Raw genomic sequence first — 144,179 nt, forward strand, 5'->3', positions numbered from 1 at the left:
CTTTCCTCCATGGGTGTAATGTCTCAAACAGTTTACGCTTTGATCGTTCCGTGGAAGACCAGTAGTAGTTTCCGATCCACATCTAGAGGCATTCTGTAATCTGTGGACTATCAGAGTGTTGAAGAAACACAGAAATTGCATCGGGGTTGAATACAACAGTCACCATGCCCACTTTCCTCCATGTGAGTAACGTCGCAAACAGTATACGCTTTGATCGTTCCCTGGAAGACCAGTAGTAGTTTCCGATGCACATCTAGAGGCATTCTGTAATCTGTGGACTATCAGAGTGTTGATGAAACACAGAAATTGCATCGGGATTGAATACAAGAGCCACCATGCGCACTTTCCTCCGTGGTAGTAATGTCTCAAACAGTCTACGCTTTGATCGTTCCCTGGAAGAGTATTAGTAGTTTCCGATGCACATCTGGAGGCACTCTGTAATCTGTGGACTATCAGAGTGTTGATGAAACACAGAAATTGCATCGGGATTGAATACAACAGTCACCATGCGCTCTTTCCTCCATGGGAGTATTGTCTCAAACAGTCTACGCTTTGATCGTTATCTGGAAGACCAGTAGTAGTTTCCGATGCACATCTGGAGGCATTCTGTAATCTTGTGACCTTCAATGTGTTGATGAAACACAGATATTGCATCGGGATGGAATACAACAGACACCATGCGCACTTTCCCCCATGGGAGTAACGTCGCAAACTGTCTACGCTTTGATCGTTCCCTGGAATACCAGTAGTAGTCTCCGATGCACATCTGGAGGCATTCTGTAATCTGTGGACTATCTGAGTGTTAATGAAACACAGAAATTGCATCGGGATCGAATACAACAGTCACTATGTGCACTTTCCTCCATGGGAGTAAAGTCTCAAACGGTCTACGCTTTGATGGTTCCCCGGAAGACCAGTAGTAGTTTTCGATGCACATATGGAGGCATTCTGTAATATGTGGACTATCAGAGTGTTGATGAAACACAGAAATTGCATCGGGATTGAATACAACAGTCACCATGTGCACAGTACACCATGGGTGTAATGTCTCAAATAGTTTACGCTTTGATCGTTCCCTGGAAGACCAGTAGTAGTTTCCGATGCACATCTGGAGGCATTCTGTAATCTGTGGACTATCAGAGTCTTGATGAAACACAGAAATTGCATCGGGATTGAATACAAAAGTCACCATGCCCACTTTCCTCCAAGGGAGTAATGTCGCAAACAGTCTACGCTTTGATCGTTCCCTGGAAGACCAGTAGAAGTTTCCGATGCACATCTGGAGGCATTCTGTAATCTGTGAACTATCTGAGTGTTGATGAAACACAGAAATCGCATCGGGATTGAATACAACAGTCACCATGTGCATTTTCATCCATGGGGGTAATGTCTGAAACTGTCTCCACTTTGATGGTTCCCTGGAAGACCAGTAGTAGTTTCCGATGCACATCTGGAGGCATTCTGTAATCTGTGGACCTTCAAAGTTTTGATGAAACACAGAAATTGCATCGGGATTGAATACAACAGTCACCATGCGCACTTTCCTACATGGGAGTAATGTCTCAAACTGTTTACGCTTTGATCGTTAACTTGAAGACCAGTAGTAGTTTCCGATGCATATCTGGAGGCATTCTGTAATCTGTGGACCTTCAAAGTGTTGATGAAACACAGAAATTGCATCGTGAATGAATACAACAGTCACCATGCGCACTTTCCTCCATGGGTGTAATGTCTCAAACAGTTTACGCTTTGATCGTTCCCTGGAAAATCAGTAGTAGTTTCCGATGCACATCTAGAGGCATTCTGTAATCTGTGGACTATCAGAGTGTTGATGAAACACAGAAATTGCATCGGGGTTGAATACAACAGTCACCATGCCCATTTTCCTCCATGTGAGTAACGTCGCAAACAGTCTACGCTTTGATCGTTCCCTGGAAGACCAGTAGTAGTTTCCGATGCACATCTAGAGGCATTCTGTAATCTGTGGACTATCAGAGTGTTGATGAAACACAGAAATTGCATCGGGATTGAATACAACAGTCACCATGCCCACTTTCCTCCATGGGAGTAACGTCGCAAACAGTCTACGCTTTGATCGTTCCCTGGAAGACCAGTAGTAGTTTCCGATGCACATCTGGAGGCATTCTGTAATCTGTGGACTATCTGAGTGTTGATGAAACACAGAAATTGCATCGGGATCGTATACAACAGTCACCATGTGCACTTTCCTCCATGGGAGTAAAGTCTCGAACGGTCTACGCTTTGATGGTTCCCTGGATGTCCAGTAGTAGTTTCCGATGCACATCTGGAGGCATTCTGTAATATGTGGACTATCAGAGTGTTGATGAAACACAGAAATTGCATCGGGATTGAATACAACAGTCACCATGCGCACATTACACCATGGGTGTAATGTCTCAAATAGTTTACGCTTTGATCGTTCCCTGGAAGACCAGTAGTAGTTTCCGATGCACATCTGGAGGCATTCTGTAATCTGTGGACTATCAGAGTCTTGATGAAACACAGACATTGCATCGGGATTGAATACAACAGTCATCGTGCCCACTTTCCTCCATGGGAGTAATGTCGCAAACAGTCTACGCTTTGATCGTTCCCTGGAGGAGTATTAGTAGTTTCCGATGCACATCTGGAGGCTTTCTGTAATCTGTGGACTATCAGAGTCTTGATGAAACACAGAAATTGCACCGGGATTGAATACAACAGTCATCATGCCCACCTTCCTCCGTGAGAGTAATGTCGCAAACAGTCTACGCTTTGGTCGCTCTCTGGAAGAGTATTAGTAGTTTCCGAAGCACATCTGGAGGCATTCTGTAATCTGTGGACTAGCAGAGTGTTGATGAAACACAGAAATTGCATCGGGATTAAATACAACAGTCACCATGTGCTCTTTCCTCCATGGGAGTATTGTCTCAAACAGTCTACGCTTTGATCGTTATCTGGAAGACCAGTAGTAGTTTCCGATGCACATTTGGAGGCATTCTGTAATCTGTGGACCTTCAATGTGTTGATGAAACACAGATATTGCATCGGGATGGAATACAACAGTCTCCATGCGCACTTTCCTCCATGGGAGTAATGTCTCAAACTGTCTACGCTTTGATCGTTCCCTTAAAGACCAGTAGTAGTTTCCGATGCACATCTGGAGGCATTATGTAATCTGTGGACTATCAGAGTGTTGATGAAACACAGAAATTGCATCCCGATTGAATACAACAGTCACCATGCGCACTTTCCTCCATGGGAGTAATGTCTCAAACTGTCAACGCTTTGATCGTTCCCTGGAAGACCAGTAGTAGTTTCCGATTCACATCTGGAGGCATTCTGTAATGTGCAGACTATGAGAATGTAGATGAAACCCAGAAATTGCATCGGGATTGAATACAACAGTCACCATGCGCATTTTCATCCATGGGGGTAATGTCTCAAACTGTCTCCACTTTGATGGTTCCCTGGAAGACCAGTAGTAGTTTCCGATGCACATCTGGAGGCATTCTGTAATCTGTGGACCTTCAAAGTGTTGATGAAACACAGAAATTGCATCGGGATTGAATACAACAGTCACCATGCGCACTTTCCTACATGGGAGTAATGTCTCAAACTGTTTACGCTTTGATCGTTAACTTGAAGACCAGTAGTAGTTTCCGATGCATATCTGGAGGCATTCTGTAATCTGTGGACCTTCAAAGTGTTGATGAAACACAGAAATTGCATCGTGAATGAATACAACAGTCACCATGCGCACGTTTCTCCAAGGGAGTAATGTCTCAAACAGTCCACGCTTTGATCGTTCCCTGGAAGACCAGTAGTATATTCCGATGCACATCTGGATGCATTCTGTAATCTGTGGACTATCAGAGTCTCGATGAAACACAGAAATTGCATCGGGATTGAATACAACAGTCACCATGCGCACTTTCCTCCATGGGAGTAATGTCTCAAACAGTCTACGCTTTGATGGTTCCCAGGAAGACCAGTAGTAGTTTCCGATGCACATCTGGAGGCATTCTGTAATCTGTGGACAATCAGTGAGTTGATGAAACACAGAAATTGAATCGGGATTGAATACAACAGTCACCATACGCACTTTCCTCCATGGGTGTAATGTCTCAAACAGTTTACGCTTTGATCGTTCCCTGGAAAATCAGTAGTAGTTTCCGATGCACATCTAGAGGCATTCTGTAATCTGTGGACTATCAGAGTGTTGATGAAACACAGAAATTGCATCGGGGTTGAATACAACAGTCACCATGCCCATTTTCCTCCATGTGAGTAACGTCGCAAACAGTCTACGCTTTGATCGTTCCCTGGAAGACCAGTAGTAGTTTCCGATGCACATCTAGAGGCATTCTGTAATCTGTGGACTATCAGAGTGTTGATGAAACACAGAAATTGCATCGGGATTGAATACAACAGTCACCATGCCCACTTTCCTCCATGGGAGTAACGTCGCAAACAGTCTACGCTTTGATCGTTCCCTGGAAGACCAGTAGTAGTTTCCGATGCACATCTGGAGGCATTCTGTAATCTGTGGACTATCTGAGTGTTGATGAAACACAAAAATTGCATCGGGATGGTATACAACAGTCACCATGTGCACTTTCCTCCATGGGAGTAAAGTCTCAAACGGTCTACGCTTTGATGGTTCCCTGGAAGTCCAGTAGTAGTTTCCGATGCACATCTGGAGGCATTCTGTAATATGTGGACTATCAGAGTGTTGATGAAACACAGAAATTGCATCGGGATTGAATACAACAGTCACCATGCGCACATTACACCATGGGTGTAATGTCTCAAATAGTTTACGCTTTGATCGTTCCCTGGAAGACCAGTAGTAGTTTCCGATGCACATCTGGAGGCATTCTGTAATCTGTGGACTATCAGAGTCTTGATGAAACACAGAAATTGCATCGGGATTGAATACAACAGTCATCGTGCCCACTTTCCTCCGTGGGAGTAATGTCGCAAACAGTCTACGCTTTGATCGTTCCCTGGAAGAGTATTAGTAGTTTCCGATGCACATCTGGAGGCTTTCTGTAATCTGTGGACTATCAGAGTCTTGATGAAACACAGAAATTGCACCGGGATTGAATACAACAGTCATCATGCCCACCTTCCTCCGTGAGAGTAATGTCGCAAACAGTCTACGCTTTGGTCGCTCTCTGGAAGAGTATTAGTAGTTTCCGAAGCACATCTGGAGGCATTCTGTAATCTGTGGACTAGCAGAGTGTTGATGAAACACAGAAATTGCATCGGGATTAAATACAACAGTCACCATGTGCTCTTTCCTCCATGGGAGTATTGTCTCAAACAGTCTACGCTTTGATCGTTATCTGGAAGATCAGTAGTAGTTTCCGATGCACATCTGGAGGCATTCTGTAATCTGTGGACCTTCAATGTGTTGATGAAACACAGATATTGCATCGGGATGGAATACAATAGTCTCCATGCGCACTTTCCTCCATGGGAGTAATGTCTCAAACTGTCTACGCTTTGATCGTTCCCTTAAAGACCAGTAGTAGTTTCCGATGCACATCTGGAGGCATTCTGTAATCTGTGTACCTTCAAAGTGTCGATGAAACACAGAAATTGCATCAGGATTGAATACAACAGTCACCATGCGCACTATCCTCCGTGGGAGTAATGTCTCAAACAGTCTACGCTCTGATCGTTCCCTGGAAGACCAGTAGTAGTTTCCGATGCACATCTGGAGGCATTATGTAATCTGTGGACTATCAGAGTGTTGATGAAACACAGAAATTGCATCCCGATTGAATACAACTGTCACCATGCCCACTTTCCTCCATGGGAGTAATGTCCCAAACTGTCTACGCTTTGATCGTGAAGTGGAAGACCAGTAGTAGTTTCCGATGCACATCTGGAGGCATTCTGTAGTCTGTGGACCATCAGAGTCTAGATGAAACACAGAAATTGCATCGTGATTGAATACAACAGTCACCATGCGCACTTTTCTCCGTGGGAGTAATGTCTCAAACAGTCTACGCTTTGATCGTTCCCAGGGAGACCAGTAGTAGTTTCCGATGCACATCTGGAGGCATTCTGTAATCTGTGGACTATCAGAGTGTTGATGAAACACAGAAATAGAATCGGGATTGAATACAACAGTCACCATGCGCACTTTCCTCCATGGGTGTAATGTCTCAAACAGTTTGCGCTTTGATCGTTCCCTGGAAGACCAGTAGTAGTTTCCGATGCACATCTAGAGGCATTCTTTAATCTGTGGACTATCAGAGTGTTGATGAAACACAGATATTGCATCGGGGTTGAATACAACAGTCACCATGCCCACTTTCCTCTATGGAAGTAATGTAGCAAACAGTCTTCGCTTTGATCGATCCCTGGCTGACCAGTAGTAGTTTCCGATGCACATCTGGAGCATTCTGCAATCTCTGGACTATCTGAGTGTTTATGAAACACAGAAATTACATCGGGATTGAATACAACAGTCACCATGTGCACTTTCATCCATGGGAGTAATGTCTCAAACATTCTACGGTTTGTTGGTTCCCTGGAAGACCAGTAGTAGATTCCGATTCACATCTGGAGGCATTCTGTAATGTGTGGACTGTCAGAGTGTTGATGAAACACAGAAATTGCATCGGGATTGAATACAACAGTCACCATGCCCACTTTCCACCATGGGAGTAATGTCGAAAACAGTCTACGCTTTGATCGTTCCCTGGGAGACCAGTAGTAGTTTCCGATGCACATCTAGAGGCATTCTGTAACCTGCGGACTATCAGAGTGTTGATGAAACACAGAAATTGCATCGGGATTGAATACAACAGTCATCATTCGCACTTTCCGCCATGGGAGTAATGTCTCAAACAGTCTACGCTTTGATCGTTCCCTGGAAGACCAGTAGTAGTTTCCGATGCACATCTGGAGGCATTCTGTAATCTGTGGACTATCAGGGTCTTGATAAAACCAAAATTGCATCGGGATTGAATACAACAGTCACCATGCGCACTTTCCTCCATGGGAGTAATATCTCAAATAGTCTACGCTTTGATCGTTCCCTAGAAGACAAATAGTAGTTTCCGATGCACATCTGGAGGCATTCTGTAATCTGTGGACTATCAGAGTGTTGATGAAACCAAAATTGCATCGGGATTGAATACAACAGTCACCATGCGCACTTTCATCCATGGGAGTAATGTCTCAAAGAGTTTACGCTTTGATCGTTCCCTGGAAGACCAGTAGTAGTTTCCGATGCACATCTGGAGGCATTCTGTAATCTGTGGACTATCAGAGTGTTGATGAAACACAGAAATTACATCGGGATTGAATACAACAGTCACCATGCGCAGTTACCTCCATGGGAGTAATGTCTCAAACCGTCTACGCTTTGATCGTTTCCTGGTAGACCAGTAGTAGTATCCAATGCGCATATGGATTCAATCTTTAATCTGTGGACTATCAGAGTGTTGATAAAACCAAAATTGCATCTGGATTTAATTCAACAGTCACCCTGCGCGCTTTCATCCATGGGAGTAATGTCTCAAACAGTCTACGCTTTGATCGTTCCCTGGAAGACGAGTTGTAGTTTCCGATGCACATGTGGAGGCATTCTGTAATCTGTGGACCTTCAAAGTGTTGATGAGACACAGATATTGCATCATGATGGAATACAACAGTCACCATGCGCACTTTCCTCCATGGTAGTAATGTCTCAAACATTCTACGCTTTGATCGTTCCCTGGGAGACCAGTAGTGGTTTCCGATGCACATCTGGTTGCATTCTGTAATCTGTGGACTATCAGAGTCTTGATGAAACACAGATATTGCATCGGGTTGAATACAACAGTCACCATGCGCACTTTCGTCCATGGGAGTAATGTTATAAACTGTGTACGGTTTGATCGTTCCCTGGAAGACCAGTAGTAGTTTCCGATGCAAATCTGGAAGCATTCTGCAATCTGTGGACTATCAGAGTGTTGATGAAACACAGAAATTGCATCGGGATTGAATACAACAGTCACCAAGCGCACTTTCCTCCATGAGAGTAATGTCTCAAACAGTCTACGCTTTTATCGTTTCCAGGAAGACCAGTAGTAGTTTCCGATGCACATCTGGAGGCATTCTGTAATCTGTGGACTATCTGAGTCTTGATGAAACACAGAAATTGCATCGGGATTGAATACAACAGTCACCATGCGCACTTTCCTCCATGGGTGTAATGTCTCAAACAGTTTACGCTTTGATCGCTCCCTGGAAGAGCAGTAGTAGTTTCCGATGCACATCTGGAGGCATTCTGTAATCTGTGGACTATCAGGTGTTGATGAAACACAGAAATTCATCGGGATTGAATACAATAGTCACCATGCCCACTTTCCTCCATGGGAGTAATGTCGCAAACTGTCTACGCTTTGATCGTTCCCTGGAAGACCAGTAGTAGTTTGCGATTCACATCTGGAGTCATCCTGTAATCTGTGGACCTTGAAAGTGTTGATGAAACACAGAAATTGCATCGGGATGGAATACAACAGTCACCATGCGCACTTTCCTCCATGGGAGTAATGTCTCAAACAGTCTACGCTTTGATCGTTCCCTGGGAGACCAGTAGTGGTTTCCGATGCACATCTGGTTGCATTCTGTAATCTGTGGACTATCAGAGTCTTGATGAAACACAGATATTGCATCGGGTTGAATACAACAGTCACCATGCGCACTTTCGTCCATGGGAGTAATGTTTTAATCTGTCTACGGATTGATCGTTCCCTGGAAGACCAGTAGTAGTTTCCTATGCAAATCTGGAGGCATTCTGCAATCTGTGGACTATCAGAGTGTTGATGAAACACAGAAATTGCATCGGGATTGAATACAACAGTCACCATGCGCACTTTCTTCCATGACAGTAATGTCTCAAACAGTCTACGCTTTTATCGTTTCCAGGAAGACCAGTAGTAGTTTCCGATGCAAATCTGGAGGCATTCTGCAATCTGTGGACTATCAGAGTGTTGATGAAACACAGAAATTGCATCGGGGTTGAATACAACAGTCACCATGCCCACTTTCCTCCATGGGAGTATTGTCGCAAACAGTCTACGCTTTGATATTTCCCTGGAAGACCAGTAGTAGTTTCCGATGCACATCTGGAGGCATTCTGTAATCTGTGGACTATCTGAGTCTTGATGAAACACAGATATTGCATCGGATTTAATACAACAGTCACCATGCGCACTTTCCTCCATGGGTGTAATGTCTCAAACAGTTTACGCTTTGATCGTTCCCTGGAAGACCAGTAGTAGTTTCCGATGCACATCTGGAGTCATTCTGTAATCTGTGGACTATCAGGTGTTGATGAAACACAGAAATTGCATCGGGATTGAATACAATAGTCACCATGCCCACTTTCCTCCATGGGAGTAATGTCGCAAACTGTCTACGCTTTGATAGTTCCCTGGAAGACCAGTAGTAGTTTCCGATGCACATCTGGAGTCATTCTGTAATCTGTGGACCTTCAAAATGTTGATGAAACACAGAACTGCATCGGGATGGAATACAACAGTCACCATGCGCACTTTCCTCCATGGGAGAAATGTCTCAAACAGTCTACGCTTTGATCGTTCCCAGGAAGACCAGTAGTAGTTTCCGATGCACATCTGGAGGCATTCTGTATTCTGTGGATTATCAGAGTGTTGATTAAACACCGAAATTGCATCGGGATTGAATACAACAGTCACCATGCGCAGCTACCTCCATGGGAGTAATGTCTCAAACAGTCTACGCTTTGATCGTTCCCTGGAAGACCAGTAGTAGTTTCCGATGCAAATCGACGCATTCTGTAATCTGTGGACTATCAGAGTGTTAATGAAACACAGAAATTGAATCGGGATTGAATACAACAGTCACCATGCGCACTTTCCACCATGAGAGTAATGTGTCAAACAGTCTACGCTTTTATCGTTTCCAGGAAGACCAGTAGTAGTTTCCGATGCACATCTGGAGGCATTCTGTAATTTGTATACTATCAGAGTGTTTATGAAACACAGAAACTGCATCGGGATTGAAAACAACAGTCACCATGCGCACTTTCCTCCATGGGAGTAATGTCTCAAACAGTCTACGCTTTGATCGTTCCCTGGAAGACCAGTAGTAGTTTCCGATTCACATCTGAAGGCATACCGTAATCTGAGGACTATCAGAGTGTTGATGAAACACAGAAATTGCATTGGTATTGAATACAACAGTCATCATGCCCACTCTCCTCCATGGGAGTAATGTCTCAAACAGTCTACGCTTTGATCGTTCCCTGGAAGACCAGTAGTAGTTTCCGATTCACGTATGGAGGCATTCTGTAATCTGTTGATTATCAGAGTGTTGATGAAACACAGAAATTGCATCGTGATTGAATACAACAGTCACCATGCGCACTTCCCTCCATGGGAGTAATGTCTCAAACAGTCTACGCTTTGATTTTTCACTGAAGACCAGTATTAGTTTCCGATGCACATCTGGAGGCATTCTGTAATCTGTGGACCTTCAAAGTTTTAATGAAACACAGAAATTGCATCGGGATGGAATACAACAGTCACCATGCGCACTTTCCTCCATGGGAGTAATGTCGCAAACTGTCTACGCTTTGATCGTTCCCTGGAAGACCAGTTGTAGTTTCCGATGCACATCTGGAGGCATTCTGTAATCTGTGGACTATCAGTGTGTTAATGAAACACAGAAATTGCATCGTGATTGAATACAACAGTCACCATGCGCACTTTCCTCCATGGGAGTAATGTCTCAAACAGTCTACGATTTGATCGTTTCCTGGAAGACCAGTAGTAGTTTCCTATGCTTATCTGGAGGCATTCTCTAATCTGTGGACTATCAGAGTCTTGATGAAACACAGAAATTGCATCGGGATTGAATACAACAGTCACCATGCCCTCTTTCCTCCATGGGTATAATGTCTCAATCAGTTTACGCTTTGATCGTTCCCTGGAAGACCAGTAGTAGTTTCCGATGCACATCTGGAGGCATTCTGTAATCTGTGGACTATCAGAGTGTTGATGAAACACAGAAATTGCATCGGGATTGAATACAACAGTCACCATGCACACTTTCCTCCATGGGAGTAATGTCGCAAACTGTCTACGCTTTGATCCTTCCCTGGAAGACCAGTAGTAGATTCCGATGCACATCTGGAGTCATTCTGTAATCTGTGGACTATCAGAGTGTTGATGAAACACAGAAATTGCATCGGGATTGAATACAACAGAAACCATGCGCACATTCCTTCATGGGAGTAATGTCTCAAACTGTCTACGCTTTGATCGTTCCCTGGAAGACCAGTAGTAGTTTCCGATGCACATCTGGAGGCATTCTGTAATCTGTGGACTATCAGAGTGTTGATGAAACACAGATATTGCATCGTGATTGAATACAACAGTCACCATGCGCACTTTCCTCCATGGGAGTAATGTCTCAAACAGTGTAAGATTTGATCGTTCCCTAGAAGACCAGTAGTAGTTTCCGATGCACATCTGGAGTCATTCTGTAATCTGTGGACCTTGAAAGTGTTGATGAAACACAGAAGTTCCATCGGGATTGAATACAACAGTCACCATGCGCACTTTCCTCCATGGGAGTAATGTTTTAAACTGTCTACGCTTTGTCGTTCCCTGGAAGACCAGTAGTAGTTTCCGATGCATATCTGGAGTCATTCTGTAATCTGTGGACCTTGAAAGTGTTGATGAAACACAGGAATTCCATCGGGATTGAATACAACAGTCACCATGCACACATTCCTCCATGTGAGTAATGTCTCAAACAGTCTACAATTTGATCGTTCCCTGGAAGACCAGTAGTAGTTTCCGATGCACATCTGGAGGCAATCTGTAATCTGTGGACTATCTGAGTGTAGATGAAACACAGAAATTGCATCGGGATTGAATACAACAGTCACCATGCGCACTTTCCTCCATGGGTGCAATGTCTGAAACAGATTACGCTTTGATCGTTCCCTGGAAGAACAGTAGTAGTTCCCGATGCACGTCTGGAGGCATTCTGTAATCTGTGGACTATCAGAGTGTTGATGAAACACAGAAATAGCATCGGGATTTAATACAACAGTCACCATGCGCACTTTCCTCCATGGGAGTAATGTCTCAAACAGTCTACGCTTTGATCGTTCCCTGGAAGAACAGTAGTAGTTTCCGATGCAAATCTGGAGGCATTCTGCAATCTGTGGACTATCAGAGTGTTGATGAAACACAGAAATTGCATCGGGATTGAATACAACAGTCACCATGCGCACTTTCTTCCATGAGAGTAATGTCTCAAACAGTCTACGCTTTTATCGTTTCCAGGAAGACCAGTAGTAGTTTCCGATGCACATCTGGAGGCATTCTGTAATCTGTGGACTATCAGAGTGTTGATGAAACACAGAAATTGCATCGGGATTGAATACAACAGTCACCATGCGCACTTTCCTCCATTGGTGTAAAGTCTCAAACAGTTTACGGTTTGATCGTTACCTGGAAGACCAGTAGCAGTTTCCGATGCACATCTGGAGGCATTCTGTAATCTGTGGACTATCAGAGTGTTGATGAAACACAGAAATTGCATCGGGGTTGAATACAACAGTCACCATGCCCACTTTCCTCCATGGGAGTATTGTCGCAAACAGTCTACGCTTTGATATTTCCCTGGAAGACCAGTAGTAGTTTCCGATGCACATCTGGAGGCATTCTGTAATCTGTGGACTATCTGAGTCTTGATGAAACACAGATATTGCATCGGGATTGAATACAACAGTCACCATGCGCACTTTCCTCCATGGGTGTAATGTCTCAAACAGTTTACGCTTTGATCGTTCCCTGGAAGACCAGTAGTAGTTTCCGATGCACATCTGGAAGCATTCTGTAATCTGTGGACTATCAGGTGTTGATGAAACACAGAAATTGCATCGGGATTGAATAGAATAGTCACCATGCCCACTTTCCTCCATGGGAGTAATGTCGCAAACTGTCTACGCTTTGATAGTTCCCTGGAAGACCAGTAGTAGTTTCCGATGCACATCTGGAGTAATTCTGTAATCTGTGGACCTTCAAAGTGTTGATGAAACACAGAACTGCATCGGGATGGAATACAACAGTCGCCATGCGCACTTTCCTCCATGGGAGAAATGTCTCAAACAGTCTACGCTTTGATCGTTCCCAGGAAGACCAGTAGTTGTTTCCGATGCACATCTGGAGGCATTCTGTATTCTGTGGATTATCAGAGTGTTGATTAAACACCGAAATTGCATCGGGATTGAATACAACAGTCACCATGCGCAGTTACCTCCATGGGAGTAATGTCTCAAACAGTCTACGCTTTTATCGTTTCCAGGAAGACCAGTAGTAGTTTCCGATGCACATCTGGAGGCATTCTGTAATCTGTGGACTATCAGAGTGTTTATGAAACACAGAAACTGCATCGGGATTGAAAACAACAGTCACCATGCGCACTTTCCTCCATGGGAGTAATGTCTCAAACAGTCTACGCTTTGATCGTTCCCTGGAAGACCAGTAGTAGTTTCCGATTCACGTATGGAGGCATTCTGTAATCTGTTGATTATCAGAGTGTTGATGAAACACAGAAATTGCATCGTGATTGAATACAACAGTCACCATGCGCACTTCCCTCCATGGGAGTAATGTCTCGAACAGTCTACGCTTTGATTTTTCACTGAAGACCAGTATTAGTTTCCGATGCACATCTGGAGGCATTCTGTAATCTGTGGACTATCTGAGTCTTGATGAAACACAGATATTGCATCGCGATTGAATACAACAGTCACCATGCGCACTTTCCTCCATGGGTGTAATGTCTCAAACAGTTTACGCTTTGATCGTTCCATGGAAGACCAGTAGTAGTTTCCGATGCACATCTGGAGGCATTCTGTAATCTGTGGACTATCAGAGTGTTGATGAAACACAGAAATTGCATCGGGATTGAATACAACAGTCATCATGCGCACTTTCGTCCATGGGAGTTGTGTCTCCAACAGTCTACGCTTTGATCGTTCCCTGGGAGGCCAGTAGTGGTTTCCGATGCACATCTGGTTGCATTCTGTAATCTGTGGACTATCAGAGTGTTGATGAAACACAGAAATTGCATCGGGATTGAATACAACAGTCACCATGCCCACTTTCCTCCATGGGTATAATGTCTCAAACAGTTTAGGCTTTGATCTTTCCCTGGAAGACCAGTAGTAGTTTCCGATGCACATTTGGAGGCATTCTGAAATCTGTGGACTATCAGAGTGTTGATGAAACACAGAAATTGCATCCGGATTGAATACAACATTCACCATGTGCACTTTCATCCATGGGTGTAATGTCTCTAACAGTCTACGCTTTGATGGTTCACTGGAAGACCAGTAGTAGTTTCCGATGCACATCTGAAGGCATTCTGTAATCTGTGGACCTTCAAAGTGTTGATGAAACACAGAAATTGCATCGGGATGGAATACAACAGTAACCATGCGCACTTTCCTCCATTTGAGTAATGTCTCAAACTGTTTACGCTTTTATCGTTCCCTGGAAGACCAGTTGTAGTTTCCGATGCACATCTGGAGGCATTCTGTAATCTGTGGACTATCAGAGTGTTGATGAAACACAGACATTGCATCGTGATTGAATACAACAGTCACCATGCGCACTTTCCTCCATGGGAGTAATGTCTCAAACATTCTAAGATTTGATCGTTCCTTAGAAGACCACTAGTAGTTTCCGATGCACATCTGGAGTCATTCTGTAATCTGTGGACCTTGAAAGTGTTGATGAAACACAGAAGTTCCATCGGGATTGAATACAACAGTCACCATGCGCACTTTCCTCCATGATAGTAATGTTTTAAACTGTCTACGCTTTGTCGTTCCCTGGAAGACCAGTAGTAGTTTCCGATGCACATCTGGAGTCATTCTGTAATCTGTGGACCTTGAAAGTGTTGATGAAACACAGGAATTCCATCGGGATTGAATACAACAGTCACCATGCACACATTCCTCCATGTGAGTAATGTCTCAAACAGTCTACAATTTGATCGTTCCCTGGAAGACCAGTAGTAGTTTCCGATGCACATCTGGAGGCAATCTGTAATCTGTGGACTATCTGAGTGTAGATGAAACACAGAAATTGCATCGGGATTGAATACAACAGTCACCATGCGCACTTTCCTCCATTGGTGTAATGTCTCAAACAGATTACGCTTTGATCGTTCCCTGGGAGAACAGTAGTAGTTCCCGATGCACGTCTGGAGGCATTCTGTAATCTGTGGACTATCAGAGTGTTGATGAAACACAGAAATAGCATCGGGATTTAATACAACAGTCACCATGCGCACTTTCCTCCATGGGAGTAATGTCTCAAACAGTCTACGCTTTGATCGTTCCCTGGAAGACCAGTAGTAGTTTCCTATGCACATCTGGAGGCATTCTGTGATCTTTGGACTATCAGAGTGTCGATGAAACACAGAAATTTCATCGTGATTGAATACAACAGTCACCATGCGCACTTTCCTCCATGGGAGTAATGTCTCAAACAGTCTACGCTTTTATCGTTCCCTGGAAGACCAGTAGGAGTTTCCGATGCAAATCTGGTGGCATTCTGTAATCAGTGGACTATCAGTGTCTTGATGAAACACAGAAATTGCATTGGGATTGAATACAACCGTCACCATGCGCACTTTCCTCCATGAGAATAATGTCTCAAACAATCTACGCTTTTATCGTTCCCTGGAAGACCAGTTGTAGTTTCCGATGCACATCTTTAGGCATTCTGTAATCTGTGGACTATCAGAGTGTTGATGAAACATAGAAATTGCATCGGGATTGAATACAGCAGTCACCATGCGCACTTTCCTAGATTGGAGTAATGTTTTAAACTGTCTGCGCTTTGATAGTTCCCAGGAAGACCAGTAGTAGTTTCCGATGCACATCTGGATGCAACCTGTAATCTGTGGACTATCAGAGTCTTGATGAAAGAGAAATTGCATCGGGATTGAATACAACCGTCACCATGCGCACTTTCCTCCATGGGTGTAATGTCTCAATCAGATTGCGCATTTATCGTTCCCTGGAAGACCAGTAGTAGTTTCCGATGCACATCTGGAAGCATTCTGTAAACTGTGGACTATCAGAGTGTTGATGAAAGACAGAAATTGCATCGGGATTGAATACAACAGTCACCACGCCCACTTTCCTCCATGGGAGTAATGTCGCAAACAGTCTACGCTTTGATCGTTCCCTGGAAGACCAGTAGTAGTTTCCGATTCACATCTGAAGGCATACCGTAATCTGAGGACTATCAGAGTGTTGATGAAACACAGAAATTGCATCGGTATTGAATACAACAGTCATCATGCCCACTTTCCTCCATGGGAGTAATGTCTCAAACAGTCTACGCTTTGATCGTTCCCTGGAAGACCAGTAGTAGTTTCCGATTCACGTATGGAGGCATTCTGTAATCTGTTGATTATCAGAGTGTTGATGAAACACAGAAATTGCATCGTGATTGAATACAACAGTCACCATGCGCACTTCCCTCCATGGGGGTAATGTCTCAAACAGTCTACGCTTTGATCGTTCCTGGAAGACCAGTAGTATTTTCCGATGCTCATCTGGAGGCATTCTGTAATCTGTGGACTATCAGAGTCTTAATGAAACACAGAAATTGCATCGGGATTAAATACAACAGTCACCATGCGCACTTCCCTCCATGGGAGTAATGTCTCAAACAGTCTACGCTTTGATGGTTCCCAGGAAGACCAGTAGTAGTTTCCGATGCACATCTGGAGGCTTTCTGTAATTTGTGGGCTATCAGAGTGTCGATGAAACAGCGAAATTGCATCGGGATTGAATACCACAGTCACCATGCGCACTTTCCTCCATGGGTGAATGTCTCAAACAGTTTACGCTTTTATCGTTCCCTGGAAGACCAGTAGTAGTTTCCGATGCACATCTGGAGGCATTCTGTAATCTGTGGACTATCAGAGTGTTGATGAAACACAGAAATTGCATCGGGATTGAATACAACAGTCATCATGCCCACTTTCCTCGATGGGAGTAATGTCTCAAACAGTCTACGCTTTGATCGTTCCCTGGAAGACCAGTAGTAGTTTCCGATGCATGTATGGAGGCATTCTGTAATCTGTTGACTATCAGAGTGTTGATGAAACACAGAAATTGCATCGTGATTGAATACAACAGTCACCATGCGCACTTCCCTCCATGGGAGTAATGTCTCAAACAGTCTACGCTTTGATCGTTCCCTGGAAGTCATTGTAATAGCTTCCGATGCACATCTAGAGGCATTCTGTAATCTGGGGCCTATCAGAGTGTTGATGAAAGAGAAATTGCATCGGGATTGAATACAACCGTCACCATGCGCACTTTCCTCCATGGGTGTAATGTCTCAATCAGATTGCGCATTTATCGTTCCCTGGAAGACCAGTAGTAGTTTCCGATGCACATCTGGAAGCATTCTGTAAACTGTGGACTATCAGAGTGTTGATGAAAGACAGAAATTGCATCGGGATTGAATACAACAGCCACCACGCCCACTTTCCTCCATGGGAGTAATGTCGCAAACAGTCTACGCTTTGATCGTTCCCTGGAAGACCAGTAGCAGTTTCCGATTCACATCTGAAGGCATACCGTAATCTGAGGACTATCAGAGTGTTGATGAAACACAGAAATTGCATCGGTATTGAATACAACAGTCATCATGCCCACTTTCCTCCATGGGAGTAATGTCTCAAACAGTCTACGCTTTGATCGTTCCCTGGAAGACCAGTAGTAGTTTCCGATTCACGTATGGAGGCATCCTGTAATCTGTTGATTATCAGAGTGTTGATGAAACACAGAAATTGCATCGTGATTGAATACAACAGTCACCATGCGCACTTTCCTCCAAGGGAGTAATGTCTCAAACAGTCTACGCTTTGATGGTTCCCAGGAAGACCAGTAGTAGTTTCCGATGCACATCTATAGACATTCTGTAATTTGTGGACTATCAGAGTGTCGATGAAACAGCTAAATTGCATCGGGATTGAATACAACTGTCACCATGCGCACTTTCCTCCATGGGTGTAATGTCTCAAACAGTTTACGCTTTTATCGTTCCCTGGAAGACCAGTAGTAGTTTCCGATGCACATCTGGAGGCATTCTGTAATCTGTGGACTATCAGAGTGTTGATGAAACACAGAAATTGCATCGGCGTTGAATACAACAGTCACCATGCCCACTTTCCTCCATGGGAGTAATGTCTCAAACAGTCTACGCTTTGATCGTTCCCTGGAAGTCATTGTAATAGCTTCCGATGCACATCTAGATGCATTCTGTAATCTGGGGCCTATCAGAGTGTTAATGAAACACCGAAATTGCTTCGGGATTAAATACAACAGTCACCATGCGCACTTTCCTCCATGGGAGTAAAGTCTCAAACAGTTTACGATTTGATTGTTCCCTGGAGACCAGTAGTTGTTTCCGATGCACATCTCCAGGCAATCTGTAATCTGTGGACTATCAGAGTGGTGATGAAACACAGAAATTGAATCGGGATTGAATACAACAGTCACCAGGCGCACTTTCCTCCATGGGAGTAATGTCTCAGACAGTCTACGCCTTGATCGTTCCCTGGAAGACCAGTAGTAGTTTCCGATGCACATCTTTAGGCATTCTGTAATCTGTGGACTATCAGAGTGTTGATGAAACACAGAAATTGCATCGGGATTGAATACAACCGTCACCATGCGCACTTTCCTCCATGAGAGTAATGCCTCAAACAGTCCACGCTTTTATCGTTCCCTGGAAGACCAGTAGTAGTTTCCGATGCACATCTAAATGCATTATGTAATCTGTGGACTATCAGAGTCTTGATGAAAGAGAAATTGCATCGGGATTGAATACAACCGTCACCATGCGCACTTTCCTCCATGGGTGTAAAGTCTCAATCAGATTGCGCTTTTATCGTTCCCTGGAAGACCAGTAGTAGTTTCCGATGCACATCTGGAAGCATTCTGTAAACTGTGGACTATCAGAGTGTTGATGAAAGACAGAAATTGCATCGGGATTGAATACAACAGTCACCATGCCCACTTTCCTCCATGGGAGTAATGTCGCAAACAGTCTACGTTTTGATCGTTCCCTGGAAGACCAGTAGTAGTTTCCGATGCACATCTGGAGGCATTCTGTAATCTGTGGGCTATCAGAGTGTCAATGAAAAGGCGAAATTGCATCGGGATTGAATACAACAGTCACCATGCGCACTTTCTTCCATGGGTGTAATGTCTCAAACAGTTTACGCTTTTATCGTTCCCTGGAAGACAAGTAGTAGTTTCCGATGCACATCTGGAGGCATTCTGTTATCAGTGGACTATCTGAGTGTTAATGAAACACAGAAATTGCATCGGGATTGAATACAACAGTCACAATTGCGCACTTTTCTCCATGGGAGTAATGTCTCAAACTGCCTACGCTTTGATGGTTCCCTGGAAGAACAGTAGTAGTTTCCGATTTACATCTGACGGCATTCTGTAATCTGTGGACTATCAGAGTGTTGATGAAACACAGAAATTGCATCGGGATTGAATACAACAGTTACAATTGCGCACTTTCCTCCATGGGAGTAATGTCTCATACGGTCTACGCTTTGATGGTTCCCTGGAAGAACAGTAGTAGTTTCCGATTCACATCTGACGGCATTCTGTAATATGTGGACTATCAGAGTGTTGAAAAAACACAGAAATTGCATCGGGATTGAATACAACAGTCACCATGCGCACTTTCCTCCATGGGAGTAATGTTTTAAACTGTCTACGCTTTTATAGTTCCCTGGAAGACCAGTAGTAGTTTCCGATGCACATCTGAAGGGATTCTGTAATCTGTGGACCTTAAAAGTGTTGATGAAACACAGAAATTGCATCGGGATTGAATACGACAGTTACCATGCGGACTTTCACCTATGTGAGTAATGTTTCAAACAGTCTACGCTTTGATGGTTCCCTGGAAGACCAGTAGTAGTTTCCGATGCACATCTGCTTGTATTCTGTAATCTGTGGACTATCAGAGTCTTGATGAAACACAGATATTGCATCGGGATTGAATACAACAGTCACCATGCGCACTTTCCTAGATGGGAGTAATGTTTTAAACTGTCTACGCTTCGATAGTTCCCTGGAAGACCAGTAGTAGTTTCCGATGCACATCTGGAGGCATTCTGTAATCTGTGGACCTTAAAAGTGTTGATGAAACACAGAAATTGCATCGTGATTGAGTACAACAGTCACCATGCGCACTTTCCTCCATGTGAGTAATGTTTCAAACAGTCTACGATTTGATCGTTCCCTGGAAGACCAGTAGTAGTTTCCGATGCACATCTGGATGCATTCTGTAATCTGTGGACTATCAGAGTCTTGATGAAAGAGAAATTGCATCGGGATTGAATACAACCGTCACCATGCGCACTTTCTTCCATGGGTGTAATGTCTCAATCATATTGCGCTTTGATCGTTCCCTGGAAGACCAGTAGTAGTTTCCGATGCACATCTGGAGGCATTCTGTAATCTGTGGACTATCTGAGTGTTAATGAAACACGGAAATTGCATCGGGATTGAATACAACAGTCATCATGCCCACTTTCCTCCATGGGAGTAATGTCTCAAACAGTCTACGCTTTGATCGTTCCCTGGAAGACCAGTAGTAGTTTCCGATGCCCGTATGGAGGCATTCTGTATTCTGTTGACTATCAGAGTGTTGATGAAACACAGAAATTGCATCGTGATTGAATACAACAGTCACCATGCGCACTTCCCTCCATGGGAGTAATGTCTCAAACAGTGTACGCTTTGATCGTTCCTGGAAGACCAGTAGTATTTTCCGATGCTCATCTGGAGGCATTCTGTAATCTGTGGACTATCAGGGTCTTGATGAAACACAGAAATTGCATCGGGATTGAATACAACAGTCACCATGCGCACTTTCCTCCATGTGAGTAATTTCTCAAACAGTCTACGCTTTGATGGTTCCCAGGAAGACCAGTAGTAGTTTCCGATGCACATCTAGAGGCATTCTGTAATTTGTGGACTATCAGAGTGTCGATGAAACAGCGAAATTGCATCGGGATTGAATACAACAGTCACCATGCGCACTTTCCTCCATGGGTGTAATGTCTCAAAATTTTACGCTTTTATCGTTCCCTGGAAGACCAGTAGTAGTTTCCGATGCACATCTGGAGGCATTCTGTAATCTGTGGATTATCAGAGTGTTGATGAAACGCAGAAATTGCATCGGCGTTGAATATAACAGTCACCATGCACACTTTCCTCCATGGGAGTAATGTCGCAAACAGTCTACGCTTTGATCGCTCCCTGGAAGACCAGTAGTAGTTTCTGATGCACATCTGGAGGCATTCTGTAATCTGTGGATTATCTGAGTGTTGATGAAACACAGAAATTGCATCGGGATTGAATACAACAGTCACCATATGCACTTTCCTCCATGGGAGTAATGTCTCAAACAGTCTTCGCTTTGATAGTTAGCTGGAAGACCAGTAGTAGTTTCCGATGCACATCTGGAAGCATTCTGTAATCTGTGGACTATCAGAGTGTTGATGAAACACAGAAATTACATCGGGATTGAATACAACAGTCACCATGCGCACATTCCTCCATGGGAGTAATGTCTCAAACAGTCTACTCTTTGATCGTTCCCTGGAAGTCATTGTAATAGCTTCCGATGCACATCTAGAGGCATTCTCTAATCTGGGTACTATCAGAGTGTTGATGAAACACCGAAATTGCTTCGGGATTGAATACAACAGTCACCATGCGCACTTTCCTCCATGGGAGTAATGTCGCAAACAGTTTACGATTTGATTGTTCCCTGGAGACGAGTAGTAGTTTCCGATGCACATCCCCAGGCTATCTGTAATCTGTGGACTATCAGAGTGGTGATGAAACACAGAAATTGCATCGGGATTGAATACAACAGTCACCAGGCGAACTTTCCTCCATGGGAGTAATGTCTCAAACAGTCTACGCTTTGATCGTTCCCTGTAAGACCAGTAGTAGTTTCCGATGCACATCTTTAGGCATTCTGTAATCTGTGGACTATCAGAGTGTTGATGAAACACAGAAATTGCATCGGGATTAAATACAACAGTCACCATGCGCACTTAACTCAATGGGAGTAATGTCTCAAACATTCTACGCTTTGATCGTTCCCTGGAGACGAGTAGTAGTTTCCGATCCACATCTCCAGGCTATCTGTAATCTGTGGACTATCAGAGTGGTGATGAAACACAGAAATTGCATCGGGATTGAATACAACAGTCATCATGCCCACTTTCCTCCATGCGAGTAATGTCTCAAACAGTTTACGCTTTTATCGTTCCCTGGAAGACCAGTAGTAGTTTCCGATGCACATCTGGAGGCATTCTGTAATCTGTGGATTATCAGAGTGTTGATGAAACGCAGAAATTGTTTCGGCGTTGAATACAACAGTCACCATGCACACTTTCCTCCATGTGAGTAATGTCGCAAACAGTCTACGCTTTGATCGCTCCCTGGAAGACCAGTAGTAGTTTCTGATGCTCATCTGGAGGCATTCTGTAATTTGTGGACTATCAGTGTCTTGATGAAACACAGAAATTGCATCGGGATTGAATACAACAGTCACCATGCGCACTTTCCTCCATGGGAGTAATTTATCAAACAGTCTACGCTTTGATGGTTCCCTGGAAGACCAGTAGTAGTTTCCGATGCACATCTAGAGGCATTCTGTAATTTGTGGACTATCAGAGTGTTGATGAAACAGCGAAATTGCATCGGGATTGAATACAACAGTCACCATGCGCAATTTCCTCCATGGGTGTAATGTCTCAAACAGTTTACGCTTTTATCGTTCCCTGGAAGACCAGTAGTAGTTTCCGATGCACATCTGGAGGCATTCTGTAATCTGTGGATTATCAGAGTGTTGATGAAACACAGACATTGCATAGGCGTTGAATACAACAGTCACCATGCACACTTTCCTCCATGGGAGTAATGTCGCAAACAGTCTACGCTTTGATCGCTCCCAGGAAGACCAGTAGTAGTTTCTGATGCACATCTGGAGGCATTCTGTAATCTGTGGATTATCTGAGTGTTGATGAAACACAGAAATTGCATCGGGATTGAATACAACAGTCACCATATGCACTTTCCTCCATGGGAGTAATGTCTCAAACAGTCTTCGCTTTGATAGTTAGCTGGAAGATCAGTAGTAGTTTCCGATTCACATCTGGAAGCATTCTGTAATCTGTGGACTATCAGAGTGTTGATGAAACACAGAAATTACATCGGGATTGAATACAACAGTCACCATGCGCACATTCCTCCATGGGAGTAATGTCTCAAACAGTCTACTCTTTGATCGTTCCCTGGAAGTCATTGTAATAGCTTCCGATGCACATCTAGAGGCATTCTGTAATCTGGGGACTATCAGAGTGTTGATGAAACACCGAAATTGCTTCGGGATTGAATACAACAGTCACCATGCGCACTTTCCTCCATGGGAGTAATGTCTCAACAGTCTCCGCTTTGATCGTTCCCAGGAAGACCAATAGCAGTTTCCGGTGCACATCTGGAGGCATTCTGTAATCTGTTGACTATCAGAGTGTTGATGAAACACAGAAATTGCATCGGTATTGAATACAACTGTCACCATGCGCAGTTACCTCCATGGCAGTAATTTCTCAAACTGTCTACGGTTTGATCGTTTTCTGGTAGACCAGTAGTAGTTTCCAATGTACATCTGGAGGCATTTTGTAATCTTTGGACTATCTGAGTGTTGATGAAACCAAAATGGCATATGGATTGAATACAACTGTCACTATGCGCACTTTCCTCCATGAGAGTAATGTCTCAAACAGTCTACGTTTTGATCGTTTATTGGAAGACCAGTAGCAGCTTCCGATGCACATCTGGAGGCATTCTGTAATTTGTGGACTATCAGAGTGTTGATGAAACACAGAAATTGCATCGGGATTGAATACAACTGTCACCATGCGTAGTTTCCTCCATGGGAGTAATGTCACAAAGAGTCTACGTTTTGATCGTTCCCTGGAAGACCAGTAGTAGTTTCCAATGCACATCTGGAGGCATTCTGTAATCTGTGGACTATCAGAGTGTTGACGAAACACAGAAATTGCATCGGGATTGAATACAACAGTCACCATGCCCACTTTCCTCCATGGGAGTAATGTCGCAAACAGTCTACGTTTTGATCGATCCCTGGAAGACCAGTAGTAGTTTTGATGCACATCTGGAGGCATTCTGTAATCTGTGGGCTATCAGAGTGTCAATGAAAAAGCGAAATTGCATCGGGATTGAATACAACAATCACCATGCGCACTTTCCTCCATGGGTGTAATGTCTCAAACAGTTTACGCTTTTATCGTTCCCTGGAAGACAAGTAGTAGCTTCCGATGCACATCTGGAGGCATTCTGTTATCAGTGGACTATCTGAGTGTTAATGAAACACAGAAATTGCACCGGGATTGAATACAACAGTCACAATTGCGCACTTTTCTCCATGGGAGTAATGTCTCAAACTGTCTACGCTTTGATGGTTCCCTGGAAGAACAGTAGTAGTTTCCGATTTACATCTGACGGCATTCTGTAATCTGTGGACTATCAGAGTGTTGATGAAACACAGAAATTGCATCGGGATTGAATACAACAGTTACAATTGCGCACTTTCCTCCATGGGAGTAATGTCTCATACGGTCTACGCTTTGATGGTTCCCTGGAAGAACAGTAGTAGTTTCCGATTCACATCTGACGGCATTCTGTAATATGTGGACTATCAGAGTGTTGATGAAACACAGAAATTGCATCGGGATTGAATACAACAGTCACCATGCGCACTTTCCTCCATGGGAGTAATGTTTTAAACTGTCTACGCTTTTATAGTTCCCTGGAAGACCAGTAGTAATTTCCGATGCACATCTGAAGGGATTCTGTAATCTGTGGACCTTAAAAGTGTTGATGAAACACAGAAATTGCATCGGGATTGAATACGACAGTTACCATGCGGACTTTCCTCCATGTGAGTAATGTTTCAAACAGTCTACGCTTTGATGGTTCCCTGGAAGACCAGTAGTAGTTTCCGATGCACATCTGCTTGTATTCTGTAATCTGTGGACTATCAGAGTCTTGATGAAACACAGATATTGCATCGGGATTGAATACAACAGTCACCATGCCCACTTTCCTAGATGGGAGTAATGTTTTAAACTGTCTACGCTTCGATAGTTCCCTGGAAGACCAGTAGTAGTTTCCGATGCACATCTGGAGGCATTCTGTAATCTGTGGACCTTAAAAGTGTTGATGAAACACAGAAATTGCATCGTGATTGAGTACAACAGTCACCATGCGCACTTTCTTCCATGTGAGTAATGTTTCAAACAGTCTACGATTTGATCGTTCCCTGGAAGACCAGTAGTAGTTTCCGATGCACATCTGGATGCATTCTGTAATCTGTGGACTATCAGAGTCTTGATTAAAGAGAAATTGCATCGGGATTGAATACAACCGTCACCATGCGCACTTTCTTCCATGGGTGTAATGTCTCAATCATATTGCGCTTTTATCGTTCCCTGGAAGACCAGTAGTAGTTTCCGATGCACATCAGGAGGCATTCTGTAATCTGTGGACTATCAGAGTCTTGATGAAAGAGAAATTGCATCGGCATTGAATACAACAGTCACCATGCACAATTTCCTCCATGGGAGTAATGTCTCAAACAGTGTACGCTTTGATCGTTCCTGGAAGACCAGTAGTATTTTCCGATGCTCATCTGGAGGCATTCTGTAATCTGTGGACTATCAGAGTCTTGATGAAACACAGAAACTGCATCGGGATTGAATACAACAGTCACCATGCGCACTTTCCTCCATGTGAGTAATTTCTCAAACAGTCTACGCTTTGATGGTTCCCAGGAAGACCAGTAGTAGTTTCCGATGCACATCTAGAGGCATTCTGTAATTTGTGGACTATCAGAGTGTCAATGAAACAGCGAAATTGCATCGGGATTGAATACAACAGTCACCATGCGCACTTTCCTCCATGGGTGTAATGTCTCAAAAAGTTTACGCTTTTATCGTTCCCTGGAAGACCAGTAGTAGTTTCCGATGCACATCTGGAGGCATTCTGTAATCTGTGGATTATCAGAGTGTTGATGAAACGCAGAAATTGCATCGGCGTTGAATATAACAGTCACCATGCACACTTTCCTCCATGGGAGTAATGTCGCAAACAGTCTACGCTTTGATCGCTCACTGGAAGACCAGTAGTAGTTTCTGATGCACATCTGGAGGCATTCTGTAATCTGTGGATTATCTGAGTGTTGATGAAACACAGAAATTGCATCGGGATTGAATACAACAGTCACCATATGCACTTTCCTCCATGGGAGTAATGTCTCAAACAGTCTTCGCTTTGATAGTTAGCTGGAAGACCAGTAGTAGTTTCCGATGCACATCTGGAAGCATTCTGTAATCTGTGGACTATCAGAGTGTTGATGAAACACAGAAATTACATCGGGATTGAATACAACAGTCACCATGCGCACATTACTCCATGGGAGTAATGTCTCAAACAGTCTACTCTTTGATCGTTCCCTGGAAGTCATTGTAATAGCTTCCGATGCACATCTAGAGGCATTCTCTAATCTGGGTACTATCAGAGTGTTGATGAAACACCGAAATTGCTTCGGGATTGAATACAACAGTCACCATGCGCACTTTCCTCCATGGGAGTAATGTCGCAAACAGTTTACGATTTGATTGTTCCCTGGAGACGAGTAGTAGTTTCCGATGCACATCTCCAGGCTATCTGTAATCTGTGGACTATCAGAGTGGTGATGAAACACAGAAATTGATTCGGGATTGAATACAACAGTCACCAGGCGCACTTTCCTCCATGGGAGTAATGTCTCAGACAGTCTACGCCTTGATCGTTCCCTGGAAGACCAGTAGTAGTTTCCGATGCACATCTTTAGGCATTCTGTAATCTGTGGACTATCAGAGTGTTGATGAAACACAGAAATTGCATCGGGATTGAATACAATCGTCACCATGCGCACTTTCCTCCATGAGAGTAATGCCTCAAACAGTCCACGCTTTTATCGTTCCCTGGAAGACCAGTAGTAGTTTCCGATGCACATCTAGATGCATTATGTAATCTGTGGACTATCAAAGTCTTAATGAAAGAGAAATTGCATCGGGATTGAATACAACCGTCACCATGCGCACTTTCCTCCATGGGTGTAATGTCTCAATCAGATTGCGCTTTTATCGTTCCCTGGAAGACCAGTAGTAGTTTCCGATGCACATCTGGAAGCATTCTGTAAACTGTGGACTATCAGAGTGTTGATGAAAGACAGAAATTGCATCGGGATTGAATACAACAGTCACCATGCCCACTTTCCTCCATGGGAGTAATGTCGCAAACAGTCTACGTTTTGATCGTTTATTGGAAGACCAGTAGCAGCTTCCGATGCACATCTGGAGGCATTCTGTAATTTGTGGACTATCAGAGTGTTGATGAAACACAGAAATTGCATCGGGATTGAATACAACTGTCACCATGCGTAGTTTCCTCCATGGGAGTAATGTCACAAAGAGTCTACGTTTTGATCGTTCCCTGGAAGACCAGTAGTAGTTTCCAATGCACATCTGGAGGCATTCTGTAATCTGTGGACTATCAGAGTGTTGACGAAACACAGAAATTGCATCGGGATTGAATACAACAGTCACCATGCCCACTTTCCTCCATGGGAGTAATGTCGCAAACAGTCTACGTTTTGATCGATCCCTGGAAGACCAGTAGTAGTTTTGATGCACATCTGGAGGCATTCTGTAATCTGTGGGCTATCAGTGTGTCAATGAAAAAGCGAAATTGCATCGGGATTGAATACAACAATCACCATGCGCACTTTCCTCCATGGGTGTAATGTCTCAAACAGTTTACGCTTTTATCGTTCCCTGGAAGACAAGTAGTAGCTTCCGATGCACATCTGGAGGCATTCTGTTATCAGTGGACTATCTGAGTGTTAATGAAACACAGAAATTGCACCGGGATTGAATACAACAGTCACAATTGCGCACTTTTCTCCATGGGAGTAATGTCTCAAACTGTCTACGCTTTGATGGTTCCCTGGAAGAACAGTAGTAGTTTCCGATTTACATCTGACGGCATTCTGTAATCTGTGGACTATCAGAGTGTTGATGAAACACAGAAATTGCATCGGGATTGAATACAACAGTTACAATTGCGCACTTTCCTCCATGGGAGTAATGTCTCATACGGTCTACGCTTTGATGGTTCCCTGGAAGAACAGTAGTAGTTTCCGATTCACATCTGACGGCATTCTGTAATATGTGGACTATCAGAGTGTTGATGAAACACAGAAATTGCATCGGGATTGAATACAACAGTCACCATGCGCACTTTCCTCCATGGGAGTAATGTTTTAAACTGTCTACGCTTTTATAGTTCCCTGGAAGACCAGTAGTAATTTCCGATGCACATCTGAAGGGATTCTGTAATCTGTGGACCTTAAAAGTGTTGATGAAACACAGAAATTGCATCGGGATTGAATACGACAGTTACCATGCGGACTTTCCTCCATGTGAGTAATGTTTCAAACAGTCTACGCTTTGATGGTTCCCTGGAAGACCAGTAGTAGTTTCCGATGCACATCTGCTTGTATTCTGTAATCTGTGGACTATCAGAGTCTTGATGAAACACAGATATTGCATCGGGATTGAATACAACAGTCACCATGCCCACTTTCCTAGATGGGAGTAATGTTTTAAACTGTCTACGCTTCGATAGTTCCCTGGAAGACCAGTAGTAGTTTCCGATGCACATCTGGAGGCATTCTGTAATCTGTGGACCTTAAAAGTGTTGATGAAACACAGAAATTGCATCGTGATTGAGTACAACAGTCACCATGCGCACTTTCTTCCATGTGAGTAATGTTTCAAACAGTCTACGATTTGATCGTTCCCTGGAAGACCAGTAGTAGTTTCCGATGCACATCTGGATGCATTCTGTAATCTGTGGACTATCAGAGTCTTGATTAAAGAGAAATTGCATTGGGATTGAATACAACCGTCACCATGCGCACTTTCTTCCATGGGTGTAATGTCTCAATCATATTGCGCTTTTATCGTTCCCTGGAAGACCAGTAGTAGTTTCCGATGCACATCAGGAGGCATTCTGTAATCTGTGGACTATCAGAGTCTTGATGAAAGAGAAATTGCATCGGCATTGAATACAACAGTCACCATGCACAATTTCCTCCATGGGAGTAATGTCTCAAACAGTGTACGCTTTGATCGTTCCTGGAAGACCAGTAGTATTTTCCGATGCTCATCTGGAGGCATTCTGTAATCTGTGGACTATCAGAGTCTTGATGAAACACAGAAACTGCATCGGGATTGAATACAACAGTCACCATGCGCACTTTCCTCCATGTGAGTAATTTCTCAAACAGTCTACGCTTTGATGGTTCCCAGGAAGACCAGTAGTAGTTTCCGATGCACATCTAGAGGCATTCTGTAATTTGTGGACTATCAGAGTGTCAATGAAACAGCGAAATTGCATCGGGATTGAATACAACAGTCACCATGCGCACTTTCCTCCATGGGTGTAATGTCTCAAAAAGTTTACGCTTTTATCGTTCCCTGGAAGACCAGTAGTAGTTTCCGATGCACATCTGGAGGCATTCTGTAATCTGTGGATTATCAGAGTGTTGATGAAACGCAGAAATTGCATCGGCGTTGAATATAACAGTCACCATGCACACTTTCCTCCATGGGAGTAATGTCGCAAACAGTCTACGCTTTGATCGCTCACTGGAAGACCAGTAGTAGTTTCTGATGCACATCTGGAGGCATTCTGTAATCTGTGGATTATCTGAGTGTTGATGAAACACAGAAATTGCATCGGGATTGAATACAACAGTCACCATATGCACTTTCCTCCATGGGAGTAATGTCTCAAACAGTCTTCGCTTTGATAGTTAGCTGGAAGACCAGTAGTAGTTTCCGATGCACATCTGGAAGCATTCTGTAATCTGTGGACTATCAGAGTGTTGATGAAACACAGAAATTACATCGGGATTGAATACAACAGTCACCATGCGCACATTACTCCATGGGAGTAATGTCTCAAACAGTCTACTCTTTGATCGTTCCCTGGAAGTCATTGTAATAGCTTCCGATGCACATCTAGAGGCATTCTCTAATCTGGGTACTATCAGAGTGTTGATGAAACACCGAAATTGCTTCGGGATTGAATACAACAGTCACCATGCGCACTTTCCTCCATGGGAGTAATGTCGCAAACAGTTTACGATTTGATTGTTCCCTGGAGACGAGTAGTAGTTTCCGATGCACATCTCCAGGCTATCTGTAATCTGTGGACTATCAGAGTGGTGATGAAACACAGAAATTGATTCGGGATTGAATACAACAGTCACCAGGCGCACTTTCCTCCATGGGAGTAATGTCTCAGACAGTCTACGCCTTGATCGTTCCCTGGAAGACCAGTAGTAGTTTCCGATGCACATCTTTAGGCATTCTGTAATCTGTGGACTATCAGAGTGTTGATGAAACACAGAAATTGCATCGGGATTGAATACAATCGTCACCATGCGCACTTTCCTCCATGAGAGTAATGCCTCAAACAGTCCACGCTTTTATCGTTCCCTGGAAGACCAGTAGTAGTTTCCGATGCACATCTAGATGCATTATGTAATCTGTGGACTATCAAAGTCTTAATGAAAGAGAAATTGCATCGGGATTGAATACAACCGTCACCATGCGCACTTTCCTCCATGGGTGTAATGTCTCAATCAGATTGCGCTTTTATCGTTCCCTGGAAGACCAGTAGTAGTTTCCGATGCACATCTGGAAGCATTCTGTAAACTGTGGACTATCAGAGTGTTGATGAAAGACAGAAATTGCATCGGGATTGAATACAACAGTCACCATGCCCACTTTCCTCCATGGGAGTAATGTCGCAAACAGTCTACGTTTTGATCGTTCCCTGGAAGACCAGTAGTAGTTTCCGATGCACATCTGGAGGCATTCTGTAATCTGTGGGCCATCAGAGTGCCAATGAAAAAGCGAAATTGCATCGGAATTGAATACAACAGTCACCATGCGCACTTTCCTCAATGGGTGTAATGTCTCAAACAGTTTACGCTTTTATCGTTCCCTGGAAGACAAGTAGTAGTTTCCAATGCACATCTGGAGGCATTCTGTTATCAGTGGACTATCTGAGTGTTAATGAAACACAGAAATTGCATCGGGATTGAATACAACAGTCACAATTGCGCACTTTTCTCCATGGGAGTAATGTCTCTAACTGTCTACGCTTTGATGGTTCCCTGGAAGAACAGTAGTAGTTTCCGATTTACATCTGACGGCATTCTGTAATCTGTGGACTATCAGAGTGTTGATGAAACACAGAAATTGCATCGGGATTGAATACAACAGTTACAATTGCGCACTTTCCTCCATGGGAGTAATGTCCCATACGGTCTACGCTTTGATGGTTCCCTGGAAGAACAGTAGTAGTTTCCGATTCACATCTGACGGCATTCTGTAATATGTGGACTATCAGAGTGTTGATGAAACACAGAAATTGCATCGGGATTGAATACAACAGTCACCATGCGCACTTTCCTCCATGGGAGTAATGTTTTAAACTGTCTACGCTTTTATAGTTCCCTGGAAGACCAGTAGTAGTTTCCGATACACATCTGAAGGGATTCTGTAATCTGTGGACCTTAAAAGTGTTGATGAAACACAGAAATTGCATCGGGATTGAATACGACAGTTACCATGCGGACTTTCCTCCATGTGAGTAATGTTTCAAACATTCTACGCTTTGATGGTTCCCTGGAAGACCAGTAGTAGTTTCCGATGCACATCTGCTTGTATTCTGTAATCTGTGGACTATCAGAGTCTTGATGAAACACAGATATTGCATCGGGATTGAATACAACCGTCACCATGCGCACTTTCTTCCATGGGTGTAATGTCCCAATCATATTGCGCTTTTATCGTTCCCTGGAAGACCAGTAGTAGTTTCCGATGCACATCAGGAAGCATTCTGTAAACTGTGGACTATCAGAGTGTTGATGAAAGACAGAAATTGCATCGGCATTGAATACAACAGTCACCATGCCCAATTTCCTCCATGGGAGTAATGTCGCAAACAGTCTACGCTTTGATCGTTCCCTGGAATACCAGTAGTAGTTTCCGATGCACATCTGGAGGCATTCTGTAATCTGTGGACTATCTGAGTGTTAATGAAACACGGAAATTGCATCGGGATTGAATACAACAGTCATCATGCCCACTTTCCTCCATGGGAGTAATGTCTCAAACAGTCTACGCTTTGATCGTTCCCTGGAAGACCAGTAATAGTTTCCGATGCCCGTATGGAGGCATTCTGTATTCTGTTGACTATCAGAGTGTTAATGAAACACAGAAATTGCATCGTGATTGAATACAACAGTCACCATGCGCACTTCCCTCCATGGGAGTAATGTCTCAAACAGTGTACGCTTTGATCGTTCCTGGAAGACCAGTAGTATTTTCCGATGCTCATCTGGAGGCATTCTGTAATCTGTGGACTATCAGAGTCTTGATGAAACACAGAAATTGCATCGGGATTGAATACAACAGTCACCATGCGCACTTTCCTCCATGTGAGTAATTTCGCAAACAGTCTACGCTTTGATGGTTCCCAGGAAGACCAGTAGTAGTTTCCGATGCACATCTAGAGGCATTCTGTAATTTGTGGACTATCAGAGTGTCGATGAAACAGCGAAATTGCATCGGGTTTGAATACAACAGTCACCATGCGCACTTTCCTCCATGGGTGTAATGTCTCAAAAAGTTTACGCTTTTATCGTTCCCTGGAAGACCAGTAGTAGTTTCCGATGCACATCTGGAGGCATTCTGTAATCTGTGGATTATCAGAGTGTTGATGAAACGCAGAAATTGCATCGGCGTTGAATATAACAGTCACCATGCACACTTTCCTCCATGGGAGTAATGTCGCTAACAGTCTACGCTTTGATCGCTCCCTGGAAGACCAGTAGTAGTTTCTGATGCACATCTGGAGGCATTCTGTAATCTGTGGATTAACTGAGTGTTGATGAAACACAGAAATTGCATCGGGATTGAATACAACAGTCACCATATGCACTTTCCTCCATGGGAGTAATGTCTCAAACAGTCTTCGCTTTGACAGTTAGCTGGAAGACCAGTAGTAGTTCCCGATGCACATCTGGAAGCATTCTGTAATCTGTGGACTATCAGAGTGTTGATGAAACACAGAAATTACATCGGGATTGAATACAACAGTCACCATGCGCACATTCCTCCATGGGAGTAATGTCTCAAACAGTCTACTCTTTGATAGTTCCCTGGAAGTCATTGTAATAGCTTCCGATGCACATCTAGAGGCATTCTCTAATCTGGGTACTATCAGAGTGTTGATGAAACACCGAAATTGCTTCGGGATTGAATACAACAGTCACCATGCGCACTTTTCTCCATGGGAGTAATGTCGCAAACAGTTTACGATTTGATTGTTCCCTGGAGACGAGTAGTAGTTTCCGATGCACATCTCCAGGCTATCTGTAATCTGTGGACTATCAGAGTGGTGATGAAACACAGAAATTGATTCGGGATTGAATACAACAGTCACCAAGCGCACTTTCCTCCATGGGAGTAATGTCTCAAACAGTCTACGCTTTGATCGTTCCCTGTAAGACCAGTTGTAGTTTCCGATGCACATCTTTAGGCATTCTGTAATCTGTGGACTATCAGAGTGTTGATGAAACACAGAAATTGCATCGGCATTGAATACAACAGTCACCATGCGCACTTAACTCAATGGGAGTAATGTCTCAAACATTCTACGCTTTGATCGTTCCCTGGAAGACCAGTAGTAGTTTCCGATGCACATCTGGAGGCATTCTGTAATCTGTGGACTATCTGAGTGTTAATGAAACACAGAAATTGCATCGGGATTGAATACAACAGTCACAATTGCTCACTTTCCTCCATGGGAGTAATGTCTCAAACGGTCTACGCTTTGATGGTTCCCTGGAAGACCAGTAGTAGTTTCCGTTTCACATCTGAAGGCATTCTGTAATCTGGGTACTATCAGAGTGTTGATGAAACACCGAAATTGCTTCGGGATTGAATACAATAGTCACCATGCGCACTTTCCTCCATGGGAGTAATGTCGCAAACAGTTTACGATTTGATTGTTCCCTGGAGACGAGTAGTAGTTTCCGATGCACATCTCCAGGCTATCTGAAATCTGTGGACTATCAGAGTGGTGATGAAACACAGAAATTGCATCGGGATTGAATACAACAGTCATCATTCCCACTTTCCTCCATGGGAGTAATGTCTCAAACAGTTTACGCTTTTATCGTTCCCTGGAAGACCAGTAGTAGTTTCCGATGCACATCTGGAGGCATTCTGTAATCTGTGGATTATCAGAGTGTTAATGAAACGCAGAAATTGTTTCGGCGTTGAATACAACAGTCACCATGCACACTTTCCTCCATGTGAGTAATGTCGCAAACAGTCTACGCTTTGATCGCTCCCTGGAAGACCAGTAGTAGTTTCTGATGCTCATCTGGAGGCATTCTGTAATTTGTGGACTATCAGAGTCTTGATGAAACACAGAAATTGCATCGGGATTGAATACAACAGTCACCATGCGCACTTTCCTCCATGGGAGTAATTTATCAAACAGTCTACGCTTTGATGGTTCCCTGGAAGACCAGTAGTAGTTTCCGATGCACATCTAGAGGCATTCTGTAATTTGTGGACTATCAGAGTGTTGATGAAACAGCGAAGTTGCATCGGGATTGAATACAACAGTCACCATGCGCAATTTCCTCCATGGGTGTAATGTCTCAAACAGTTTACGCTTTTATCGTTCCCTGGAAGACCAGTAATAGTTTCCGATGCACATCTGGAGGCATTCTGTAATCTGTGGATTATCAGAGTGTTGATGAAACACAGACATTGCATAGGCGTCGAATACAACAGTCACCATGCACACTTTCCTCCATGGGAGTAATGTCGCAAACAGTCTACGCTTTGATCGCTCCCAGGAAGACCAGTAGTAGTTTCTGATGCACATCTGGAGGCATTCTGTAATCTGTGGATTATCTGAGTGTTGATGAAACACAGAAATTGCATCGGGATTGAATACAACAGTCACCATATGCACTTTCCTCCATGGGAGTAATGTCTCAAACAGTCTTCGCTTTTATAGTTAGCTGGAAGATCAGTAGTAGTTTCCGATTCACATCTGGAAGCATTCTGTAATCTGTGGACTATCAGAGTGTTGATGAAACACAGAAATTACATCGGGATTGAATACAACAGTCACCATGCGCACATTCCTCCATGGGAGTAATGTCTCAAACAGTCTACTCTTTGATCGTTTCCTGGAAGTCATTGTAATAGCTTCCGATGCACATCTAGAGGCATTCTGTAATCTGGGGACTATCAGAGTGTTGATGAAACACCGAAATTGCTTCGGGATTGAATACAACAGTCACCATGCGCACTTTCCTCCATGGGAGTAATGTCTCAAACAGTTTACGATTTGATTGTTCCCTGGAGACGAGTAGTAGTTTCCGATGCACATCTCCAGGCAATCTGTAATCTGTGGACTATCAGAGTGGTGATGAAACACAGAAATTGAATCGGGATTGAATACAACAGTCACCAGGCGCACTTTCCTCCATGGGAGTAATGTCTTAAACAGTCTACGCTTTGATCGTTCCCTGGAAGACCAGTAGTAGTTTCCGATGCACATCTTTAGGCATTCTGTAATCTGTGGACTATCAGAGTGATGATGAAACACAGAAATTGCATCGGGATTGAATACAACAGTCACCATGCGCACTGAACTCAATGGTAGTAATGTCTCAAACATTCTACGCTTTGATCGTTTCCTGGAAGACCAGTAGTAGCTTCCGATGCACATCTGGAGGCATTCTGTAATCTGTGGACTATCAGAGTGTTGATAAAACCAAAATTACATCGGGATTCAATACAACAGTCACCATGCGCACTTTCCTCCATGGGAGTAATGTCTCAACAGTCTCCGCTTTGATCGTTCCCAGGAAGACCAATAGCAGTTTCCGGTGCACATCTGGAGGCATTCTGTAATCTGTTGACTATCAGAGTGTTGATGAAACACAGAAATTGCATCGGTATTGAATACAACAGTCACCATGCGCAGTTACCTCCATGGCAGTAATTTCTCAAACAGTCTACGGTTTGATCGTTTTCTGGTAGACCAGTAGTAGTTTCCAATGTACATCTGGAGGCATTTTGTAATCTTTGGACTATCTGAGTGTTGATGAAACCAAAATGGCATATGGATTGAATACAACAGTCACTATGCGCACTTTCCTCCATGAGAGTAATGTCTCAAACAGTCTACGTTTTGATCGTTTATTGGAAGACCAGTAGCAGCTTCCGATGCACATCTGGAGGCATTCTGTAATTTGTGGACTATCAGAGTGTTGATGAAACACAGAAATTGCATCGGGATTGAATACAACAGTCACCATGCGCACTTCCCTCCATGGGAGTAATGTCTCAAAGAGTTTTAGCTTTGAACGTTCCCTGGAAGACCAGTAGTAGTTTCTGATGCTCATCTGGAGGCATTCTGTAATTTGTGGACTATCAGAGTCTTGATGAAACACAGAAATTGCATCGGGATTGAATACAACAGTCACCATGCGCACTTTCCTCCATGGGAGTAATTTATCAAACAGTCTACGCTTTGATGGTTCCCTGGAAGACCAGTAGTAGTTTCCGATGCACATCTAGAGGCATTCTGTAATTTGTGGACTATCAGAGTGTTGATGAAACAGCGAAGTTGCATCGGGATTGAATACAACAGTCACCATGCGCAATTTCCTCCATGGGTGTAATGTCTCAAACAGTTTACGCTTTTATCGTTCCCTGGAAGACCAGTAATAGTTTCCGATGCACATCTGGAGGCATTCTGTAATCTGTGGATTATCAGAGTGTTGATGAAACACAGACATTGCATAGGCGTCGAATACAACAGTCACCATGCACACTTTCCTCCATGGGAGTAATGTCGCAAACAGTCTACGCTTTGATCGCTCCCAGGAAGACCAGTAGTAGTTTCTGATGCACATCTGGAGGCATTCTGTAATCTGTGGATTATCTGAGTGTTGATGAAACACAGAAATTGCATCGGGATTGAATACAACAGTCACCATATGCACTTTCCTCCATGGGAGTAATGTCTCAAACAGTCTTCGCTTTTATAGTTAGCTGGAAGATCAGTAGTAGTTTCCGATTCACATCTGGAAGCATTTTGTAATCTGTGGACTATCAGAGTGTTGACGAAACACAGAAATTGCATCGGGATTGAATACAACAGTCACCATGCGCACTTCCCTCCATGGGAGTAATGTCTCAAAGAGTTTTAGCTTTGAACGTTCCCTGGAAGACCAGTAGTAGTTTCCGATGCCCATCTGGAGGCATTCTGTTATCTGTGGACTATCAGAGTGTTGATGAAACACAGAAATTGCATCGGGATTGAATACAACAGTCACCATGCGCAGTTACCTCCATGGGAGTAATGTCTCAAACAGTCTACGCTTTGATTGTTCCCTAGAAGACCAGTAGTAGTTTCCGCTGCACATCTGGAGGCATTCTGTAATCTGTGGACTATCGGAGTGTTGATGAAACCAAAATTGCATCGGGATTGAATACAACAGTCACCATGCGCACTTTCCTCCATTGGAGTATTGTCTCAAACAGACTACGCTTTGATCGTTTCCTGGAAGACCAGTAGCAGTTTCCGATGCTCATCTTTAGGCATTCTGTAATCTGTGGACTATCAGAGTGTTGATGAAACACAGAAATTGCATCGGGATTGAATGCAACAGTCACCATGCGCAGTTACCTCCTTGGGAGTAATGTCTCAAACACTCTACGCTTTGATCGTTTCCTGGAAGACCAGTAGTAGTTTCCGATGCACATCTGGAGGCACTCTGTAATCTGTCGACTATCAGAGTGTTGATGAAACACTGAAATGGCATCGCGATTGAATACAACATTCACCATGCGCACTTTCCTCCATGGGAGTAATGTCTCAAACAGTCTACGGTTTGATCGTTTCCTGGTAGACAAGTAGTAGTTTACGAAGAACATCTGGAATCATTCTGTAATCTGTGGACTATCAGAGTGTTGATGAAACACAGAAATTGCATCGGTATTGAATACAACAGTCACCATGCGCAGCTACCTCCATGGGAGTATTTTCTCAAACAGTCTACGGTTTAATCGTTTCCTGGTAGACCAGTAGTAGTTTACGAAGAACATCTGGAGGCATTCTGTAATCTGTGGACTATCGGAGTCTTGATGAAACACAGAAATTGCGTTGGGATTGAATACAACAGTTACCATGCGCACTTTCATCCATGGGAGTAATGTCTCAAACAGTCTACGATTTGATGGTTCCCAAGAAGACCAGTAGTAGTTTAGGATGCACATTTGGAGGAATTCTGTAATCTGTGGTCTATCAGAATGTTGATGAAACACAGAAATCGAATAGGGATTGAATACAACAGTCACCATGCGCACTTTCCTCCATGGGAGTAATGTCTCAAACGGTCTAGGCTTTGATCGTTTCCTGGAAGACCAGTGGTAGTTTCCATTGCACATCTGGAGCGATTCTGTAATCTGTGGACTGTCAGAGTGTTGAGGAAACACCGAAATCGCATCGGGATTGAATACAACAGTCACCATGCGCACTTTCCTCATGGGAGTAATTTATCAAACAGTCTACGCTTTGATGGTTCCCTGGAAGACCAGTAGTAGTTTCCGATGCCCATCTGGAGGCATTCTGTATTCTGTGGACTATCGGAGTCTTGATGAAACACAGAAATTGCTTCGGGATTGAATACAACAGTCACCATGCGCACTTTCCTCCATGGGAGTAATGACTCAAACAGTCTACGCTTTGATCGTTCCCTGGAAGACCAGTAGTAGTTTCCAATGCACATCTGGAGGCATTCTGTAATCTGTGGACTATCAGAGTGTTGACGAAACACAGAAATTGCATCGGGATTGAATACAACAGTCACCATGCGCACTTCCCTCCATGGGAGTAATGTCTCAAAGAGTTTTAGCTTTGAACGTTCCCTGGAAGACCAGTAGTAGTTTCCGATGCCCATCTGGAGGCATTCTGTTATCTGTGGACTATCAGAGTGTTGATGAAACACAGAAATTGCATCGGGATTGAATACAACAGTCACCATGCGCAGTTACCTCCATGGGAGTAATGTCTCAAACAGTCTACGCTTTGATTGTTCCCTAGAAGACAAGTAGTAGTTTCCGCTGCACATCTGGAGGCATTCTGTAATCTGTGGACTATCGGAGTGTTGATGAAACCAAAATTGCATCGGGATTGAATACAACAGTCACCATGCGCACTTTCCTCCATTGGAGTATTGTCTCAAACAGACTACGCTTTGATCGTTTCCTGGAAGACCAGTAGCAGTTTCCGATGCTCATCTTTAGGCATTCTGTAATCTGTGGACTATCAGAGTGTTGATGAAACACAGAAATTGCATCGGGATTGAATGCAACAGTCACCATGCGCAGTTACCTCCTTGGGAGTAATGTCTCAAACACTCTACGCTTTGATCGTTTCCTGGAAGACCAGTAGTAGTTTCCGATGCACATCTGGAGGCACTCTGTAATCTGTCGACTATCAGAGTGTTGATGAAACACAGAAATTGCATCGCGATTGAATACAACATTCACCATGAGCACTTTCCTCCATGGGAGTAATGTCTCAAACAGTCTACGGTTTGATCGTTTCCTGGTAGACAAGTAGTAGTTTACGAAGAACATCTGGAATCATTCTGTAATCTGTGGACTATCAGAGTGTTGATGAAACACAGAAATTGCATCGGTATTGAATACAACAGTCACCATGCGCAGCTACCTCCATGGGAGTATTTTCTCAAACAGTCTACGGTTTAATCGTTTCCTGGTAGACCAGTAGTAGTTTACGAAGAACATCTGGAGGCATTCTGTAATCTGTGGACTATCGGAGTCTTGATGAAACACAGAAATTGCGTTGGGATTGAATACAACAGTTACCATGCGCACTTTCATCCATGGGAGTAATGTCTCAAACAGTCTACGATTTGATGGTTCCCAAGAAGACCAGTAGTAGTTTAGGATGCACATTTGGAGGAATTCTGTAATCTGTGGGCTATCAGAATGTTGATGAAACACAGAAATCGAATAGGGATTGAATACAACAGTTACCATGCGCACTTTCCTCCATGGGAGTAATGTCTCAAACGGTCTAGGGTTTGATCGTTTCCTGGAAGACCAGTGGTAGTTTCCATTGCACATCTGGAGCGATTCTGTAATCTGTGGACTGTCAGAGTGTTGAGGAAACACCGAAATCGCATCGGGATTGAATACAACAGTCACCATGCGCACTTTCCTCCATGGCAGTAATGTCTCAAAAACTATACGCTTTGATCGTTCCCTATAAGACCAGTAGTAGTTTCCGATGCACATCTGGAGGCAATCTGTAATCTGTGGACTATCAGAGTGGTGATGAAACACATAAATTTAATCGGGATTGAATACAACAGTCACCAGGCGCACTTTCCTCCATGGGTGTAATGTCTCAAACAGTTTACGCTTTTATCGTTCCCTGGAAGACCAGTAGTAGTTTCCGATGCACATCTGGAGGCATTCTGTAATCTGTGGATTATCAGAGTGTTGATGAAACGCAGAAATTGCATCGGCGTTGAATACAACAGTCACCATGCACACTTTCCTCCATGTGAGTAATGTGGCAAACAGTCTACGCTTTGATCGCTCCCTGGAAGACCAGTAGTAGTTTCTGATGCTCATCTGGAGGCATTCTGTAATTTGTGGACTATCAGAGTCTTGATGAAGCACAGAAATTGCATCGGGATTGAATACAACAGTCACCATGCGCACTTTCCTCATGGGAGTAATTTATCAAACAGTCTACGCTTTGATGGTTCCCTGGAAGACCAGTAGTAGTTTCTGATGCACATCTAGAGGCATTCTGTAATTTGTGGACTATCAGAGTGTTGATGAAACAGCGAAATTGCATCGGGATTGAATACAACAGTCACCATGCGCACTTTCCTCCATGGGTGTAATGTCTCAAACAGTTTACGTTTTTATCGTTCCCTGGAAGACCAGTAGTAGTTTCCGATGCACATCTGGAGGCATTCTGTAATCTGTGGATTATCAGAGTGTTGATGAAACACAGAAATTGCATCGGCGTTGAATGCAACAGTCACCATGCACACTTTCCTCCATGGGAGTAATGTCGCAAACAGTCTACGCTTTGATCGTTCCCTGGAAGACCAGTAGTAGTTTCCGATGCCCATCTGGAGGCATTCTGTAATCTTTGGACTATCAGAGTGTTGATGAAATACAGAAATTGCATCGGGATTGAATACAACAGTCACCATGCGCAGTTACCTCCTTGGGAGTAATGTCTCAAACACTCTACACTTTGATCGTTTCCTGGTAGACCAGTAGTAGTTTCCGATGCACATCTGGAGGCATTCTGTAATCTGTGGACTATCAGAGTGTTGATAAAACCAAAACTGCATCGGGATTGAATACAACAGTCACCATGCCCACTTTCCTCCATGGGAGTAATGTCGCAAACAGTCTACGCTTTGATCGTACCCTGGAAGACCAGTAGTAGTTTCCGATTCACATCTGGAGGCATTCTGTAATCTGTGGACTATCAGAGTGTTGATTAAACACAGAATTTCCATTGGGATTGACTACAAGTGTCACCATGCGCACTTACTTCCATGGGAGTAATGTCTCAAACAGTATACGGTTTCATCGTTCCCTGGAAGACCACTAGTAGTTTCCGATGCACATCTGGAGTCATTCTGTAGTCTGTGGACTATCAGAGTGTTGATGAAACACAGAAATTACATCGCGATTGAATACAACAGTCACCATGCGCACATTCCTCCGTGGGAGTAATGTCTCAAACAGTCTACGCTTTGATCGTTTCCTGGAAGACCAGTAGTAGTTTCCGATGCACATCTGGAGGCACTCTGTAATCTGTCGACTATCAGAGTGTTGATGAAACACAGAAATTGCATCGCGATTGAATACAACAGTCACCATGCGCACTTTCCTCCATGGGAGTAATGTCTCAAACAGTCTACGGTTTGATCGTTTCCTGGTAGACCAGTAGTAGTTTACGAAGAACATCTGGAATCATTCTGTAATCTGTGGACTATCAGAGTGTTGATGAAACACAGAAATTGCATCGGTATTGAATACAACAGTCACCATGCGCAGCTACCTCCATGGGAGTATTTTCTCAAACAGTCTACGGTTTAATCGTTTCCTGGTAGACCAGTAGTAGTTTACGAAGAACATCTGGAGGCATTCTGTAATCTGTGGACTATCGGAGTCTTGATGAAACACAGAAATTGCGTTGGGATTGAATACAACAGTTACCATGCGCACTTTCATCCATGGGAGTAATGTCTCAAACAGTCTACGATTTGATGGTTCCCAAGAAGACCAGTAGTAGTTTAGGATGCACATTTGGAGGAATTCTGTAATCTGTGGTCTATCAGAATGTTGATGAAACACAGAAATCGAATAGGGATTGAATACAACAGTCACCATGCGCACTTTCCTCCATGGGAGTAATGTCTCAAACGGTCTAGGCTTTGATCGTTTCCTGGAAGACCAGTGGTAGTTTCCATTGCACATCTGGAGCCATTCTGTAATCTGTGGACTGTCAGAGTGTTGAGGAAACACCGAAATCGCATCGGGATTGAATTCAACAGTCACCATGCGCACTTTCCTCCATGGCAGTAATGTCTCAAAAACTATACGCTTTGATCGTTCCCTATAAGACCAGTAGTAGTTTCCGATGCACATCTGGAGGCAATCTGTAATCTGTGGACTATCAGAGTGGTGATGAAACACATAAATTTAATCGGGATTGAATACAACAGTCACCAGGCGCACTTTCCTCCATGGGTGTAATGTCTCAAACAGTTTACGCTTTTATCGTTCCCTGGAAGACCAGTAGTAGTTTCCGATGCACATCTGCAGGCATTCTGTAATCTGTGGATTATCAGAGTATTGATGAAACGCAGAAATTGCATCGGCGTTGAATACAACAGTCACCATGCACACTTTCCTCCATGTGAGTAATGTGGCAAACAGTCTACGCTTTGATCGCACCCTGGAAGACCAGTAGTAGTTTCTGATGCTCATCTGGAGGCATTCTGTAATTTGTGGACTATCAGAGTCTTGATGAAGCACAGAAATTGCATCGGGATTGAATACAACAGTCACCATGCGCACTTTCCTCATGGGAGTAATTTATCAAACAGTCTACGCTTTGATGGTTCCCTGGAAGACCAGTAGTAGTTTCTGATGCACATCTAGAGGCATTCTGTAATTTGTGGACTATCAGAGTGTTGATGAAACAGCGAAATTGCATCGGGATTGAATACAACAGTCACCATGCGCACTTTCCTCCAAGGGTGTAATGTCTCAAACAGTTTACGCTTTTATCGTTCCCTGGAAGACCAGTAGTAGTTTCCGATGCACATCTGGAGGCATTCTGTAATCTGTGGATTATCTGAGTGTTGATGAAACACAGAAATTGCATCGGGATTGAATACAACAGTCACCATATGCACTTTCCTCCATGGGAGTAATGTCTCAAACAGTCTTCGCTTTGATAGTTAGCTGGAAGATCAGTAGTAGTTTCCGATTCACATCTGGAAGCATTCTGTAATCTGTGGACTATCAGAGTGTTGATGAAACACAGAAATTACACCGGGATTGAATACAACAGTCACAATGCGCACTTAACTCAACGGTAGTAATGTCTCAAACATTCTACGCTTTGATCGTTCCCTAGAAGACCAGTAGTAGTTTCCGATGCACACCTGGAGGCATTCTGTAATCTGTGGACTATCAGAGTGTTGATGAAACCAAAATTGCATCGGAATTGAATTCAACAGTCACCATGCGTACTTTCCTCCATGGGAGTAATGTCTCAAACAGTTTACGATTTGATTGTTCCCTGGAGACGAGTAGTAGTTTCCGATGCACATCTCCAGGCAATCTGTAATCTGTGGACTATCAGAGTGGTGATGAAACACAGAAATTGCATCGGGATTGAATACAACAGTCACCATGCGCACTTAACTCAATGGTAGAAATGTCTCAAACATTCTACGCTTTGATCGTTTCCTGGAAGACCAGTAGTAGTTTCCGATGCACATCTGGAGGCATTCTGTAATCTGTGGACTATCAGAGTGTTGATAAAACCAAAATTACATCGGGATTCAATACAACAGTCACCATGCGCACTTTCCTCCATGGGAGTAATGTCTCAAACAGTCTACGCTTTGATCGTTCCCTAGAAGACCAGTAGTAGTTTCCGATGCACACCTGGAGGCATTCTGTAATCTGTGGACTATCAGAGTGTTGATGAAACCAAAATTGCATCGGAATTGAATTCAACAGTCAGCATGGGTACTTTCCTCCATGGGAGTAATGTCTCAACAGTCTCCGCTTTGATCGTTCCCAGGAAGACCAGTATCAGTTTCCGGTGCACATCTGGAGGCATTCTGTAATCTGTTGACTATCAGAGTATTGATGAAACACAGAAATTGCATCGGTATTGAATACAACAGTCACCATGCGCAGTTACCTCCATGGCAGTAATTTCTCAAACAGTCTACGGTTTGATCGTTTTCTGGTAGACCAGTAGTAGTTTCCAATGTACATCTGGAGGCATTTTGTAATCTTTGGACTATCTGAGTGTTGATGAAACCTAAATGGCATCGGGATTGTATACAACAGTCACCATGCGCACTTTCCTCCATGGGAGTAATGTCTCAAACAGTCTACGTTTTGATCGTTTATTGGAAGACCAGTAGCAGCTTCCGATGCACATCTGGAGGCATTCTGTAATTTGTGGACTATCAGAGTGTTGATGAAACACAGAAATTGCATCGGGATTGAATACAACAGTCACCATGCGTAGTTTCCTCCATGGGAGTAATGTCACAAAGAGTTTACGCTTTGATCGTTCCCTGGGAGACCAGTAGTACTTTCCAATGCCCATCTGGAGGCATTCTGTATTCTGTGGACTATCGGAGTCTTGATAAAACCAAAATTGCATCGGGATTGAATACAACAGTCACCATGCCCACTTTCCTCCATGGGAGTAATGTCGCAAACAGTCTACGCTTTGATCGTACCCTGGGAGACCAGTAGTAGTTTCCGATTCACATCTGGAGGCATTCTGTAATCTGTGGACTATCAGAGTGTTGATTAAACACAGAATTTGCATTGGGATTGACTACAACTGTCACCATGCGCACTTACCTCCATGGGAGTAATGTCTCAAACAGTATACGGTTTCATCGTTCCCTGGAACACCAGTAGTAGTTTCCGATGCACATCTGGAGTCATTCTGTAGTCTGTGGACTATCAGAGTGTTGATGAAACACAGAAATTACATCGCGATTGAATACAACAGGCACCATGCGCACATTCATCCGTGGGAGTAATGTCTCAAACAGTCTACGTTTTCATCGTTTCCTGGAAGAGCAGTAGTAGTTTCCGATGCACATCTGGAGGCATTCTGTAATCAATCGACTATCAGAGTGTTGATGAAACACAGAAATTGCATCGGGATTGAATACAACAGTCACCATGCGCACTTCCCTCCATGGGAGTAATGTCTCAAAGAGTTTAAGCTTTGAACGTTCCCTGGAAGACCAGCAGCAGTTTCCGATGCCCATCTGGAGGCATTCAGTTATCTGTGGACAATCAGAGTGTTGATGAAACACAGAAATTGCATCGGGATTGAATACAACAGTCACCAAGTGCAGTTTCCTCCATGGGAGTATTGTCTCAAACAGTCTACGCTTTGATGGTTCCCAGGAAGACAAGTAGTAATTTACGACGCACATCTTTAGGCATTCTGTAATCTGTGGATTATCAGAGTGTTGATGAAACACAGAAACTGCATCGGGATTGAATACAACAGTCACCATGCCCACTTTCCTCCTTGGGAGTAATGTCGCAAACAGTCTACGCTTTGATCGCTCCCTGGAAGACCAGTAGTAGTTTCCGATGCACATCTGGAGGCATTCTGTAATCTGTGGACTATCTGAGTGTTGATGAAACACAGAAGTTGCATCGGGTTTGAATACAACAGTCACCATGTGCAGTTTCCCCCATGGGAGTATTGTCTCAAACAGTCTACGCTTTGATGGTTCCCTGGAAGACCAGTAGTAGTTTCCGATGCACATTTGGAGGCATTCTGTAATCTGTGGACTATCAGAGTGTTGCTGAAACACAGAAATTGCATCGGGATTGAATACAACAGTCCCCATGCGCATATTCCTGCATGTGAGTATTGTCTCAAACAGTCTACGCTTTGATCGTTCCCTGGAACTCATTGTAAAAGGCTCCGATGCACATCTGGAGGCATTCTGTAATCTGTGGAGTATCAAAGTGTTAATGAAACACAGAAATTGCATCGGGATTGAATACAACAGATAAACCATGCGCACATTCGTTCATGGGAGTAATGTCTCAAACTGTCTACGCTTTGATCGTTCCCTGGAAGACCAGTAGTAGTTTCCGATGCACATCTGGAGGCAATCTGTAACCTGTGGACTATCAGAGTGGTGATGAAACACAGAAATTTAATCGGGATTGAATACAACAGTCACCAGGCGCACTTTCCTTCATGGGAGTAATGTCTCGAACAGTCTACGCTTTGATCGTTCCCAGGAAGACCAGTAGTAGTTTCCGATGCACATCTGGAGGCATTCTGTAATCTGTGGACTATCAGAGTGGTGATGAAACACAGAAATTTAATCGGGATTGAATACAAGTCACCAGGCGCACTTTCCTCCATGAGGGTAATGTCTCAAACAGTCTACGCTTTGATCGTTCCCTAGATGACCAGTAGTAGTTTCTAATGCACATCTGGAGGCATTCTGTAATCTGTGGACTATCAGAGTGTTGACGAAACACAGAAATTGCATCGGGATTGAATACGACAGTCACCATGCGCACTTCCCTCCATGGGAGTAATGTCTGAAAGAGTTTAAGCTTAGAACGTTCCCTGGAAGACCAGTAGTAGTTTCCGATGCCCATCTGGAGGCATTCTGTAATCTGTGGACTATCAGAGTGTTCATGAAACACAGATATTGCATCGGGATTGAATACAAGACACCATGCGCAGTTACCTCCATGGGAGTAATGTCTCAAACAGTCTACGCTTTGATCGTTCCCTAGAAGACCAGTAGTAGTTTCCGCTGCACATCTGGAGGCATTCTGTAATCTGTGGACTATCGGAGTGTTGATGAAACCAAAATTGAATCGGGATTGGATACAACAGTCACCATGCGCACTTTCCTCCATTGGAGTAATGTCTCAAACAGTCTACGCTTTGATCGTTTCCTGGAAGACCAGTAGCAGTTTCCGATGCTCATCGTTAGGCATTCTGTAATCTGTGGACTATCAGAGTGTTGATGAAACACAGAAATTGCATCGTGATTGAATACAACAGACACAATGCGCACTTCCCTCCATGGGCGTAATGTCTCAAAGAGTTTAATCTTTGATCTTTCGCTGGAAGACCAGTAGTAGTTTCCGATGCCCATCTGGAGGCATTCTGTAATCTTTGGACTATCAGAGTGTTGATGAAATACAGAAATTCCATCGGGATTGAGGACAACATCCACCATGCGCAGTTACCTCCTTGGGAGTATTGTCTCAAACACTCTACGCTTTGATCGTTTCCTGATAGACCTGTAGTAGTTTCCGATGCACGTCTGGAGGCATTCTGTAATCTGTGGACTATCAGAGTGTTGATAAAACCAAAATTGCATCGGGATTGAATACAACAGTCACCATGCCCACATTCCTCCCTGGGAGTAATGTCGCAAACAGTCTACGCTTTGATCGTACCCTGGAAGACCAGTAGTAGTTTCCGATTCACATCTGGAGGCATTCTGTAATCTGTGGACTATCAGAGTGTTGATTAAACACAGAATTTGCATTGGGATTGACTACAACTGTTACCATGCGCACTTACCTCCATGGGAGTAATGTCTTAAACAGTATACGGTTTCATCGTTCCCTGGAAGACCAGTAGTAGTTTCCGATGCACATCTGGAGTCATTCTGTAGTCTGTGGACTATCAGAGTGTTGATGAAACACCAAAATTACATCGCGATTGAATACAACAGTCACCATGCGCACATTCCTCCGTGGGAGTAATGTCTCAAACAGTCTACGCTTTGATCGTTTCCTGGAAGACCAGTAGTAGTTTCCGATGCCCATCTGGAGGCATTCTGTTATCTGTGGACTATCAGAGTGTTGATGAAACACAGAAATTGCATCGGGATTGAATACAACAGTCACCATGTGCAGTTTCCTCCATGGGAGTATTGTCTCAAACAGTCTACGATTTGATGGTTCCCAGGAAGACCAGTAGTAATTTACGACGCACATCTGGAGGCATTCTATAATCTGTGGATTATCAGAGTGTTGATGAAACACAGAAATTGCATCGGGTTTAAATACAACAGTCACCATGCCCACTTTCCTCCATGGGAGTAATGTCGCAAACAGTCTACGCTTTGATCGCTCGCTGGAAGACCAGTAGAAGTTTCCGATGGACATCTGGAGGCATTCTGTAATCTGTGGACTATCTGAGTGTTGATGAAACACAGAAGTTGCATCGGGTTTGAATACAACAGTCACCATGTGCAGTTTCCTCCATGGGAGTATTGTCTCAAACAGTCTACGCTTTTATCGTTCCCTGGAAGACCAGTAGTAGTTTCCGATGCACATCTGGAGGCATTCTGTAATCTGTGGATTATCTGAGTGTTGATGAAACACAGAAATTGCGTCGGGATTGAATACAACAGTCACCATATGCACTTTCCTCCATGGGAGTAATGTCTCAAACAGTCTTCGCTTTGATAGTTAGCTGGAAGATCAGTAGTAGTTTCCGCTTCACATCTGGAAGCATTCTGTAATCTGTGGACTATCAGAGTGTTGATGAAACACAGAAATTACACCGGGATTGAATACAACAGTCACAATGCGCACTTAACTCAATGGTAGTAATGTCTCAAACATTCTACGCTTTGATCGTTCCCTAGAAGACCAGTAGTAGTTTCCGATGCACACCTGGAGGCATTCTGTAATCTGTGGACTATCAGAGTGTTGATGAAACCAAAATTGCATCGGAATTGAATTCAACAGTCACCATGCGTACTTTCCTCCATGGGAGTAATGTCTCAAACAGTTTACGATTTGATTGTTCCCTGGAGACGAGTAGTAGTTTCCGATGCACATCTCCAGGCAATCTGTAATCTGTGGACTATCAGAGTGGTGATGAAACACAGAAATTGCATCGGGATTGAATACAACAGTCACCATGCGCACTTAACTCAATGGTAGAAATGTCTCAAACATTCTACGCTTTGATCGTTTCCTGGAAGACCAGTAGTAGTTTCCGATGCACATCTGGAGGCATTCTGTAATCTGTGGACTATCAGAGTGTTGATAAAACCAAAATTACACCGGGATTCAATACAACAGTCACCATGCGCACTTTCCTCCATGGGAGTAATGTCTCAAACAGTCTACGCTTTGATCGTTCCCTAGAAGACCAGTAGTAGTTTCCGATGCACACCTGGAGGCATTCTGTAATCTGTGGACTATCAGAGTGTTGATGAAACCAAAATTGCATCGGAATTGAATTCAACAGTCAGCATGGGTACTTTCCTCCATGGGAGTAATGTCTCAACAGTCTCCGCTTTGATCGTTCCCAGGAAGACCAGTATCAGTTTCCGGTGCACATCTGGAGGCATTCTGTAATCTGTTGACTATCAGAGTATTGATGAAACACAGAAATTGCATCGGTATTGAATACAACAGTCACCATGCGCAGTTACCTCCATGGCAGTAATTTCTCAAACAGTCTACGGTTTGATCGTTTTCTGGTAGACCAGTAGTAGTTTCCAATGTACATCTGGAGGCATTTTGTAATCTTTGGACTATCTGAGTGTTGATGAAACCTAAATGGCATCGGGATTGTATACAACAGTCACCATGCGCACTTTCCTCCATGGGAGTAATGTCTCAAACAGTCTACGTTTTGATCGTTTATTGGAAGACCAGTAGCAGCTTCCGATGCACATCTGGAGGCATTCTGTAATTTGTGGACTATCAGAGTGTTGATGAAACACAGAAATTGCATCGGGATTGAATACAACAGTCACCATGCGTAGTTTCCTCCATGGGAGTAATGTCACAAAGAGTTTACGCTTTGATCGTTCCCTGGGAGACCAGTAGTACTTTCCAATGCCCATCTGGAGGCATTCTGTATTCTGTGGACTATCGGAGTCTTGATAAAACCAAAATTGCATCGGGATTGAATACAACAGTCACCATGCCCACTTTCCTCCATGGGAGTAATGTCGCAAACAGTCTACGCTTTGATCGTACCCTGGAAGACCAGTAGTAGTTTCCGATTCACATCTGGAGGCATTCTGTAATCTGTGGACTATCAGAGTGTTGATTAAACACAGAATTTGCATTGGGATTGACTACAACTGTCACCATGCGCACTTACCTCCATGGGAGTAATGTCTCAAACAGTATACGGTTTCATCGTTCCCTGGAACACCAGTAGTAGTTTCCGATGCACATCTGGAGTCATTCTGTAGTCTGTGGACTATCAGAGTGTTGATGAAACACAGAAATTACATCGCGATTGAATACAACAGGCACCATGCGCACATTCATCCGTGGGAGTAATGTCTCAAACAGTCTACGTTTTCATCGTTTCCTGGAAGAGCAGTAGTAGTTTCCGATGCACATCTGGAGGCATTCTGTAATCAATCGACTATCAGAGTGTTGATGAAACACAGAAATTGCATCGGGATTGAATACAACAGTCACCATGCGCACTTCCCTCCCTGGGAGTAATGTCTCAAAGAGTTTAAGCTTTGAACGTTCCCTGGAAGACCAGCAGCAGTTTCCGATGCCCATCTGGAGGCATTCAGTTATCTGTGGACAATCAGAGTGTTGATGAAACACAGAAATTGCATCGGGATTGAATACAACAGTCACCAAGTGCAGTTTCCTCCATGGGAGTATTGTCTCAAACTGTCTACGCTTTGATGGTTCCCAGGAAGACAAGCAGTAATTTACGACGCACATCTTTAGGCATTCTGTAATCTGTGGATTATCAGAGTGTTGATGAAACACAGAAACTGCATCGGGATTGAATACAACAGTCACCATGCCCACTTTCCTCCATGGGAGTAATGTCGCAAACAGTCTACGCTTTGATCGCTCCCTGGAAGACCAGTAGTAGTTTCCGATGCACATCTGGAGGCATTCTGTAATCTGTGGACTATCTGAGTGTTGATGAAACACAGAAGTTGCATCGGGTTTGAATACAACAGTCACCATGTGCAGTTTCCCCCATGGGAGTATTGTCTCAAACAGTCTACGCTTTGATGGTTCCCTGGAAGACCAGTAGTAGTTTCCGATGCACATTTGGAGGCATTCTGTAATCTGTGGACTATCAGAGTGTTGCTGAAACACAGAAATTGCATCGGGATTGAATACAACAGTCCCCATGCGCATATTCCTGCATGTGAGTATTGTCTCAAACAGTCTACGCTTTGATCGTTCCCTGGAACTCATTGTAAAAGGCTCCGATGCACATCTGGAGGCATTCTGTAATCTGTGGAGTATCAAAGTGTTAATGAAACACAGAAATTGCATCGGGATTGAATACAACAGATAAACCATGCGCACATTCGTTCATGGGAGTAATGTCTCAAACTGTCTACGCTTTGATCGTTCCCTGGAAGACCAGTAGTAGTTTCCGATGCACATCTGGAGGCAATCTGTAACCTGTGGACTATCAGAGTGGTGATGAAACACAGAAATTTAATCGGGATTGAATACAACAGTCACCAGGCGCACTTTCCTTCATGGGAGTAATGTCTCGAACAGTCTACGCTTTGATCGTTCCCAGGAAGACCAGTAGTAGTTTCCGATGCACATCTGGAGGCATTCTGTAATCTGTGGACTATCAGAGTGGTGATGAAACACAGAAATTTAATCGGGATTGAATACAAGTCACCAGGCGCACTTTCCTCCATGAGGGTAATGTCTCAAACAGTCTACGCTTTGATCGTTCCCTAGATGACCAGTAGTAGTTTCTAATGCACATCTGGAGGCATTCTGTAATCTGTGGACTATCAGAGTGTTGACGAAACACAGAAATTGCATCGGGATTGAATACGACAGTCACCATGCGCACTTCCCTCCATGGGAGTAATGTCTGAAAGAGTTTAAGCTTAGAACGTTCCCTGGAAGACCAGTAGTAGTTTCCGATGCCCATCTGGAGGTATTCTGTAATCTGTGGACTATCAGAGTGTTCATGAAACACAGATATTGCATCGGGATTGAATACAAGACACCATGCGCAGTTACCTCCATGGGAGTAATGTCTCAAACAGTCTACGCTTTGATCGTTCCCTAGAAGACCAGTAGTAGTTTCCGCTGCACATCTGGAGGCATTCTGTAATCTGTGGACTATCGGAGTGTTGATGAAACCAAAATTGAATCGGGATTGGATACAACAGTCACCATGCGCACTTTCCTCCATTGGAGTAATGTCTCAAACAGTCTACGCTTTGATCGTTTCCTGGAAGACCAGTAGCAGTTTCCGATGCTCATCGTTAGGCATTCTGTAATCTGTGGACTATCAGAGTGTTGATGAAACACAGAAATTGCATCGTGATTGAATACAACAGACACAATGCGCACTTCCCTCCATGGGCGTAATGTCTCAAAGAGTTTAATCTTTGATCTTTCGCTGGAAGACCAGTAGTAGTTTCCGATGCCCATCTGGAGGCATTCTGTAATCTTTGGACTATCAGAGTGTTGATGAAATACAGAAATTCCATCGGGATTGAGGACAACATCCACCATGCGCAGTTACCTCCTTGGGAGTATTGTCTCAAACACTCTACGCTTTGATCGTTTCCTGATAGACCTGTAGTAGTTTCCGATGCACGTCTGGAGGCATTCTGTAATCTGTGGACTATCAGAGTGTTGATAAAACCAAAATTGCATCGGGATTGAATACAACAGTCACCATGCCCACATTCCTCCCTGGGAGTAATGTCGCAAACAGTCTACGCTTTGATCGTACCCTGGAAGACCAGTAGTAGTTTCCGATTCACATCTGGAGGCATTCTGTAATCTGTGGACTATCAGAGTGTTGATTAAACACAGAATTTGCATTGGGATTGACTACAACTGTTACCATGCGCACTTACCTCCATGGGAGTAATGTCTTAAACAGTATACGGTTTCATCGTTCCCTGGAAGACCAGTAGTAGTTTCCGATGCACATCTGGAGTCATTCTGTAGTCTGTGGACTATCAGAGTGTTGATGAAACACCAAAATTACATCGCGATTGAATACAACAGTCACCATGCGCACATTCCTCCGTGGGAGTAATGTCTCAAACAGTCTACGCTTTGATCGTTTCCTGGAAGACCAGTAGTAGTTTCCGATGCCCATCTGGAGGCATTCTGTTATCTGTGGACTATCAGAGTGTTGATGAAACACAGAAATTGCATCGGGATTGAATACAACAGTCACCATGTGCAGTTTCCTCCATGGGAGTATTGTCTCAAACAGTCTACGATTTGATGGTTCCCAGGAAGACCAGTAGTAATTTACGACGCACATCTGGAGGCATTCTATAATCTGTGGATTATCAGAGTGTTGATGAAACACAGAAATTGCATCGGGTTTGAATACAACAGTCACCATGCCCACTTTCCTCCATGGGAGTAATGTCGCAAACAGTCTACGCTTTGATCGCTCGCTGGAAGACCAGTAGAAGTTTCCGATGGACATCTGGAGGCATTCTGTAATCTGTGGACTATCTGAGTGTTGATGAAACACAGAAGTTGCATCGGGTTTGAATACAACAGTCACCATGTGCAGTTTCCTCCATGGGAGTATTGTCTCAAACAGTCTACGCTTTGATGGTTCCCTGGAAGACCAGTAGTAGTTTCCGATGCACATTTGGAGGCATTCTGTAATCTGTGGACTATCAGAGTGTTGATTAAACACAGAATTTGCATTGGGATTGACTACAAGTGTCACCATGCGCACTTACTTCCATGGGAGTAATGTCTCAAACAGTATACGGTTTCATCGTTCCCTGGAAGACCACTAGTAGTTTCCGATGCACATCTGGAGTCATTCTGTAGTCTGTGGACTATCAGAGTGTTGATGAAACACAGAAATTACATCGCGATTGAATACAACAGTCACCATGCGCACATTCCTCCGTGGGAGTAATGTCTCAAACAGTCTACGCTTTGATCGTTTCCTGGAAGACCAGTAGTAGTTTCCGATGCACATCTGGAGGCACTCTGTAATCTGTCGACTATCAGAGTGTTGATGAAACACAGAAATTGCATCGCGATTGAATACAACAGTCACCATGCGCACTTTCCTCCATGGGAGTAATGTCTCAAACAGTCTACGGTTTGATCGTTTCCTGGTAGACCAGTAGTAGTTTACGAAGAACATCTGGAAACATTCTGTAATCTGTGGACTATCAGAGTGTTGATGAAACACAGAAATTGCATCGGTATTGAATACAACAGTCACCATGCGCAGCTACCTCCATGGGAGTATTTTCTCAAACAGTCTACGGTTTAATCGTTTCCTGGTAGACCAGTAGTAGTTTACGAAGAACATCTGGAGGCATTCTGTAATCTGTGGACTATCGGAGTCTTGATGAAACACAGAAATTGCGTTGGGATTGAATACAACAGTTACCATGCGCACTTTCATCCATGGGAGTAATGTCTCAAACAGTCTACGATTTGATGGTTCCCAAGAAGACCAGTAGTAGTTTAGGATGCACATTTGGAGGAATTCTGTAATCTGTGGTCTATCAGAATGTTGATGAAACACAGAGATCGAATAGGGATTGAATACAACAGTCACCATGCGCACTTTCCTCCATGGGAGTAATGTCTCAAACGGTCTAGGCTTTGATCGTTTCCTGGAAGACCAGTGGTAGTTTCCATTGCACATCTGGAGCCATTCTGTAATCTGTGGACTGTCAGAGTGTTGAGGAAACACCGAAATCGCATCGGGATTGAATACAACAGTCACCATGCGCACTTTCCTCCATGGCAGTAATGTCTCAAAAACTATACGCTTTGATCGTTCCCTATAAGACCAGTAGTAGTTTCCGATGCACATCTGGAGGCAATCTGTAATCTGTGGACTATCAGAGTGGTGATGAAACACATAAATTTAATCGGGATTGAATACAACAGTCACCAGGCGCACTTTCCTCCATGGGTGTAATGTCTCAAACAGTTTACGCTTTTATCGTTCCCTGGAAGACCAGTAGTAGTTTCCGATGCACATCTGGAGGCATTCTGTAATCTGTGGATTATCAGAGTGTTGATGAAACGCAGAAATTGCATCGGCGTTGAATACAACAGTCACCATGCACACTTTCCTCCATGTGAGTAATGTGGCAAACAGTCTACGCTTTGATCGCACCCTGGAAGACCAGTAGTAGTTTCTGATGCTCATCTGGAGGCATTCTGTAATTTGTGGACTATCAGAGTCTTGATGAAGCACAGAAATTGCATCGGGATTGAATACAACAGTCACCATGCGCACTTTCCTCATGGGAGTAATTTATCAAACAGTCTACGCTTTGATGGTTCCCTGGAAGACCAGTAGTAGTTTCTGATGCACATCTAGAGGCATTCTGTAATTTGTGGACTATCAGAGTGTTGATGAAACAGCGAAATTGCATCGGGATTGAATACAACAGTCACCATGCGCACTTTCCTCCAAGGGTGTAATGTCTCAAACAGTTTACGCTTTTATCGTTCCCTGGAAGACCAGTAGTAGTTTCCGATGCACATCTGGAGGCATTCTGTAATCTGTGGATTATCTGAGTGTTGATGAAACACAGAAATTGCATCGGGATTGAATACAACAGTCACCATATGCACTTTCCTCCATGGGAGTAATGTCTCAAACAGTCTTCGCTTTGATAGTTAGCTGGAAGATCAGTAGTAGTTTCCGATTCACATCTGGAAGCATTCTGTAATCTGTGGACTATCAGAGTGTTGATGAAACACAGAAATTACACCGGGATTGAATACAACAGTCACAATGCGCACTTAACTCAATGGTAGTAATGTCTCAAACATTCTACGCTTTGATCGTTCCCTAGAAGACCAGTAGTAGTTTCCGATGCACACCTGGAGGCATTCTGTAATCTGTGGACTATCAGAGTGTTGATGAAACCAAAATTGCATCGGAATTGAATTCAACAGTCACCATGCGTACTTTCCTCCATGGGAGTAATGTCTCAAACAGTTTACGATTTGATTGTTCCCTGGAGACGAGTAGTAGTTTCCGATGCACATCTCCAGGCAATCTGTAATCTGTGGACTATCAGAGTGGTGATGAAACACAGAAATTGCATCGGGATTGAATACAACAGTCACCATGCGCACTTAACACAATGGTAGAAATGTCTCAAACATTCTACGCTTTGATCGTTTCCTGGAAGACCAGTAGTAGTTTCCGATGCACATCTGGAGGCATTCTGTAATCTGTGGACTATCAGAGTGTTGATAAAACCAAAATTACATCGGGATTCAATACAACAGTCACCATGCGCACTTTCCTCCATGGGAGTAATGTCTCAAACAGTCTACGCTTTGATCGTTCCCTAGAAGACCAGTAGTAGTTTCCGATGCACACCTGGAGGCATTCTGTAATCTGTGGACTATCAGAGTGTTGATGAAACCAAAATTGCATCGGAATTGAATTCAACAGTCAGCATGGGTACTTTCCTCCATGGGAGTAATGTCTCAACAGTCTCCGCTTTGATCGTTCCCAGGAAGACCAGTATCAGTTTCCGGTGCACATCTGGAGGCATTCTGTAATCTGTTGACTATCAGAGTATTGATGAAACACAGAAATTGCATCGGTATTGAATACAACAGTCACCATGCGCAGTTACCTCCATGGCAGTAATTTCTCAAACAGTCTACGGTTTGATCGTTTTCTGGTAGACCAGTAGTAGTTTCCAATGTACATCTGGAGGCATTTTGTAATCTTTGGACTATCTGAGTGTTGATGAAACCTAAATGGCATCGGGATTGTATACAACAGTCACCATGCGCACTTTCCTCCATGGGAGTAATGTCTCAAACAGTCTACGTTTTGATCGTTTATTGGAAGACCAGTAGCAGCTTCCGATGCACATCTGGAGGCATTCTGTAATTTGTGGACTATCAGAGTGTTGATGAAACACAGAAATTGCATCGGGATTGAATACAACAGTCACCATGCGTAGTTTCCTCCATGGGAGTAATGTCACAAAGAGTTTACGCTTTGATCGTTCCCTGGGAGACCAGTAGTACTTTCCAATGCCCATCTGGAGGCATTCTGTATTCTGTGGACTATCGGAGTCTTGATAAAACCAAAATTGCATCGGGATTGAATACAACAGTCACCATGCCCACTTTCCTCCATGGGAGTAATGTCGCAAACAGTCTACGCTTTGATCGTACCCTGGAAGACCAGTAGTAGTTTCCGATTCACATCTGGAGGCATTCTGTAATCTGTGGACTATCAGAGTGTTGATTAAACACAGAATTTGCATTGGGATTGACTACAACTGTCACCATGCGCACTTACCTCCATGGGAGTAATGTCTCAAACAGTATACGGTTTCATCGTTCCCTGGAACACCAGTAGTAGTTTCCGATGCACATCTGGAGTCATTCTGTAGTCTGTGGACTATCAGAGTGTTGATGAAACACAGAAATTACATCGCGATTGAATACAACAGGCACCATGCGCACATTCATCCGTGGGAGTAATGTCTCAAACAGTCTACGTTTTCATCGTTTCCTGGAAGAGCAGTAGTAGTTTCCGATGCACATCTGGAGGCATTCTGTAATCAATCGACTATCAGAGTGTTGATGAAACACAGAAATTGCATCGGGATTGAATACAACAGTCACCATGCGCACTTCCCTCCATGGGAGTAATGTCTCAAAGAGTTTAAGCTTTGAACGTTCCCTGGAAGACCAGCAGCAGTTTCCGATGCCCATCTGGAGGCATTCAGTTATCTGTGGACTATCAGAGTGTTGATGAAACACAGAAATTGCATCGGGATTGAATACAACAGTCACCAAGTGCAGTTTCCTCCATGGGAGTATTGTCTCAAACAGTCTACGCTTTGATGGTTCCCAGGAAGACAAGTAGTAATTTACGACGCACATCTTTAGGCATTCTGTAATCTGTGGATTATCAGAGTGTTGATGAAACACAGAAACTGCATCGGGGTTGAATACAACAGTCACCATGCCCACTTTCCTCCATGGGAGTAATGTCGCAAACAGTCTACGCTTTGATCGCTCCCTGGAAGACCAGTAGTAGTTTCCGATGCACATCTGGAGGCATTCTGTAATCTGTGGACTATCTGAGTGTTGATGAAACACAGAAGTTGCATCGGGTTTGAATACAACAGTCACCATGTGCAGTTTCCCCCATGGGAGTATTGTCTCAAACAGTCTACGCTTTGATGGTTCCCTGGAAGACCAGTAGTAGTTTCCGATGCACATTTGGAGGCATTCTGTAATCTGTGGACTATCAGAGTGTTGCTGAAACACAGAAATTGCATCGGGATTGAATACAACAGTCCCCATGCGCATATTCCTGCATGTGAGTATTGTCTCAAACAGTCTACGCTTTGATCGTTCCCTGGAACTCATTGTAAAAGGCTCCGATGCACATCTGGAGGCATTCTGTAATCTGTGGAGTATCAAAGTGTTAATGAAACACAGAAATTGCATCGGGATTGAATACAACAGATAAACCATGCGCACATTCGTTCATGGGAGTAATGTCTCAAAATGTCTACGCTTTGATCGTTCCCTGGAAGACCAGTAGTAGTTTCCGATGCACATCTGGAGGCAATCTGTAACCTGTGGACTATCAGAGTGGTGATGAAACACAGAAATTTAATCGGGATTGAATACAACAGTCACCAGGCGCACTTTCCTTCATGGGAGTAATGTCTCGAACAGTCTACGCTTTGATCGTTCCCAGGAAGACCAGTAGTAGTTTCCGATGCACATCTGGAGGCATTCTGTAATCTGTGGACTATCAGAGTGGTGATGAAACACAGAAATTTAATCGGGATTGAATACAACAGTCACCAGGCGCACTTTCCTCCATGAGAGTAATGTCTCAAACAGTCTACGCTTTGATCGTTCCCTAGATGACCAGTAGTAGTTTCTAATGCACATCTGGAGGCATTCTGTAATCTGTGGACTATCAGAGTGTTGACGAAACACAGAAATTGCATCGGGATTGAATACGACAGTCACCATGCGCACTTCCCTCCATGGGAGTAATGTCTGAAAGAGTTTAAGCTTAGAACGTTCCCTGGAAGACCAGTAGTAGTTTCCGATGCCCATCTGGAGGCATTCTGTAATCTGTGGACTATCAGAGTGTTCATGAAACACAGATATTGCATCGGGATTGAATACAAGACACCATGCGCAGTTACCTCCATGGGAGTAATGTCTCAAACAGTCTACGCTTTGATCGTTCCCTAGAAGACCAGTAGTAGTTTCCGCTGCACATCTGGAGGCATTCTGTAATCTGTGGACTATCGGAGTGTTGATGAAACCAAAATTGAATCGGGATTGGATACAACAGTCACCATGCGCACTTTCCTCCATTGGAGTAATGTCTCAAACAGTCTACGCTTTGATCGTTTCCTGGAAGACCAGTAGCAGTTTCCGATGCTCATCGTTAGGCATTCTGTAATCTGTGGACTATCAGAGTGTTGATGAAACACAGAAATTGCATCGTGATTGAATACAACAGACACAATGCGCACTTCCCTCCATGGGCGTAATGTCTCAAAGAGTTTAATCTTTGATCTTTCGCTGGAAGACCAGTAGTAGTTTCCGATGCCCATCTGGAGGCATTCTGTAATCTTTGGACTATCAGAGTGTTGATGAAATACAGAAATTCCATCGGGATTGAGGACAACATCCACCATGCGCAGTTACCTCCTTGGGAGTATTGTCTCAAACACTCTACGCTTTGATCGTTTCCTGATAGACCTGTAGTAGTTTCCGATGCACGTCTGGAGGCATTCTGTAATCTGTGGACTATCAGAGTGTTGATAAAACCAAAATTGCATCGGGATTGAATACAACAGTCACCATGCCCACATTCCTCCCTGGGAGTAATGTCGCAAACAGTCTACGCTTTGATCGTACCCTGGAAGACCAGTAGTAGTTTCCGATTCACATCTGGAGGCATTCTGTAATCTGTGGACTATCAGAGTGTTGATTAAACACAGAATTTGCATTGGGATTGACTACAACTGTTACCATGCGCACTTACCTCCATGGGAGTAATGTCTTAAACAGTATACGGTTTCATCGTTCCCTGGAAGACCAGTAGTAGTTTCCGATGCACATCTGGAGTCATTCTGTAGTCTGTGGACTATCAGAGTGTTGATGAAACACCAAAATTACATCGCGATTGAATACAACAGTCACCATGCGCACATTCCTCCGTGGGAGTAATGTCTCAAACAGTCTACGCTTTGATCGTTTCCTGGAAGACCAGTAGTAGTTTCCGATGCCCATCTGGAGGCATTCTGTTATCTGTGGACTATCAGAGTGTTGATGAAACACAGAAATTGCATCGGGATTGAATACAACAGTCACCATGTGCAGTTTCCTCCATGGGAGTATTGTCTCAAACAGTCTACGATTTGATGGTTCCCAGGAAGACCAGTAGTAATTTACGACGCACATCTGGAGGCATTCTATAATCTGTGGATTATCAGAGTGTTGATGAAACACAGAAATTGCATCGGGTTTGAATACAACAGTCACCATGCCCACTTTCCTCCATGGGAGTAATGTCGCAAACAGCCTACGCTTTGATCGCTCGCTGGAAGACCAGTAGAAGTTTCCGATGGACATCTGGAGGCATTCTGTAATCTGTGGACTATCTGAGTGTTGATGAAACACAGAAGTTGCATCGGGTTTGAATACAACAGTCACCATGTGCAGTTTCCTCCATGGGAGTATTGTCTCAAACAGTCAACGCTTTGATGGTTCCCTGGAAGACCAGTAGTAGTTTCCGATGCACATTTGGAGGCATTCTGTAATCTGTGGACTATCAGAGTGTTGATGAAACACAGAAATTGCATCGGGATTGAATACAACAGTCCCCATGCGCATATTCCTGCATGTGAGTATTGTCTCAAACAGTCTACGCTTTGATCGCTCCCTGGAACTCATTGTAAAAGGCTCCGATGCACATCTGGAGGCATTCTGTAATCTGTGGAGTATCAGAGTGTTAATGAAACACAGAAATTGCATCGGGATTGAATACAACAGAAACCATGTGCACATTCGTTCATGGGAGTAATGGCTCAAACTGTCTACGCTTTGATCGTTCCCTGGAAGACCAGTAGTAATTTCCGATGCACATCTGGAGGCATTCTGTAATCTGTGGACTATCAGAGTGGTGATGAAACACAGAAATTTAATCGGGATTGAATACAACAGTCTTCAAGCGCACTTCCCTCCATGGGTGTAATGTCTCAAACAGTCTACGCTTTGATCGTTCCCAGGAAGACCAGTAGTAGTTTCCGATGCACATCTGGAGGCATTCTGTAATCTGTGGACTATCAGAGTGTTGCAGAAACACAGAAATTGCATCGGGATTGAATACAACAGTCCCCATGCGCATATTCCTGCATGTGAGTATTGTCTCAAACAGTCTACGCTTTGATCGTTCCCTGGAACTCATTGTAAAAGGCTCCGATGCACATCTGGAATCATTCTGTAATCTGTGGAGTATCAAAGTGTTAATGAAACACAGAAATTGCATCGGGATTGAATACAACAGAAACCATGCGCACATTCGTTCATGGGAGTAATGTCTCAAACTGTCTACGCTTTGATCGTTCCCTGGAAGACCAGTAGTAGTTTCCGATGCACATCTGGAGGTAATCTGTAAACTGTGGACTATCAGAGTGGTGATGAAACACAGAAATTTAATCGGGATTGAATACAACAGTCACCAGGCGCACTTTCCTCCATGAGAGTAATGTCTCAAACAGTCTACGCTTTGATCGTTCCCTGGAAGACCAGTAGTAGTTTCCAATGCACATCTGGAGGCATTCTGTAATCTGTGGACTATCAGAGTGTTGACGAAACACATAAATTGCATCGGGATTGAATACAACAGTCACCATGCGCACTTCCCTCCATGGGAGTAATGTCTGAAAGAGTTTAAGCTTAGAACGTTCCCTGGAAGACCAGTAGTAGTTTCCGATGCCCATCTGGAGGCATTCTGTAATCTGTGGACTATCAGAGTGTTCATGAAACACAGAAATTGCATCGGGTTTGAATACAAGACACCATGCGCAGTTACCTCCATGGGAGTAATGTGTCAAACAGTCTACGCTTTGATCGTTCCCTAGAAGACCAGTAGTAGTTTCCGCTGCACATCTGGAGGCATTCTGTAATCTGTGGACTATCGGAGTGTTGATGAAAACCAAAATTGAATCGGGATTGGATACAACAGTCACCATGCGCACTTTCCTCCATTGGAGTAATGTCTCAAACAGTCTACGCTTTGATCGTTTCCTGGAAGACCAGTAGCAGTTTCCGATGCTCATCTTTAGGCATTCTGTAATCTGTGGACTATCAGAGTGTTGATGAAACACAGAAATTGCATCGTGATTGAATACAACAGTCACCATGCGCACTTCCCTCCATGGGCGTAATGTCTCAAAGAGTTTAGGCTTTGATCGTTCCCTGGAAGACCAGTAGTAGTTTCCGATGCCCATCTGGAGGCATTCTGTAATCTTTGGACTATCAGAGGGTTGATGAAATACAGAAATTCCATCGGGATTGAAGACAACAGTCACCATGCGCAGTTACCTCCTTGGGAGTAATGTCTCAAACACTCTACGCTTTGATCGTTTCCTGGTAGACCTGTAGTAGTTTCCGATGCACATCTGGAGGCATTCTGTAATCTGTGGACTATCAGAGTGTTGATAAAACCAAAATTGCATCGGGATTGAATACAACAGTCACCATGCCCACATTCCTCCCTGGGAGTAATGTCGCAAACAGTCTACGCTTTGATCGTACCCTGGAAGACAAGTAGTAGTTTCCGCTGCACATCTGGAGGCATTCTGTAATCTGTGGACTATCGGAGTGTTGATGAAACCAAAATTGCATCGGGATTGAATACAACAGTCACCATGCCCACTTTCCTCCATTGGAGTATTGTCTCAAACAGACTACGCTTTGATCGTTTCCTGGAAGACCAGTAGCAGTTTCCGATGCTCATCTTTAGGCATTCTGTAATCTGTGGACTATCGGAGTGTTGATGAAACCAAAATTGCATCGGGATTGAATACAACAGTCACCATGCGCACTTTCCTCCATTGGAGTATTGTCTCAAACAGACTACGCTTTGATCGTTTCCTAAAAGACCAGTAGCAGTTTCCGATGCTCATCTTTAGGCATTCTGTAATCTGTGGACTATCAGAGTGTTGATGAAACACAGAAATTGCATCGGGATTGAATGCAACAGTCACCATGCGCAGTTACCTCCTTGGGAGTAATGTCTCAAACACTCTACGCTTTGATCGTTTCCTGGAAGACCAGTAGTAGTTTCCGATGCACATCTGGAGGCACTCTGTAATCTGTCGACTATCAGAGTGTTGATGAAACACAGAAATTGCATCGCGATTGAATACAACATTCACCATGCGCACTTTCCTCCATGGGAGTAATGTCTCAAACAGTCTACGGTTTGATCGTTTCCTGGTAGACAAGTAGTAGTTTACGAAGAACATCTGGAATCATTCTGTAATCTGTGGACTATCAGAGTGTTGATGAAACACAGAAATTGCATCGGTATTGAATACAACAGTCACCATGCGCAGCTACCTCCATGGGAGTATTTTCTCAAACAGTCTACGGTTTAATCGTTTCCTGGTAGACCAGTAGTAGTTTACGAAGAACATCTGGAGGCATTCTGTAATCTGTGGACTATCGGAGTCTTGATGAAACACAGAAATTGCGTTGGGATTGAATACAACAGTTACCATGCGCACTTTCATCCATGGGAGTAATGTCTCAAACAGTCTACAATTTGATGGTTCCCAAGAAGACCAGTAGTAGTTTAGGATGCACATTTGGAGGAATTCTGTAATCTGTGGGCTATCAGAATGTTGATGAAACACAGAAATCGAATAGGGATTGAATACAACAGTTACCATGCGCACTTTCCTCCATGGGAGTAATGTCTCAAACGGTCTAGGCTTTGATCGTTTCCTGGAAGACCAGTGGTAGTTTCCATTGCACATCTGGAGCGATTCTGTAATCTGTGGACTGTCAGAGTGTTGAGGAAACACCGAAATCGCATCGGGATTGAATACAACAGTCACCATGCGCACTTTCCTCCATGGCAGTAATGTCTCAAAAACTATACGCTTTGATCGTTCCCTATAAGACCAGTAGTAGTTTCCGATGCACATCTGGAGGCAATCTGTAATCTGTGGACTATCAGAGTGGTGATGAAACACATAAATTTAATCGGGATTGAATACAACAGTCACCAGGCGCACTTTCCTCCATGGGTGTAATGTCTCAAACAGTTTACGCTTTTATCGTTCCCTGGAAGACCAGTAGTAGTTTCCGATGCACATCTGGAGGCATTCTGTAATCTGTGGATTATCAGAGTGTTGATGAAACGCAGAAATTGCATCGGCGTTGAATACAACAGTCACCATGCACACTTTCCTCCATGTGAGTAATGTGGCAAACAGTCTACGCTTTGATCGCTCCCTGGAAGACCAGTAGTAGTTTCTGATGCTCATCTGGAGGCATTCTGTAATTTGTGGACTATCAGAGTCTTGATGAAGCACAGAAATTGCATCGGGATTGAATACAACAGTCACCATGCGCACTTTCCTCATGGGAGAAATTTATCAAACAGTCTACGCTTTGATGGTTCCCTGGAAGACCAGTAGTAGTTTCTGATGCACATCTAGAGGCATTCTGTAATTTGTGGACTATCAGAGTGTTGATGAAACAGCGAAATTGCATCGGGATTGAATACAACAGTCACCATGCGCACTTTCCTCCATGGGTGTAATGTCTCAAACAGTTTACGTTTTTATCGTTCCCTGGAAGACCAGTAGTAGTTTCCGATGCACATCTGGAGGCATTCTGTAATCTGTGGATTATCAGAGTGTTGATGAAACACAGAAATTGCATCGGCGTTGAATGCAACAGTCACCATGCACACTTTCCTCCATGGGAGTAATGTCGCAAACAGTCTACGCTTTGATCGTTCCCTGGAAGACCAGTAGTAGTTTCCGATGCCCATCTGGAGGCATTCTGTAATCTTTGGACTATCAGAGTGTTGATGAAATACAGAAATTGCATCGGGATTGAATACAACAGTCACCATGCGCAGTTACCTCCTTGGGAGTAATGTCTCAAACACTCTACACTTTGATCGTTTCCTGGAAGACCAGTAGTAGTTTCCGATGCACATCTGGAGGCATTCTGTAATCTGTGGACTATCAGAGTGTTGATAAAACCAAAATTGCATCGGGATTGAATACAACAGTCACCATGCCCACTTTCCTCCATGGGAGTAATGTCGCAAACAGTCTACGCTTTGATCGTACCCTGGAAGACCAGTAGTAGTTTCCGATTCACATCTGGAGGCATTCTGTAATCTGTGGACTATCAGAGTGTTGATTAAACACAGAATTTGCATTGGGATTGACTACAAGTGTCACCATGCGCACTTACTTCCATGGGAGTAATGTCTCAAACAGTATACGGTTTCATCGTTCCCTGGAAGACCACTAGTAGTTTCCGATGCACATCTGGAGTCATTCTGTAGTCTGTGGACTATCAGAGTGTTGATGAAACACAGAAATTACATCGCGATTGAATACAACAGTCACCATGCGCACATTCCTCCGTGGGAGTAATGTCTCAAACAGTCTACGCTTTGATCGTTTCCTGGAAGACCAGTAGTAGTTTCCGATGCACATCTGGAGGCACTCTGTAATCTGTCGACTATCAGAGTGTTGATGAAACACAGAAATTGCATCGCGATTGAATACAACAGTCACCATGCGCACTTTCCTCCATGGGAGTAATGTCTCAAACAGTCTACGGTTTGATCGTTTCCTGGTAGACCAGTAGTAGTTTACGAAGAACATCTGGAATCATTCTGTAATCTGTGGACTATCAGAGTGTTGATGAAACACAGAAATTGCATCGGTATTGAATACAACAGTCACCATGCGCAGCTACCTCCATGGGAGTATTTTCTCAAACAGTCTACGGTTTAATCGTTTCCTGGTAGACCAGTAGTAGTTTACGAAGAACATCTGGAGGCATTCTGTAATCTGTGGACTATCGGAGTCTTGATGAAACACAGAAATTGCGTTGGGATTGAATACAACAGTTACCATGCGCACTTTCATCCATGGGAGTAATGTCTCAAACAGTCTACGATTTGATGGTTCCCAAGAAGACCAGTAGTAGTTTAGGATGCACATTTGGAGGAATTCTGTAATCTGTGGTCTATCAGAATGTTGATGAAACACAGAAATCGAATAGGGATTGAATATAACAGTCACCATGCGCACTTTCCTCCATGGGAGTAATGTCTCAAACGGTCTAGGCTTTGATCGTTTCCTGGAAGACCAGTGGTAGTTTCCATTGCACATCTGGAGCCATTCTGTAATCTGTGGACTGTCAGAGTGTTGAGGAAACACCGAAATCGCATCGGGATTGAATACAACAGTCACCATGCGCACTTTCCTCCATGGCAGTAATGTCTCAAAAACTATACGCTTTGATCGTTCCCTATAAGACCAGTAGTAGTTTCCGATGCACATCTGGAGGCAATCTGTAATCTGTGGACTATCAGAGTGGTGATGAAACACATAAATTTAATCGGGATTGAATACAACAGTCACCAGGCGCACTTTCCTCCATGGGTGTAATGTCTCAAACAGTTTACGCTTTTATCGTTCCCTGGAAGACCAGTAGTAGTTTCCGATGCACATCTGGAGGCATTCTGTAATCTGTGGATTATCAGAGTGTTGATGAAACGCAGAAATTGCATCGGCGTTGAATACAACAGTCACCATGCACACTTTCCTCCATGTGAGTAATGTGGCAAACAGTCTACGCTTTGATCGCTCCCTGGAAGACCAGTAGTAGTTTCTGATGCTCATCTGGAGGGATTCTGTAATTTGTGGACTATCAGAGTCTTGATGAAGCACAGAAATTGCATCGGGATTGAATACAACAGTCACCATGCGCACTTTCCTCATGGGAGTAATTTATCAAACAGTCTACGCTTTGATGGTTCCCTGGAAGACCAGTAGTAGTTTCTGATGCACATCTAGAGGCATTCTGTAATTTGTGGACTATCAGAGTGTTGATGAAACAGCGAAATTGCATCGGGATTGAATACAACAGTCACCATGCGCACTTTCCTCCAAGGGTGTAATGTCTCAAACAGTTTACGCTTTTATCGTTCCCTGGAAGACCAGTAGTAGTTTCCGATGCACATCTGGAGGCATTCTGTAATCTGTGGATTATCTGAGTGTTGATGAAACACAGAAATTGCATCGGGATTGAATACAACAGTCACCATATGCACTTTCCTCCATGGGAGTAATGTCTCAAACAGTCTTCGCTTTGATAGTTAGCTGGAAGATCAGTAGTAGTTTCCGATTCACATCTGGAAGCATTCTGTAATCTGTGGACTATCAGAGTGTTGATGAAACACAGAAATTACACCGGGATTGAATACAACAGTCACAATGCGCACTTAACTCAATGGTAGTAATGTCTCAAACATTCTATGCTTTGATCGTTCCCTAGAAGACCAGTAGTAGTTTCCGATGCACACCTGGAGGCATTCTGTAATCTGTGGACTATCAGAGTGTTGATGAAACCAAAATTGCATCGGAATTGAATTCAACAGTCACCATGCGTACTTTCCTCCATGGGAGTAATGTCTCAAACAGTTTACGATTTGATTGTTCCCTGGAGACGAGTAGTAGTTTCCGATGCACATCTCCAGGCAATCTGTAATCTGTGGACTATCAGAGTGGTGATGAAACACAGAAATTGCATCGGGATTGAATACAACAGTCACCATGCGCACTTAACTCAATGGTAGTAATGTCTCAAACATTCTACGCTTTGATCGTTTCCTGGAAGACCAGTAGTAGTTTCCGATGCACATCTGGAGGCATTCTGTAATCTGTGGACTATCAGAGTGTTGATGAAACCAAAATTGCATCGGAATTGAATTCAACAGTCAGCATGGGTACTTTCCTCCATGGGAGTAATGTCTCAACAGTCTCCGCTTTGATCGTTCCCAGGAAGACCAGTATCAGTTTCCGGTGCACATCTGGAGGCATTCTGTAATCTGTTGACTATCAGAGTATTGATGAAACACAGAAATTGCATCGGTATTGAATACAACAGTCACCATGCGCAGTTACCTCCATGGCAGTAATTTCTCAAACAGTCTACGGTTTGATCGTTTTCTGGTAGACCAGTAGTAGTTTCCAATGTACATCTGGAGGCATTTTGTAATCTTTGGACTATCTGAGTGTTGATGAAACCTAAATGGCATCGGGATTGTATACAACAGTCACCATGCGCACTTTCCTCCATGGGAGTAATGTCTCAAACAGTCTACGTTTTGATCGTTTATTGGAAGACCAGTAGCAACTTCCGATGCACATCTGGAGGCATTCTGTAATTTGTGGACTATCAGAGTGTTGATGAAACACAGAAATTGCATCGGGATTGAATACAACAGTCACCATGCGTAGTTTCCTCCATGGGAGTAATGTCACAAAGAGTTTACGCTTTGATCGTTCCCTGGGAGACCAGTAGTACTTTCCAATGCCCATCTGGAGGCATTCTGTATTCTGTGGACTATCGGAGTCTTGATAAAACCAAAATTGCATAGGGATTGAATACAACAGTCACCATGCCCACTTTCCTCCATGGGAGTAATGTCGCAAACAGTCTACGCTTTGATCGTACCCTGGAAGACCAGTAGTAGTTTCCGATTCACATCTGGAGGCATTCTGTAATCTGTGGACTATCAGAGTGTTGATTAAACACAGAATTTGCATTGGGATTGACTACAACTGTCACCATGCGCACTTACCTCCATGGGAGTAATGTCTCAAACAGTATACGGTTTCATCGTTCCCTGGAACACCAGTAGTAGTTTCCGATGCACATCTGGAGTCATTCTGTAGTCTGTGGACTATCAGAGTGTTGATGAAACACAGAAATTACATCGCGATTGAATACAACAGGCACCATGCGCACATTCATCCGTGGGAGTAATGTCTCAAACAGTCTACGTTTTCATCGTTTCCTGGAAGAGCAGTAGTAGTTTCCGATGCACATCTGGAGGCATTCTGTAATCAGTCGACTATCAGAGTGTTGATGAAACACAGAAATTGCATCGGGATTGAATACAACAGTCACCATGCGCACTTCCCTCCATGGGAGTAATGTCTCAAAGAGTTTAAGCTTTGAACGTTCCCTGGAAGACCAGCAGCAGTTTCCGATGCCCATCTGGAGGCATTCAGTTATCTGTGGACTATCAGAGTGTTGATGAAACACAGAAATTGCATCGGGATTGAATACAACAGTCACCAAGTGCAGTTTCCCCCATGGGAGTATTGTCTCAAACAGTCTACGCTTTGATGGTTCCCAGGAAGACAAGTAGTAATTTACGACGCACATCTTTAGGCATTCTGTAATCTGTGGATTATCAGAGTGTTGATGAAACACAGAAACTGCTTCGGGGTTGAATACAACAGTCACCATGCCCACTTTCCTCCATGGGAGTAATGTCGCAAACAGTCTACGCTTTGATCGCTCCCTGGAAGACCAGTAGTAGTTTCCGATGCACATCTGGAGGCATTCTGTAATCTGTGGACTATCTGAGTGTTGATGAAACACAGAAGTTGCATCGGGTTTGAATACAACAGTCACCATGTGCAGTTTCCCCCATGGGAGTATTGTCTCAAACAGTCTACGCTTTGATGGTTCCCTGGAAGACCAGTAGTAGTTTCCGATGCACATTTGGAGGCATTCTGTAATCTGTGGACTATCAGAGTGTTGCTGAAACACAGAAATTGCATCGGGATTGAATACAACAGTCCCCATGCGCATATTCCTGCATGTGACTATTGTCTCAAACAGTCTACGCTTTGATCGTTCCCTGGAACTCATTGTAAAAGGCTCCGATGCACATCTGGAGGCATTCTGTAATCTGTGGAGTATCAAAGTGTTAATGAAACACAGAAATTGCATCGGGATTGAATACAACAGATAAACCATGCGCACATTCGTTCATGGGAGTAATGTCTCAAACTGTCTACGCTTTGATCGTTCCCTGGAAGACCAGTAGTAGTTTCCGATGCACATCTGGAGGCAATCTGTAACCTGTGGACTATCAGAGTGGTGATGAAACACAGAAATTTAATCGGGATTGAATACAACAGTCACCAGGCGCACTTTCCTTCATGGGAGTAATGTCTCAAACAGTCTACGCTTTGATCGTTCCCAGGAAGACCAGTAGTAGTTTCCGATGCACATCTGGAGGCATTCTGTAATCTGTGGACTATCAGAGTGGTGATGAAACACAGAAATTTAATCGGGATTGAATACAACAGTCACCAGGCGCACTTTCCTCCATGAGAGTAATGTCTCAAACAGTCTACGCTTTGATCGTTCCCTAGATGACCAGTAGTAGTTTCTAATGCACATCTGGAGGCATTCTGTAATCTGTGGACTATCAGAGTGTTGACGAAACACAGAAATTGCATCGGGATTGAATACGACAGTCACCATGCGCACTTCCCTCCATGGGAGTAATGTCTGAAAGAGTTTAAGCTTAGAACGTTCCCTGGAAGACCAGTAGTAGTTTCCGATGCCCATCTGGAGGCATTCTGTAATCTGTGGACTATCAGAGTGTTCATGAAACACAGATATTGCATCGGGATTGAATACAAGACACCATGCGCAGTTACCTCCATGGGAGTAATGTCTCAAACAGTCTACGCTTTGATCGTTCCCTAGAAGACCAGTAGTAGTTTCCGCTGCACATCTGGAGGCATTCTGTAATCTGTGGACTATCGGAGTGTTGATGAAACCAAAATTGAATCGGGATTGGATACAACAGTCACCATGCGCACTTTCCTCCATTGGAGTAATGTCTCAAACAGTCTACGCTTTGATCGTTTCCTGGAAGACCAGTAGCAGTTTCCGATGCTCATCGTTAGGCATTCTGTAATCTGTGGACTATCAGAGTGTTGATGAAACACAGAAATTGCATCGTGATTGAATACAACAGTCACAATGCGCACTTCCCTCCATGGGCGTAATGACTCAAAGAGTTTAATCTTTGATCTTTCCCTGGAAGACCAGTAGTAGTTTCCGATGCCCATCTGGAGGCATTCTGTAATCTTTGGACTATCAGAGTGTTGATGAAATACAGAAATTCCATCGGGATTGAGGACAACATCCACCATGCGCAGTTACCTCCTTGGGAGTATTGTCTCAAACACTCTACGCTTTGATCGTTTCCTGATAGACCTGTAGTAGTTTCCGATGCACGTCTGGAGGCATTCTGTAATCTGTGGACTATCAGAGTGTTGATAAAACCAAAATTGCATCGGGATTGAATACAACAGTCACCATGCCCACATTCCTCCCTGGGAGTAATGTCGCAAACAGTCTACGCTTTGATCGTACCCTGGAAGACCAGTAGTAGTTTCCGATTCACATCTGGAGGCATTCTGTAATCTGTGGACTATCAGAGTGTTGATTAAACACAGAATTTGCATTGGGATTGACTACAACTGTTACCATGCGCACTTACCTCCATGGGAGTAATGTCTTAAACAGTATACGGTTTCATCGTTCCCTGGAAGACCAGTAGTAGTTTCCGATGCACATCTGGAGTCATTCTGTAGTCTGTGGACTATCAGAGTGTTGATGAAACACCAAAATTACATCGCGATTGAATACAACAGTCACCATGCGCACATTCCTCCGTGGGAGTAATGTCTCAAACAGTCTACGCTTTGATCGTTTCCTGGAAGACCAGTAACAGTTTCCGATGCCCATCTGGAGGCATTCTGTTATCTGTGGACTATCAGAGTGTTGATGAAACACAGAAATTGCATCGGGATTGAATACAACAGTCACCATGTGCAGTTTCCTCCATGGGAGTATTGTCTCAAACAGTCTACGATTTGATGGTTCCCAGGAAGACCAGTAGTAATTTACGACGCACATCTGGAGGCATTCTATAATCTGTGGATTATCAGAGTGTTGATGAAACACAGAAATTGCATCGGGTTTGAATACAACAGTCACCATGCCCACTTTCCTCCATGGGAGTAATGTCGCAAACAGTCTACGCTTTGATCGCTCGCTGGAAGACCAGTAGAAGTTTCCGATGGACATCTGGAGGCATTCTGTAATCTGTGGACTATCTGAGTGTTGATGAAACACAGAAGTTGCATCGGGTTTGAATACAACAGTCACCATGTGCAGTTTCCTCCATGGGAGTATTGTCTCAAACAGTCTACGCTTTGATGGTTCCCTGGAAGACCAGTAGTAGTTTCCGATGCACATTTGGAGGCATTCTGTAATCTGTGGACTATCAGAGTGTTGATGAAACACAGAAATTGCATCGGGATTGAATACAACAGTCCCCATGCGCATATTCCTGCATGTGAGTATTGTCTCAAACAGTCTACGCTTTGATCGCTCCCTGGAACTCATTGTAAAAGGCTCCGATGCACATCTGGAGGCATTCTGTAATCTGTGGAGTATCAGAGTGTTAATGAAACACAGAAATTGCATCGGGATTGAATACAACAGAAACCATGTGCACATTCGTTCATGGGAGTAATGGCTCAAACTGTCTACGCTTTGATCGTTCCCTGGAAGACCAGTAGTAATTTCCGATGCACATCTGGAGGCATTCTGTAATCTGTGGACTATCAGAGTGGTGATGAAACACAGAAATTTAATCGGGATTGAATACAACAGTCTTCATGCGCACTTCCCTCCATGGGTGTAATGTCTCAAACAGTCTACGCTTTGATCGTTCCCAGGAAGACCAGTAGTAGTTTCCGATGCACATCTGTAGGCATTCTGTAATCTGTGGACTATCAGAGTGTTGCAGAAACACAGAAATTGCATCGGGATTGAATAAAACAGTCCCCATGCGCATATTCCTGCATGTGAGTATTGTCTCAAACAGTCTACGCTTTGATCGTTCCCTGGAACTCATTGTAAAAGGCTCCGATGCACATCTGGAATCATTCTGTAATCTGTGGAGTATCAAAGTGTTAATGAAACACAGAAATTGCATCGGGATTGAATACAACAGAAACCATGCGCACATTCGTTCATGGGAGTAATGTCTCAAACTGTCTACGCTTTGATCGTTCCCTGGAAGACCAGTAGTAGTTTCCGATGCACATCTGGAGGTAATCTGTAAACTGTGGACTATCAGAGTGGTGATGAAACACAGAAATTTAATCGGGATTGAATACAACAGTCACCAGGCGCACTTTCCTCCATGAGAGTAATGTCTCAAACAGTCTACGCTTTGATCGTTCCCTGGAAGACCAGTAGTAGTTTCCAATGCACATCTGGAGGCATTCTGTAATCTGTGGACTATCAGAGTGTTGACGAAACACATAAATTGCATCGGGATTGAATACAACAGTCACCATGCGCACTTCCCTCCATGGGAGTATCGTCTGAAAGAGTTTAAGCTTAGAACGTTCCCTGGAAGACCAGTAGTAGTTTCCGATGCCCATCTGGAGGCATTCTGTAATCTGTGGACTATCAGAGTGTTCATGAAACACAGAAATTGCATCGGGTTTGAATACAAGACACCATGCGCAGTTACCTCCATGGGAGTAATGTGTCAAACAGTCTACGCTTTGATCGTTCCCTAGAAGACCAGTAGTAGTTTCCGCTGCACATCTGGAGGCATTCTGTAATCTGTGGACTATCGGAGTGTTGATGAAAACCAAAATTGAATCGGGATTGGATACAACAGTCACCATGCGCACTTTCCTCCATTGGAGTAATGTCTCAAACAGTCTACGCTTTGATCGTTTCCTGGAAGACCAGTAGCAGTTTCCGATGCTCATCTTTAGGCATTCTGTAATCTGTGGACTATCAGAGTGTTGATGAAACACAGAAATTGCATCGTGATTGAATACAACAGTCACCATGCGCACATCCCTCCATGGGCGTAATGTCTCAAAGAGTTTAGGCTTTGATCGTTCCCTGGAAGACCAGTAGTAGTTTACGATGCCCATCTGGAGGCATTCTGTAATCTTTGGACTATCAGAGTGTTGATGAAATACAGAAATTCCATCGGGATTGAGGACAACAGTCACCATGCGCAGTTACCTCCTTGGGAGTAATGTCTCAAACACTCTACGCTTTGATCGTTTCCTGGTAGACCTGTAGTAGTTTCCGATGCACATCTGGAGGCATTCTGTAATCTGTGGACTATCAGAGTGTTGATAAAACCAAAATTGCATCGGGATTGAATACAACAGTCACCATGCCCACATTCCTCCCTGGGAGTAATGTCGCAAACAGTCTACGCTTTGATCGTACCCTGGAAGACCAGTAGTAGTTTCCGATTCACATCTGGAGGCATTCTGTAATCTGTGGACTATCAGAGTGTTGATTAAACACAGAATTTGCATTGGGATTGACTACAACTGTCACCATGCGCACTTACCTCCATGGGAGTAATGTCTTAAACAGTATACGGTTTCATCGTTCCCTGGAAGACCAGTAGTAGTTTCCGATGCACATCTGGAGTCATTCTGTAGTCTGTGGACTATCAGAGTGTTGATGAAACACAGAAATTACATCGCGATTGAATACAACAGTCACCATGCGCACATTCCTCCGTGGGAGTAATGTCTCAAACAGTCTACGCTTTGGTCGTTTCCTGGAAGACCAGTAGTAGTTTCCGATGCACATCTGGAATCATTCTGTAATCTGTCGACTATCAGAGTGTTGATGAAACACAGAAATTGCATCGGTATTGAATACAACAGTCACCATGCGCACTTTCCTCCATGGGAGTAATGTCTAAAAAAATATACGCTTTGATCGTTCCCTGGAAGACCAGTAGTAGTTTCCGATGCACATCTGGAGGCAATCTGTAATCTGTGGACTATCAGAGTGGTGATGAAACACAGAAATTTAATCGGGATTGAATACAACAGTCACCAGGCGCACTTTCCTCCATGGGAGTAATGTCTCAAACAGTCTACGCTTTGATCGTTCCCTGGAAGACCAGTAGTAGTTTCCAATGCACATCTGGAGGCTTTCTGTAATCTGTGGACTATCAGAGTGTTGATGAAACACAGAAATTGCATCGGGATTGAATACAACAGTCACCATGCGCACTTCCCTCCATGGGAGTAATGTCTCAAAGGGTTTAAGCTTTGAACGTTCCCTGGAAGACCAGTAGCAGTTTCCGATGCCCATCTGGAGGCATTCTGTTATCTGTGGACTATCAGAGTGTTGATGAAACACAGAAATTGCATCGGGATTGAATACAACAGTCATTATGTGCAGTTTCCTCCATGTGAGTATTGTCTCAAACAGTATACGCTTTGATCGTTCCCTGGAAGACCAGTAGTAGTTTCCGATTCACATCTGGAGGCATTCTGTAATTTGTGGACTATCAGAGTGTTGATTAAACACAGAATTTGCAATGGGATTGACTACAACTGTCACCATGCGCACTTACCTCCATGGGAGTAATGTCTCAAACAGTCTACGCCTTGATCGTTTCCTGGAAGACCAGTAGTAGTTTCCTATGCACATCTGGAATCATTCTGTAGTCTGTGGACTATCAGAGGGTTGATGAAACACAGAAATTACATCGCGATTGAATACAACAGTCACCATGCGCACATTCCTCCGTGGGAGTAATGTCTCAAACAGTCCACGCTTTGATCGTCTCCTGGAAGACCAGTAGTAGTTTCCGATGCACATCTGGAGGCATTCTGTAATCTGTCGACTATCAGAGTGTTGATGAAACACAGAAATTGCATCGTGATTGTATACAACAGTCACCATGCGCACTTTCCTCCATGGGAGGAATGTCTCAAACAGTCTACGCTTTGATCGTTTCCTGGAAGACCAGTAGCAGTTTGCGATGCACATCTGGAGGCATTCTGTAATCTGTTGACTATCAGAGTGTTGATGATACACAGAAATTGCATCAAGATTGAATACAAAAGTCACCATGCGCACTTACCTCCATGGGAATAATGTCTCAAAGAGTTTACGCTTTGATCGTTCCCTGGAAGGCAAGTAGTAGTTTCCGATGCACATCTGGAGTCATTCTGTAATCTGTGGACTATCAGAGTGATGATGAAACACAGAAATTGCATCGGTATTGAATACAACAGTCACCATGCGCAGTTACCTCCATGGGAGTAATTTCTCAAACAGTCTACGGTTTGATCGTTTCCTGGTAGACCAGTAGTAGTTTACGAAGAACATCTGGAGGCATTCTGTAATCTGTGGACTATCTGAGTGTTGATGAAACCAAAATTGCATCGGGATTGAATACAACAGTCACCATGCGCACTTTCCTCCATGGGAGTAATGTCTCAAACAGTCTACGTTTTGATCGTGTCCTGAAAGACGAGTAGCAGATTCAGATGCACATCTGGAGGCATTCTGTAATCTGTGGACTATCAGAGTGTTGATGAAACACAGAAATTGCATCGGGATTGAATACAACAGTCACCATGCGCATTTTCCTCCATGGGAGTAATGTCACAAAGAGTTTACGCTTTGATCGTTCCCTGGAAGACCAGTAGTACTTTCCGATGCCCATCTGTAGGCATTCTGTAATCTGTGGACTATCGGAGTCTTGATGAAACACAGAAATTGCGTTGGGATTGAATACAACAGTCACCATGCGCACTTCCCTCCATGGGCGTAATGTCTCAAACAGTCTAGGCTTTGATGGTTCCTGGAAGACCAGTGGTAGTTTCAATTGCACATCTGGAGCCATTCTGTAATCTGTGGACTATCAGAGTGTTGAGGAAACACCGATATTGCATCGGGATTGAATACAAGAGTCACCATGCGCACTTTCCTGAATGGGAGTAATGTCTCAAAAAATATACGCTTTGATCGTTCCCTGGAAGACCAGTAGTAGTTTCCGATGCACATCTGGAGGCAATCTGTAATCTGTGGACTATAAGAGTCTTGATGAAACACAGAAATTGCATTGGTATTGAATACAACAGTCACCATGTGCTCTTTCCTCCATGGGTATAACGTCTCAAACAGTTTACGCTTTGATCGTTCCCTGGAAGACCAGTAGTAGTTTCCGATGCCCATCTGGAGGCATTCTGTTATCTGTGGGTATTAGAGTGTTGATGAAACACAGAAATTGCATCGGGATTGAATACAACAGTCACCATGCGCAGTTACCTCCATGGGAGTAATGTCTCAAACAGTCTACGCTTTGATCGTTCCCAGGAAGACCAGTAGTAGTTTCCGATGCACATCTGGAGGCATTCTGTAATCTGTGGACTATCAGAGTGTTGATGAAACACCGAAATTGCATCGGGATTGGTTACAACACTCACCATGCACACTTTCCTCCATGGGAGTAATGTCTCAAAAAATATACGTTTTTATCGTTCCCTGGAAGACCAGTAGTAGTTTCCGATGCACATCTGGAGGCAATCTGTAATCTGTGGACTATCAGAGTGGTGATGAAACACAGAAATTTAATCGCGACTGAATACAACAGTCAGAAGGCGCACTTTCCTCCATGGGAGTAATGTCTCAAACAGTCTACGCTTTGATAGTTCCATGGAAGACCAGTAGTAGTTTCCAATGCACATCTGGAGGCATTCTGTAATCTGTATACTATCAGAGTGTTGATGAAACTCAGAAATTGCATCGGGATTGAATACAACAGTCACCATGCGCACTTCCCTCCATGGGAGTAATGTCTCAAAGAGTTTAAGATTTGAACGTTCCCTGGAAGACCAGTAGTAGTTTCCGATGCCCATCTGGAGGCTTTCTGTTATCTGTGGACTATCAGAGTGTTGATGAAACACAGAAATTGCATCGGGATTAAATACAACAGTCACCATGCGCACTTCCCTCCATGGGCGTAATGTCTCAAAGAGTTTAAGCTTTGATCGTTCCCTGGAAGACCATTAGTAGCTTCCGATGCCCATCTGGAGGCATTCTGTAATCTGTGGACTATCAGAGTGTTGAGGAAACACCGAAATTGCATCGGGATTGAATACAACAGTCACCATGCGCACTTTCCTCCATGGGAGTAATGTCTCAAAAAAAATATACGCTTTGTTCGTTCCCTGGAAGACCAGTAGTAGTTTCCGATGCACATCTGGAGGCAATCTGTAATCTGTGGACTATCAGAGTGGATGAAACACAGAAATTTAATCGGGATTGAATACAACAGTCACCAGGCGCACTTTCCTCAATGGGAGTAATGTCTCAAACAGTCTACGCTTTGATCGTTCCCTGGAAGACCAGTAGTAGTTTCCAATGCACATCTGGTGGCATTCTGTAATCTGTGGACTATCAGAGTGTTGATGAAACACAGAAATTGCATCGGGATTGTATACAACAGTCACCATGCGCACTTTCCTCCATGGGAGGAATGTCTCAAACAGTCTACGCTTTGATCGTTTCCTGGAAGACCAGTAGCAGTTTGCGATGCACATCTGGAGGCATTCTGTAATCTGTTGACTATCAGAGTGTTGATGATACACAGAAATTGCATCAAGATTGAATACAAAAGTCACCATGCGCACTTACCTCCATGGGAATAATGTCTCAAAGAGTTTACGCTTTGATCGTTCCCTGGAAGGCAAGTAGTTGTTTCCGATGCACATCTGGAGTCATTCTGTAATCTGTGGACTATCAGAGTGTTGATGAAACACAGAAATTGCATCGGTATTGAATACAACAGACACCATACGCAGTTACCTCCATGGGAGTAATTTCTCAAACAGTCTACGGTTTGATCGTTTCCTGGTAGACCAGTAGTAGTTTACGAAGAACATCTGGAGGCATTCTGTAATCTGTGGACTATCTGAGTGTTGATGAAACCAAAATTGCATCGGGATTGAATACAACAGTCACCATGCGCACTTTCCTCCATGGGAGTAATGTCTCAAACAGTCTACGTTTTGATCGTGTCCTGAAAGACGAGTAGCAGTTTCAGATGCACATCTGGAGGCATTCTGTAATCTGTGGACTATCAGAGTGTTGATGAAACACAGAAATTGCATCGGGATTGAATACAACAGTCACCATGCGCATTTTCCTCCATGGGAGTAATGTCACAAAGAGTTTACGCTTTGATCGTTCCCTGGAAGACCAGTAGTACTTTCCGATGCCCATCTGTAGGGATTCTGTAATCTGTGGACTATCGGAGTCTTGATGAAACACAGAAATTGCATTGGGATTGAATACAACAGTCACCATGTGCTCTTTCCTCCATGGGTATAACGTCTCAAACAGTTTACGCTTTGATCGTTCCCTGGAAGACCAGTAGTAGTTTCCGATGCCCATCTGGAGGCATTCTGTTATCTGTGGGTATTAGAGTGTTGATGAAACACAGAAATTGCATCGGGATTGAATACAACAGTCACCATGCGCACTTTCCTCCATGGGAGTAATGTCTCAAACAGTCTACGCTTTGATCGTTCCCTGGAAGACCAGTAGTAGTTTCCAATGCACATCTGGTGGCATTCTGTAATCTGTGGACTATCAGAGTGTTGATGAAACACAGAAATTGCATCGGGATTGAATACAACAGTCACCATGTGCAGTTTCCTCCATGGGAGTATTGTCTCAAACAGTCTATGATTTGATGGTTCCCAGGAAGACCAGTAGTAATTTACGACGCACATCTGGAGGCATTCTATAATCTGTGGATTATCAGAGTGTTGATGAAACACAGAAATTGCATCGGGTTTGAATACAACAGTCACCATGCCCACTTTCCTCCATGGGAGTAATGTCGCAAACAGTCTACGCTTTGATCGCTCGCTGGAAGACCAGTAGAAGTTTCCGATGGACATCTGGAGGCATTCTGTAATCTGTGGACTATCTGAGTGTTGATGAAACACAGAAGTTGCATCGGGTTTGAATACAACAGTCACCATGTGCAGTTTCCTCCATGGGAGTATTGTCTCAAACAGTCTACGCTTTGATGGTTCCCTGGAAGACCAGTAGTAGTTTCCGATGCACATTTGGAGGCATTCTGTAATCTGTGGACTATCAGAGTGTTGATGAAACACAGAAATTGCATCGGGATTGAATACAACAGTCCCCATGCGCATATTCCTGCATGTGAGTATTGTCTCAAACAGTCTACGCTTTGATCGCTCCCTGGAACTCATTGTAAAAGGCTCCGATGCACATCTGGAGGCATTCTGTAATCTGTGGAGTATCAGAGTGTTAATGAAACACAGAAATTGCATCGGGATTGAATACAACAGAAACCATGTGCACATTCGTTCATGGGAGTAATGGCTCAAACTGTCTACGCTTTGATCGTTCCCTGGAAGACCAGTAGTAATTTCCGATGCACATCTGGAGGCATTCTGTAATCTGTGGACTATCAGAGTGGTGATGAAACACAGAAATTTAATCGGGATTGAATACAACAGTCTTCATGCGCACTTCCCTCCATGGGTGTAATGTCTCAAACAGTCTACGCTTTGATCGTTCCCAGGAAGACCAGTAGTAGTTTCCGATGCACATCTGTAGGCATTCTGTAATCTGTGGACTATCAGAGTGTTGCAGAAACACAGAAATTGCATCGGGATTGAATACAACAGTCCCCATGCGCATATTCCTGCATGTGAGTATTGTCTCAAACAGTCTACGCTTTGATCGTTCCCTGGAACTCATTGTAAAAGGCTCCGATGCACATCTGGAATCATTCTGTAATCTGTGGAGTATCAAAGTGTTAATGAAACACAGAAATTGCATCGGGATTGAATACAACAGAAACCATGCGCACATTCGTTCATGGGAGTAATGTCTCAAACTGTCTACGCTTTGATCGTTCCCTGGAAGACCAGTAGTAGTTTCCGATGCACATCTGGAGGTAATCTGTAAACTGTGGACTATCAGAGTGGTGATGAAACACAGAAATTTAATCGGGATTGAATACAACAGTCACCAGGCGCACTTTCCTCCATGAGAGTAATGTCTCAAACAGTCTACGCTTTGATCGTTCCCTGGAAGACCAGTAGTAGTTTCCAATGCACATCTGGAGGCATTCTGTAATCTGTGGACTATCAGAGTGTTGACGAAACACATAAATTGCATCGGGATTGAATACAACAGTCACCATGCGCACTTCCCTCCATGGGAGTAATGTCTGAAAGAGTTTAAGCTTAGAACGTTCCCTGGAAGACCAGTAGTAGTTTCCGATGCCCATCTGGAGGCATTCTGTAATCTGTGGACTATCAGAGTGTTCATGAAACACAGAAATTGCATCGGGTTTGAATACAAGACACCATGCGCAGTTACCTCCATGGGAGTAATGTGTCAAACAGTCTACGCTTTGATCGTTCCCTAGAAGACCAGTAGCAGTTTCCGCTGCACATCTGGAGGCATTCTGTAATCTGTGGACTATCGGAGTGTTGATGAAAACCAAAATTGAATCGGGATTGGATACAACAGTCACCATGCGCACTTTCCTCCATTGGAGTAATGTCTCAAACAGTCTACGCTTTGATCGTTTCCTGGAAGACCAGTAGCAGTTTCCGATGCTCATCTTTAGGCATTCTGTAATCTGTGGACTATCAGAGTGTTGATGAAACACAGAAATTGCATCGTGATTGAATACAACAGTCACCATGCGCACATCCCTCCATGGGCGTAATGTCTCAAAGAGTTTAGGCTTTGATCGTTCCCTGGAAGACCAGTAGTAGTTTACGATGCCCATCTGGAGGCATTCTGTAATCTTTGGACTATCAGAGTGTTGATGAAATACAGAAATTCCATCGGGATTGAGGACAACAGTCACCATGCGCAGTTACCTCCTTGGGAGTAATGTCTCAAACACTCTACGCTTTGATCGTTTCCTGGTAGACCTGTAGTAGTTTCCGATGCACATCTGGAGGCACTCTGTAATCTGTGGACTATCAGAGTGTTGATAAAACCAAAATTGCATCGGGATTGAATACAACAGTCACCATGCCCACATTCCTCCCTGGGAGTAATGTCGCAAACAGTCTACGCTTTGATCGTACCCTGGAAGACCAGTAGTAGTTTCCGATTCACATCTGGAGGCATTCTGTAATCTGTGGACTATCAGAGTGTTGATTAAACACAGAATTTGCATTGGGATTGACTACAACTGTCACCATGCGCACTTACCTCCATGGGAGTAATGTCTTAAACAGTATACGGTTTCATCGTTCCCTGGAAGACCAGTAGTAGTTTCCGATGCACATCTGGAGTCATTCTGTAGTCTGTGGACTATCAGAGTGTTGATGAAACACAGAAATTACATCGCGATTGAATACAACAGTCACCATGCGCACATTCCTCCGTGGGAGTAATGTCTCAAACAGTCTACGCTTTGGTCGTTTCCTGGAAGACCAGTAGTAGTTTCCGATGCACATCTGGAGGCATTCTGTAATCTGTCGACTATCAGAGTGTTGATGAAACACAGAAATTGCATCGGTATTGAATACAACAGTCACCATGCGCACTTTCCTCCATGGGAGTAATGTCTAAAAAAATATACGCTTTGATCGTTCCCTGGAAGACCAGTAGTAGTTTCCGATGCACATCTGGAGGCAATCTGTAATCTGTGGACTATCAGAGTGGTGATGAAACACAGAAATTTAATCGGGATTGAATACAACAGTCACCAGGCGCACTTTCCTCCATGGGAGTAATGTCTCAAAGGGTTTAAGCTTTGAACGTTCCCTGGAAGACCAGTAGCAGTTTCCGATGCCCATCTGGAGGCATTCTGTTATCTGTGGACTATCAGAGTGTTGATGAAACACAGAAATTGCATCGGGATTGAATACAACAGTCATTATGTGCAGTTTCCTCCATGTGAGTATTGTCTCAAACAGTCTACGCTTTGATCGTTCCCTGGAAGACCAGTAGTAGTTTCCGATTCACATCTGGAGGCATTCTGTAATTTGTGGACTATCAGAGTGTTGATTAAACACAGAATTTGCAATGGGATTGACTACAACTGTCACCATGCGCACTTACCTCCATGGGAGTAATGTCTCAAACAGTCTACGCCTTGATCGTTTCCTGGAAGACCAGTAGTAGTTTCCTATGCACATCTGGAATCATTCTGTAGTCTGTGGACTATCAGAGGGTTGATGAAACACAGAAATTACATCGCGATTGAATACAACAGTCACCATGCGCACATTCCTCCGTGGGAGTAATGTCTCAAACAGTCCACGCTTTGATCGTCTCCTGGAAGACCAGTAGTAGTTTCCGATGCACATCTGGAGGCATTCTGTAATCTGTCGACTATCAGAGTGTTGATGAAACACAGAAATTGCATCGTGATTGTATACAACAGTCACCATGCGCACTTTCCTCCATGGGAGGAATGTCTCAAACAGTCTACGCTTTGATCGTTTCCTGGAAGACCAGTAGCAGTTTGCGATGCACATCTGGAGGCATTCTGTAATCTGTTGACTATCAGAGTGTTGATGATACACAGAAATTGCATCAAGATTGAATACAAAAGTCACCATGCGCACTTACCTCCATGGGAATAATGTCTCAAAGAGTTTACGCTTTGATCGTTCCCTGGAAGGCAAGTAGTAGTTTCCGATGCACATCTGGAGTCATTCTGTAATCTGTGGACTATCAGAGTGATGATGAAACACAGAAATTGCATCGGTATTGAATACAACAGTCACCATGCGCAGTTACCTCCATGGGAGTAATTTCTCAAACAGTCTACGGTTTGATCGTTTCCTGGTAGACCAGTAGTAGTTTACGAAGAACATCTGGAGGCATTCTGTAATCTGTGGACTATCTGAGTGTTGATGAAACCAAAATTGCATCGGGATTGAATACAACAGTCACCATGCGCACTTTCCTCCATGGGAGTAATGTCTCAAACAGTCTACGTTTTGATCGTGTCCTGAAAGACGAGTAGCAGATTCAGATGCACATCTGGAGGCATTCTGTAATCTGTGGACTATCAGAGTGTTGATGAAACACAGAAATTGCATCGGGATTGAATACAACAGTCACCATGCGCATTTTCCTCCATGGGAGTAATGTCACAAAGAGTTTACGCTTTGATCGTTCCCTGGAAGACCAGTAGTACTTTCCGATGCCCATCTGTAGGCATTCTGTAATCTGTGGACTATCGGAGTCTTGATGAAACACAGAAATTGCGTTGGGATTGAATACAACAGTCACCATGCGCACTTCCCTCCATGGGCGTAATGTCTCAAACAGTCTAGGCTTTGATGGTTCCTGGAAGACCAGTGGTAGTTTCAATTGCACATCTGGAGCCATTCTGTAATCTGTGGACTATCAGAGTGTTGAGGAAACACCGAAATTGCATCGGGATTGAATACAAGAGTCACCATGCGCACTTTCCTGAATGGGAGTAATGTCTCAAAAAATATACGCTTTGATCGTTCCCTGGAAGACCAGTAGTAGTTTCCGATGCACATCTGGAGGCAATCTGTAATCTGTGGACTATAAGAGTCTTGATGAAACACAGAAATTGCATTGGTATTGAATACAACAGTCACCATGTGCTCTTTCCTCCATGGGTATAACGTCTCAAACAGTTTACGCTTTGATCGTTCCCTGGAAGACCAGTAGTAGTTTCCGATGCCCATCTGGAGGCATTCTGTTATCTGTGGGTATTAGAGTGTTGATGAAACACAGAAATTGCATCGGGATTGCATACAACAGTCACCATGCGCAGTTACCTCCATGGGAGTAATGTCTCAAACAGTCTACGCTTTGATCGTTCCCAGGAAGACCAGTAGTAGTTTCCGATGCACATCTGGAGGCATTCTGTAATCTGTGGACTATCAGAGTGTTGATGAAACACCGAAATTGCATCGGGATTGATTACAACACTCACCATGCACACTTTCCTCCATGGGAGTAATGTCTCAAAAAATATACGTTTTTATCGTTCCCTGGAAGACCAGTAGTAGTTTCCGATGCACATCTGGAGGCAATCTGTAATCTGTGGACTATCAGAGTGGTGATGAAACACAGAAATTTAATCGCGACTGAATACAACAGTCAGAAGGCGCACTTTCCTCCATGGGAGTAATGTCTCAAACAGTCTACGCTTTGATAGTTCCATGGAAGACCAGTAGTAGTTTCCAATGCACATCTGGAGGCATTCTGTAATCTGTATACTATCAGAGTGTTGATGAAACTCAGAAATTGCATCGGGATTGAATACAACAGTCACCATGCGCACTTCCCTCCATGGGAGTAATGTCTCAAAGAGTTTAAGATTTGAACGTTCCCTGGAAGACCAGTAGTAGTTTCCGATGCCCATCTGGAGGCTTTCTGTTATCTGTGGACTATCAGAGTGTTGATGAAACACAGAAATTGCATCGGGATTAAATACAACAGTCACCATGCGCACTTCCCTCCATGGGCGTAATGTCTCAAAGAGTTTAAGCTTTGATCGTTCCCTGGAAGACCATTAGTAGCTTCCGATGCCCATCTGGAGGCATTCTGTAATCTGTGGACTATCAGAGTGTTGAGGAAACACCGAAATTGCATCGGGATTGAATACAACAGTCACCATGCGCACTTTCCTCCATGGGAGTAATGTCTCAAAAAATATACGCTTTGTTCGTTCCCTGGAAGACCAGTAGTAGTTTCCGATGCACATCTGGAGGCAATCTGTAATCTGTGGACTATCAGAGTGGATGAAACACAGAAATTTAATCGGGATTGAATACAACAGTCACCAGGCGCACTTTCCTCAATGGGAGTAATGTCTCAAACAGTCTACGCTTTGATCGTTCCCTGGAAGACCAGTAGTAGTTTCCAATGCACATCTGGTGGCATTCTGTAATCTGTGGACTATCAGAGTGTTGATGAAACACAGAAATTGCATCGGGATTGTATACAACAGTCACCATGCGCACTTTCCTCCATGGGAGGAATGTCTCAAACAGTCTACGCTTTGATCGTTTCCTGGAAGACCAGTAGCAGTTTGCGATGCACATCTGGAGGCATTCTGTAATCTGTTGACTATCAGAGTGTTGATGATACACAGAAATTGCATCAAGATTGAATACAAAAGTCACCATGTGCACTTACCTCCATGGGAATAATGTCTCAAAGAGTTTACGCTTTGATCGTTCCCTGGAAGGCAAGTAGTTGTTTCCGATGCACATCTGGAGTCATTCTGTAATCTGTGGACTATCAGAGTGTTGATGAAACACAGAAATTGCATCGGTATTGAATACAACAGACACCATACGCAGTTACCTCCATGGGAGTAATTTCTCAAACAGTCTACGGTTTGATCGTTTCCTGGTAGACCAGTAGTAGTTTACGAAGAACATCTGGAGGCATTCTGTAATCTGTGGACTATCTGAGTGTTGATGAAACCAAAATTGCATCGGGATTGAATACAACAGTCACCATGCGCACTTTCCTCCATGGGAGTAATGTCTCAAACAGTCTACGTTTTGATCGTGTCCTGAAAGACGAGTAGCAGTTTCAGATGCACATCTGGAGGCATTCTGTAATCTGTGGACTATCAGAGTGTTGATGAAACACAGAAATTGCATCGGGATTGAATACAACAGTCACCATGCGCATTTTCCTCCATGGGAGTAATGTCACAAAGAGTTTACGCTTTGATCGTTCCCTGGAAGACCAGTAGTACTTTCCGATGCCCATCTGTAGGGATTCTGTAATCTGTGGACTATCGGAGTCTTGATGAAACACAGAAATTGCATTGGGATTGAATACAACAGTCACCATGTGCTCTTTCCTCCATGGGTATAACGTCTCAAACAGTTTACGCTTTGATCGTTCCCTGGAAGACCAGTAGTAGTTTCCGATGCCCATCTGGAGGCATTCTGTTATCTGTGGGTATTAGAGTGTTGATGAAACACAGAAATTGCATCGGGATTGAATACAACAGTCACCATGCGCACTTTCCTCCATGGGAGTAATGTCTCAAACAGTCTACGCTTTGATCGTTCCCTGGAAGACCAGTAGTAGTTTCCAATGCACATCTGGTGGCATTCTGTAATCTGTGGACTATCAGAGTGTTGATGAAACACAGAAATTTAATCGGGATTGAATACAACCGTCACCAGGCGCACTTTCCTCCATGGGAGTAATGTCTCAAACAGTCTACGCTTTGATCGTTCCCTGGAAGACCAGTAGTAGCTTCCAATGCACATCCGGAGGCATTCTGTAATCTGTGGACTATCAGAGTGTTGATGAAACACAGAAATGGCATCGGGATTGACTACAACAGTCACCATGCGCAGTTACCTCCATGGGAGTAATGTCTCAAACAGTATACGCTTTGATCGTTCCCTGGAAGACCAGTAGTAGTTTCCAATGCACATCTGGAGGCATTCTGTAATCTGGGACTATCAGAGTGTTGATGAAACCAAAATTGCATTGGGATTGAATACAACAGACACCATGCGCCCTTACCTCCATGGGAGTAATGTCTCAAACAGTATACGCTTTCATCGTAACCTGGAAGACCAGTAGTAGTTTCCGATGCACATCTGGAGTCATTCTGTAGTCTGTGGACTATCAGAGTGTTGTTTAAACAATGAAATTACATCGCGATTGAATACAACAGTCACCATGCGCACATTCCTCCGTGGGAGTAATGTCTCAAACAGTCTACGCTTTGATCGTTTCCTGGAAGACCAGTAGTAGTTTCCGATGCACATCTGGAGGCATTCTGTAATCTGTCGACTATGAGAGTGTTGATGAAACACAGTAATTGCATCGGGATTGAATACAACAGTCACCATGCGCACTTTCCTCCATGGGAGTAATGTCTCAAACAGTCTACGCTTTGATCGTTTGCTGGAAGACCAGTAGCAGTTTGCGATGCACATCTGGAGGCATTCTGTAATCTGTTGACTATCAGAGTGTTGATGAAACACAGAAATTGCATCAAGATTGAATACAAAAGTCACCATGCGCACTTCCCTCCATGGGAGTAATGTCTCAAAGAGTTTACGCTTTGATCGTTCCCTGGAAGGCAAGTAGTAGTTTCAGATGCACATCTGGAGGCATTCTGTAATCTGTGGACTATCAGAGTGTTGATGAAGCACAGAAATTTCATCGGTATTGAATACAACAGTCACCATGCGCAGTTACCTCCATGGGAGTAATTTCTCAAACAGTCTACGGTTTGATCGTTTCCTGGTAGACAAGTGGTAGTTTACAAAGAACATCTGGAGGCATTCTGTAATCTGTGGACTATCTTAGTGTTGATGAAACCAAAATTGCATCGGGATTGAATACAACAGTCACCATGCGCACTTTCCTGCATGGAAGTAATGTCTCAAACAGTCTACGTTTTGATCGTTTCCTGGAAGACCAGTGGTAGTTTCCATTGCACATCTGGAGCCATTCTGTAATCTGTGGACTATCAGAGTGTTGAGGAAACACCGAAATTGCATCGAGATTGAATACAACAGTCACCATGCGCACTTTCCTCCATGGGAGTAATGTCTCAAAAAATATACGCTTTGATCGTTCCCTGGAAGACCAGTAGTAGTTTCCGATGCACATCTGGAGGGAATCTGTAATCTGTGGACTATCAGAGTGGTGATGAAACACAGAAATTTAATCGGGATTGAATACAACAGTCACCAGGCGCACTTTCCTCCATGGGAGTAATGTCTCAAAGAGTTTAAGCTTTGAACGTTCCCTGGAAGACCAGTAGTAGTTTCCGATGCCCATCTAGAGGCATTCTGTTATCTGTGGACTATCAGAGTGTTGATGAAACACAGAAATTGCATCGGGATTGAATACAACATTCACCATGCGCAGTTTCCTCCATGGGAGTAATGTCACAAAGAGTTTACGCTTTGATCGTTCCCTGGAAGACCAGTAGTACTTTCCGATGCCCATCTGGAGGCATTCTGTATTCTGTGGACTATCGGAGTCTTGATGAAACACAGAATTTGCTTCGGGATTGAATACAACAGTCACCATGCGCACTTTCCTCCATGGGAGTAATGTCTCAAACAGTCTACGCTTTGATGGTTCCCAGGAAGACCAGTAGTAATTTACGACGCACATCTGGAGGCATTCTGTAATCTGTGGATTATCAGAGAGTTGATGAAACACAGAAATTGCATCGGGGTTGAATACAGCAGTCACCATGCCCACTTTCCTCCATGGGAGTAATGTCGCAAACAGTCTACGCTTTGATCGCTCTCTGGAAGACCAGTAGTAGTTTCCGATGCACATCTGGAGGCACTCTGTAATCTGTGGACTATCTGAGTGTTGATGAAACACAGAAATTGCATTGGGTTTGAATACAACAGTCACCATGTGCAGTTTCCTCCATGGGAGTATTGTCTCAAACAGTCTACGCTTTGATGGTTCCCTGGAAGACCAGTAGTAGTTTACGATTCACATTTGGAGGGATTCTGTAATCTGTGGACTATCAGAGTGTTGATGAAACACAGAAATTGCATCGGGATTGAATACAACAGTCACCATGCGCATATTCCTGCATGGGAGTATTGTCTCAAACAGTCTACGCATTGATCGTTCCCTGGAACTCATTGTAATAGGCTCCGATGCACATCCGCAGGCATTCTGTAATCAGTGGAGTATCAGAGTGTTAATGAAACATAGAAATTGCATCGGGATTGAATACAACAGAAACCATGCGCACATTCCTTCATGGGAGTAATGTCTCAAACTGTCTACGCTTTGATCGTTCCCTGGAAGACCAGTAGTAGTTTCCGATGCACATCTGGAGGCATTCTGTAATCTGTGGACTATCAGAGTATTGATGAAACACAGAAATTTAATCGGGATTGAATACAACAGTTTCCAGGCGCACTTTCCTCCATGGGAGTAATGTCTCAAATAGTCTACGCTTTGATCGTTCCCTGGAAGACCAGTAGTACTTTCCAATGCACATTTGGAGGCATTCTGTAATCTGTGGACTATCAGAGTGTTGATGAAACACAGAAATTGCATCGGGATTGAATACAACATTCACCATGCGCACTTCCCTACATGGGCGTAATGTCTCAAAGAGTTTACGCTTTGATCGTTCCCTGGAAGACCAGTAGTAGTTTCCGATGCCCATCTGGACGCATTCTGTAATCTTTGGACTATCAGAGTGTTGATGAAATACAGAAATTGCATCGGGATTGAATACAACAGTCACCATGCGCAGTTACCTCCATGGGAGTAATGTCTCAAACACTCTACGCTTTGATCGTTTCCTGGTAGACCAGTAGTAGTTTCCGATGCACATCTGGAGGCATTCTGTAATCTGTGGACTATCAGAGTGGATGAAACACAGAAATTTAATCGGGATTGAATACAACAGTGACCAGGCGCACTTTCCTCCATGGGAGTAATGTCTCAAACAGTCTACGCTTTGATCGTTCCCTGGAAGACCAGTAGTAGTTTCCAATGCACATCTGGAGGCATTCTGTAATCTGTGGACTATCAGAGTGTTGATGAAACACAGACATTGCATCGGGATTGAATACAACAGTCACCATGCGCACTTCCCTCCATGGGCGTAATGTCTCAAAGAGTTTACGCTTTGATCGATCCCTGGAAGACCAGTAGTAGTTTCCGATGCCCATCCGGAGGCATTCTGTAATCCTTGGACTATCAGAGTGTTGATGAAATACAGAAATTGCATCGGGATTGAATACAACAGTCACCATGCCCACATTCCTCCATGGGAGTAATGTCGCAAACAGTCTACGCTTTGATCGTACCCTGGAAGACCAGTAGTAGTTTCCGATTCACATCTTTAGGCATTCTGTAATCTGTGGACTATCAGAGTGTTGATTAAACACAGAATTTGCATTGGGATTGACTACAACTGTCAGCATGCGCACTTATTTCCATGGGGGTAATGTCTCAAACAGTCTACGCTTTGATCGTTTCCTGGAAGACCAGTAGTAGTTTCCAATGCACATCTGGAGGCATTCTGTAATCTGTGGACTATCAGAGTGTTGATGAAACCAAAAATGCATCGGGATTGAATACAACAGTCACCATGCGGCCTTACCTCCATGGGAAATAAGTCTCAAACAGTATACGCTTTCATCGTTCCTTGGAAGACCAGTAGTAGTTTCCGATGCACATCTGTAGTCATTCAGTAGTCTGTGGACTATCAGAGTGTTGATGAAACACAGAAATTGCATCGCGATTGAATACAACAGTAACCATGCGCACATTCCTCCGTGGGAGTAATGTCTCAAACAGTCTACGCTTTGATCGTTTCCTGGAAGACCAGTAGTAGTTTCCGATGCACATCTGGAGGCATTCTGTAATCTGTCGACTATCAGAGTGTTGATGAAACACAGAAATTGCATCGGTATTGAATACAACAGTCACCATGCGCACTTTCCTCCATGGGAGTAATGTCTCAAACAGTCTACGCTTTGATCGTTTCCTGGAAGACCAGTAGCAGTTTGCGATGCACATCTGGAGGCATTTTGTAATCTGTTGACTATCAGAGTGTTGATGAATCACAGAAATTGCATCAAGATTGAATACAAAAGTCACCATGCGCACTTTCCTCCATGGGAGTAATGTCTCAAACAGTCTACACTTTGATCGTTCCCTGGAAGACAATTAGTATCTTCAGATGCACATCTGAAGGCATTCTGTAATCAGTGGACTATCCGAGTGCTGATGAAACACAGAAATTGCATCGGTATTGAATACAACAGTCACCATGCGCAGCTACCTCCATGGGAGTAATTTCTCAAACAGTCTACGATTTGATCGTTTCCTGAAAGACCAGTAGCAGTTTCCGATGCACATCTGGAGGCATTCTGTAATCTGTGGACTATCAGAGGATTGATGAAACACAGAATTTGGATCGGGATTGAATACAACAGTCACCATGCGCACTTTCCTCCATGGGAGTAATGTCACAAAGAGTTTACGCTTTGGTCGTTCCCTGGAAGACCAGTAGTACTTTCCGATGCCCATCTGGAGGCATTCTGTAATCTCTGGACTATCTGAGTGTTGATGAAACACAGAAATTGCATCGGGTTTGAATACAACAGTCACCATGTGCAGTTTCCTCCATGGGAGTATTGTCTCAAAGAGTCTACGCTTTGATGGTTCCCTGGAAGATCAGTAGTAGTTTCCGATTCACATTTGGAGGCATTCTGTAATCTGTGGACTATCAGAGTGTTGAGGAAACACCGAAATTGCATCGGGATTGAATACAACAGTCACCATGCGCACTTTCCTGCATGGAAGTAATGTCTCAAACAGTCTACGCTTTGATCGTGTCCTGAAAGACCAGTAGCAGTTTCCGATGTACATCTGGAGGCATTCTGTAATCTGTGGACTATCAGAGTGTTGGTGAAACACAGAAATTGCATCGGGATTGAATACAACAGTCACCATGCAAACTTTCCTCCACGGGAGTAATGTCACAAAGAGTTTACGCTTTGATCGTTCCCTGGAAGACCAGTAGTACTTTCCGATGCCCATCTGGAGGCATTCTGTAATCTGTGGACTATCGGAGTGTTGATGAAACACAGAAATTGCGTTGGGATTGAATACAACAGTCACCATGCGCACTTTCATCCATGGGAGTAATGTCTCAAACAGTCTACGCTATGATGGTTCCCAAGAAGACCAGTAGTAGTTTAGGATGCACATTTGGAGGAATTCTGTAATCTGTGGACTATCAGAGTGTTGATATAACACTGAAATCGAATCGGGATTGAATACAACAGTCACCATGAGCACTTTCCTCCATGGGAGTAATGTCTCAAACAGTCTAGGCTTTGATCGTTTCCTGGAAGACCAGTGGTAGTTTCCATTGCACATCTGGAGCCATTCTGTAATCTGTGGACTATCAGAGTGTTGAGGAAACACCGAAATTGCATCGGGATTGAATACAACAGTCACCATGCGCACTTTCCTCCATGGGAGTAATGTTTAAAAAAATATACGCTTTGATCGTTTCCTGGATGACCAGTAGTAGTTTCCGATGCACATCTGGAGGCAATCTGTAATCTGTGGACTATCAGAATGGTGATGAAACACAGAAATTTAATCGGGATTGAATACAACAGTCACCAGGCGCACTTTCCTCCATGGGAGTAATGTCTCAAAGAGTTTTAGCTTTGAACGTTCCCTGGAAGACCAGTAGTAGTTTCCGATGCCCATCTGGAGGCATTCTGTTATCTGTGGACTATCAGAGTGTTGATGAAACAAAGAAATTGCATCGGGATTGAATACAACATTCACCATGCGCAGTTTCCTCCATGGGAGTAATGTCACAAAGAGTTTACGCTTTGATCGTTCCCTGGAAGACCAGTAGTACTTTCCGATGCCCATCTGGAGGCATTCTGTATTCTGTGGACTATCGGTGTCTTGATGAAACACAGAAATTGCTTCGGGATTGAATACAACAGTCACCATGCGCACTTTCCTCCATGGGAGTAATGTCTCAAACAGTCTACGCTTTGATGGTTCCCAGGAAGACCAGTAGTAATTTACGACGCACATTTGGAGGCATTCTGTAATCTGTGGATTATCAGAGAGTTGATGAAACACAGAAATTGCATCGGGATTGAATACAACAGTCACCATGCGCATATTCCTGCATGGGAGTATTGTCTCAAACAGTCTACGCATTGATCGTTCCCTGGAACTCATTGTAATAGGCTCCGATGCACATCTGCAGGCATTCTGTAATCTGTGGAGTATCAGAGTGTTAATGAAACACAGAAATTGCATCGGGATTGAATACAACAGAAACCATGCGCACATTCCTTCATGGGAGTAATGTCTCAAACTGTCTACGCTTTGATCGTTCCCTGGAAGACCAGTAGTAGTTTCCCATGCACATCTGGAGGCATTCTGTAATCTGTGGACTATCAGAGTGTTGATGAAACACAGAAATTGCATCGGGATTGAATACAACAGTCACCATGCGCACTTCCCTCCATGGGAGTAATGTCACAAACAGTCCACGCTTTGATCGTTCCTAGGAAGACCAGGATTAGTTTCCGATGCACATCTGGAGGCATTCTGTATTCTGTTTACTATCAGAGTGTTGAGGAAACACCGAAATTGCATCGGGATTGAATACAACAGTCACCATGCGCACTTTCCTCCATGGGAGTAATGTCTCAAAAAATATACGCTTTGATCGTTCCCTGGAAGACCAGTAGTAGTTTCCGATGCACATCTGGAGGCAATCTGTAATCTGTGGACTATCAGAGTGGTGATGAAACACAGAAATTTAATCGGGATTGAGTACAACAGTCACCAGGCGCACTTTCCTCCATGGGAGTAATGTCTCAAACAGTCTACGCTTTGATCGCTCCCTGGAAGACCAGTAGTAGTTTCCAATGCACATCTGGAGGCATTCTGTAATCTGTGGACGATCAGAGTGTTGATGAAACACAGAAATTGCATCGGGATTTAATACAACAGTCACCATGCGCACTTCCCTCCATGGGAGTAATGTCTCAAAGTGTTTAAGCTTTGAACGTTCCCTGGAAGACCAGTAGTAGTTTCCGATGCCATTCTGGAGGCATTCTGTTATCTGTGGACTATTAGAGTCTTGATGAAACACAGAAATTGCATCGGGATTGAATACAACAGTCACCATGCGCACTTCCCTCCATGGGCGTAATGTCTCAAAGAGTTTACGCTTTGATCGATCCCTGGAAGACCAGTAGTAGTTTCCGATGCCAATCCGGAGGCATTCTGTAATCCTTGGACTATCAGAGTGTTGATGAAATACAGAAATTGCATCGGGATTGAATACAACAGTCACCATGTGCAGTTACCTCCATGGGAGTAACGTCTCAAACACTCTACGCTTTGATCGTTTCCTGGTAGACCAGTAGTAGTTTCCGATGCACATCTGGAGGCATTCTGTAATCTGTGGACTATCAAAGTGTTGATAAAACCAAAATTGCATCGGGATTGAATACAACAGTCACCATGCCCACATTCCTCCATGGGAGTAATGTCGCAAACAGTCTACGCTTTGATCGTACCCTGGAAGACCAGTAGTAGTTTCCGATTCACATCTGTAGGCATTCTGTAATCTGTGGACTATCAGAGTGTTGATTAAACACAGAATTTGCATTGGGATTGACTACAACTGTCAGCATGCGCACTTACCTCCATGGGAGTAATGTCTCAAACAGTCTACGCTTTGATCGTTTCCTGGAAGACCAGTAGTAGTTTCCAATGCACATCTGGAGGCATTCTGTAATCTGTGGACTATCAGAGTGTTGATGAAACCAAAATTGCATCGGGATTGAATACAACAGTCACCATGCGGCCTTACCTCCATGGGAAATATGTCTCAAACAGTATACGCTTACATCGTTCCTTGGAAGACCAGTAGTAGTTTCCGATGCACATCTGTAGTCATTCAGTAGTCTGTGGACTATCAGAGTGTTGATGAAACACAGAAATTGCATCGCGATTGAATACAACAGTCACCATGCGCACATTCCCCCGTGGGAGTAATGTCTCAAACAGTCTACGCTTTGATCGTTTCCTGGAAGACCAGTAGTAGTTTCCGATGCACATCTGGAGGCATTCTGTAATCTGTCGACTATCAGAGTGTTGATGAAACACAGACATTGCATCGGTATTGAATACAACAGTCACCATGCGCACTTTCCTCCATGGGAGTAATGTCTCAAACAGTCTACGCTTTGATCGTTTCCTGGAAGACCAGTAGCAGTTTGCGATGCACATCTGGAGGCATTCTGTAATCTGTTGACTATCAGAGTGTTGATGAATCACAGAAATTGCATCAAGATTGAATACAAAAGTCACCATGCGCACTTTCCTCCATGGGAGTAATGTCTCAAACAGTCTACGCATTGATCGTTCCCTGGAAGACAAGTAGTATTTTCCGATGCACATCTGGAGGCATTCTGTAATCAGTGGACTACCCGAGTGTTGATGAAACACAGAAATTGCATCGGTATTGAATACAACAGTCACCATGCGCAGTTACCTCCATGGGAGTAATTTCTCAAACAGTCTACGGTTTGATCGTTTCCTGAAAGACCAGTAGCAGTTTCCGATGCACATCTGGAGGCATTCTGTAATCTGTGGACTATCAGAGTGTTGATGAAACACAGAATTTGCATCGGGATTGAATACAACAGTCACCATGCGCACTTTCCTCCATGGGAGTAATGTCACAAAGAGTTTACGCTTTGGTCGTTCCCTGGAAGACCAGTAGTACTTTCCGATGCCCATCTGGAGGCATTCTGTAATCTCTGGACTATCTGAGTGTTGATGAAACACAGAAATTGCATCGGGTTTGAATACAACAGTCACCATGTGCAGTTTCCTCCATGGGAGTATTGTCTCAAAGAGTCTACGCTTTGATGGTTCCCTGGAAGACCAGTAGTGGTTTCCGATTCACATTTGGAGGCATTCTGTAATCTGTGGACTATCAGAGTGTTGAGGAAACACCGAAATTGCATCGGGATTGAATACAACAGTCATCATGCGCACTTTCCTACATGGGAGTAATGTCTCAAAAAATATACGCTTTGATCGTTCCCTGAAAGACCAGTAGTAGTTTCCGATGCACATCTGGAGGCAATCTGTAATCTGTGGACTATCAGAGGGGTGATGAAACACAGAAATTTAATCGGGATTGAATACAACTGTCACCAGGCGCACTTTCCTCCATGGGAGTAATGTCTCAAATAGTTTACGCTTTGATCGTTCCCTGGAAGACCAGTAGTATTTTCCAATGCACATTTGGAGGCATTCTGTAATCTGTGGACTATCAGAGTGTTGATGAAACACAGAAATTGCATCGGGATTGAATACAACAGTCACCATGCGCACTTCCCTCCATGGGCGTAATGTCTCAAAGATTTTACGCTTTGATCGTTCCCTGGAAGACCAGTAGTAGTTTCCGATGCCCATCTGGACGCATTCTGTAATCTTTGGACTATCAGAGTGTTGATGAAATACAGAAATTGCATCGGGATTGAATACAACAGTCACCATGCGCAGTTACCTCCATGGGAGTAATGTCTCAAACACTCTACGCTTTGATCGTTTCCTGGTAGACCAGTAGTAGTTTCCTATGCACATCTGGAGGCATTCTGTAATCTGTGGACTATCAGATTGGATGAAACACAGAAATTTAATCGGGATTGAATACAACAGTCACCATGCGCAGTTCCCTCCATGGGCGTAATGTCCCAAAGAGTTTACGCTTTGATTGATCCCTGGAAGACCAGTAGTAGTTTCCGATGCCCATCTGGAGGCATTCTGTAATCCTTGGACTATCAGAGTGTTGATGAAATACAGAAATTGCATCGGGATTGAATACAACAGTCACCAGGCGCACTTTCCTCCATGGGAGTAATGTCTCAAACGGTCTACGCTTTGATCGTTCCCTGGAAGACCAGTAGTAGTTTCCAATGCACATGTGGAGGCATTCTGTAATCTGTGGACTATCAGAGTGTTGATGAAACACAGAAATTGCATCGGGATTTAATACAACAGTCACCATGCGCACTTCCCTCCATGGGAGTAATGTCTCAAAGTGTTTAAGCTTTGAACGTTCCCTGGAAGACCAGTAGTAGTTTCCGATGACATTCTGGAGGCATTCTGTTATCTGTGGACTATTAGTGTGTTGATGAAACACAGAAATTGCATCGGGATTGAATACAACAGTCACCATGCGCAGTTACCTCCATGGGAGTAATGTCTCAAACAGTCTACGCTTTGATCGTTCCCAGGAAGACCAGTATTAGTTTTAGATGCACATCTGGAGGCAATCTGTAGTCTGTGGACTATCAGGGTCTTGATGAAACACAGAAATTGCATCGGGATTGAATACAACAGTCACCATGCGCACTTCCCTCCATGGGCGTAATGTCTCAAAGAGTTTACGCTTTGATCGTTCCCTGGAAGACCAGTAGTAGTATCCGATGCCCATCTGGACGCATTCTGTAATCTTTGGACTATCAGAGTGTTGATGAAATACAGAAATTGCATCGGGATTGAATACAACAGTCACCATGCGCAGTTAACTCCATGGGAGTAATGTCTCAAATAACTCTACGCTTTGATCGTTTCCTGGTAGACCAGTAGTAGTTTCCGATGCACATCTGGAGGCATTCTGTAATCTGTGGACTATCAGAGTGGATGAAACACAGAAATTTAATCGGGATTGAATACAACAGTCACCAGGCGCACTTTCCTCCATGGGAGTAATGTCTCAAACAGTCTACGCTTTGATCGTTCCCTGGAAGACCAGTAGTAGTATCCAATGCACATCTGGAGGCATTCTGTAATCTGTGGACTATCAGAGTGTTGATGAAACACAGACATTGCATCGGGATTGAATACAACAGTCACCATGCGCACTTCCCTCCATGGGCGTAATGTCTCAAAGAGTTTACGCTTTGATCGATCCCTGGAAGACCAGTAGTAGTTTCCGATGCCCATCCGGAGGCATTATGTAATCCTTGGACTATCAGAGTGTTGATGAAATACAGAAATTGCATCGGGATTGAATACAACAGTCACCATGCGCAGTTACCTCCATGGGAGTAACGTCTCAAACACTCTACGCTTTGATCGTTTCCTGGTAGACCAGTAGTAGTTTCCGATGCACATCTGGAGGCATTCTGTAATCTGTGGACTATCAAAGTGTTGATAAAACCAAAATTGCATCGGGATTGAATACAACAGTCACCATGCCCACATTCCTCCATGGGAGTAATGTCGCAAACAGTCTACGCTTTGATCGTACCCTGGAAGACCAGTAGTAGTTTCCGATTCACATCTGTAGGCATTCTGTAATCTGTGGACTATCAGAGTGTTGATTAAACACAGAATTTGCATTGGGATTGACTACAACTGTCAGCATGCGCACTTACCTCCATGGGAGTAATGTCTCAAACAGTCTACGCTTTGATCGTTTCCTGGAAGACCAGTAGTAGTTTCCAATGCACATCTGGAGTCATTCAGTAATCTGTGGACTATCAGAGTGTTGATGAAACCAAAATTGCATCGGGATTGAATACAACAGTCACCATGCGGCCTTACCTCCATGGGAAATATGTCTCAAACAGTATACGCTTACATCGTTCCTTGGAAGACCAGTAGTAGTTTCCGATGCACATCTGTAGTCATTCAGTAGTCAGTGGACTATCAGAGTGTTGATGAAACACAGAAATTGCATCGCGATTGAATACAACAGTCACCATGCGCACATTCCTCCGTGGGAGTAATGTCTCAAACAGTCTACGCTTTGATCGTTTCCTGGAAGACCAGTAGTAGTTTCCGATGCACATCTGGAGGCATTCTGTAATCTGTCGACTATCAGGGTGTTGATGAAACACAGAAATTGCATCGGTATTGAATACAACAGTCACCATGCGCACTTTCCTCCATGGGAGTACTGTCTCAAACAGTCTACGCTTTGATCGTTTCCTGGAAGACCAGTAGCAGTTTGCGATGCACATCTGGAGGCATTCTGTAATCTGTTGACTATCAGAGTGTTGATGAATCACAGAAATTGCATCAAGATTGAATACAAAAGTCACCATGCGCACTTTCCTCCATGGGAGTAATGTCTCAAACAGTCTACGCTTTGATCATTCCCTGGAAGACAAGTAGTATTTTCCGATGCACATCTGGAGGCATTCTGTAATCAGTGGACTATCCGAGTGTTGATGAAACACAGAAATTGCATCGGTATTGAATACAACAGTCACCATGCGCAGTTACCTCCATGGGAGTAATTTCTCAAACAGTCTACGGTTTGATCGTTTCCTGAAAGACCAGTAGCAGTTTCCGATGCACATCTGGAGGCATTCTGTAATCTGTGGACTATCAGAGTGTTGATGAAACGCAGAATTTGCATCGGGATTGAATACAACAGTCACCATGCGCACTTTCCTCCATGGGAGTAATGTCACAAAGAGTTTACGCTTTGGTCGTTCCCTGGAAGACCAGTAGTACTTTCCGATGCCCATCTGGAGGCATTCTGTAATCTCTGGACTATCTGAGTGTTGATGAAACACAGAAATTGCATCGGGTTTGAATACAACAGTCACCATGTGCAGTTTCCTCCATGGGAGTATTGTCTCAAAGAGTCTACGCTTTGATGGTTCCCTGGAAGACCAGTAGTGGTTTCCGATTCACATTTGGAGGCATTCTGTAATCTGTGGACTATCAGAGTGTTGAGGAAACACCGAAATTGCATCGGGATTGAATACAACAGTCATCATGCGCACTTTCCTACATGGGAGTAATGTCTCAAAAAATATACGCTTTGATCGTTCCCTGAAAGACCAGTAGTAGTTTCCGATGCACATCTGGAGGCAATCTGTAATCTGTGGACTATAAGAGGGGTGATGAAACACAGAAATTTAATCGGGATTGAATACAACTGTCACCAGGCGCACTTTCCTCCATGGGAGTAATGTCTCAAATAGTCTACGCTTTGATCGTTCCCTGGAAGACCAGTAGTATTTTCCAATGCACATTTGGAGGCATTCTGTAATCTGTGGACTATCAGAGTGTTGATGAAACACAGAAATTGCATCGGGATTGAATACAACAGTCACCATGCGCACTTCCCTCCATGGGCGTAATGTCTCAAAGATTTTACGCTTTGATCGTTCCCTGGAAGACCAGTAGTAGTTTCCGATGCCCATCTGGACGCATTCTGTAATCTTTGGACTATCAGAGTGTTGATGAAATACAGAAATTGCATCGGGATTGAATACAACAGTCACCATGCGCAGTTACCTCCATGGGAGTAATGTCTCAAACACTCTACGCTTTGATCGTTTCCTGGTAGACCAGTAGTAGTTTCCTATGCACATCTGGAGGCATTCTGTAATCTGTGGACTATCAGAGTGGATGAAACACAGAAATTTAATCGGGATTGAATACAACAGTCACCATGCGCACTTCCCTCCATGGGCGTAATGTCTCAAAGAGTTTACGCTTTGATCGATCCCTGGAAGACCAGTAGTAGTTTCCGATGCCCATCTGGAGGCATTCTGTAATCCTTGGACTATCAGAGTGTTGATGAAATACAGAAATTGCATCGGGATTGAATACAACAGTCACCATGCGCACTTTCCTCCATGGGAGTAATGTCTCAAACAGTCTACGCTTTGATCGTTCCCTGGAAGGCCAGTAGTAGTTTCCAATCCACATCTGGAGGCATTCTGTAATCTGTGGACTATCAGAGTGTTGATGAAACACAGAAATTGCATCGGGATTGAATACAACAGTCACCATGCGCACTTCCCTCCATTAGCGTAGTGTCTCAAAGAGTTTACGCTTTGATCGATCCCTGGAAGACCAGTAGTAGTTTCCGATGCCCATCTGGAGGCATTCTGTAATCCTTGGACTATCAGAGTGTTGATGAAATACAGAAATTGCATCGGGATTGAATACAACAGTCACCATGCGCATTTACCTCCATGGGAGTAACGTCTCAAACACTCTACGCTTTGATCGTTTCCTGGTAGACCAGTAGTAGATTCCGATGCACATCTGGAGGCATTCTGTAATCTGTGGACTATCAAAGTGTTGATAAAACCAAAATTGCATCGGGATTGAATACAACAGTCACCATGCCCACATTCCTCCATGGGAGTAATGTCGCAAACAGTCTACGCTTTGATCGTACCATGGAAGACCAGTAGTAGTTTCCGATTCACATCTGTAGGCATTCTGTAATCTGTGGACTATCAGAGAGTTGATTAAACACAGAATTTGCATTGGGATTGACTACAACTGTCAGCATGCGCACTTACCTCCATGGGAGTAATGTCTCAAACTGTCTACGCTTTGATCGTTTCCTGGAAGACCAGTAGTAGTTTCCAATGCACATCTGGAGGCATTCTGTAATCTGTGGACTATCAGAGTGTTGATGAAACTAAAATTGCATAGGGATTGAATACAACAGTCACCATGCGGCCTTACCTCCTTGGGAAATATGTCTCAAACAGTATACGCTTTCATCGTTCCTTGGAAGACCAGTAGTAGTTTCCGATGCACATCTGTAGTCATTCTGTAGTCTGTGGACTATCAGAGTGTTGATGAAACACAGAAATTGCATCGCGATTGAATACAACAGTCACCATGCGCACATTCCTCCGTGGGAGTAATGTCTCAAACAGTCTACGCTTTGATCGTTTCCTGGAAGACCAGTAGTAGTTTCCGATGCACATCTGGAGGCATTCTGTAATCTGTCGACCATCAGAGTGTTGATGAAACACAGAAATTGCATCGGGATTGAATACAACAGTCACCATGCGCACTTTCCTCCATGGGAGTAATGTCTCAAACAGTCTCTGCTTTGATCGTTTCCTGGAAGACCAGTAGCAGTTTGCGATGCACATCTGGAGGCATTTTGTAATCTGTTGACTATCAGAGTGTTGATGAATCACAGAAATTGCATCAAGATTGAATACAAAAGTCACCATGCGCACTTTCCTCCATGGGAGTAATGTCTCAAAGAGTTTACTATTTGATCGTTCCCTGGAAGACAAGTAGTATTTTCCGATGCACATCTGGAGGCATTCTGTAATCAGTGGACTATCCGAGTGTTGATGAAACACAGAAATTGCATCGGTATTGAATACAACAGTCACCATGCGCAGTTACCTCCATGGGAGTAATTTTTCAAACAGTCTACGGTTTGATCGTTTCCTGAAAGACCAGTAGCAGTTTCCGATGCACATCTGGAGGCATTCTGTAATCTGTGGACTATCAGAGTGTTGATGAAACACAGAAATTGCATCGGGATTGAATACAACAGTCACCATGCGCACTTTCCTCCATGGGAGTAATGTCACAAAGAGTTTACGCTTTGGTCGTTCCCTGGAAGACCAGTAGTACTTTCCGATGCCCATCTGGAGGCATTCTGTAATCTTTGGACTATCAGAGTGTTGATGAAATACAGAAATTGCATCGGGATTGAATACAACAGTCACCATGCGCAGTTACCTCCATGGGAGTAATGTCTCAAACACTCTACGCTTTGATCGTTTCCTGGTAGACCAGTAGTAGTTTCCTATGCACATCTGGAGGCATTCTGTAATCTGTGGACTATCAGAGTGGATGAAACACAGAAATTTAATCGGGATTGAATACAACAGTCACCATGCGCACTTCCCTCCATGGGCGTAATGTCTCAAAGAGTTTACGCTTTGATCGATCCCTGGAAGACCAGTAGTAGTTTCCGATGCCCATCTGGAGGCATTCTGTAATCCTTGGACTATCAGAGTGTTGATGAAATACAGAAATTGCATCGGGATTGAATACAACAGTCACCATGCGCACTTTCCTCCATGGGAGTAATGTCTCAAACAGTCTACGCTTTGATCGTTCCCTGGAAGGCCAGTAGTAGTTTCCAATCCACATCTGGAGGCATTCTGTAATCTGTGGACTATCAGAGTGTTGATGAAACACAGAAATTGCATCGGGATTGAATACAACAGTCACCATGCGCACTTCCCTCCATTAGCGTAATGTCTCAAAGAGTTTACGCTTTGATCGATCCCTGGAAGACCAGTAGTAGTTTCCGATGCCCATCTGGAGGCATTCTGTAATCCTTGGACTATCAGAGTGTTGATGAAATACAGAAATTGCATCGGGATTGAATACAACAGTCACCATGCGCATTTACCTCCATGGGAGTAACGTCTCAAACACTCTACGCTTTGATCGTTTCCTGGTAGACCAGTAGTAGATTCCGATGCACATCTGGAGGCATTCTGTAATCTGTGGACTATCAAAGTGTTGATAAAACCAAAATTGCATCGGGATTGAATACAACAGTCACCATGCCCACATTCCTCCATGGGAGTAATGTCGCAAACAGTCTACGCTTTGATCGTACCATGGAAGACCAGTAGTAGTTTCCGATTCACATCTGTAGGCATTCTGTAATCTGTGGACTATCAGAGAGTTGATTAAACACAGAATTTGCATTGGGATTGACTACAACTGTCAGCATGCGCACTTACCTCCATGGGAGTAATGTCTCAAACTGTCTACGCTTTGATCGTTTCCTGGAAGACCAGTAGTAGTTTCCAATGCACATCTGGAGGCATTCTGTAATCTGTGGACTATCAGAGTGTTGATGAAACTAAAATTGCATAGGGATTGAATACAACAGTCACCATGCGGCCTTACCTCCATGGGAAATATGTCTCAAACAGTATACGCTTTCATCGTTCCTTGGAAGACCAGTAGTAGTTTCCGATGCACATCTGTAGTCATTCTGTAGTCTGTGGACTATCAGAGTGTTGATGAAACACAGAAATTGCATCGCGATTGAATACAACAGTCACCATGCGCACATTCCTCCGTGGGAGTAATGTCTCAAACAGTCTACGCTTTGATCGTTTCCTGGAAGACCAGTAGTAGTTTCCGATGCACATCTGGAGGCATTCTGTAATCTGTCGACCATCAGAGTGTTGATGAAACACAGAAATTGCATCGGGATTGAATACAACAGTCACCATGCGCACTTTCCTCCATGGGAGTAATGTCTCAAACAGTCTACGCTTTGATCGTTTCCTGGAAGACCAGTAGCAGTTTGCGATGCACATCTGGAGGCATTTTGTAATCTGTTGACTATCAGAGTGTTGATGAATCACAGAAATTGCATCAAGATTGAATACAAAAGTCACCATGCGCACTTTCCTCCATGGGAGTAATGTCTCAAAGAGTTTACTATTTGATCGTTCCCTGGAAGACAAGTAGTATTTTCCGATGCACATCTGGAGGCATTCTGTAATCAGTGGACTATCCGAGTGTTGATGAAACACAGAAATTGCATCGGTATTGAATACAACAGTCACCATGCGCAGTTACCTCCATGGGAGTAATTTTTCAAACAGTCTACGGTTTGATCGTTTCCTGAAAGACCAGTAGCAGTTTCCGATGCACATCTGGAGGCATTCTGTAATCTGTGGACTATCAGAGTGTTGATGAAACACAGAAATTGCATCGGGATTGAATACAACAGTCACCATGCGCACTTTCCTCCATGGGAGTAATGTCACAAAGAGTTTACGCTTTGGTCGTTCCCTGGAAGACCAGTAGTACTTTCCGATGCCCATCTGGAGGCATTCTGTAATCTTTGGACTATCAGAGTGTTGATGAAATACAGAAATTGCATCGGGATTGAATACAACAGTCACCATGCGCAGTTACCTCCATGGGAGTAATGTCTCAAACACTCTACGCTTTGATCGTTTCCTGGTAGACCAGTAGTAGTTTCCTATGCACATCTGGAGGCATTCTGTAATCTGTGGACTATCAGAGTGGATGAAACACAGAAATTTAATCGGGATTGAATACAACAGTCACCATGCGCACTTCCCTCCATGGGCGTAATGTCTCAAAGAGTTTACGCTTTGATCGATCCCTGGAAGACCAGTAGTAGTTTCCGATGCCCATCTGGAGGCATTCTGTAATCCTTGGACTATCAGAGTGTTGATGAAATACAGAAATTGCATCGGGATTGAATACAACAGTCACCATGCGCACTTTCCTCCATGGGAGTAATGTCTCAAACAGTCTACGCTTTGATCGTTCCCTGGAAGACCAGTAGTAGTTTCCAATCCACATCTGGAGGCATTCTGTAATCTGTGGACTATCAGAGTGTTGATGAAACACAGAAATTGCATCGGGATTGAATACAACAGTCACCATGCGCACTTCCCTCCATGGGCGTAATGTCTCAAAGAGTTTACGCTTTGATCGATCCCTGGAAGACCAGTAGTAGTTTCCGATGCCCATCTGGAGGCATTCTGTAATCCTTGGACTATCAGAGTGTTGATGAAATACAGAAATTGCATCGGGATTGAATACAACAGTCACCATGCGCATTTACCTCCATGGGAGTAACGTCTCAAACACTCTACGCTTTGATCGTTTCCTGGTAGACCAGTAGTAGTTTCCGATGCACATCTGGAGGCATTCTGTAATCTGTGGACTATCGAAGTGTTGATAAAACCAAAATTGCATCGGGATTGAATACAACAGTCACCATGCGGCCTTACCTCCATGGGAAATATGTCTCAAACAGTATACGCTTTCATCGTTCCTTGGAAGACCAGTAGTAGTTTCCGATGCACATCTGTAGTAATTCTGTAGTCTGTGGACTATCAGAGTGTTGACGAAACACAGAAATTGCATCGCGATTGAATACAACAGTCACCATGCGCACATTCCTCCGTGGGAGTAATGTCTCAAACAGTCTACGTTTTGATCGTTTCCTGGAAGACCAGTAGTAGTTTCCGATGCACATCTGCTGGCATTCTGTAATCTGTCGACCATCAGAGTGTTGATGAAACACAGAAATTGCATCGGGATTGAATACAACAGTCACCATGCGCACTTTCCTCCATGGGAGTAATGTCTCAAACAGTCTACGCTTTGATCGTTTCCTGGAAGACCAGTAGCAGTTTGCGATGCACATCTGGAGGCATTCTGTAATCTGTTGACTATCAGAGTGTTGATGAATCACAGAAATTGCATCAAGATTGAATACAAAAGTCACCATGCGCACTTTCCTCCATGGGAGTAATGTCTCAAAGAGTTTACTATTTGATCGTTTCCTGGAAGACCAGTAGTATTTTCCGATGCACATCTGGAGGCATTCTGTAATCAGAGGACTATCCGAGTGTTGATGAAACACAGAAATTGCATCGGTATTGAATACAACAGTCACCATGTGCAGTTTCCTCCATGGGAGTATTGTCTCAAAGAGTCTACGCTTTGATGGTTCCCTGGAAGACCAGTAGTAGTTTCCGATTCACATTTGGAGGCATTCTGTAATCTGTGGACTATCAGAGTGTTGATGAAACACAGAAATTGCATCGGGATTGAATACAACAGTCACCATGCGCACATTCCTGCATGGGAGTATTGTCTCAAACAGTCTACGCTTTGATCGTTCCCTGGAACTCATTGTAATAGGCTCCGATGCACATCTGGAGGCATTCTGTAATCTGTGGAGTATCAGAGTGTAAATGAAACACAGAAATTGCATCGGGATAGAATACAACAGAAACCATGCGCACATTCCTTCATTAGAGGTATGTCTCAAACTTTCTACGCTTTGATCGTTCCCTGGAAGACCAGTAGTAGTTTCCGATGCACATCTCGAGGCATTCTCTAATCTGTGGACTATCAGAGTGTTGATGAAGCACAGAAATTGCATCGGGATTGAATACAACAGTCACCATGCGCACTTTCCTCCATGGGAGTAATGTCTCAAACAGTCTACGCTTTGATGGTTCCCAGGAAGACCAGTAGTAATTTACGACGCACATCTTGAGGCATTCTGTAATCTGTTGATTATCAGAGTGTTGATGAAACACAGAAATTGCATCGGGGTTGAATACAACAGTCACCATGCCCACTTTCCTCCATGGGAGTAATGTCGCAAACAGTCTACGCTTCGATCGCTCCCTGGAAGACCAGTAGTAGTTTCCGATGCACATCTGGAGGCATTCTGTAATCTCTGGACTATCTGAGTGTTGATGAAACACAGAAATTGCATCGGGTTTGAATACAACAGTCACCATGTGCAGTTTCATCCATGGGAGTATTGTCTCAAACAGTCTACGCTTTGATGGTTCCCTGGAAGACCAGTAGTAGTTTCCGATTCACATTTGGAGGCATTCTGTAATCTGTGGACTAGCAGAGTGTTGATGAAACACAGAAATTGCATTGGGATTGAATACAACAGTCACCATGCGCACATTCCTGCATGGGAGTATTGTCTCAAACAGTCTACGCTTTGATCGTTCCCTGGAACTCATTGTAATAGGCCCAGATGCACATCTGGAGGCATTCTGTAATCTGTGGAGTATCACAGTGTTAATGAAACACAGAAATTGCATCGGGATTGAATACAACAGAAACCATGCGCACATTCCTTCATGGGAGTAATGTCTCAAACTGTCTACGCTTTGATCGTTCCCTGGAAGACCAGTAGCAGTTTCCGATGCACATCTGGAGGCATTCTGTAATCTGTGGACTATCAGAGTGTTGATGAAACACAGAAATTGCATCGGGATTGAATACAACAGTCACCATGCGCACTTCCCTCCATGGGAGTAATGTCTCAAACAGTCTACGCTTTGATCGTTCCCAGGAAGACCAGTAGTAGTTTCCGATGCACATCTGGAGGCATTCTGTAATCCTTGGACTATCAGAGTGTTGATGAAATACAGAAATTGCATCGGGATTGAATACAACAGTCACCATGCGCATTTACCTCCATGGGAGTAACGTCTCAAACACTCTACGCTTTGATCGTTTCCTGGGAGACCAGTAGTAGTTTCCGATGCACATCTGGAGGCATTCTGTAATCTGTGGACTATCAAAGTGTTGATAAAACCAAAATTGCATCGGGATTGAATACAACAGTCACCATGCGCACTTTCCTCCATGGGAGTAATGTCTCAAACAGTCTACGCTTTGATCGTTCCCTGGAAGACCAGTAGTAGTTTCCAATCCACATCTGGAGGCATTCTGTAATCTGTGGACTATCAGAGTGTTGATGAAACACAGAAATTGCATCGGGATTGAATACAACAGTCACCATGCGCACTTGCCTCCATGGGCGTAATGTCTCAAAGAGTTTACGCTTTGATCGATCCCTGGAAGACCAGTAGTAGTTTCCGATGCCCATCTGGAGGCATTCTGTAATCCTTGGACTATCAGAGTGTTGATGAAATACAGAAATTGCATCGGGATTGAATACAACAGTCACCATGCGCATTTACCTCCATGGGAGTAACGTCTCAAACAATCTACGCTTTGATCGTTTCCTGGTAGACCAGTAGTAGTTTCCGATGCACATCTGGAGGCATTCTGTAATCTGTGGACTATCAAAGTGTTGATAAAACCAAAATTGCATCGGGATTGAATACAACAGTCACCATGCGCACTTTCCTCCATGGGAGTAATGTCTCAAACAGTCTACGCTTTGATCGTTCCCTGGAAGACCAGTAGTAGTTTCCAATCCACATCTGGAGGCATTCTGTAATCTGTGGACTATCAGAGTGTTGATGAAACACAGAAATTGCATCGCGATTGAATACAACAGTCACCATGCGCACTTTCTTCCATGGGAGTAATGTCTCAAACAGTCTACGCTTTGATCGTTTCCTGGAAGACCAGTAGCAGTTTGCGATGCACATCTGGAGGCATTCTGTAATCTGTTGACTATCAGAGTGTTGATGAATCACAGAAATTGCATCAAGATTGAATACAAAAGTCACCATGCGCACTTTCCTCCATGGGAGTAATGTCTCAAAGAGTTTACTATTTGATCGTTCCCTGGAAGACAAGTAGTATTTTCCGATGCACATCTGGAGGCATTCTGTAATCAGTGGACTATCCGAGTGTTGATGAAACACAGAAATTGCATCGGTATTGAATACAACAGTCACCATGCGCAGTTACCTCCATGGGAGTAATTTTTCAAACAGTCTACGGTTTGATCGTTTCCTGAAAGACCAGTAGCAGTTTCCGATGCACATCTGGAGGCATTCTGTAATCTGTGGACTATCAGAGTGTTGATGAAACACAGAAATTGCATCGGGGTTGAATACAACAGTCACCATGCGCACTTTCCTCCATGGGAGTAATGTCACAAAGAGTTTACGCTTTGGTCGTTCCCTGGAAGACCAGTAGTACTATCCGATGCCCATCTGGAGGCATTCTGTAATCTCTGGACTATCTGAGTGTTGATGAAACACAGAAATTGCATCGGGATTGAATACAACAGTCACCATGTGCAGTTTCCTCCATGGGAGTATTGTCTCAAAGAGTCTACGCTTTGATGGTTCCCTGGAAGACCAGTAGTAGTTTCCGATTCACATTTGGAGGCATTCTGTAATCTGTGGACTATCAGAGTGTTGATGAAACACAGAAATTGCATCGGGATTGAAAACAACAGTCACCATGCGCACATTCCTGCATGGGAGTATTGTCTCAAACAGTCTACGCTTTGATCGTTCCCTGGAACTCATTGTAATAGGCTCCGATGCACATCTGGAGGCATTCTGTAATCTGTGGAGTATCAGAGTGTAAATGAAACACAGAAATTGCATCGGGATTGAATACAACAGAAACCATGCGCACATTCCTTCATTAGAGGTATGTCTCAAACTTTCTACGCTTTGATCGTTCCCTGGAAGACCAGTAGTAGTTTGCGATGCACATCTCGAGGCATTCTCTAATCTGTGGACTATCAGAGTGTTGATGAAACACAGAAATTGCATCGGGATTGAATACAACAGTCACCATGCGCACTTTCCTCAATGGGAGTAATGTCTCAAACAGTCTACGCTTTGATGGTTCCCAGGAAGACCAGTAGTAATTTACGACGCACATCTTGAGGCATTCTGTAATCTGTTGATTATCAGAGTGTTGATGAAACACAGAAATTGCATCGGGGTTGAATACAACAGTCACCATGCCCACTTTCCTCCATGGGAGTAATGTCGCAAACAGTCTACGCTTCGATCGCTCCCTGGAAGACCAGTAGTAGTTTCCGATGCACATCTGGAGTCATTCTGTAATCTCTGGACTATCTGAGTGTTGATGAAACACAGAAATTGCATCGGGTTTGAATACAACAGTCACCATGTGCAGTTTCATCCATGGGAGTATTGTCTCAAACAGTCTACGCTTTGATGGTTCCCTGGAAGACCAGTAGTAGTTTCCGATTCACATTTGGAGGCATTCTGTAATCTGTGGACTAGCAGAGTGTTGATGAAACACAGAAATTGCATTGGGATTGAATACAACAGTCACCATGCGCACATTCCTGCATGGGAGTATTGTCTCAAACAGTCTACGCTTTGATCGTTCCCTGGAACTCATTGTAATAGGCCCAGATGCACATCTGGAGGCATTCTGTAATCTGTGGAGTATCACAGTGTTAATGAAACACAGAAATTGCATCGGGATTGAATACAACAGAAACCATGCGCACATTCCTTCATGGGAGTAATGTCTCAAACTGTCTACGCTTTGATCGTTCCCTGTAAGACCAGTAGCAGTTTCCGATGCACATCTGGAGGCATTCTGTAATCTGTGGACTATCAGAGTGTTGATGAAACACAGAAATTGCATCGGGATTGAATACAACAGTCACCATGCGCACTTCCCTCCATGGGAGTAATGTCTCAAACAGTCTACGCTTTGATCGTTCCCAGGAAGACCAGTAGTAGTTTCCGATGCACATCTGGAGGCATTCTGTAATCCTTGGACTATCAGAGTGTTGATGAAATACAGAAATTGCATCGGGATTGAATACAACAGTCACCATGCGCATTTACCTCCATGGGAGTAACGTCTCAAACACTCTACGCTTTGATCGTTTCCTGGTAGACCAGTAGTAGTTTCCGATGCACATCTGGAGGCATTCTGTAATCTGTGGACTATCAAAGTGTTGATAAAACCAAAATTGCATCGGGATTGAATACAACAGTCACCATGCGCACTTTCCTCCATGGGAGTAATGTCTCAAACAGTCTACGCTTTGATCGTTCCCTGGAAGACCAGTAGTAGTTTCCAATCCACATCTGGAGGCATTCTGTAATCTGTGGACTATCAGAGTGTTGATGAAACACAGAAATTGCATCGGGATTGAATACAACAGTCACCATGCGCACTTGCCTCCATGGGCGTAATGTCTCAAAGAGTTTACGCTTTGATCGATCCCTGGAAGACCAGTAGTAGTTTCCGATGCCCATCTGGAGGCATTCTGTAATCCTTGGACTATCAGAGTGTTGATGAAATACAGAAATTGCATCGGGATTGAATACAACAGTCACCATGCGCATTTACCTCCATGGGAGTAACGTCTCAAACAATCTACGCTTTGATCGTTTCCTGGTAGACCAGTAGTAGTTTCCGATGCACATCTGGAGGCATTCTGTAATCTGTGGACTATCAAAGTGTTGATAAAACCAAAATTGCATCGGGATTGAATACAACAGTCACCATGCGGCCTTACCTCCATGGGAAATATGTCTCAAACAGTATACGCTTTCATCGTTCCTTGGAAGACCAGTAGTAGTTTCCGATGCACATCTGTAGTCATTCTGTAGTCTGTGGACTATCAGAGTGTTGATGAAACACAGAAATTGCATCGCGATTGAATACAACAGTCACCATGCGCACTTTCCTCCATGGGAGTAATGTCTCAAACAGTCTACGCTTTGATCGTTTCCTGGAAGACCAGTAGCAGTTTGCGATGCACATCTGGAGGCATTCTGTAATCTGTTGACTATCAGAGTGTTGATGAATCACAGAAATTGCATCAAGATTGAATACAAAAGTCACCATGCGCACTTTCCTCCATGGGAGTAATGTCTCAAAGAGTTTACTATTTGATCGTTCCCTGGAAGACAAGTAGTATTTTCCGATGCACATCTGGAGGCATTCTGTAATCAGTGGACTATCCGAGTGTTGATGAAACACAGAAATTGCATCGGTATTGAATACAACAGTCACCATGCGCAGTTACCTCCATGGGAGTAATTTTTCAAACAGTCTACGGTTTGATCGTTTCCTGAAAGACCAGTAGCAGTTTCCGATGCACATCTGGAGGCATTCTGTAATCTGTGGACTATCAGAGTGTTGATGAAACACAGAAATTGCATCGGGATTGAATACAACAGTCACCATGCGCACTTTCCTCCATGGGAGTAATGTCACAAAGAGTTTACGCTTTGGTCGTTCCCTGGAAGACCAGTAGTACTTTCCGATGCCCATCTGGAGGCATTCTGTAATCTCTGGACTATCTGAGAGTTGATGAAACACAGAAATTGCATCGGGTTTGAATACAACAGTCACCATGTGCAGTTTCCTCCATGGGAGTATTGTCTCAAAGAGTCTACGCTTTGATGGTTCCCTGGAAGACCAGTAGTAGTTTCCGATGCACATCTCGAGGCATTCTCTAATCTGTGGACTATCAGAGTGTTGATGAAACACAGAAATTGCATCGGGATTGAATACAACAGTCACCATGCGCACTTTCCTCCATGGGAGTAATGTCTCAAACAGGCTACGCTTTGATGGTTCCCAGGAAGACCAGTAGTAATTTACGACGCACATCTTGAGGCATTCTGTAATCTGTTGATTATCAGAGTGTTGATGAAACACAGAAATTGCATCGGGGTTGAATACAACAGTCACCATGCCCACTTTCCTCCATGGGAGTAATGTCGCAAACAGTCTACGCTTCGATCGCTCCCTGGAAGACCAGTAGTAGTTTCCGATGCACATCTGGAGGCATTCTGTAATCTCTGGACTATCTGAGTGTTGATGAAACACAGAAATTGCATCGGGTTTGAATACAACAGTCACCATGTGCAGTTTCATCCATGGGAGTATTGTCTCAAACAGTCTACGCTTTGATGGTTCCCTGGAAGACCAGTAGTAGTTTCCGATTCACATTTGGAGGCATTCTGTAATCTGTGGACTAGCAGAGTGTTGATGAAACACAGAAATTGCATTGGGATTGAATACAACAGTCACCATGCGCACATTCCTGCATGGGAGTATTGTCTCAAACAGTCTACGCATTGATCGTTCCCTGGAACTCATTGTAATAGGCCCAGATGCACATCTGGAGGCATTCTGTAATCTGTGGAGTATCACAGTGTTAATGAAACACAGAAATTGCATCGGGATTGAATACAACAGAAACCATGCGCACATTCCTTCATGGGAGTAATGTCTCAAACTGTCTACGCTTTGATCGTTCCCTGGAAGACCAGTAGCAGTTTCCGATGCACATCTGGAGGCATTATGTAATCTGTGGACTATCAGAGTGTTGATGAAACACAGAAATTGCATCGGGATTGAATACAACAGTCACCATGCGCACTTCCCTCCATGGGAGTAATGTCTCAAACAGTCTACGCTTTGATCGTTCCCAGGAAGACCAGTAGTAGTTTCCGATGCACATCTGGAGGCATTCTGTAATCCTTGGACTATCAGAGTGTTGATGAAATACAGAAATTGCATCGGGATTGAATACAACAGTCACCATGCGCATTTACCTCCATGGGAGTAACGTCTCAAACACTCTACGCTTTGACCGTTTCCTGGTAGACCAGTAGTAGTTTCCGATGCACATCTGGAGGCATTCTGTAATCTGTGGACTATCAAAGTGTTGATAAAACCAAAATTGCATCGGGATTGAATACAACAGTCACCATGCGCACTTTCCTCCATGGGAGTAATGTCTCAAACAGTCTACGCTTTGATCGTTCCCTGGAAGACCAGTAGTAGTTTCCAATCCACATCTGGAGGCATTCTGTAATCAGTGGACTATCAGAGTGTTGATGAAACACAGAAATTGCATCGGGATTGAATACAACAGTCACCATGCGCACTTGCCTCCATGGGCGTAATGTCTCAAAGAGTTTACGCTTTGATCGATCCCTGGAAGACCAGTAGTAGTTTCCGATGCCCATCTGGAGGCATTCTGTAATCCTTGGACTATCAGAGTGTTGATGAAATACAGAAATTGCATCGGGATTGTATACAACAGTCACCATGCGCATTTACCTCCATGGGAGTAACGTCTCAAACAATCTACGCTTTGATCGTTTCCTGGTAGACCAGTAGTAGTTTCCGATGCACATCTGGAGGCATTCTGTAATCTGTGGACTATCAAAGTGTTGATAAAACCAAAATTGCATCGGGATTGAATACAACAGTCACCATGCGGCCTTACCTCCATGGGAAATAAGTCTCAAACAGTATACGCTTTCATCGTTCCTTGGAAGACCAGTAGTAGTTTCCGATGCACATCTGTAGTCATTCTGTAGTCTGTGGACTATCAGAGTGTTGATGAAACACAGAAATTGCATCGCGATTGAATACAACAGTCACCATGCGCACATTCCTCCGTGGGAGTAATGTCTCAAACAGTCTACGCTTTGATCGTTTCCTGGAAGACCAGTAGTAGTTTCCGATGCACGTCTGGAGGCATTCTGTAATCTGTCGACCATCAGAGTGTTGATGAAACACAGAAATTGCATCGGGATTGAATACAACAGTCACCATGCGCACTTTCCTCCATGGGAGTAATGTCTCAAACAGTCTACGCTTTGATCGTTTCCTGGAAGACCAGTAGCAGTTTGCGATGCACATCTGGAGGCATTCTGTAATCTGTTGACTATCAGAGTGTTGATGAATCACAGAAATTGCATCAAGATTGAATACAAAAGTCACCATGAGCACTTTCCTCCATGGGAGTAATGTCTCAAAGAGTTTACTATTTGATCGTTCCCTGGAAGACAAGTAGTATTTTCCGATGCACATCTGGAGGCATTCTGTAATCAGTGGACTATCCGAGTGTTGATGAAACAAAGAAATTGCATCGGTATTGAATACAACAGTCACCATGCGCAGTTACCTCCATGGGAGTAATTTTTCAAACAGTCTACGGTTTGATCGTTTCCTGAAAGACCAGTAGCAGTTTCCGATGCACATATGGAGGCATTCTGTAATCTGTGGACTATCAGAGTGTTGATGAAACACAGAAATTGCATCGGGATTGAATACAACAGTCACCATGCGCACTTTCCTCCATGGGAGTAATGTCACAAAGAGTTTACGCTTTGGTCGTTCCCTGGAAGACCAGTAGTACTTTCCGATGCCCATCTGGAGGCATTCTGTAATCTCTGGACTATCTGAGTGTTGATGAAACACAGAAATTGCATCGGGTTTGAATACAACAGTCACCATGTGCAGTTTCCTCCATGGGAGTATTGTCTCAAAGAGTCTACGATTTGATGGTTCCCTGGAAGACCAGTAGTGGTTTCCGATTCACATTTGGAGGCATTCTGTAATCTGTGGACTATCAGAGTGTTGAGGAAACACCGAAATTGCATCGGGATTGAATACAACAGTCATCATGCGCACTTTCCTACATGGGAGTAATGTCTCAAAAAATATACGCTTTGATCGTTCCCTGAAAGACCAGTAGTAGTTTCCGATGCACATCTGCAGGCAATCTGTAATCTGTGGACTATAAGAGGGGTGATGAAACACAGAAATTTAATCGGGATTGAATACAACTGTCACCAGGCGCACTTTCCTCCATGGGAGTAATGTCTCAAATAGTCTACGCTTTGATCGTTCCCTGGAAGACCAGTAGTATTTTCCAATGCACATTTGGAGGCATTCTGTAATCTGTGGACTATCAGAGTGTTGATGAAACACAGAAATTGCATCGGGATTGAATACAACAGTCACCATGCGCACTTCCCTCCATGGGCGTAATGTCTCAAAGATTTCACGCTTTGATCGTTCCCTGGAAGACCAGTAGTAGTTTCCGATGCCCATCTGGACGCATTCTGTAATCTTTGGACTATCAGAGTGTTGATGAAATACAGAAATTGCATCGGGATTGAATACAACAGTCACCATGCGCAGTTACCTCCATGGGAGTAATGTCTCAAACACTCTACGCTTTGATCGTTTCCTGGTAGACCAGTAGTAGTTTCCTATGCACATCTGGAGGCATTCTGTAATCTGTGGACTATCAGAGTGGATGAAACACAGAAATTTAATCGGGATTGAATACAACAGTCACCATGCGCACTTCCCTCCATGGGCGTAATGTCTCAAAAAGTTTACGCTTTGATCGATCCCTGGAAGACCAGTAGTAGTTTCCGATGCCCATCTGGAGGCATTCTGTAATCCTTGGACTATCAGAGTGTTGATGAAATACAGAAATTGCATCGGGATTGAATACAACAGTCACCATGCGCACTTTCCTCCATGGGAGTAATGTCTCAAACAGTCTACGCTTTGATCGTTCCCTGGAAGGCCAGTAGTAGTTTCCAATCCACATCTGGAGGCATTCTGTAATCTGTGGACTATCAGAGTGTTGATGAAACACAGAAATTGCATCGGGATTGAATACAACAGTCACCATGCGCACTTCCCTCCATTAGCGTAATGTCTCAAAGAGTTTACGCTTTGATCGATCCCTGGAAGACCAGTAGTAGTTTCCGATGCCCATCTGGAGGCATTCTGTAATCCTTGGACTATCAGAGTGTTGATGAAATACAGAAATTGCATCGGGATTGAATACAACAGTCACCATGCGCATTTACCTCCATGGGAGTAACGTCACAAACACTCTACGCTTTGATCGTTTCCTGGTAGACCAGTAGTAGTTTCCGATGCACATCTGGAGGCATTCTGTAATCGGTGGACTATCAAAGTGTTGATAAAACCAAAATTGCATCGGGATTGAATACAACAGTCACCATGCCCACATTCCTCCATGGGAGTAATGTCGCAAACAGTCTACGCTTTGATCGTACCATGGAAGACCAGTAGTAGTTTCCGATTCACATCTGTAGGCATTCTGTAATCTGTGGACTATCAGAGAGTTGATTAAACACAGAATTTGCATTGGGATTGACTACAACTGTCAGCATGCGCACTTACCTCCATGGGAGTAATGTCTCAAACTGTCTACGCTTTGATCGTTTCCTGGAAGACCAGTAGTAGTTTCCAATGCACATCTGGAGGCATTCTGTAATCTGTGGACTATCAGAGTGTTGATGAAACCAAAATTGCATAGGGATTGAATACAACAGTCACCATGCGGCCTTACCTCCATGGGAAATATGTCTCAAACAGTATACGCTTTCATCGTTCCTTGGAAGACCAGTAGTAGTTTCCGATGCACATCTGTAGTCATTCTGTAGTCTGTGGACTATCAGAGTGTTGATGAAACACAGAAATTGCATCGCGATTGAATACAACAGTCACCATGCGCACATTCCTCCGTGGGAGTAATGTCTCAAACAGTCTACGCTTTGATCGTTTCCTGGAAGACCAGTAGTAGTTTCCGATGCACATCTGGAGGCATTCTGTAATCTGTCGACCATCAGAGTGTTGATGAAACACAGAAATTGCATCGGGATTGAATACAACAGTCACCATGCGCACTTTCCTCCATGGGAGTAATGTCTCAAACAGTCTACGCTTTGATCGTTTCCTGGAAGACCAGTAGCAGTTTGCGATGCACATCTGGAGGCATTTTGTAATCTGTTGACTATCAGTGTGTTGATGAATCACAGAAATTGCATCAAGATTGAATACAAAAGGCACCATGCGCACTTTCCTCCATGGGAGTAATGTCTCAAAGAGTTTACTATTTGATCGTTCCCTGGAAGACAAGTGGTATTTTCCGATGCACATCTGGAGGCATTCTGTAATCAGTGGACTATCCGAGTGTTGATGAAACACAGAAATTGCATCGGTATTGAATACAACAGTCACCATGCGCAGTTACCTCCATGGGAGTAATTTTTCAAACAGTCTACGGTTTGATCGTTTCCTGAAAGACCAGTAGCAGTTTCCGATGCACATCTGGAGGCAATCTGTAATCTGTGGACTATCAGAGTGTTGATGAAACACAGAAATTGCATCGGGATTGAATACAACAGTCACCATGCGCACTTTCCTCCATGGGAGTAATGTCACAAAGAGTTTACGCTTTGGTCGTTCCCTGGAAGACCAGTAGTACTTTCCGATGCCCATCTGGAGGCATTCTGTAATCTCTGGACTATCTGAGTGTTGATGAAACACAGAAATTGCATCGGGTTTGAATACAACAGTCACCATGTGCAGTTTCCTCCATGGGAGTATTGTCTCAAAGAGTCTACGCTTTGATGGTTCCCTGGAAGACCAGTAGTAGTTTCCGATTCACATTTGGAGGCATTCTGTAATCTGTGGACTATCAGAGTGTTGATGAAACACAGAAATTGCATCGGGATTGAATACAACAGTCACCATGCGCACATTCCTGCATGGGAGTATTGTCTCAAACAGTCTACGCTTTGATCGTTTCCTGGAAGACCAGTAGTATTTTCCGATGCTCATCTGGAGGCATTCTGTAATCAGTGGACTATCCGAGTGTTGATGAAACACAGAATTTGCATCGGGATTGAATACAACAGTCACCATGCGCACTTTCCTCCATGGGAGTAATGTCACAAAGAGTTTACGGTTTGGTCGTTCCCTGGAAGACCAGTAGTACTTTCCGATGCCCATCTGGAGGCATTCTGTAATCTCTGGACTATCTGAGTGTTGATGAAACACAGAAATTGCATCGGGTTTGAATACAACAGTCACCATGTGCAGTTTCCTCCATGGGAGTATTGTCTCAAAGAGTCTAGGCTTTGATGGTTCCCTGGAAGACCAGTAGTGGTTTCCAATCCACATCTGGAGGCATTCTGTAATCCGTGGACTATCAGATTGTTGATGAAACACAGAAATTGCAACGGGATTGAATACAACAGTCACCATGCGCACTTCCCTCCATGGGCGTAATGTCTCAAAGAGTTTACGCTTTGATCGATCCCTGGAAGACCAGTAGTAGTTTCCGATGCCCATCTGGAGGCATTCTGTAATCCTTGGACTATCAGAGTGTTGATGAAATACAGAAATTGCATCGGGATTGAATACAACAGTCACCATGCGCATTTACCTCCATGGGAGTAACGTCTCAAACACTCTACGCTTTGATCGTTTCCTGGTAGACCAGTAGTAGTTTCCGATGCACATCTGGAGGCATTCTGTAATCTGTGGACTATCAAAGTGTTGATAAAACCAAAATTGCATCGGGATTGAATACAACAGTCACCATGCGGCCTTACCTCATGGGAAATATGTCTCAAACAGTATACGCTTTCATCGTTCCTTGGAAGACCAGTAGTAGTTTCCGATGCACATCTGTAGTCATTCTGTAGTCTGTGGACTATCAGAGTGTTGATGAAACACAGAAATTGCATCGCGATTGAATACAACAGTCACCATGCGCACATTCCTCTGTGGGAGTAATGTCTCAAACAGTCTACGCTTTGATCGTTTCCTGGAAGACCAGTAGTAGTTTCCGATGCACATCTGGAGGCATTCTGTAATCTGTCGACCATCAGAGTGTTGATGAAACACAGAAATTGCATCGGGATTGAATACAACAGTCACCATGCGCACGTTCCTCCATGGGAGTAATGTCTCAAACAGTCTACGCTTTGATCGTTTCCTGGAAGACCAGTAGCAGTTTGCGATGCACATCTGGAGGCATTCTGTAATCTGTTGACTATCAGAGTGTTGATGAATCACAGAAATTGCATCAAGATTGAATACAAAAGTCACCATGCGCACTTTCCTCCATGGGAGTAATGTCTCAAAGAGTTTACTATTTGATCGTTCCCTGGAAGACAAGTAGTATTTTCCGATGCACATCTGGAGGCATTCTGTAATCAGTGGACTATCCGAGTGTTGATGAAACACAGAAATTGCATCGGTATTGAATACAACAGTCACCATGCGCAGTTACCTCCATGGGAGTAATTTTTCAAACAGTCTACGGTTTGATCGTTTCCTGAAAGACCAGTAGCAGTTTCCGATGCACATCTGGAGGCATTCTGTAATCTGTGGACTATCAGAGTGTTGATGAAACACAGAAATTGCATCGGGACTGAATACAACAGTCACCATGCGCACTTTCCTCCATGGGAGTAATGTCACAAAGAGTTTACGCTTTGGTCGTTCCCTGGAAGACCAGTAGTACTTTCCGATGCCCATCTGGAGGCATTCTGTAATCTCTGGACTATCTGAGTGTTGATGAAACACAGAAATTGCATCGGGTTTGAATACAACAGTCACCATGTGCAATTCCTCCATGGGAGTATTGTCTCAAAGAGTCTACGCTTTGATGGTTCCCTGGAAGACCAGTAGTAGTTTCCGATTCACATTTGGAGGCATTCTGTAATCTGTGGACTATCAGAGTGTTGATGAAACACAGAAATTGCATCGGGATTGAATATAACAGTCACCATGCGCACATTCCTGCATGGGAGTATTGTCTCAAACAGTCTACGCTTTGATCGTTCCCTGGAACTCATTGTAATAGGCTCCGATGCACATCTGGAGGCATTCTGTAATCTGTGGAGTATCAGAGTGTAAATGAAACACAGAAATTGCATCGGGATTGAATACAACAGAAACCATGCGCACATTCCTTCATTAGAGGTATGTCTCAAACTTTCTACGCTTTGATCGTTCCCTGGAAGACCAGTAGTAGTTTCCGATGCACATCTCGAGGCATTCTCTAATCTGTGGACTATCAGAGTGTTGATGAAACACAGAAATTGCATCGGGATTGAATACAACAGTCACCATGCGCACTTTCCTCCATGGGAGTAATGTCTCAAACAGTCTACGCTTTGATGGTTCCCAGGAAGACCAGTAGTAATTTACGACGCACATCTTGAGGCATTCTGTAATCTGTTGATTATCAGAGTGTTGATGAAACACAGAAATTGCATCGGGGTTGAATACAACAGTCACCATGCCCACTTTCCTCCATGGGAGTAATGTCGCAAACAGTCTACGCTTCGATCGCTCCCTGGAAGACCAGTAGTAGTTTCCGATGCACATCTGGAGGCATTCTGTAATCTCTGGACTATCTGAGTGTTGATGAAACACAGAAATTGCATCGGGTTTGAATACAACAGTCACCATGTGCAGTTTCATCCATGGGAGTATTGTCTCAAACAGTCTACGCTTTGATGGTTCCCTGGAAGACCAGTAGTAGTTTCCGATTCACATTTGGAGGCATTCTGTAATCTGTGGACTAGCAGAGTGTTGATGAAACACAGAAATTGCATTGGGATTGAATACAACAGTCACCATGCGCACATTCCTGCATGGGAGTATTATCTCAAACAGTCTACGCTTTGATCGTTCCCTGGAACTCATGTAATAGGCCCAGATGCACATCTGGAGGCATTCTGTAATCTGTGGAGTATCACAGTGTTAATGAAACACAGAAATTGCATCGGGATTGAATACAACAGAAACCATGCGCACATTCCTTCATGGGAGTAATGTCTCAAACTGTCTACGCTTTGATCGTTCCCTGGAAGACCAGTAGTAGTTTCCGATGCACATCTGGAGGCATTCTGTAATCTGTGGACTATCAGAGTGTTGATGAAACACAGAAATTGCATCGGGATTGAATACAACAGTCACCATGCGCACTTCCCTCCATGGGAGTAATGTCTCAAACAGTCTACGCTTTGATCGTTCCCAGGAAGACCAGTACTAGTTTCCGATGCACATCTGGAGGCATTCTGTAATCCTTGGACTATCAGAGTGTTGATGAAATACAGAAATTGCATCGGGATTGAATACAACAGTCACCATGCGCATTTACCTCCATGGGAGTAACGTCTCAAACACTCTACGCTTTGATCGTTTCCTGGTAGACCAGTAGTAGTTTCCGATGCACATCTGGAGGCATTCTGTAATCTGTGGACTATCAAAGTGTTGATAAAACCAAAATTGCATCGGGATTGAATACAACAGTCACCATGCGCACTTTCCTCCATGGGAGTAATGTCTCAAACAGTCTACGCTTTGATCGTTCCCTGGAAGACCAGTAGTAGTTTCCAATCCACATCTGGAGGCATTCTGTAATCTGTGGACTATCAGAGTGTTGATGAAACACAGAAATTGCATCGGGATTGAATACAACAGTCACCATGCGCACTTCCCTCCATGGGCGTAATGTCTCAAAGAGTTTACGCTTTGATCGATCCCTGGAAGACCAGTAGTAGTTTCCGATGCCCATCTGGAGGCATTCTGTAATCCTTGGACTATCAGAGTGTTGATGAAATACAGAAATTGCATCGGCATTGAATACAACAGTCACCACGCGCATTTACCTCCATGGGAGTAACGTCTCAAACACTCTACGCTTTGATCGTTTCCTGGTAGACCAGTAGTAGTTTCCGATGCACATCTGGAGGCATTCTGTAATCTGTGGACTATCAAAGTGTTGATAAAACCAAAATTGCATCGGGATTGAATACAACAGTCACCATGCGGCCTTACCTCCATGGGAAATATGTCTCAAACAGTATACGCTTTCATCGTTCCTTGGAAGACCAGTAGTAGTTTCCGATGCACATCTGTAGTCATTCTGTAGTCTGTGGACTATCAGAGTGTTGATGAAACACAGAAATTGCATCGCGATTGAATACAACAGTCACCATGCGCACATTCCTCCGTGGGAGTAATGTCTCAAACAGTCTACGCTTTGATCGTTTCCTGGAAGACCAGTAGTAGTTTCCGATGCACATCTGGAGGCATTCTGTAATCTGTCGACCATCAGAGTGTTGATGAAACACAGAAATTGCATCGGGATTGAATACAACAGTCACCATGCGCACTTTCCTCCATGGGAGTAATGTCTCAAACAGTCTACAATTTGATCGTTTCCTGGAAGACCAGTAGCAGTTTGCGATGCACATCTGGAGGCATTCTGTAATCTGTTGACTATCAGAGTGTTGATGAATCACAGAAATTGCATCAAGATTGAATACAAAAGTCACCATGCGCACTTTCCTCCATGGGAGTAATGTCTCAAAGAGTTTACTATTTGATCGTTCCCTGGAAGACAAGTAGTATTTTCCGATGCACATCTGGAGGCATTCTGTAATCAGTGGACTATCCGAGTGTTGATGAAACACAGAAATTGCATCGGTATTGAATACAACAGTCACCATGCGCAGTTACCTCCATGGGAGTAATTTTTCAAACAAACTACGGTTTGATCGTTTCCTGAAAGACCAGTAGCAGTTTCCGATGCACATCTGGAGGCATTCTGTAATCTGTGGACTATCAGAGTGTTGATGAAACACAGAAATTGCATCGGCATTGAATACAACAGTCACCATGCGCACTTTCCTCCATGGGAGTAATGTCACAAAGAGTTTACGCTTTGGTCGTTCCCTGGAAGACCAGTAGTACTTTCCGATGCCCATCTGGAGGCATTCTGTAATCTCTGGACTATCTGAGTGTTGATAAAACACAGAAATTGCATCGGGTTTGAATACAACAGTCACCATGTGCAGTTTCCTCCATGGGAGTATTGTCTCAAAGAGTCTACGCTTTGATGGTTCCCTGGAAGACCAGTAGTAGTTTCCGATTCACATTTGGAGGCATTCTGTAATCTGTGGACTATCAGAGTGTTGATGAAACACAGAAATTGCATCGGGATTGAATACAACAGTCACCATGCGCACATTCCTGCATGGGAGTATTGTCTCAAACAGTCTACGCTTTGATCGTTCCCTGGAACTCATTGTAATAGGCTCCGATGCACATCTGGAGGCATTCTGTAATCTGTGGAGTATCAGAGTGTAAATGAAACACAGAAATTGCATCGGGATTGAATACAACAGAAACCATGCGCACATTCCTTCATTAGAGGTATGTCTCAAACTTTCTACGCTTTGATCGTTCCCTGGAAGACCAGTAGTAGTTTCCGATGCACATCTCGAGGCATTCTCTAATCTGTGGACTATCAGAGTGTTGATGAAACACAGAAATTGCATCGGGATTGAATACAACAGTCACCATGCGCACTTTCCTCCATGGGAGTAATGTCTCAAACAGTCTACGCTTTGATGGTTCCCAGGAAGACCAGTAGTAATTTACGACGCACATCTTGAGGCATTCTGTAATCTGTTGATTATCAGAGTGTTGATGAAACACAGAAATTGCATCGGGGTTGAATACAACAGTCACCATGCCCACTTTCCTCCATGGGAGTAATGTCGCAAACAGTCTACGCTTCGATCGCTCCCTGGAAGACCAGTAGTAGTTTCCGATGCACATCTGGAGGCATTCTGTAATCTCTGGACTATCTGAGTGTTGATGAAACACAGAAATTGCATCGGGTTTGAATACAACAGTCACCATGTGCAGTTTCATCCATGGGAGTATTGTCTCAAACAGTCTACGCTTTGATGGTTCCCTGGAAGACCAGTAGTAGTTTCCGATTCACATTTGGAGGCATTCTGTAATCTGTGGACTAGCAGAGTGTTGATGAAACACAGAAATTGCATTGGGATTGAATACAACAGTCACCATGCGCACATTCCTGCATGGGAGTATTATCTCAAACAGTCTACGCTTTGATCGTTCCCTGGAACTCATGTAATAGGCCCAGATGCACATCTGGAGGCATTCTGTAATCTGTGGAGTATCACAGTGTTAATGAAACACAGAAATTGCATCGGGATTGAATACAACAGAAACCATGCGCACATTCCTTCATGGGAGTAATGTCTCAAACTGTCTACGCTTTGATCGTTCCCTGGAAGACCAGTAGTAGTTTCCGATGCACATCTGGAGGCATTCTGTAATCTGTGGACTATCAGAGTGTTGATGAAACACAGAAATTGCATCGGGATTGAATACAACAGTCACCATGCGCACTTCCCTCCATGGGAGTAATGTCTCAAACAGTCTACGCTTTGATCGTTCCCAGGAAGACCAGTACTAGTTTCCGATGCACATCTGGAGGCATTCTGTAATCCTTGGACTATCAGAGTGTTGATGAAATACAGAAATTGCATCGGGATTGAATACAACAGTCACCATGCGCATTTACCTCCATGGGAGTAACGTCTCAAACACTCTACGCTTTGATCGTTTCCTGGTAGACCAGTAGTAGTTTCCGATGCACATCTGGAGGCATTCTGTAATCTGTGGACTATCAAAGTGTTGATAAAACCAAAATTGCATCGGGATTGAATACAACAGTCACCATGCGCACTTTCCTCCATGGGAGTAATGTCTCAAACAGTCTACGCTTTGATCGTTCCCTGGAAGACCAGTAGTAGTTTCCAATCCACATCTGGAGGCATTCTGTAATCTGTGGACTATCAGAGTGTTGATGAAACACAGAAATTGCATCGGGATTGAATACAACAGTCACCATGCGCACTTCCCTCCATGGGCGTAATGTCTCAAAGAGTTTACGCTTTGATCGATCCCTGGAAGACCAGTAGTAGTTTCCGATGCCCATCTGGAGGCATTCTGTAATCCTTGGACTATCAGAGTGTTGATGAAATACAGAAATTGCATCGGCATTGAATACAACAGTCACCACGCGCATTTACCTCCATGGGAGTAACGTCTCAAACACTCTACGCTTTGATCGTTTCCTGGTAGACCAGTAGTAGTTTCCGATGCACATCTGGAGGCATTCTGTAATCTGTGGACTATCAAAGTGTTGATAAAACCAAAATTGCATCGGGATTGAATACAACAGTCACCATGCGGCCTTACCTCCATGGGAAATATGTCTCAAACAGTATACGCTTTCATCGTTCCTTGGAAGACCAGTAGTAGTTTCCGATGCACATCTGTAGTCATTCTGTAGTCTGTGGACTATCAGAGTGTTGATGAAACACAGAAATTGCATCGCGATTGAATACAACAGTCACCATGCGCACATTCCTCCGTGGGAGTAATGTCTCAAACAGTCTACGCTTTGATCGTTTCCTGGAAGACCAGTAGTAGTTTCCGATGCACATCTGGAGGCATTCTGTAATCTGTCGACCATCAGAGTGTTGATGAAACACAGAAATTGCATCGGGATTGAATACAACAGTCACCATGCGCACTTTCCTCCATGGGAGTAATGTCTCAAACAGTCTACAATTTGATCGTTTCCTGGAAGACCAGTAGCAGTTTGCGATGCACATCTGGAGGCATTCTGTAATCTGTTGACTATCAGAGTGTTGATGAATCACAGAAATTGCATCAAGATTGAATACAAAAGTCACCATGCGCACTTTCCTCCATGGGAGTAATGTCTCAAAGAGTTTACTATTTGATCGTTCCCTGGAAGACAAGTAGTATTTTCCGATGCACATCTGGAGGCATTCTGTAATCAGTGGACTATCCGAGTGTTGATGAAACACAGAAATTGCATCGGTATTGAATACAACAGTCACCATGCGCAGTTACCTCCATGGGAGTAATTTTTCAAACAAACTACGGTTTGATCGTTTCCTGAAAGACCAGTAGCAGTTTCCGATGCACATCTGGAGGCATTCTGTAATCTGTGGACTATCAGAGTGTTGATGAAACACAGAAATTGCATCGGCATTGAATACAACAGTCACCATGCGCACTTTCCTCCATGGGAGTAATGTCACAAAGAGTTTACGCTTTGGTCGTTCCCTGGAAGACCAGTAGTACTTTCCGATGCCCATCTGGAGGCATTCTGTAATCTCTGGACTATCTGAGTGTTGATAAAACACAGAAATTGCATCGGGTTTGAATACAACAGTCACCATGTGCAGTTTCCTCCATGGGAGTATTGTCTCAAAGAGTCTACGCTTTGATGGTTCCCTGGAAGACCAGTAGTAGTTTCCGATTCACATTTGGAGGCATTCTGTAATCTGTGGACTATCAGAGTGTTGATGAAACACAGAAATTGCATCGGGATTGAATACAACAGTCACCATGCGCACATTCCTGCATGGGAGTATTGTCTCAAACAGTCTACGCTTTGATCGTTCCCTGGAACTCATTGTAATAGGCTCCGATGCACATCTGGAGGCATTCTGTAATCTGTGGAGTATCAGAGTGTAAATGAAACACAGAAATTGCATCGGGATTGAATACAACAGAAACCATGCGCACATTCCTTCATTAGAGGTATGTCTCAAACTTTCTACGCTTTGATCGTTCCCTGGAAGACCAGTAGTAGTTTCCGATGCACATCTCGAGGCATTCTCTAATCTGTGGACTATCAGAGTGTTGATGAAACACAGAAATTGCATCGGGATTGAATACAACAGTCACCATGCGCACTTTCCTCCATGGGAGTAATGTCTCAAACAGTCTACGCTTTGATGGTTCCCAGGAAGACCAGTAGTAATTTACGACGCACATCTTGAGGCATTCTGTAATCTGTTGATTATCAGAGTGTTGATGAGACACAGAAATTGCATCGGGGTTGAATACAACAGTCACCATGCCCACTTTCCTCCATGGGAGTAATGTCGCAAACAGTCTACGCTTCGATCGCTCCCTGGAAGACCAGTAGTAGTTTCCGATGCACATCTGGAGGCATTCTGTAATCTCTGGACTATCTGAGTGTTGATGAAACACAGAAATTGCATCGGGTTTGAATACAACAGTCACCATGTGCAGTTTCATCCATGGGAGTATTGTCTCAAACAGTCTACGCTTTGATGGTTCCCTGGAAGACCAGTAGTAGTTTCCGATTCACATTTGGAGGCATTCTGTAATCTGTGGACTAGCAGAGTGTTGATGAAACACAGAAATTGCATTGGGATTGAATACAACAGTCACCATGCGCACATTCCTGCATGGGAGTATTGTCTCAAACAGTCTACGCTTTGATCGTTCCCTGGAACTCATTGTAATAGGCCCAGATGCACATCTGGAGGCATTCTGTAATCTGTGGAGTATCAGAGTGTTAATGAAACACAGAAATTGCATCGGGATTGAATACAACAGAAACCATGCGCACATTCCTTCATGGGAGTAATGTCTCAAACTGTCTACGCTTTGATCGTTCCCTGGAAGACCAGTAGTAGTTTCCGATGCACATCTGGAGGCATTCTGTAATCTGTGGACTATCAGAGTGTTGATGAAACACAGAAATTGCATCGGGATTGAATACAACAGTCACCATGCGCACTTCCCTCCATGGGAGTAATGTCTCAAACAGTCTACGCTTTGATCGTTCCCAGGAAGACCAGTAGTAGTTTCCGATGCACATCTGGAGGCATTCTGTAGTCTGTGGACTATCAGAGTGTTGAGGAAACACCGAAATTGCATCGGGATTGAATACAACAGTCACCATGCGCACATTCCTGCATGGGAGTATTGTCTCAAACTACCTACGCATTGATCGTTCCCTGGAGCTCATTGTAATAGGCTCCGATGCACATCTGGAGGCATTCTGTAATCTGTGGAGTATCAGAGTGTTAATGAAACACAGAAATTGCATCGGGATTGAATACAACAGAAACCATGCGCACTTCCCTCCATGGGCGTAATGTCTCAAACAAACTACGCTTTGATCGTTGCCTCGAAGACCAGTAGTAGTTTCCAATGGACATCTGGAGGCATTCTGTAATCAGTGGACTCTCAGAGTCTTGATGAAACACAGAAATTGCATCGGGATTGAATACAACAGTCACCATGCGCACTTCCCTCCATGGGCGTAATGTCTCAAAGAGTTTACGCTTTGATCGTTCCCTGGAAGACCAGTAGTAATTTCCGATGCCCATCTGGAGGCATTCTGTAATCTTTGGACTATCAGGGTGTTGATGAAACACAGAAATTGCATCGGGATTGAATACAACAGTCACCATGCGCACTTCCCTCCATGGGAGTAATGTCTCAAACTGTCTACGCTTTGATCGTTCCCTGGAAGACCAGTAGTAGTTTCCAATGCACATCTGGAGGCATTCTGTAATCCGTGGACTATCAGAGTGTTGATGAAACACAGAAATTGCATCGGGATTGAATACAACAGTCACCATGCGAACTTCCCTCCATGGGCGTAATGTCTCAAAGAGTTTACGCTTTGATCGTTCCCTGGAAGACCAGTAGTAGTTTCCGATGCCCATCTGGAGGCATTCTGTAATCTTTGGACTATCAGAGTGTTGATGAAACACAGAAATTGCTTCGGGATTGAATACAACAGTCACCATGCGCAGTTACCTCCATGGGAGTAATGTCTCAAACAGTCTACGTTTTGATCGTTTCCTGGTAGACCAGTAGTAGTTTCCGATGCACATCTGGAGGCATTCTGTAATCTGTGGACTATCAGAGTGTTGATGAAACACAAAAATTGCATTGGGATTGAATACAACAGTCACCATGCGCACTTCCCTCCATGGGAGTAATGTCTCAAAAAGTCTACGCTTTGATCATTCCCAGGAAGACCAGTACTAGTTTCCGATGCACATCTGGAAGCATTCTGTAATCTGTGGACTATCAGAGTGTTGAGGAAACACCGAAATTGCATCGGGATTGAATACAACAGTCACCATGCGCACTTTCCTCCATGGGAGTAATGTCTCAAAAAATATACGCTTTGATCGTTCCCTAGAAGACCAGTAGTAGTTTCCGATGCACATCTGGAGGCAATCTGTAATCTGTGGACTATCAGAGTGGATGAAACACAGAAATTTAATCGGGATTGAATACAACAGTCACCTGCGCACTTTCCTCCATGGGAGTAATGTCTCAAACAAACTACGCTTTGATCGTTCCCTCGAAGACCAGTAGTAGTTTCCAATGGACATCTGGAGGCATTCTGTAATCAGTGGACTATCAGAGTCTTGATGAAACACAGAAATTGCATCGGGATTGAATACAACAGTCACCATGCGCACTTTCCTCCATGGGAGTAATGTCTCAAACAGTCTACAATTTGATCGTTTCCTGGAAGACCAGTAGCAGTTTGCGATGCACATCTGGAGGCATTCTGTAATCTGTTGACTATCAGAGTGTTGATGAATCACAGAAATTGCATCAAGATTGAATACAAAAGTCACCATGCGCACTTTCCTCCATGGGAGTAATGTCTCAAAGAGTTTACTATTTGATCGTTCCCTGGAAGACAAGTAGTATTTTCTGATGCACATCTGGAGGCATTCTGTAATCAGTGGACTATCCGAGTGTTGATGAAACACAGAAATTGCATCGGTATTGAATACAACAGTCACCATGCGCAGTTACCTCCATGGGAGTAATTTTTCAAACAAACTACGGTTTGATCGTTTCCTGAAAGACCAGTAGCAGTTTCCGATGCACATCTGGAGGCATTCTGTAATCTGTGGACTATCAGAGTGTTGATGAAACACAGAAATTGCATCGGCATTGAATACAACAGTCACCATGCGCACTTTCCTCCATGGGAGTAATGTCACAAAGAGTTTACGCTTTGGTCGTTCCCTGGAAGACCAGTAGTACTTTCCGATGCCCATCTGGAGGCATTCTGTAATCTCTGGACTATCTGAGTGTTGATAAAACACAGAAATTGCATCGGGTTTGAATACAACAGTCACCATGTGCAGTTTCCTCCATGGGAGTATTGTCTCAAAGAGTCTACGCTTTGATGGTTCCCTGGAAGACCAGTAGTAGTTTCCGATTCACATTTGGAGGCATTCTGTAATCTGTGGACTATCAGAGTGTTGATGAAACACAGAAATTGCATCGGGATTGAATACAACAGTCACCATGCGCACATTCCTGCATGGGAGTATTGTCTCAAACAGTCTACGCTTTGATCGTTCCCTGGAACTCATTGTAATAGGCTCCGATGCACATCTGGAGGCATTCTGTAATCTGTGGAGTATCAGAGTGTAAATGAAACACAGAAATTGCATCGGGATTGAATACAACAGAAACCATGCGCACATTCCTTCATTAGAGGTATGTCTCAAACTTTCTACGCTTTGATCGTTCCCTGGAAGACCAGTAGTAGTTTCCGATGCACATCTCGAGGCATTCTCTAATCTGTGGACTATCAGAGTGTTGATGAAACACAGAAATTGCATCGGGATTGAATACAACAGTCACCATGCGCACTTTCCTCCATGGGAGTAATGTCTCAAACAGTCTACGCTTTGATGGTTCCCAGGAAGACCAGTAGTAATTTACGACGCACATCTTGAGGCATTCTGTAATCTGTTGATTATCAGAGTGTTGATGAGACACAGAAATTGCATCGGGGTTGAATACAACAGTCACCATGCCCACTTTCCTCCATGGGAGTAATGTCGCAAACAGTCTACGCTTCGATCGCTCCCTGGAAGACCAGTAGTAGTTTCCGATGCACATCTGGAGGCATTCTGTAATCTCTGGACTATCTGAGTGTTGATGAAACACAGAAATTGCATCGGGTTTGAATACAACAGTCACCATGTGCAGTTTCATCCATGGGAGTATTGTCTCAAACAGTCTACGCTTTGATGGTTCCCTGGAAGACCAGTAGTAGTTTCCGATTCACATTTGGAGGCATTCTGTAATCTGTGGACTAGCAGAGTGTTGATGAAACACAGAAATTGCATTGGGATTGAATACAACAGTCACCATGCGCACATTCCTGCATGGGAGTATTGTCTCAAACAGTCTACGCTTTGATCGTTCCCTGGAACTCATTGTAATAGGCCCAGATGCACATCTGGAGGCATTCTGTAATCTGTGGAGTATCAGAGTGTTAATGAAACACAGAAATTGCATCGGGATTGAATACAACAGAAACCATGCGCACATTCCTTCATGGGAGTAATGTCTCAAACTGTCTACGCTTTGATCGTTCCCTGGAAGACCAGTAGTAGTTTCCGATGCACATCTGGAGGCATTCTGTAATCTGTGGACTATCAGAGTGTTGATGAAACACAGAAATTGCATCGGGATTGAATACAACAGTCACCATGCGCACTTCCCTCCATGGGAGTAATGTCTCAAACAGTCTACGCTTTGATCGTTCCCAGGAAGACCAGTAGTAGTTTCCGATGCACATCTGGAGGCATTCTGTAGTCTGTGGACTATCAGAGTGTTGAGGAAACACCGAAATTGCATCGGGATTGAATACAACAGTCACCATGCGCACATTCCTGCATGGGAGTATTGTCTCAAACTACCTACGCATTGATCGTTCCCTGGAGCTCATTGTAATAGGCTCCGATGCACATCTGGAGGCATTCTGTAATCTGTGGAGTATCAGAGTGTTAATGAAACACAGAAATTGCATCGGGATTGAATACAACAGAAACCATGCGCACTTCCCTCCATGGGCGTAATGTCTCAAACATACTACGCTTTGATCGTTGCCTCGAAGACCAGTAGTAGTTTCCAATGGACATCTGGAGGCATTCTGTAATCAGTGGACTCTCAGAGTCTTGATGAAACACAGAAATTGCATCGGGATTGAATACAACAGTCACCATGCGCACTTCCCTCCATGGGCGTAATGTCTCAAAGAGTTTACGCTTTGATCGTTCCCTGGAAGACCAGTAGTAATTTCCGATGCCCATCTGGAGGCATTCTGTAATCTTTGGACTATCAGGGTGTTGATGAAACACAGAAATTGCATCGGGATTGAATACAACAGTCACCATGCGCACTTCCCTCCATGGGAGTAATGTCTCAAACTGTCTACGCTTTGATCGTTCCCTGGAAGACCAGTAGTAGTTTCCAATGCACATCTGGAGGCATTCTGTAATCCGTGGACTATCAGAGTGTTGATGAAACACAGAAATTGCATCGGGATTGAATACAACAGTCACCATGCGAACTTCCCTCCATGGGCGTAATGTCTCAAAGAGTTTACGCTTTGATCGTTCCCTGGAAGACCAGTAGTAGTTTCCGATGCCCATCTGGAGGCATTCTGTAATCTTTGGACTATCAGAGTGTTGATGAAACACAGAAATTGCTTCGGGATTGAATACAACAGTCACCATGCGCAGTTACCTCCATGGGAGTAATGTCTCAAACAGTCTACGTTTTGATCGTTTCCTGATAGACCAGTAGTAGTTTCCGATGCACATCTGGAGGCATTCTGTAATCTGTGGACTATCAGAGTGTTGATGAAACACAAAAATTGCATTGGGATTGAATACAACAGTCACCATGCGCACTTCCCTCCATGGGAGTAATGTCTCAAAAAGTCTACGCTTTGATCATTCCCAGGAAGACCAGTACTAGTTTCCGATGCACATCTGGAAGCATTCTGTAATCTGTGGACTATCAGAGTGTTGAGGAAACACCGAAATTGCATCGGGATTGAATACAACAGTCACCATGCGCACTTTCCTCCATGGGAGTAATGTCTCAAAAAATATACGCTTTGATCGTTCCCTAGAAGACCAGTAGTAGTTTCCGATGCACATCTGGAGGCAATCTGTAATCTGTGGACTATCAGAGTGGATGAAACACAGAAATTTAATCGGGATTGAATACAACAGTCACCTGCGCACTTTCCTCCATGGGAGTAATGTCTCAAACAAACTACGCTTTGATCGTTCCCTCGAAGACCAGTAGTAGTTTCCAATGGACATCTGGAGGCATTCTGTAATCAGTGGACTATCAGAGTCTTGATGAAACACAGAAATTGCATCGGGATTGAATACAACAGTCACCATGCGCACTTTCCTCCATGGGAGTAATGTCTCAAACAGTCTACAATTTGATCGTTTCCTGGAAGACCAGTAGCAGTTTGCGATGCACATCTGGAGGCATTCTGTAATCTGTTGACTATCAGAGTGTTGATGAATCACAGAAATTGCATCAAGATTGAATACAAAAGTCACCATGCGCACTTTCCTCCATGGGAGTAATGTCTCAAAGAGTTTACTATTTGATCGTTCCCTGGAAGACAAGTAGTATTTTCCGATGCACATCTGGAGGCATTCTGTAATCAGTGGACTATCCGAGTGTTGATGAAACACAGAAATTGCATCGGTATTGAATACAACAGTCACCATGCGCAGTTACCTCCATGGGAGTAATTTTTCAAACAAACTACGGTTTGATCGTTTCCTGAAAGACCAGTAGCAGTTTCCGATGCACATCTGGAGGCATTCTGTAATCTGTGGACTATCAGAGTGTTGATGAAACACAGAAATTGCATCGGCATTGAATACAACAGTCACCATGCGCACTTTCCTCCATGGGAGTAATGTCACAAAGAGTTTACGCTTTGGTCGTTCCCTGGAAGACCAGTAGTACTTTCCGATGCCCATCTGGAGGCATTCTGTAATCTCTGGACTATCTGAGTGTTGATAAAACACAGAAATTGCATCGGGTTTGAATACAACAGTCACCATGTGCAGTTTCCTCCATGGGAGTATTGTCTCAAAGAGTCTACGCTTTGATGGTTCCCTGGAAGACCAGTAGTAGTTTCCGATTCACATTTGGAGGCATTCTGTAATCTGTGGACTATCAGAGTGTTGATGAAACACAGAAATTGCATCGGGATTGAATACAACAGTCACCATGCGCACATTCCTGCATGGGAGTATTGTCTCAAACAGTCTACGCTTTGATCGTTCCCTGGAACTCATTGTAATAGGCTCCGATGCACATCTGGAGGCATTCTGTAATCTGTGGAGTATCAGAGTGTAAATGAAACACAGAAATTGCATCGGGATTGAATACAACAGAAACCATGCGCACATTCCTTCATTAGAGGTATGTCTCAAACTTTCTACGCTTTGATCGTTCCCTGGAAGACCAGTAGTAGTTTCCGATGCACATCTCGAGGCATTCTCTAATCTGTGGACTATCAGAGTGTTGATGAAACACAGAAATTGCATCGGGATTGAATACAACAGTCACCATGCGCACTTTCCTCCATGGGAGTAATGTCTCAAACAGTCTACGCTTTGATGGTTCCCAGGAAGACCAGTAGTAATTTACGACGCACATCTTGAGGCATTCTGTAATCTGTTGATTATCAGAGTGTTGATGAGACACAGAAATTGCATCGGGGTTGAATACAACAGTCACCATGCCCACTTTCCTCCATGGGAGTAATGTCGCAAACAGTCTACGCTTCGATCGCTCCCTGGAAGACCAGTAGTAGTTTCCGATGCACATCTGGAGGCATTCTGTAATCTCTGGACTATCTGAGTGTTGATGAAACACAGAAATTGCATCGGGTTTGAATACAACAGTCACCATGTGCAGTTTCATCCATGGGAGTATTGTCTCAAACAGTCTACGCTTTGATGGTTCCCTGGAAGACCAGTAGTAGTTTCCGATTCACATTTGGAGGCATTCTGTAATCTGTGGACTAGCAGAGTGTTGATGAAACACAGAAATTGCATTGGGATTGAATACAACAGTCACCATGCGCACATTCCTGCATGGGAGTATTGTCTCAAACAGTCTACGCTTTGATCGTTCCCTGGAACTCATTGTAATAGGCCCAGATGCACATCTGGAGGCATTCTGTAATCTGTGGAGTATCAGAGTGTTAATGAAACACAGAAATTGCATCGGGATTGAATACAACAGAAACCATGCGCACATTCCTTCATGGGAGTAATGTCTCAAACTGTCTACGCTTTGATCGTTCCCTGGAAGACCAGTAGTAGTTTCCGATGCACATCTGGAGGCATTCTGTAATCTGTGGACTATCAGAGTGTTGATGAAACACAGAAATTGCATCGGGATTGAATACAACAGTCACCATGCGCACTTCCCTCCATGGGAGTAATGTCTCAAACAGTCTACGCTTTGATCGTTCCCAGGAAGACCAGTAGTAGTTTCCGATGCACATCTGGAGGCATTCTGTAGTCTGTGGACTATCAGAGTGTTGAGGAAACACCGAAATTGCATCGGGATTGAATACAACAGTCACCATGCGCACATTCCTGCATGGGAGTATTGTCTCAAACTACCTACGCATTGATCGTTCCCTGGAGCTCATTGTAATAGGCTCCGATGCACATCTGGAGGCATTCTGTAATCTGTGGAGTATCAGAGTGTTAATGAAACACAGAAATTGCATCGGGATTGAATACAACAGAAACCATGCGCACTTCCCTCCATGGGCGTAATGTCTCAAACAAACTACGCTTTGATCGTTGCCTCGAAGACCAGTAGTAGTTTCCAATGGACATCTGGAGGCATTCTGTAATCAGTGGACTCTCATTGTCTTGATGAAACACAGAAATTGCATCGGGATTGAATACAACAGTCACCATGCGCACTTCCCTCCATGGGCGTAATGTCTCAAAGAGTTTACGCTTTGATCGTTCCCTGGAAGACCAGTAGTAATTTCCGATGCCCATCTGGAGGCATTCTGTAATCTTTGGACTATCAGGGTGTTGATGAAACACAGAAATTGCATCGGGATTGAATACAACAGTCACCATGCGCACTTCCCTCCATGGGAGTAATGTCTCAAACTGTCTACGCTTTGATCGTTCCCTGGAAGACCAGTAGTAGTTTCCAATGCACATCTGGAGGCATTCTGTAATCCGTGGACTATCAGAGTGTTGATGAAACACAGAAATTGCATCGGGATTGAATACAACAGTCACCATGCGAACTTCCCTCCATGGGCGTAATGTCTCAAAGAGTTTACGCTTTGATCGTTCCCTGGAAGACCAGTAGTAGTTTCCGATGCCCATCTGGAGGCATTCTGTAATCTTTGGACTATCAGAGTGTTGATGAAACACAGAAATTGCTTCGGGATTGAATACAACAGTCACCATGCGCAGTTACCTCCATGGGAGTAATGTCTCAAACAGTCTACGTTTTGATCGTTTCCTGGTAGACCAGTAGTAGTTTCCGATGCACATCTGGAGGCATTCTGTAATCTGTGGACTATCAGAGTGTTGATGAAACACAGAAATTGCATTGGGATTGAATACAACAGTCACCATGCGCACTTCCCTCCATGGGAGTAATGTCTCAAAAAGTCTACGCTTTGATCATTCCCAGGAAGACCAGTACTAGTTTCCGATGCACATCTGGAAGCATTCTGTAATCTGTGGACTATCAGAGTGTTGAGGAAACACCGAAATTGCATCGGGATTGAATACAACAGTCACCATGCGCACTTTCCTCCATGGGAGTAATGTCTCAAAAAATATACGCTTTGATCGTTCCCTAGAAGACCAGTAGTAGTTTCCGATGCACATCTGGAGGCAATCTGTAATCTGTGGACTATCAGAGTGGATGAAACACAGAAATTTAATCGGGATTGAATACAACAGTCACCTGCGCACTTTCCTCCATGGGAGTAATGTCTCAAACAAACTACGCTTTGATCGTTCCCTCGAAGACCAGTAGTAGTTTCCAATGGACATCTGGAGGCATTCTGTAATCAGTGGACTATCAGAGTCTTGATGAAACACAGAAATTGCATCGGGATTGAATACAACAGTCACCATGCGCACTTCCCTCCATGGGCGTAATGTCTCAAAGAGTTTACGCTTTGATCGCGTCCTCGAAGACCAGTAGTAGTTTCCGATGCCCATCTGGAGGCATTCTGTAATCTGTGGACTATCAGAGTGTTGATTAAACACAGAATTTGCATTGGGATTGACTACAACTGTCACCATGCGCACTTACCTCCATGGGAGTAATGTCTCAAACAGTCTACGCTTTGATCGTTTCCTGGAAGACCAGTAGTAGTTTCCAATGCACATCTGGAGGCATTCTGTAATCGGTGGACTATCAGAGTGTTGATGAAACCAAAATTGCATCGGGATTGATTACAAAAGTCACCATGCGCCCTTTCCTCCATGGGAGTAATATCTCAAACAGTCTACGCTTTGATCGTTTCCTGGAAGACCAGTAGCAGTTTGCGATGCACATCTGGAGGCATTCTGTAATCTGCTGACTATCAGAGTGTTGATGAATCACAGAAATTGCATCAAGATTGAATACAAAAGTCACCATGCGCACTTCCCTCCATGGGAGTAATGTCTCAAAGAGTTTACGCTTTGATCGTTCCCTGGAAGACAAGTACTATTTTCCGATGCACATCTGGAGGCATTCTGTAATCTGTGGACTATCAGAGGGTTGATGAAACACAGAAATTGCATCGGTATTGAATACAACAGTCACCATGCGCAGTTACCTCCTTGGGAGTAATTTCTCAAACAGTCTACGGTTTCATCGTTTCCTGGTAGACCAGTAGTAGTTTACGAAGAACATCTGGAGGCATTCTGTAATCTGTGGACTATCTGAGTGTTGATGAAACCAAAATTGCATCGGGATTGAATACAACAGTCACCATGCGCACTTTCCTCCATGGGAGTAATGTCTCAAGCAGTCTACGCTTTGATCGTGTCCTGAAAGACCAGTAGCAGTTTCCGATGCACATCAGGAGGCATTCTGTATTCTGTGGACTATCAGAGTGTTGATGAAACAGAGAAATGGAATCGGGATTGAATACAACAGTCACCATGCGCACTTTCCTCCATGGGAGTTATGTCACAAAGAGTTTACGGTTTGATCGTTCCCTGGAAGACCAGTAGTACTTTCCGATGCCCATCTGAAGGCATTCTGTATTCTGTGGACTATCGGAGTCTTGATGAAACACAGAAATTGCTTCGGGATTGAATACAACAGTCACCATGCGCGCTTTCCTCCATGGGAGTAATGTCTCAAACAGTCTACGCTTTGATGGTTCCCAGGAAGACCAGTAGTAATTTACGACGCACATCTGGAGGCATTCTGTAACCTGTGGATTATCAGAGTGTTGATGAAATACAGAAATTGCATCGGGGTTGAATACAACAGTCACCATGCCCATTTTCCTACATGGGAGTAATGTCCCAAACAGTCTACGCTTTGATAGCTCCATGGAAGACCAGTAGTAGTTTCCGATGCACATCTGGAATCATTCTGTAATCTCTGGACTATCTGAGTGTTGATGAAACACAGAAATTGCATCGGGTTTGAATACAACAGTCACCATTTGCAGTTTCCTCCATGGGAGTATTGTCTCAAACAGTCTACGCTTTGATGGTTCCCTGGAAGCCCAGTATTAGTTTCCGATTCACATTTGGAGGCATTCTGTAATCTGTGGACTATCAGAGTGTTGATGAAACACAGAAATTGCATCGGGATTGAATACAACAGTCACCGTGCGCACATTCCTGCATGGGGGTATTGTCTCAAACAGGCTACGATTTGATCGTTCCCTGGAACTCATTGTAATAGGCTCCGATGCACATCTGGAGGCATTCTGTAATCTGTGGAGTATCAGAGTGTTAATGAAACACAGAAATTGCATCGGGATTGAATACAACAGTCACCATGCGCACTTCCCTCCATGGGAGTAATGTCTCAAACAGTCTACGCTTTGATCGTTCCCAGGAAGACCAGTAGTAGTTTCCGATGCACATCTGGAGGCATTCTGTAATCTGTGGACTATCAGAGTGTTGAGGAAACACCGAAATTGCATCGGGATTGAATACAACAGTCACCATGCGCACTTACCTCCATGGGAGTAATGTCTCAAACAGTCTACGCTTTGATCGTTCCCTAGAAGACCAGTAGTAGTTTCCGATGCACATCTGGAGGCATTCTGTAATCTGTGGACTATCGGAGTGTTGATGAAACCACAATTGAATCGGGATTGAATACAACAGTCACCATGCGCACGTTCCTCCATTGGAGGAATGTCTCAAAGAGTCTACGCTTTGATCGTTTCCTGGAAGACCAGTAGTAGTTACTGATGCACATCTGGAGGCATTCTGTAATCTTTGGACTATCAGAGTGTTGATGAAATACAGAAATTGCATCGGGATTGAATACAACAGTCACCATGCGCAGTTACCTCCATGGGAGTAATGTCTCAAACACTCTACGCTTTGATCGTTTCCTGGTAGACCAGTAGTAGTTTCCGATGCACATCTGGAGGCATTCTGTAATCTGTGGACTATCAGAGTGTTGATGAAACACAGAAATTGCATCGGGATTGAATACAACAGTCACCATGCGCACTTCCCTCCATGGGAGTTATGTCCCAAACAGTCTACGCTTTGATCTTTCCCAGGAAGACCAGTAGTAGTTTCCGATGCACATCTGGAGGCATTCTGTAAACTTTGTACTATCAGAGTGTTGATGAAATACAGAAATTGCATCGGGATTGAATACAACAGTCACCATGCACAGTTACCTCCATGGGAGTAATGTCTCAAACACTCTACGCTTTGATCGTTTCCTGGTAGACCAGTAGTAGTTTCCGATGCACATCTGGAGGCGTTCTGTAATCTGTGGACTATCAGAGTGTTGATAAAATACAGATATTGCATCGGGATTGAATACAACAGTCACCATGCACAGTTACCTCCATGGGAGTAATGTCTCAAACACTCTACGCTTTGATCGTTTCCTGGTAGACCAGTAGTAGTTTCCGATGCACATCTGGAGGCATTCTGTAGTCTGTGGACTATCAGAGTGTTGATGAAACACAGAAATTGCATCGGGATTGAATACAACAGTCACCATGCGCACTTACCTCCATGGGAGTAATGTCTCAAACACTCTACGCTTTGATCGTTTCCTGGTAGACCAGTAGCAGTTTCCGATGCACATCTGGAGGCATTCTGTAATTTTTGGACTATCAGAGTGTTGATGAAACACAGAAATTGCATCGGGATTGAATACAACAGTCACCATGCGCAGTTACCTCCATGGGAGTAATGTCTCAAACACTATACGCTTTGATCGTTTCCTGGTAGACCAGTAGTAGTTTCCGATGCACATCTGGAGGCATTCTGTAATCTGTGGACTATCAGAGTGTTGATGAAACACAGAAATTGCATCGGGATTGAATACAACAGTCACCATGCGCACTTCCCTCCATGGGAGTAATGTCTCAAACAGTCTACGCTTTGATCGTTCCCAGGAAGACCAGTAGTAGTTTCCGATGCACATCTGGAGGCATTCTGTAATCTGTGGACTATCAGAGTGTTGATGAAACACAGAAATTGCATCGGGATTGAATACAACAGTCACCATGCGCACTTTCCTCCATGGGAGTAATGTCTCAAAAAATATACGCTTTGATCGTTCCCTGGAAGACCAGTAGTAGTTTCCGATGCAGCTCTGGAGGCAATCTGTAATCTGTGGACTATCAGAGTGGATGAAACACAGAAATTGCATCGGGATTGAATACAACAGTCACTATGCGCACTTCCGTCCATGGGCGTAATGTCTCAAAGAGTTTACGCTTTGATCGTTCCCTGGAAGACCAGTAGTAGTTTCCGATGACCATCTGGAGGCATTCTGTAATCTGTGGACTATCAGAGTGTTGATGAAACCAAAATTGCATCGGGATTGAATACAACAGTCACAATGCGCCCTTACCTCCATGGGAGTAATGTCTCAAACAGTATACGCTTTAATCGTTCCTTGGAAGACCAGTAGTAGTTTCCGATGCACATCTGTAGTCATTCTGTAGTCTGTGGACCATCAGAGTGTTGATGAAACACAGAAATTGCATCGCGATTGAATACAACAGTAACCATGCGCACATTCCTCCGTGGGAGTAATGCCTCAAACAGTCTACGCTTTGATCGTTTCCTGGAAGACCAGTAGTAGTTTCCGATGCACATCTGGAGGCATTCTGTAATCTGTCGACTATCAGAGTGTTGATGAAACACAGAAATTGCATCGGGATTGAATGCAACAGTAAGCATGCGCACTTTCCTCCATGGGAATAATGTCTCAAACAGTCTACGCTTTGATCGTTTCCTGGAAGACCAGTAGCAGTTTGCGATGCACATCTGGAGGCATTCTGTAATCTGTTGACTATCAGAGTGTTGATGAATCACAGAAATTGCATCAAGATTGAATACAAAAGTCACCATGCGCACTTCCCTCCATGGGAGTAATGTCTCAAAGAGTTTACGCTTTGATCGTTCCCCGGAAGACAAGTAGTATTTTCCGATGCACATCTGGAGGCATTCTGTAATCTGTGGACTATCAGAGTGTTGATGAAACACAGAAATGGCATCGGTATTGAATACAACAGTCACCATGCGTAGTTACCTCCATGGGAGTAATTTCTCAAACAGTCTACGGTTTGATCGTTTCCTGGTAGACTAGTAGTAGTTTACGAAGAACATCTGGAGGCATTCTGTAATCTGTGGACTATCAGAGTGTTGATGAAACACAGAAATTGCATCGGGATTGAATACAACAGTCACCATGCGCACATTCCTGCATGGGAGTATTGTCTCAAACAGTCTGAGCTTTGATCGTTCCCTGGAACTCATTGTAATAGGCTCCGATGCACATCTGGAGGCATTCTGTAATCTGTGGAGTAACAGAGTGTTAATGAAACACAGAAATTGCATCGGGATTGAATACAACAGAAACCATGCGCACATTCCTTCATGGGAGTAATGTCTCAAACTGTCTACGCTTTGATCGTTCCCTGGAAGACCAGTAGTAGTTTCCGATGCACATCTGGAGGCATTCTGTAATCTGTGGACTATCAGAGTGTTGATGAAACACAGAAATTGCATCGGGATTGAATACAACAGTCATCATGCGCACTTTCCTCCATGGGAGTAATGTCTCAAACAGTCTACGCTTTGATGGTTCCCAGGAAGACCAGTAGTAATTTACGACTCACATCTGGAGGCATTCTGTAATCTGTGGATTATCAGAGTGTTGATGAAACACAGAAATTGCATCGGGGTTGAATACAACAGTCACCATGCCCACTTTCCTCCATGGGAGTAATGTCGCAAACAGTCTACGCTTTGATCGCTCCCTGGAAGACCAGTAGTAGTTTCCGATGCCCATCTGGAGGCATTCTGTAATCTTTGGACTATCAGAGTGTTGATGAAACACAGAAATTGCTTCGGGATTGAATACAACAGTCACCATGCGCAGTTACCTCCATGGGAGTAATGTCTCAAACAGTCTACGTTTTGATCGTTTCCTGGTAGACCAGTAGTAGTTACCGA

Source organism: Schistocerca gregaria, chromosome 10 (genome assembly GCF_023897955.1).
Source record: "Schistocerca gregaria isolate iqSchGreg1 chromosome 10, iqSchGreg1.2, whole genome shotgun sequence".
Taxonomy (NCBI): domain Eukaryota; kingdom Metazoa; phylum Arthropoda; class Insecta; order Orthoptera; family Acrididae; genus Schistocerca; species Schistocerca gregaria.